The sequence below is a fragment of the Stegodyphus dumicola genome, chromosome 5, assembly GCF_044657685.1.
Source record: "Stegodyphus dumicola isolate Sdum_Otavi_A_Nest chromosome 5, ASM4465768v1".
In the NCBI taxonomy this organism is placed as follows: domain Eukaryota; kingdom Metazoa; phylum Arthropoda; class Arachnida; order Araneae; family Eresidae; genus Stegodyphus; species Stegodyphus dumicola.
In genome coordinates, this window is record NC_140772.1 from 57,061,088 (window position 1) to 57,205,266 (window position 144,179).

Below are 144,179 nucleotides of genomic sequence, written 5' to 3' on the forward strand. Positions count from 1 at the left end.
CTCATATCACACGGCGGTTTGTTTCGGAAGAACAACTGTTTCGGACAAAACTAAGGCAATAATATTTCGTAAAGGAAGCATGAAATACTATCCTCCACCCCTGTAATATTTGACGAAGAAATAGACTGGATTAATGAAACCAAATATCTTGGAGTCACCTTTGACCAAAAACTTACCTTCAGAACCCTCTTCTGGTCCGTAGTACAAAAATTTTAAATCACCACAGCTACTATGCGACCTCATCTTGGTAGAAAAAGCAACTTATTTACTACAAACAAATTAATTCTATATCGCTCCATTCTTCGCCCAGCCCTCCTTTATGCAGCACCGATCTGGGGACATGGAGCTAAAATAAATATTAAACAATTACAAATTCTACAAAATAAAATTCTACGAGAAATTATCAGTGCTCCTTGGTATATTCCAAACATCTATATTCACAGAGACCTTCGAATCAAACTTATTCAAGAGTATATTAAACGATTAGCGGTCAACTTCTTTTATTCAGTACAAACCCACAGTAATAGCCTTATTAGCACTCTCAGACACTCCCGCATCCCAGAGAAAAACATCGGTACCCATGTGACATTCTACCGACTCTGCAGTTTACCACCCGCGGATACATCTTATAACGACACTGTACTTGCCACCACCGGAGACGCCGCTGGAGTGCGGAGCTGGAGGCATTGTCTAAACATAGCTCCGGAATTTTTAAATAAGTGTTTCAGTAAATGTTTTCAAGTCTCTAAAAAAGTTTAATGCACCTTTCCTATGCAATGTCTCATTCATCAAATTGAAAAACGAAAGTTCGCTTCTTCGAATCTTCAAACATCTAGTTCGCTGTTTACTATCTACACGAGAAATCCAAAAGAAACCCTGACACGGAATATTCAGATAAGTAACATTCTGTTTTCTGTACAATATCTTATTCTCTATCACTAAAGTGCCATTAAATTTCTTTATTTATTATTTTCATAAGATTCTAACATTATACAATAGTTAGTAATAGTAGCAAGTCATTTGGTTCTTTTCTTCGTAACTATTCCATAGAGACGCCACCTTCCTTATCAGTAGTCCGTTCTTATCAGCAATTCACACCCTTCGGAGGCCCCCCTCTTCGTGCTTTAGGAATTTCTTGAGAGGGAAAAAATGGGGATCTATTGACCATCGATGACTATAGATTGTGATTTTTGTAACTAAGATCCCCGATTTTTTTTTTCAGGCATCAAACTTAGAATTATGAGCAAATATAAATACAGTGTGACGGAATTTGTTAAACTTGTACTATAATAAATTACAACGGTTAAATTAATAAATTAATTTTATATTTAACTAATATTTAAGAAAAATAAACTGTATAATTTATTTTTGCTGATATGCTCTCACACTGTGTATGGATTTATGATTTTGTCATTTACCGTTTTTCTGAAATATACATGAATTTTTTGGGAACGGTAATAGTTAATGTTACTTTAGTTAAAATATTATGTACATCTCTGTGATGATATATGTCTTTTCTAGTTAGGTCTCAAGATAAGGGCATATACATTACCATGTCGCAATTCATTCATTTATTTATTTTTTAACTTAGCTAAAGTTTGCTTCTTAAAGACACTAATTTTTGCAAATGAACTCCTTTTAACTACACTCATGGACACAATCGTATTTTTAGGATATTTTCTACTTCTTTTCCTTTTCTTTCTATAGGCCCTTTTCCCCCCCACTCTATTATTTTTTGGGCCATTTATTTTAAATTTTATTTTGTCCCATCTTTTCTTTCTTGCCTTTTGTAAGTATGTTTCGAAGTCCATTAAACAGAAAGTGGAATTGCTACAAAAAACGGATAAAGGCATATCCTTTGATTCTCTAATCATTCCGAAATATGTTTATCAATTTCACGCTGCTCTGCGGGGAGAGGGGACTATGCGGCACGCAATGAACTGGAAGTTGATCTGTCAGCACTATCCTTATCTTCAGGGCAGATGTTTTTATTTTATTTGGCTTATAATTCCTTACTAAATGTAGTATTTCATCTCGATGTACTCAGTCTTTGATATGATTTAAATCAAGTTCCTCGTCATTATAATTCGCTACCGATAGTGAAGAAAGTGACACGGAGGTTATTGAAAACGAAAAAAATTCGATTGACAAATTAGTCGGCATTCTCGACTCAGCAATTATAGGACTTGAACAGCGGAACTTTGTAACTAAACAAGAAATTATGTTGTTTAATAGAATTAAAGAGAAAGTATTATCACATGAAACGAAGCAAATTAAACAACTTATATTGAAAGAAATGTTTAATAAAGTAAACAAATAAATATTAAGTTTTTTCTTTTTGTAAATTTTGATACCCTTTAGATAAAAATTGTTCTTTATTTCATATTTTTAATTTATAATTTCTGCATGCCATCTTATCAGATTTAAACTGATGATCTATATAATCCGGAATCGCCGAAGTCCCGATTAACGACTTTTGACTGTATAGCCCATGCCACAAACATTACGATGTGATCGATACGTCATGTGAACATTACGATCTGATACATCATCGACATTGAAATAGCAATTTATATATTGAATGAAACTGAAAAAAAAAGTGTTGTTTTTTGAAAACTTCAAAAATCTGAATAATTTTCAGAACATATTCTTAAGACAAATTAAGAATATACCGTTTCTTAGAAGTTTTTTTTTTATAATTATATGCCATATACTTTATGTACAGATCAAGCATGGCCAAACTGAAACTCAGAATTCATAATTTACTCACGTAATAAGCAACTCATGTTGTTTTGCTTTTGAAACAGAATTTGTGTGTCTTTTTAATATTTACTAATTTAATTTTTTGAAATCACATTGTGTATATAATAATTTCAAACTATGCCTTATTTGCTAATCTCTGATAAGTAAAACAAAAGTGAAACAATGCCATATCTGTAACAATCATGTTGATATTACTCTTGACATGTGTAGTGGTCATCAGCGTTGCAGAAAATATAAATGTTTTTTATCCTAGTAGCACCTGCATTCATAATGTACCTCAAATTGTACTGAATGCCCTATAAATATCTGTACTGTGATTTGCATTAGGAAATACAAAACATATCTAATGATCCAAATTTCCAACGACTTAGTGTTTATGAGATGCAGTAGTGAGGTTTGATCCCTATATCGATCCTGAAGTGGGCTGAAAGCCCACACAATAGCAAAAAACTAACTATACTTTTCTATAACTTTAACAGTTTGACAGCTTACAGTCTCATTCCCCCATTTTTTTCCATGCTTTTTACCATTACCATGAGGAGATTGTATAGATTAAGAGTCAAGTAAAAATCCATAATTCTGTATTTTCAAATTACTGCTTTATTTTTACATTACTGTAAACAGCAGTACGTGGCTTCTTTTATTTTCAGTTTACTGCTATTAAAATCTGTTTTTAATTATAACCGAAAAAGAAAAATTGAAAATCTGAAGAAAAAGCTTTATTTATTAGCTATAAAAAGTAAAGTATAGAAAAGATTACAATTCGTACATCCAAAGGAATATGCTTCCTCAGATACTGAGCAAAAGCAGTAACAGTTATTTTGGTACTGTTCCTATTATCAAGGGACTGGATTCAGAAATGTATGTGCTTATATGTGTATTTGTATGCTCACATATATTTTTACTTATGCATACAATGAACACAAACATTTCTGAACTCGATACCAATAACAGAACAGTACCGCTATTTCTTTTTTTATTGAAAAGCTTTGCTAATTTTGAAACATGAAAAACACCTAATTGTGTTTCTTGAATATTTCTGAATTGTAACATGCAGTTCTTACTGACATGATGTCTGATGACTTTGAAACAGAATTAGCTAATACAGGAATATAACTGCCTATGCAAATATTCTTAAATCTTTGTGAAACTTGTCCAGTCTTTATGAACCAACATGTGCAAAAGATCATTAAATACCAACAGGTGGTTTCTGGGGTTGGTTGCATGACATGATTTTTACTGTTTTCGACTTTTCTTAATTTTTAGTACCTACTCAACATTTTATGAACTTATAAGTTCTGTGCAATAAAATATTTGTGAATTTATTTTTCTTTTTAGTCAAACTAAAGTTGTAACCTGGAAAATGATAATAGAGTGCACATGTTTTGAGAACATAAATGTTACAGTAGCATGACTAATCTAAGAATACAAAGGAAGTACAGTACTTTATGGCCTTTCCTTTCACAAAAATACTTCCTATGTACACATTTTCGATGAATATTTATGATGATAATGTTTTTGAATGAAGATTAAAAGGATATTACTTTGATTCATCAATTATAAAAGTATCTGAAAGGCATGGCCTTAATTATAATAAATACTATAACATAGATATATTAAACATAATAAAACAACCTATTCTGCCCCATGCAACTCTTTTGCCATTGCTAGAAAATTCTTCCCTCCCTCTCCAACTCTTGAAAAATGCATATACATTTATTTAGATTCAGACTATGTTTTAACTTGTTTTACAACAAAAGTGTAGAAAATGTTGATAAGTGCCCAAACTTGGAACAAAAGTAGATTTTGATATTCATGAACTAAAACTAAATACTTAACATATAAATAAAAGGCTGACCATGTTCTTCGTCCTGAAGCCCCCTTGGTTGAAAATTCCTGTTGTAGAAGATACATCAAGATAGGAGAGGAAAGAAAATTTTAAAAAAAGTAACATATTTTTCAAATCAAGTTGAATGCTTACCTCACAAATGCATTCAAGAGATGGCTGCTATGAAATATATACCTGGCTAAAGGGTTTTTTCTAAGGATTATTAATATGTATGTATGTACTTTTTTCACCACTGGGAAGTGAATGTTTTATCAAGTGAAGTATATTTTGAAAAATATATTAGCTCATGGAGATCAATTTCATAAAATATTTAGAAAGTTTCAATTAGGCATTAACAGTTGTTACCTGTTATATACAGTGATGAAATTATATTACTGAATATTCAGTAATGATTATTAACTTGTTTAATTATGAGTACACATTCAGTGTGACACCATAAATACTGGATCAAAGTATCACTAATAACAATCATGGTAATAAGTAAATTTTAACTCCTCTTGAAATCAATAATCTATATTTGTAACATGTAATACATTGTAGCATTTAATGGTGTTAAAATTAACCAGCTCTATTTTCTAAGTATAATGATGTTGGTACCCTTATTGGAGGCCGTCTGATGTTTTAAATGTGGCAGATGTCACTAATGCATGTTAATGATAATATTCATGTAAATAATGTACAGTACATTTGCATATAAAGTATTTTGTGAAATAGCCTTATATTATTTAACAATTTTAATTTGTTGTTATTTAAAGAAAAAAATATGTCACCTTTTTGAATGTTTTATTTTTATGGTTTCAGTTTATTATCTACTGTATTAAATATAAACTTACACATTTTTTTTTTTTTTTTTTTTTTTTTTAAATCTGAAAGAAACAGAAAATGTTAAGTACTTTAAAATACATACTGAATTTGTGCTAAACTTTTATCAAGTTACAGATATGTAACATTTTAATGCAATTAAATTGTTTATCAATTCAACAATGAAGTCTATGAATAAAATATAAAATTAAAAAACTTTTTTTTTTTCAACTGTGAAAGAAATAATTTTGTGTAATGAATCTTCCTTTGGTATTTATATATTAAAACCATCTTAAAAATTAATTTTGAATTGTTTAAGAAATCATGTTATTTTGCTTTTCATAATTTATTATATAAAAGTTTAAATGCATAAGATGGAAGTTCTTTTTATATTTTATATCTCTATAATTAAATAGTCATCAATTAAAATTTAAAAAAATGCTAAAATAAGTAGAATATTTTAACAAAAATGGTCAGTTGAAAAAGGGACATTGATATAGTTTTGATTAGTCTTTATTAAAAAATATCACTGCCCTGCAAGAGTATGAGATAAAAATACAAATTTTGACATTTCATACCTACTTCTTGTAGTTTTTCTAAGGCTCATATCACATGGCGTTTGTTTCACACGAACAATTGTTTCGGACAATTTTTCTGCCTGGTTTACTACTGAAAGAAAGACGTGCGACTTTTTCCTTCCTTTCCAAAAAAATGCAAGTTGTTCGTTTTCAACTAATCAGCTATCAGCTTGTTTATACTGGGAAACCAGTTTCCCCTATGCGAACCCCAAAGTGATCTATGGTCATTGGCTGTGGTGACAAAGCAGAAAAATTGTTCCCAACAGATGTTCTCCCGAAACAAACCGCCGTGTGTCAGCAGCCTAAGTCACCCACCAGCGACTAAGAGAATTAGAAAGCCGAATATTGTTAGTTTGACTCGTGTTCAAATCCCAATGAGCAGGCTGACTGCATGAGTGTTTGGAGGGCTTTCCATATGAAACATAAATACAAACCAGTTTCCTCTAGAAAGTCCTCCACGAAGATATATGTGTCCTTGAGCAGATATTCTCATGTGTTTTGCTTTAATAAACAACAGATGTTCTCCCGAAACAAACCGCCGTGTGTCAGCAGCCTAAGTCACCCACCAGCGACCAAGAGAATTAGAAAGCTGAATATTGTTAGTTTGACTCGTGTTCAAATCCCAATGAGCAGGCTGACTGCATGAGTGTTTGGAGGGCTTTCCATATGAAACATAAATACAAACCAGTTTCCTCTAGAAAGTCCTCCACGAAGATATATGTGTCCTTGAGCAGATATTCTCATGTGTTTTGCTTTAATAAATTAATCTGACCTAACCCTGATTATCAGTATACCCCTATAGAGACCAAAATCTCAAGCATACCTGAATTCTGTAGATGTTCGTGTCTTCCATACTAAACAAACATCCACCAGTGGCAAAATCCCTAAATATAGATGCTTCAATTCCTTGTAAATGGGCTGGCTGCATAAGAGTTTTTGTGGTTTTGGACATGTTCAATGTAATACAAGCCAGCTTACCTTAAGAAAGTCTCCACAAAAGTACCTCCCCCATTCTGCAGATAACTCTCATGTGCTGTGCAATATAAATAATCTAACCTAATTTAGTAAAAAAAATATCTATTAACAACAGTTTTGCCATATAACTGTGGCTCAAGTCTATGGTATTAATAAGGAATTATCACCTACTTTTTTTTTTAGAATTAAAACTATTCTGCCTCTTTTACCTATTGACTGTATGTGTGTGTGTGAATCATGCCTTCAGACATAACATGAACATTTTGATTTTGTATCCTATCACATGCAGAACAACAAAGTTCTTTAATATTATCAAAATACGTTGAAAATCTTGTGTCATTACCAAACTAAATTTAGTGACAGTTTTCACACAAATTGAAAAATTTTTGTTATTACCAGGTAGAATCTTTACATTGTCACTTATGAAATGTGGTGTTATGTAGTTTACTGCCATATGAATTTTCTTTCCAGAATTTTGTGTAATCTTTGCTTTATTTTCTCATATAACAGCATTAGTGCTATGTATTAAACAATTTTTATTGCATGCATATTGAAATCTTGTTTTCATGTTTGAAGTCATACACACTGGAAAGGAATGGAACATAGGGAACACACCGAGATGGCATAAAATCCATAAATGTAATTAACATTTATGGATTAACAACTGTATCTGTTTTATATACAGCCTACCATGGAATCTGGTGGGTAAGACTGCTGAACATTGATAATTAGACAAACTCCAAATTATGGTGAACAAATTCGCTCTGTGGATGCTTGTGTGGTTTTCCCTATATATAACATGAACAGAGGCAGTTCTTCATAGAAAGTTATCTATGAAGGTATCTTTTTTCCTTCACAGTCCAGCAGGTAAGACAGCTGAGCACTGATAGTTCAGTTCAAGTTCAATTCCCAGGGAACAGATTGGCTGCATGCACGTTTTCATTGATTCTTCCTTGCATAACATGAGTACAAGACAGTTTCCTTCAGAAAGCCCTCCTTAACAGCATTATTCCATCAAGGAATATACACTAGCATACTTTTCCATAACTTAATAAATCCAAATCTCTTTAGGCATCTCGACCAGCAATGGGGCGGAAGAATGAATCGTAGTCCAAACAGTCCACGATCTTGCCGTGGTCGAATTCCAACGCATACTACTAAGAGTTTCTTCTTTTTATAGGGGGCATAATATAATCTTAATCTGAGCACCTAACGCTTAAATACGATTTCTGAATGAAAAACCCGTTGTTCAATTTTCCCTCCCATTTATATGCAATGCAGATGGTATTACTCATACATCCTTTGCGCGCATGCGCTGGAATGCTAACTGTTCTTATATCCAGGATGCAGTACTTGGGGTTCATGAAAATTTGACATTTATTGCATATCACCTTCATGATGTTGCAATTTGAATAGGCAGTAGCGTAATGTTATCAGCTGACAAATAAGTACTTTTGCAAATAAATTGAAATCTATCGTACGTACATACAGGTATACATACAGTCTATAACACAGAAATCGACTCATTGAGAAGTTATCCAAATAGGTAGAAATTGCGTATGCCTATACCTTACGACAAAATATGGAAATGATTAACATTTAATGTTGAATGATTGACAAGCTATGGAGCTCCAGCGGAGCATCCAGATGAAATGGATAGCTGTGTCAACACCTCTACACTCTACTGCTCTGCCAACTAATCTATGGACGGATGGTACATAAAACTGAAGATATTCCACTGATAATGTATAATTTTCATGCGAGTATGGGTCCGTCGATCTAGGGGGACTGTACCAACGTCTCGTAGACAGGTTCGTCAAAAGTATGAGCAGATGTCATTATTTAAAAATAAAGGCATGAGGGTGGCCGCAGGATAGCTAGATATTTGGATCTGACAGATGCGACCATTCTATGATGTTGACAGGAATGGGTGAACCGTGGTTGTAGAGAGCATCAAGAATGTAACGGTCGAGCAAAAGCGACAGCAGAACGCAAGGACAAAATGATTGTCCGAATACGCTTACAACCTCAGCCTCTGATGCTTTAATCCGATGTGCAGCCGGAACATCAGTGCAATGACTAGTGATAATGAGACTCTGGGACCCGGGGCTGAAGTCCCAGAAGGCATTGCGCCGGCTACCCATCGTCATTGCACACTGTTAAGCATGTTTGCAGCGGTGCCGGAGGTATTCGACCTGGGATCTAACAGACTGGAATAAAATTGCTTTCAGCGATGAGTCCTGCTTCGAAGTGAGGTCCGACGACTAGCGAAGACATGCCTGGAGACGTTCAGAACAGCAATGCATACTCATCTGGACACTGTCAACGAGACAACCAGGAGCTATGGTATGGGGTGCCATTTCATTTGACAGCTGACCTCGTTTGGTGTGGCACCCTTATAGCACGGCAGCACTTCCATGAGATTCTAGCCTTTCCTTTCACGGATCTCTGGGCTTACATTTCAGCAGGGTAATGCTCGGATGCACACGGCATGCCTTTCTACTAATCGCTTTCCTGCATCTCTAACACTTCCCTGGCCGGTGCGATTGCCTGACCTCTCCCCAACTGAGACGTTTGGGCTCTGAGGAGACACGTCCGACCCTCCTTGGATGGCGCCGATCTAACTTGCCGGTTTGAAAGTATATGCCAACGAATCTTCCAGGAGGACATCCGCCAATTCTATGAGTCAATGCCTAACCGGATTAGAGCTAAAGGTGGGCCATTGCATTATTTATTTTGCTTTTGTAGCTGTATTTCATAAATAAAAAATTAAATTCCTATCATACTAGTTTCGTTTTCAATCCATCTACAGATTTTCGTCTCATTCAGATAACTCCTTTTTGGTATGTCATTTTATATGTTACAGAAATTGTAGGTTAAATTAATTGAATATAGCGATGCTTACAAGGGGTATCTGCTTAAGAGGAACGATGCTTTCATGGAGGACTTATTAAGATAAACTGGCTCATATTTACGTTACGCATGGAGGAACTACGAAAAACAATAATGGCCTTTATTTGTGTGTCTTTCTAATAAAATCTTACATAGACTGCTATATATCTTATAGCTAGAATAGAGCATTTTCACAGGCTGATTTCATAAATTTTATCAAAATAATGTTAGAATTATGTTTAATGAATTGGTTTTTCCTACATTAAATAATTCCTTCACTACCTAAATTTTTAAATTTCCTCTTATTATTCATTAAATACAGGGACACAAGTGCAATTTCTCCCATATTACGACAGATCTTTTTTTCAGTGTCCTTCAGCTGTTTATGGAAAATACTTTAGCTATATAAATTCTATCTTCTTTTTGTAATAAAGATTATTTACAATATTTTCCTTATTTGTTATAACACTTCAGTTTTGCATTGATAGGACAATCAAATTAACCTCTTTTGTAGTTCTTGATGGAGATGCCTATAAATCTGAAAGTAAGGCATTAAGTTGTTTTAAATTTTACATACTGTGCATGTAAGTAATTTTAGAAAAAGTTATATATTTTCATCTTTAAATCTATGGAATATTTAAGGATGCTTTCAGTTGAACTGCTGCCATGGTTTTGGTGCTAAGAAGCATCTTGTTCTAGGCAGACAGCACTTGAAATGCATATGCTTATAATTAATAAAACATTAAACCACATGGTCAAAATTCAATGTAAAACTTCCCATCCTTTTGTAGTATGTTTTTGAATACTGACATGTAAAATTGAAAGCATTGTAAACTTTCTTCTTCTTGTTGCTTTATTTATACAAGATAATCTATACTGTAAAATGGTTCTATCTATAACACATTTTATTTTAGAATTTCATTCCCTTCTCTATATAACATTGTAATTTACTACTCTTGATATTCTGAATAACTATTTACAAGAAATTACTCTTGGTATTATAAAAAATTCTAAAACTATTAATCTCAATGTTTTCGAAAGAGATAGTTTTTTCCCCTCCTTGAATTTTGCATTTACGGTAAAAGAATTTTAAATGAGAGTTTAATGCAAGACATACAAAAGTGTCATCAATTATGATAAAGCAGAATTTATTTTATTCAGTGTAAATGACAGCACATGTCTTATAACTCACAGGTAACCAGTGGCTGAGTGGTAAAAAATCATTGAATACGGGCAGTTCCTATTCGGTTTCAGAAGAATTGGGTTGGCTGCATGGATATTTTCATGGTTTTCCCTACCTGTACCATGTATATGAGCTAGTTTCCCTGAGAAAGTCCTCCACGAAGGCATCCTCCCCTTAGAAAGAGAACACTAGTTTGCTTTGCAATAATCAACTAAACCAATTATAACTCACAGTTCAAAATACCTCTAATATATTAAAAATATACCAAGTTAATGAAATGAATTTAGTTACATAATGTGAATGCACCTAATTTCTTATTAACAGTTTCAGGTATATACATACCTTAAAATTTATGATATACTGAGATTTATAATAGCCTGATATATCTCAATAATTACTTTTGTAAAAAATTAAGTAAATTTAATTAATAAACTGATCACTAAAATTTTGAAATTCTGTAATAATTAAGTAAGCAATAAATGAAGGTCCCATTTTGGCAAACATGCTCTGAAATGAAAATATATTTGAATGCATAAGATTGTGTATGCAAAATAAAGTTCAAATCATTAGCCAATGGCCTTGTATTTATCTTTTTCTATCATCTGCTCTAGGAAACATTTGCTTCAGCAGAATTCAAATGCCTATATGCCAGAAAGAATATGACATTCACGCCTTCTCTGAGATTTGATACATGAAACTGAACTAGGTTGAGGTGACAAATTCTGTTTGACTATTAGGATTACCTGGGTTTCTTGTAGAAGGCTGACTGCTATCTTGGGTTGCTAAATTACAATGGGGTTTAGATGAATCAAGATGACAACCTTTTTTTACTAGTTACATATTTAGTAGCATTTTTTGGAAGTTTTCTTCTGGCAATTTTAGAAAACCTTTAGGAATACCTACAGATTTTCTTCATTACTACCAAAAAAAGTATCTGGTTTCCTTTTAAGATGCAAGATTTCATTACCTTGTGTACTTAATTTATCTATTGTCAGAAAGTGTAGCCTGCTATAGAAATAAAAACCCATTCCTTTTATTGCATAACACTAAGAGTTCTCCCCCCTTTTTTTTGTTAAATATTTTTGGCAGTTTTCAAAGGTGAATTTATGCAAAGATCAATCTATGGAGTAGATTTGTCGAGCCATACATAGTATCCCTTGGTTAATGATTCCATACTCTGATCCAATTCTTGTACTACCACTTTGATAATTTCAATATCTATATAATTCAGAAGTATTCTTCAGTAAATGAAGTATCCATCTTGTTATGAAGTATTCATGCACAGGCTCATTCCAATCAATATTTCCAAATGGAACAACATCATTCGCTGGCCTTCTAAGGCTGAAACCTAAATGTATGATATACAAGGTATGTCTTATGAATGTGCACAATTATGATTTTTATGAAGGGTACACTTTTAAACTGAATACTTTGCATAATAAGCATTAAGCAAGTTTTTAATTACACAAGTATTATTGGGGGCACATGTATGAATACAAGTCCTTTGCAAAATGGCACCACAATAGTCTCAATATCACAACTTATAAACAGAAAATAAGTCCATAACTGTTTCAAAGAAAAATGTAAAAATAGAATGCAAAAATTTATTCCATCATAACAACAAAAATGTGCCCACCAGTGCTTGAGCAGTAAAGTTGCTCAAAGCTGGTAGTTTGATCTGACTGCAATTCTAGGTAAACAGATTGGCTGCATGTGTAATGAGGATATGAGCGAGTGTCTTTAGAAAGTCCTCTATGAAAGCATGCTTCTGCTTATGCAAATAGCTCTCACATACTTTGCCATAAACAAATCATGTAGACCAAGCCAAATCAAATTACAATAAAAATGAAAATCACAATAAAATAAGTCAAACTATTACTAAATAAGTAAATTAAAAAGTATGTAATTTGCGTTTAGCTGTAATTCTGTAAAATGTCCTATGCATTATATGTTTTTTCCAAGAAGGGGGGCAATTAGCTAATCTAGAATCAATATTATTGTTAAACATATTAGTTGAATAACTGTATTGCTCTTACATGAGTAACAGATTTTACACGTTTCATTATTTACATGCCTTACAGATTTTCTATGCTTCATTATTTACATAGCTTACAGGTGTTAAATGCCTCATTTTGTTTTTATTTGGTAAAAAGGGGGGATAATAAATTTCACTGCAAAACATTTTGATAGGTAGTTATGCATATGACTTATGATATGAACTCCATATTCAACTATCATATAAATACTATTCCTAATATATATAAAATTTAATTTTTATTTGCCTCTATAGTCAACTCTATAATATAGCATGGCTTAAGTAATAATTTTCGCAATACAATGTATTGTGGAATGTGAAACATGAATACAGAAACATATTAAGTGCAAACAACATAGATAATAAAATGCCATTTTAATCATAGATATTTACAAGAAATAATGCTTGATATTTATCAGAATTGTTCAGAGGAACTGTTACTAACTGCAATACATGCATCACAATGACAAAGAAGTGATTGGCATATACTCTGAAAGCTATTCAGCAAGTCTCTGCTGCAGTGATGCTAATTGGCTGACAAGGTCTGCAGTAGAATAGATCCACTGTCATTGTAATGCATGAAGTTTGCATTATCTATTTGTACAATTCATTTATAATAATTCTAAAAAATCTTGCTGTAATCATAAACAATTACCAAGGACTTCAGTTTATTTAATTAAATTAAATAAATCATGAAGGAAATGCTGCAAAATTTTCACCATCACATTCTGTAAGTTGGAGATGATTTATATTTATGACAATTAAAATCAAAAATGAAACAAACTATTTTTAGTTTATTCTTATAGCATTTAAATCCACTTTTATTAACTGCATACAGCATTATTTTATGACATCAAGAAATATTAATTTATTGAGACTTCTCAGTTCATAATGCATTTTATACATATATATAAAATACTAAATTTAAACAAATTACATTTAAATTTAACAAACACATATAAAAGTAAAAAAAAAAGCAAATTTAAATCCAAAATTAAAAAAGCAAATTTAAAGCAAAAAAATGTGTAAACGCATATAAAAGATTTAATTCTCGATAAAAACTTATAAAAGATTTAATTCTAATCTACAATATCATTTAAATTCAGAAGCATAAGCAAATCAAGTGCAAAACCAATCCATGAAAATAAATTCACTAATTTAGCAAATTAAAATTAATCCAAACAATTTTTTTTTTAAAATGCATAAGTGAATGACTATTGAGCAGGCAGGAGACAGACTTATCAAGGGGAAGTTGCCTCCATACCTAACTATCCAATCATTCAATTCGTGTTTTGTCATTCATGCAGGCAAGGGTAAAAGTCAAAACCAAAAGTAAAAAGTGAAGAATGTCCAAAAAGAAATACCAATAAAGTGGTACCCTTAGAAATTAGCATTTAAGAATTAAAATTTTAAAAGGAAAACGCTAATGAAGTTTTTTGAGAAACAAGCAAGTAAAGTCAAGTATTAAATTAAACTTTAAAAAAAAAAAAAAAATTTTATAAAAAAATCTAGAAAGTAATGTATTTTAGAAACCCTTGTCTACAGAAACCTCCCCGACACGAATATGCATATCAATAAAAAGAAACTAAAAAAGAACTAGACATAATCCATATAAACATAAAGAACTAATTCAAATTTTTAAGAAACAAATATATACATAAAAATAAAATTTCATATCTAGAAAATACTTAAATACTACATAAAAAATTTAAAAAAAAATATTCAAAGCAAAAAAATAGTAAGTTTTAATTCTAACTTACCTACTAAATGAGCGTTGGGGTCTGCAAAAGTGTTTTAAAAGAGAAGTAAGTGTGTTCTTCAAAATAATTATATAGATGGCACTTATGTAGGTAAAGTTGAATGCCAAGCTGCTATCTTTGTTATAGTATAAATTTTCTGCAAACATTAATATTAAAATATATAAATCTAGAAAAAATTAAATTAAAAATCCTAAAGGTATGTAATTCAAGTTTTGATTTCAACGATAAATTATTTAGGAAGTTAAGCCAATCAAGAGAGGTAAGTTTGCTTGAAGTAAAATAGAGTAAAGCGGTATTGTGAATTAATAAATGTAAACTGTTTGTAATGTGAAATGTGTGTTCTGTTGAAAAATTGTGTAAATATTGCAAGGCAAATAATTAAAGTAATTAAGTAAAAATGAAATGTATTAAAATTTAAGTTTTAAAGCAAAATTTAAAATGTCAAAAATTTCCCAAAATTTTGTGAGACAAAGTCCTTAAAAAACCTCTAAAAAATTTTTCAGTAATTTCCCAAAAGTTCCTTAAAGAAGTTAAATTTAAAGAAAGAAAAAATTGAAAGTTTAATGAACTAGATTTTAACTGGTACAGTCAAAAGTCGTTAATTCGGACACCCATAATCCGGACCTTAAAGCTAAAAACTTTCTGCGCATGCTCCGCATTGACACATGCGCATAGGTGTTTACGCGTGCACGTAAGAGCTTTACGCGCATATGCATGTGCGCAAGTGCAGAATACGTTTTTGCGTACGCGTTTAATGTATAACGGACGGTGCAAGCTAAAATTATATAATTATCTATTTCAGTTAATGTTGATGATTGCATTGTTCCTTAATCTTCGAATTGGATGTGGCTTATTATTTTTTTGCAGACTGTGAGAGCAATTTTATAAAAGTAAACTTGAACTTTCGATTATGTCAATTTCCGATTATGGAGCTCCCAAAGGATCTACAAAACGAAAGTATGTCTCGATGTCCGTCAAACAAAAAGTGGAATTGCTGCAAAAAATTAAAGACATGAAGAAGGTGACAGAGAGGTTAGTGAAAACGAAAAAATTTCGATTGACAAGTTAGTCGGTATTCTCGGCACAGCAATTACGGGACTTGTAACTGAACAAGAAATCATGTCTGTTTATAGAATTAAAGAGAAAGTATTATCACATAAAACGAAACAACTTACATTGAAAGAAATGTTTAATAAAGTAAACAAATAAATATTAAGCTTCTTTTTTTGTAAATTTTGATACCCTTTAGATTATAATTGTTCTTTATTTCATAAATTACGGTTTCATATTTTGAATTTTAGAATTTGTGCATGCCATCTTACAAGATTTAAACTGATGATCTATAATCCGGAAAAATCGATAATCCGGAATCACCGAAGTCCCAACGAGTCCGGATTAACGACTTTTGACTGTATATCAAAACTTAACTAAATACTGGCTAAAGTATGGAAAATTAGAAGAAGATTAAAATCTTCACTCAATTCGGGCTATAATTGTGACTTTTGAAAAGAGTTGGCCCTTTATTAGTAAAAGGAAAGAATCCAGTATTGATTAAATATACATATTTACAAATTTATTTACAATAAAAATTAACAAATAATTTCTTTACTCTTCTTTATCCTTCATTAGCCTCCAGCTAAGGTTTAAGGTAATGTTATCATATCAAAAAGAGCCAAAAAATTATTAAGTAAAGTTAATGCCTGCGTTTTTAATATATAAATTAATAAATTTTGGTGGTACTTGGTTATCAACTTGAACATTAATTAGCTTTATTATTTTATCCTTTAAATCGTCTATTTCAGTACATATATTTTTTATTCTGATTATTTGACTATGAAACGTGTTTTCTATTACTTTTCTAGAGATATTAGAGTTCCAATTAATTAGTTTAATAGTATGAAAATAGAAATTCCTTCTTTTATCATATAATTTAATTTTACTGTGTTTAATAATTTGCAGGTCTAGGTATTCAATAGTATCTTGATTCATATTCATCTTATTAAGTGTTAAACTATTTGGGTAAATTTTGAATTGCTCAAAAGTAGAATTATTATTGAAAGTTATAATATCATCTATGTATAAACAAATAGCTTTAATTCATTTTTATTTAAACTTAGTTGGAATTTATATTCAAAAGTAAAAAGAAATAGGTTACAAATTTGTGTAGAACTGTTTGCTCCCATAGGAATTCCTCTAACTTGCTGAAAGATCTTATTATTGAATTTAATGCAGTTATTAAATAATGCACATTTCAGATAATTATTCCATCTTTCAATACTAAGGATGTCAAGTATGTCAGGAAAAAGTTGTGGGAGTTGCATTAAACTACTAAAAATTTCTTCTAATGGTAGAGAATTATAAAGGTTTTCAAAATCATAGCAGTTAATGTTCTTGATTGTTAAACTTTTAAAACTGCTGAGAACTGGAGCATTATTATAAATAATCCAACTATAATTGTTAAAGATGAGGAAATGTTTAATGCAAATTACTCTTTCCATTACATAATGCATGTAACTAAATATGTGTAACTAAATATATAAATACTACAAAATATGTATTCTTCTAGCAGGTTTAATGAAATTTTTATATTTATACTGCAGGTAAAAAATGAAATACAATACCATTGCATTTTGTCGAATTTTGAATGCTACAACAATCAAGACTGGAGAGCATTACCATGTCTAACAGCACACAAATTTATGGCATACATATTTCTAAAAAGTTATTATTATTTCTAATTCGTACAATAAATACTAAAAATATTAAATGTGCTATAAACTAAATATCAGACTGAGGTTACAAATATCCCAGAACAAATATACTGCAAATATGTTTAGTCTGAGAACTTAGGTCTGTTTAAGCCAGATATTTCTAGCAACTGTGAAGTAAAACTGCCACTCTATAGGCAAATTTAAAGTTTCTCCGGATTCAGATTACTGTACATAACTATGAATATGATATGAAAGCACACATTGACTTATTTTATTGCACTACGATATGAAAGCACACATTGCAAGAAAGTACAAGTACAAGAGTATGAAAGTACAAGTACAAAGTACAAGAAAATGTGATTAATCTTTGGATTATGATAACTTGGCAATTTTTGGCGACCAACCCTGCTACAGCAACCTGCTAGTTTGTTTTTGGACACCATTTTGTTTTCATGAAGAAAAGGCATCTTTTTTTTTTTTTTTTTAATCAAATTTTTTTCGAACAATCTGCTAGCCGAATTACGCTTATGCTAGAACTTTTATGGAACAAAAGTGCTTAATCATGACTAAGATTAGGTGCGAAATTGGGAGAAAGTGCAGAATCGACCACTGCTTGCCACGTTTTTAAGAATTGCACATACACGGTATCATCCATGTACAGGTCGACCTATTTTCACTCAAAATAACATTCCAGAATTGCAGAAAAATGGCACTGCGCACACTCTGGACTTTATCCAGGTACATTGCTAAAGTCCTAGCTAGTAACCTTTATCGCCTTACCAAAATGTCGCCAAACTACCTGATACCATATTCAAAAGATTAGCCGAAAATGTTTATAGATTACTTGCAATCAATTTACATAAAATAAATACTAAAAAGCTATAAGAATAAACCATGTTTGAACATCGATGAGTACAGGGGAGCATAACAAAGCAAATGAAAACAGAAAATAAAGCATTAAATAAATGAAAACAGAAAATGCATTAAATAAATATTTACAGGTGCAAGACACTTATTCATATATACAAGGTAATCAAAAAGTCAGTATAAATTTGAAAACTTAATAAATCACGGAATAATGTAGATAGAGAGGTAAAAATTGACACACATACTTAGAATGACATAGGGTTTTATTAGAAAAGCAATAATTAGCATAACAAATTAAGATAAAGCAAAGATGATGTTCTTTACAGGAAATGCTCAATATGTTCACCATCATTCCTCAACAATAGCTGTAGTCGAGGAATAATGTTGTGAACAGCACTGTAAAGCATGTCCGGAGTTATGGTGAGGCATTGGCGTCGGATGTTGTCTTTCAGCATCCCTAGAGATGTCGGTTGATCACGATACACTTGCGACTTCAGGTAACCCAAAAGCCAATAATCGCACGGACTGAGGTCTGGGGACCTAGGAGGCCAAGCATGATGAAAGTGTCTGCTGAGCACACGATCATCACCAAACGACGCGCGCAAGAGATCTTTCACGCGTCTAGCAATATGGGGTGGAGCGCCATCCTACATAAAAATCGTACGTTCCAGCAGGTGTTTATCAGCCGGGCTGGGGACGATGCGATTCTGTAACATATCGGTACATATCTGTACCTCTCACCTGTCACGGTAGCAGTTACAAAACCAGAATCGCGCATTTCCTCGAAGAAAAAAGGGCCCGATAACAGTATTTTTTTTGGTTCTAATAAAACCCCATGTCATTCTAAGTATGTGTGTCAATTTTTACTTCTTTATCTACATTATTCCGTGATTTATTAAGTTTTCAAATTTATACCGACTTTCTGATCACCCGGTATATTATCAATATTTTATATTTTATTCAATTATGTGCTATTTTTAATTTAATACTCTTTGCTTGATAAGCAAGCAGCAAACATAATATTTTCCGAATACGTATTCCGATCTGCTGCTATGGATAATCCCTTAGCAGTGAAAAAGTATCACGCTGTCCTCCTAGAAGAAGTATGTCATCGGATGACAACCATAACGTGGTCTACCAAAATAAGCTGTTTCTCACCGTTTTGGCGTTAAGGCCGTTTTCCAAACCTTATCCAGCTGTTTATTAAAAAAATAGCATTACAGTCAAAAGTCTTTAATCCGGACTCGTCGCAATTCCGGTTTATAGATCATTAGTTTAAATCTCGTAAGATGGCATGCAGAAATTATAAAATTAAAAATATGAAATCATAATTTATGAAATAAAGAGCAATTATGATCTAAAGGTTATCAAAATTTACAAAAAAAAAAAAAAAAAAAAAAAAAAAAACTGCTAATCTTGGAATATGGTAACAGGTAGTTTGGCAATATTTTGGTAAGGCGATAAAGGTTACTAGCTAGGACTTTAGCAGTATACATGGACAAAGTCAAGAGTGTGTGAAATGCCATTTTTGTGCAATTCTGGCATGTTTTTTTAAGTGAAAATAGGTCGACGTGTACATGGATACTGTGTATGTGCAATTCTTAAAAATGTGGCAAGCAGTGGGCGATTCTGCACTTTCTCACGATTTCGCACCTAATCTTCGTCATGATTAAGCACTTTTGTTCCATAAAAGTTCTAGCATAAGCGTAATTCGGCTAGCAGATTGTTCGAAAAAAAATTTGATTTAAAAAAAAAAAAGAAAAACTTTACTTCGTGAAAACAAAAACTAGCAGGTTGCTGTAGCAGGGTAGGTCGCCAAAAAATCGCCATGTTACCATAATCCAAAGATTAACCAAAAAAGCCTTATATTTATTTGTTTACTTTATTAAACATTTCCTTCAACGCGCGCATGCGTAAAGCACACATTATGCAAAGTCGAAATTAGAAAATTGGAACCAGAAAACTATTTGATGTGCATTCGTGATATTTATAATGACGAGGAATTTGATTTAAATCATATCAAAGACGGAGTACATCGAGATGAAATACTACATTTAGTAAGGAATTATAAGCCGAATAAAATAAAAACACCTGCCCTGAAGATAAGGATAGTGCTGACAGATCAACTTCCAGTTCATTGCCCGGGTGCATTGTCCCCTCTCCCGGCAGAGCAGCGTGAAATTGATAAACATATTTCGGAATGATTAGAGAATCAAAGGATATGCCTTTATCCATCTTTTGCAGCAATTCCACTTTTTGTTTGATGGACAATGAAACATGCTTTCACTTTGTACATCCTTTGGTAGCTCCAGAATCGAAAGTTCAAGCTTACTTTTATAAAATTGCTCTAAGAGTCTGCAAAAAATAGTAAGTCGGATCCATTTAGAAGATTAAGGAACAACGCAATCCGCAACATTAACTGAAATAGATAAGTAGATAATTTTATCTTAGCTTATACCATCTGCTATACATTAAACACGCATGCGTAAACGTATTATGCACATGCGTTAACGCATGCGTAAAATGTTTGTAGTTTTGAGGTCCGGATTAAAGACTTTTGACTGTATTAGTTATTTCAGTATATTTCTACTACAAGTAGGTGCGGAAGAGACGAGCTGTTTGATGACTGAAATGAAATTAAATCCATGGTGGTTTTTATAGAATATTTATGAAATTAAAATTATGGCTAATCTTTAGAATATGGTAACAGGTAGTTTGGCAACATTTTGGTAAGGCGATAAAGGTTACTAGTTAGGACTTTAGCAATAATCTGAGAAGTACACAGTTCTAATCACAGATTATTTTGTCTCAGAGAAATGAGAGATCATGAGACATGTCGTGTGACATTTTCTGGAAAATTCTGATCGTGATTTTAGCTAATATTCACTTAGAAACAATTTCGCTGTTAAAGTGCATAATCACCCACTTATTTGTTTGGCGCTTTTTACAAGAGTAAGAAGAATTGGATTTTTGTCAATTTTCTTTGACTTTTTAAGTAAAAATAGGTCGATGCGTACATAGATAAAATCAAGAGTGTGCGCAATGCCATTTTTGTGAAATTCTGGGATGTTTTTCTAAGTGAAACTAGGTGGACGTGTACATGGATGCCGTGTATATGCAATTCTTAAAAACGCGGGAAGCAGTTTGCGATTCTGCACTTTCTCCCAATTTCGCACCTAATCTTCGTCATGATTAAGTATTTTTGTTCCATAAAAGTTCTAGTATAAGAGTAATTCGGCTAGCAGATTGTTGGAAAAAACGTTGGTTGATCTTTACATTATGGTAACTTGGCGTTTTTTTGGCGACCAACTCTCCTACAACAACCCTCTATTTTTTTTTCCCGCCGCCATTTAGTCTTCACGAAGTAAAGACATGTTTCTTTTCTTTTTATCTACTGAACACTTCTTTCAACAATCTACTAGCCGAATTACACTTATCCTAGAAATTTTATCTAACAAAACTGCTTAATCATGACAAATATTCACTGCAAAATTGGGAAATAGTGCACAATACCATACTCCTTACGCGTTTTTCAAAATAACACATACACATAAACCACGTACACGCCGACTTATTCTTACTTAAAAAAACATCCCAGAATTGCACAAAAATGGCATTGCGCACTATATCCATGTACACTGCTTTTTTCTCATAAATTAGAAAAATTTCACGAAAATACATGACAATTTTCTCAATCTTTAAACCCGGTAAAAAGAACATATGTGAAACTACCTGATCGCGAAAAAGTATTTACCCTTTCCAAATATGAACATTTCCACATATAAAATAAATAAAATATCCAAAAACGTTTACCTCTAAATCATCTATTACATTATACACATCACTAACTAATTCATACTGCAACCATTACAAATACTTAGTGTCAGATATTTAAATTATTTCCATGCACGTTTACTTCAACTAAAATGTATACCAAATTCCTACAAACATAAAATTCACAAAATAACTATCATTTAATTAAAATATAATTAAATTCAAAAACACTACTTAAAATATAAATGAGCACATACATTAAATTAATACATACATAAATACCCATCTCGAATTCACTTTAGTTACGGCCATGGGATCCAAAAATTCACGAACACTGTTTCACACAACACAGAATAAAGCCAAATACAAAATTTCCAGATTTTTCCCCGATTTCCCCCCTTTTCCGATTAAGGAACCGTAATTTGTCCATTAATATCACATGACATACCCCATGATCTCTCATTTCCCTCACACAAAATAATGCGTAATCGGAACTGAGTACTGCTCAGATTATTACCAAAGTCCCAGGTATTTTTATCGCCTCTAAAATGTCGCCAAACTACCAGTTACCATATTGTAAAGATCAACCAAAATGTTGAGTAAAAAAAAAAAGGAACATGCCTTTACTTTGTGAAAACAAAATGGCGTCCAAAACAAAACTAGCAGGTTGCTGTAGCAGAAATGGTTGCCAAATTTTCGCCAAAACATCGCCAAGTTACCATAATGTAAAGATTCACCAAAATTCTTACGCTACTCTATTTTAATGTATAATTTTTCTACGCAACAAACATTTAGCCAAATTTCAAAATTAATCTAAGTTTAGATTTTTTCATAATTTTAGCTTCTACATAATTCCAAATATAATTTAAGTACAACTGTAAAATGAGAAAAAGGTGGTTTAATGTGCCCAGGCATCACAATTCATGATTTCTCTACAAGCATCCTATCACAAAGTAAATTACAACCGATTGCTGACAATTATATTGCAGCAATCTGATGTTACTTCTGAATATATAATATTAAAGATGTGTGATGGATGATAACAGGTTCCAAGTTCTCTCCAAATCAAATAATGCCTACTATCACTTTGGAGGCTAAACCTGAACTCTGTAAAGAAAACAGCCATTTATTGATGAGCTGTCCAGTGGACATGTTGATATGCCCACCTCAAACATTCCATTCTATGTGACGAGAGTGACATGCAAATGGCTGGTTGCCTTGCATACAGACCTTCCTTGTGAAGCCTTCTGCACACAGCTGAAGTTGACACCAACTTTCCAATGGTTGCAGCAAGGGTGGATCTGAGTTGAGATTATATTCCTTCGTGTGCATAAAAACAAATATCAGTCATCAGCAGTTGCAGCTGTTGGCCATTCCTCCTGGATGCCAAATCTATGGTTAGAAATTGTTTCCAAAGTCTATGAACCACAGAACTCGCATTTAGCCATCTGGCCACTTCTGTCTGACTTTGTCCTACCTCTAGTCTCCCAGTAGCTCTCCATCACAGTTCTTCGGACAAATGATGCCTAGAGGTCATTGTTACAAATTATCTGTTCCAAATTTCTTATCTCAATATTACAACAAAATTTGAGGGCTTGCTCTGAAACATGCAATTTTTTCTTCTAACATATGATGCTTTTCGATTGCAGGCCACTGATTTGCATACTGCAGTTTTACTCAGCAATTCTTATTTGAAAACATAGTCATATTTTATACAGATTAGCTAATTTTTGAATGAGTTTTCACTATTTCTGCATTTTTCCCTTAATATTTGGAAACTAGTTAGCAATTTTTAATGCCAAACAAATTATTGCCAATACCATATAATAAACTGATGGATTTTCTAATTTTTAAGTATCATGTCTACAACAGCTTTAATTATGTAAAAGTTCATACTATGAACAATTTCAATACATTTCCAGATGAATTCCAAATAAATTTTTTCAATGTTTTTAAAATGAAAAAAGACAATTCTCTGAATTAATATTACTAATTCAGAGCAGGCCTCTAGTGTAAAATTGGGTGCCCCTTCGATTAGCAACAATTTTTTTTTTTTTTAAAATTTTGGCAATGAAACCTCACTTCTGTTTACCATGACAGTTTTAAATTTGTTTTAGCTTCCTGAATTTAAATGAAAATAGATTGATATGTACCTAGACAAATTTAAGGCAGTGCGCAATGCCTAGTTTGTGCAATTCTAGGATGTTTTTTTAAGTGAAAACAGATCAATGTGTACATGGACACAGAGTTTGTGCAATTCTTTGACTTCTTATTTTGGTTTTGTGTATGGGCCATCTTGATATTGTGCCTTCCAAGTGCCGATCTTGGCATCAAAAAAGAATCGCTAAGAAACAAGGGGCACCCAATTGTAAACTTCTACCCAGAGCAGTTAAACCTGAAAACTATTAAATTACTTTAATAGATTATATATAAATCATTATATTATATATAATATTTAAATGTTAAACATATACCATTTAGCAAAGGTAATATCATAAATTAAGCAGAGTTTTCTTCTGCTGTGCTATTACCATATATTAATTTATCATTAGTGCCTTTACACAACTTTACGTTAGATAACAAAATATAAACAAGAATCAGTGTAATATTTAAAAATTTGCAGGATTAGTTTCGAAGATCTAAATATAATGTTATTTAGTTTCCTTCTTCACCTGCGGAAGTGCAAATTTTAAATCAAATAATAGATACTTGTCACACACACAGGCAAAAACAAAACAAAAAAACAACTTCAAGGTGCTGGATTTCAGAACCCATGAACAGACTGGTTAAATCTATTTAAAAAGTTTTCATATTCATTACAAAGTTAACTGTATAAAATAACTTCTATAGGCTCAGACATAACATCAAACCATTTAAAAAATAGCTAAATCTTCAATTAAAGTTAGCTTGCCTGGTACGAATTATTTTGAGGTTGATTTCAAACTGAATGTTTTAGTCATTGCCGCTTTTAGTTAAAATTATTACACCATGCTGCTCCTTAACTTAAATTGGTACAATCTTTTTTAAAGATGTAACGCAAATGAGAATATAATACACAAATATTTACTACAGATAATATAAAATTCTAGTCAGAACACTAGAATTTAGGTGAATATTTGTAAAAAACTTCGAAATATATGTTATTTTTCAAGAATACTCAGTTAATTCTAAATTTAATATTCCAATTTGCAAGCATGCTTAATTTGTTAAAATGTTTGGCTTAATCCTAGTATCCGGTGCATACGGGATTTGGCTTCTTTTGGCGACTTTATGATGAGCAGTAAAAACGAAACATATACGATGAGTAGTAAACGTGTCATTCAAAGAATATATATAGTTATACATAGTATATAGTATGTATGTAGTGATAATATATAGTGTATAGTATATACATAGACGTTCTTTGGGTCATTTTTGGCGTTAGCGATAATTTTCAAAATCCCGCCAAGGCTGCACCGTATACTAGGATTTTACCAAATGTTTATGTCATATTTTAAATTTATCATAAGCCAGACCGTCAAAAGAGATTATTTATTAAGATATACAAACAAAAATACAAGCTTCAACAAAATGGTAGACTTTTCCAAAAACGAAACGGCATTAAAAATTTTTAGTTTCGAAACATTTCGAATGGCAACATTTTAATTCGACAATATTATATAATAAGTCCAAAATTAAAAGTCTTTTTTCAAAATCGCAAATAAGAGATGATTACCAATAATAATGCTTAACAGTCACTAACGACGACGTGAGAATGAAGATCTGCCTCCACGTCTTGCCGGAGGCCGGTTAGTTTGCCGAGCCAGAAGAGATACAGTATCTTTCGCCTCATCTGGTAAATTAATGTAGCGTATTCTGGAACCTTTAACATAGACATTGATCATATCGACGGTCTTTCCAGAACACATAATTACGGTCACATTTGAGAGGCTGAGGTTCATATTGTCCTCAGCCTCCAATAATGTACCAACTAACATTTCGTTGTTGTTAGTTGACACATTTATTTTCTTACCATGGAATTTTTGCAAAAGCAAAACAGGGACTCCTTGAGTTTGACGAGCCATTCTTACACATGAATGAAATCTTTCACCTAACAACGAACTTACCCAAGGAAGTATTTTACTGATTTTGGAATTTACCGGTAGTTCCTTACCAGCAGATATAGCTGCCAAAAAACGTGCTACAAACATTCATGTTCTTTTGAGTTGCGGGGGCATTTAATGTTCATACGCACGGCAGACATTTAATTTTGTTATTTATTTTTTTAAACTTGAGTTTTCTTAAAAATTAATATAGGATTAAAGTACTTAAAAAAATAAAATTCGTCAGTTTTAAGGGAGAAAAAGTGTAACCTTAAAAAATAAGTTTGAGAGAGGAAGGAAAATTACTGTTGAAGATTATTACTATGGTTATTGTCGTGTATTTTAAGCGGGATTTTAATTTACTTTTATTGCATTTTATTAGGCGACTGACATGTAACAGTTGGTACGTACATTTTTACACGTACTTTATCTGTACGTATAGCTTAAGTAATGAAATCTGTGGAATTTAATTGTATTTAAAGTTGTTATTCTTGATTTGAAATGGATTCCTGTAATGAAGATTATAGAAATGTGGAAGAAATGTCAGTATACTTCTCGAAAAAGTTGTCTGTTATAAATGAATGTTTAAAACTGAGATTTATGGATGAGGATTCTGCTAAATCAGTTGGTCCGTTGCTGTTAACCCTTGCGGAATTAAAAACTGTAATTAATGATATAATTCAGGAAATAAAAGAAGGAAAAGAGAAATTATATGAAATGAAGGTAAGTAGTTTCAGTATGTGTTTTTATTTTTCCATTTGTTTGAACTTTTTTTGATAAATTCTGATGTATTTTGATAAGTTCTTAGCCACAGAAACACGAAAGGAGTTAAAACGGATAAAATTAATATTTTTATTTCAAACTATGTGTGGAAGAAAAATGTGGCTCATTTCGGATACCCGGCTCTTGGCTGAATTTGGCGAGTTTTTGGCCGCCATCTTGGATTTCAGAAATGCGCCAAAAAGCGCATTTCGAAATCCAAGATGGCGGCCAAATATTGTTTTCCCTATCCGAGGGAAGTGGACAGGGAAAACAATTCTGAACTGCCAAAAGGAAAAATTGAACTTACTCTTGTTCGTGTTGACGTGATGACGCCTGACATTCCCTATTTCTTCAATGTTGTACAACATAGTTAATGTTATATTACTAAGCATGATATGATAACTTACTAATTGTAATTCAGTCTAAAGTAATAGAATAAGAAATTTTAATTAACGTGTACTTTAACGAGTGAAATGTTTTGCATGAAACGCTATAGGGCGAAGAAGTACTTACGCTCAAACTGTAAACAATCGATTTAAAAGAAAGCTTCCAACCTAAAAATTTGACTTGCATATAATTTCGGCATTATATTATTTGGCATTTAAATTAATAATGAATTTATATTTAAATTAATTATGTTATGCAGGTAAGTGTATGATAGTTAAACGTGATATATATGGATGAGAAATGAAAAATTAGAACATTTATTAAGGTATTTGTAATATATGGTAAGTTCTTTTTAAGAAACTTATTTTTCAGTATATAGCACTCATTTTTTTTTATTAATTAATCAATTTGAACATATATTTTCTATTTTTCCCTGTGTTAGAATTTCAACTTTTTTTTAATTAATCAATTTAAACATACATTTCTTAACTTATTTTTCAATATGCAAGAATTTCAACTCTTTTAATTAATCAATTTAAACATATATTTCTTAACTTTTGTTTCAATATGTAAGAATTTCACCTTTTTTAATTAATAAATTTAAACAAATATTTCTTAACTTATGTTTCAATATGCTAGAATTTCATATTTTTTAATTTATCAATGTAAACATATATTGCAAAATGAAGGTACTTACCCCTAGATGACATTGCTTGTACAATCTTTGTCTTCTTAAATTATGTTATTTATATTTATATAAAAATTTCACTTTTTCACAAGAAAATTTTTATCCAGGTTCTCACAGTTTCACCTTTTCACAAGAATATTTTTATCCAGGTTCTCACAGTTTCATCTTTTCACAAGAAAATTTTTATCTAGTTTCTCACAGTTTTGCAAGAAAATATGTATCCAGGTTCTCACAGTCAACAAGTTCACAAGAAACTGTGTATATGATAACCAGGGCTAGAAAGGGGGCATATGTCCGTGGGCACATCATCCAAGGGAAGCCAAAATGATGTTACGAATTTTTAGAGTTGAATGTTTTCCATTTTTGGCCAGTAGTCGGGAGGGGCACAAAATCTTCAGTTTTCCCTGGGCGCTGAAAACAGTAACTATGACTCTGCAGATAACTTATAAAATTTCATTTTTTCACAAGAAAAACTGTTATAGATTCCTTCCTTGTTAAAATCCAATACTTCGTTTCACTGAACTCCACTCTTATAGATCGAGGCCTGTTCATCAGATCTGAAAAAGAACAATTTTTACAAGCATTTTGCATTTTGAAATTAGAAATGATTCCATTTCCACATCACCTTAAGACTTACACGTACTTAAAAAAAGAAAAATCTTTTCTTCTGCTTTTTGACTATTCATTTTAATTGAAGCATTACCAAATTTTGTAAATTAGTTTTTATAATTATATTTAAATCAATTATTTATAAAAAATATTTATGCGGGTATTATCATATAATTTCATTTAAAAAATAGGCACTATTTTCACATTACATGACGTTACATGCAGGTTAAAGTGATTTTTAATTAAATCTAAATTTGATAAAAAAAATAGAAACAGTAAGAAATGTGATTAATGATATTAGTGAAACAAAATAGTTACAAATAATCCCAATTTTTAAGCTAGTACGTGTAAGACTAGGAGGTAGGAATCCTGATGCGTTTTTTTTTACGAGGTTTCGCCAGGAGCCATAATCCTCTAATTTTAATGTGTACACATATATTTTATATTACTTACCATTCAGCACCACATTTTGCAGTTTTCAGCAGTATTACTTGGCAGTTCACTATTTGGAGTTTTTTGTAGAGAAAATATCCATGTTATATATGCAGAATACAAGATAAATAAACAAGATTTTAAATTTCATGATCGTCGAGATTTCCTGTGGTGGCAGCAGTTGCTCAGTTCCTTCGCTTTCAGGTGTGGCCCGCATCAGTCGTTTCAACTCGGATGTGTTTCTTGAAAGAAAAACCTGGCTATACCCCCAGGTACTGGGTTTGTCATCCGAGTTGATTTCTCCATCTGCTTCTTCCCTCGTCTAAGTGGCAGCAAAATGTTATTTTTGAAGTCCCTAAACAAAATATCCATATTATGCATATTCAAAATACAAGATAAGTAAACAAGATTTTAAATTTCATGATCGTCGAGATTTCCTGCGGTGGCAGCAGTTGCTCAGTTCCTTCGCTTTCAGGTGTGGCCCGCATCAGTCGTTTCAACTCGGATGTGTTTCTTGAAAGAAAAACCTGGCTATACCCCCAGGTACTGGGTTTGTCATCAGAGTTGATTTCTCCATCTGCTTCTTCCCTCGTCTAAGTGGCAGCAAAATGTTATTTTTGAAGTCCCTAAACAAAATATCCATATTATGCATATTCATAATACAAGATAACTAAACAAGGTTACGATAATGAAAACATAAGTTAGCGTATATATAAACACTTTTATTAAATGTTTTAATATTTTTTCTAAAAGTGTTCTTTCTGTTGTTTAGTTTTAATCTTTTGTTAACTACATACTCTTTTTAACTAGAAAATAATAATTGAACAAACTACAAAAATACACAATTACCACAAAAGGGTGGCAAGTTTAAGAAGTTAATAATGTAAGATTGAATCCTTATATTTAAAATAATAAATAAACGGTAAAATTAAAATACTAAACGTAGTATGAAAATACATAATTAAAATAAACAGGCTGGAAACATTAAAAGTAATGAATTCACCTGTATATTTTCTGACTGAAGATTCATTTCTTTCCATGATTCATTTCTCATTTCTGCAATATTCTTTACCTGAAAGGGGTGATAAATTATCCTTAACAATAAAATGTTTTCTGGTAAGAAGTAGGCTGGAAACCTTTAAATTAATCAACTCACCTCTATGTTTGTCAATTTATCTGTCAAAATTAGTTTTCTTCTTTCTTTTATTTATTTTTTTGGATTACCTAATTTGCAATAAAGTTTTTTTTACTGAAAAATAAGTAGGTAAACTTATACTAATAATAACTAAATAAATTTTACAGTTGCTTTTACTGAAGGAGTAGTATTAAAATAAAGTGAAGCACTAATTTGAAACATAAGCTGTGAATGGTTAAAATTTTGTCTTACCTCTGTCATAGTATTTCATGACATTTTGGATCTGCAGCTGTGAAAGAAAGTTTATTTTAATGAAGGAATAACAAAATATATAAAGAATAGCTCTCACGTCAAAATAAAAGTTGAGAATAACTGAAATACACATTTACCTCTTTCTGTAAAAGATATGCTACATTTTCGCAACATTTCCATCCTTTTGTTTTCTGGGCTGTGTTTTTTGGTTGAATTCTAAAAGGAAATAAAAAATAACAATTTCATGTAGTGAAAAACAAAAAGGTATTAAATCAAAATTTGTGGACCATCTGAACATTTACACAAATTATAGTAAACAATTTACTTGTATGCTTTTCTTATCATTTATTCCAGTTTTAAAACTTGGTCTGTGTTCCCTTACTCTGAAAAATAAGCACATAGATTATAATGGTATGTAATTTAATATTTAAATGCAATTTTTGTATGTATATATATGTAAATAAATAAATTATGTCAAAAATAAAGTTATATTTGTTGCTTTTACCCCATTTATCATCATCTTCCTGAATGAATGGTATATCATCATCTTGTCGGGCTGATTTCTTTGGAGGCATCAGGTCCTCAATTCCTTCGCTTTCTGATGTTGGTTCGTCCAACATTTTAAGTTCAAGGCCGACTTTTCCATGGCCTGGATACACAGCTTTAATGTCCTGTAGAAACTGAGCAAGTCTTTCTCCATCATAAGTAAAGGGCTTCAAGCGGAACCGCCTGTAATAATGTACAGCCATGTACTGCGTGCAAATATCATCTGTTCTCTTGCTCTTTATAGACCTCTTAAAAAGTTTGTTTTCACCCTCAAGATCATTTATAGTGTTCTGTTTATCATCGGGATCTACGAATACGCCTGTAAATAAAGGATTAATGAATGTTAAGGATGGAAAAAAAAATGTCACTCATTAAAAAAAAAGACACATATTTACCTTTCTTGTGATTGGTAGTTTTATGTGTTGCTGCCGGAAATAAATTTTCTATCCTTTTATATTGTGGAGCAGAGTCAGTGTATATGAAGGTGGTTTCTGGGTGAACATGACGTTTAATGTAAGGCCACAAATGCCTTTTGCTTTTTCCTTTAACCTTGAAAAATAATCCTTCTTTGTCTTCTCGACAGTAGATGCCTAAAACTACGATGGTCATATTTTTGGTTACCCTGCAGCGGTTGTACTTGCGGCGGGTCAAAAATGTTTCATCAATTAATATAGATTTTCCTTTACCACCTAACATTCTGCTATGATGAGAGGCAAAAATTTCACATACCTCACGACAATATGATAAAAAGTCAACAATAGTCTCATTTGCAATTACTGGTAATTTTTGCTTTTTCCTCCATAGCTTTAGCTGCTGATTTATGTAACTGAAACTGTGATCTAGAACAAAGTACACAGTTATGACTAAAGCTTCCCTTATTGGGATTTTTGTACCCTCAAAAAATGTATTTTCAATGGGGTTAATCATGCCAGAGCAGTTGTTGCGATTTCTCAGGCTGCAGACCCAACGCCATCCGAGCTTTGATTCCTTTCTCTTGTTGCTTCTCATCGGTGCCTGGCACTTAAGGCAAGGTGGTGCCTCATCCTCTCTGGGAAGAAGTCCAGCATCGGTGGCAAACTCGAGTGCAGCTGCCTCTGTATTAATTAAATGCATGTCAGTAATTAAACAGAAATATTTCAGTTTTTCATGCAAAGAAGCCATATTCAAAAAAGTCAGTACAGTGACAGAAATAGTTTAATGAAATTTATTGTTAGAAATTTCAGAAACTTGGTAATTATGCAAAAGTCAAAACTATCAGAAATAAAAAAGTTTAATAAAGATGAAAAGTAATTATAAATTTAATTAAACAATATTAGTTCATTATAGGAAGATAGAGAAGTGAAAAGTTCAAACTAGAAAGTACTGTTACAAAAAAAAAAAAAAAAAGAAAATAAAAATAATAGTAATGATATGTATCTATGAAAACAAAGTATTAAAACAAATTTTAAGTGAAAAATAATATTAAAAAATGTAATGGATGAAAATAGATTAAAAGTAAACTTAGCTTTGGCAAAGTCCAAACCACGTTTTCACGTAAGTACCGAGGTACTGATTTTTTTCAGTACCTGACAGACAGACAGACAGCTGCACGGGCTTAACCGCGGCAAAATATGATCGCGAAAAATCTTCTTTTTTAAATTTATTTAAAATATTTTCGAAAAAAAAATATTTTACTTTACAAATAAATGTTTTTCGGTACATATGTTTTTTTAAAACATTTTTAAACAGAGATGCAGAAGAATAATAGGTATTGTTATTTTTGTGTGCAGATATGCGTGCGTGATGAACTAAAAAATGATTTTGAAGGTTTCGTGGCATATTTATCCTCTCAAAAATATGCAACTTGCTCAACTTTTCGATTTTATTAAATTAAATAAGGCCTATCGTTTTTTTTTTTTTTTTTTTTTTTTTTTTTTTTTTTTTTAAGCACTGACAATGAAAGCTGTTATGTTCTACTTTTGCGTTTTTATCCCAAAGCGCGTTAGCCCAGAAGGGCTATTAATTTCGTTTTCGCATTTTGCGTTGAACTATTTCTACCGAATATTATCGCTGTGTGTTATATTTAAAGATATTTAATAATAAAGAATCAGCATAAATATACGTATGTTTAACGTACATAACATTTATGCAGATACTGTGATAAAACAACGGTACCTACAGCTATGAAATTTTGAATATGTACGTCACCACCCGAATATGGGCATCTGAAAGCTCAAATTTGTAATTTGTTTTATTAACTATTTAACATTTTGTAAAGCATTTATGTGTTTTTGATTAAGAAACTCGACGATTTCTAAGCGAGCAATGGCAACACTGTTCGGCGCAAGACTGTCTATCGGAAATTCTAAAGATATGCTCTTCTTTTAAATGTTTTGTCATATTGCTGCTTAAAAGAGAAGACAGTTCGGATGTACAAAATTTAAAGACCGCATGTCTGTTGATTTTGAAAATTCATTTCCATTGAATTTAACAATTGTTTTCAGTTGGCGAGAGGTATACATCTCTGTTGTACACTATTATTGGTAACCTTTAATTGTTGGTTATTTGTTACATTTTTTTGTCTTTCATATTGCCCTGGCTGCATTGGAAATTTCGTGGTTTTCCTCGTGTGTATACGAGCCAGTACAATTACACTAATGAATCATATCACTTAAATAATGTGAATAATTATAGAATTATTATATAAGTGTAGAATAATTGGGTTGGTTGTTATGTTCACGAGTTGTGTGTAAATGCGTGGCTTTGTGTGATTATGTAATTAATTAATGAAGATTTCAGCAGCGGCCTGGCGGTAAAGTGTGTGAGCACTGGTAGTTCTGTCCGAAGTTCGAATCCCGCTAATGCGCCGGTTGCTTGTTATGTTCACGAGTTGTGTGTAAATGCGTGGTTTTGTGTGATTATGTAATTAATTAATGAAGATTTCAGCAGCGGCCTGGCGGTAAAGTGTGTGAGCACTGGTAGTTCTGTCCGAAGTTCGAATCCCGCTAATGCGCCGGTTGCTTGTTATGTTCACGAGTTGTGTGTAAATGCGTGGCTTTGTGTGATTATGTAATTAATTAATGAAGATTTCAGCAGCGGCCTGGCGGTAAAGTGTGTGAGCACTGGTAGTTCTGTCCGAAGTTCGAATCCCGCTAATGCGCCGGTTGCTTGTTATGTTCACGAGTTGTGTGTAAATGCGTGGCTTTGTGTGATTATGTAATTAATTAATGAAGATTTCAGCAGCGGCCTGGCGGTAAAGTGTGTGAGCACTGGTAGTTCTGTCCGAAGTTCGAATCCCGCTAATGCGCTGGTTGCTTGTTATGTTCAGGAGTTGTGTGTAAATGCGTGGCTTTGTGTGATTATGTCATTAATTAATGAAGGGTTCAGCAGCGGCCTGGCAGTAAAGTATGTAAGCACTGGTAGTTCATCTCATTACACATATACTAGCTACGCATATATACATTATAGACAGTGGTGTAACTAGAATTCTTGGTCCCGTATGCAAAATAATTTCCTGGGTCCCTAAACCAATAAATTTAATGTGCTTAAAAATAAAAATTAAACTAAAGAAAAAAACGTGAAAAGTAAAAAAAAAAAAAATCAAGGATTCCTGGAGCCAATGTTTTCATGATTTTTATCACATCTGGATTAATTGTTAAAAAATAAAAGCACGTTCTCAGGGAACCATTTGAAAGTTATGTAATATGAAGAAAGAATAAAAAGGAAAATATTTCCCCTTTGCTAACTGGTGAAATGCAAATTTGCTTTAGTCTGGGTATTTGACGTCAGATGATTTTAATTCTGTAATTTAAGACTTTTTGTGTGCGTGCGTGTGAGTGATAGATAATTGATATTGACAGACAAGATAATTGATAAACGTACAGAAAAAATATTACATCAATAGATAGTACTCTGTGATTTTACTTAACTTACGAACATAATTTATGCAATAATATACAAGTACATTTGTTAAATATAAAACATATTTATCATAAACTTCATAAAGAAAACTATTTGAATATACAATTTTAGTAGAAAATATGTAATATTTTTGCTGTCCTTTTAAAAATCCTTTTGGTACACTAAACTACTTGAATACATCATTTTTATAAAAAAACATTAATGCTAAAGATTTTTCCTGTTTCTTTTTAATTTCCCCTCAGCCCGTACTGCTGTTCTTCTCTAATTCCCCCCCCTCGATAAGTGTAATTATAACACTGGTGACCGAAATTCATCATAAAGACAAAAATCTTTTTTATTAAAATTTGCGTCTCCTAACCTTCATTTCCGCAAAATTATTTATCAATACCTGGACGTCCATTTTCACAGCCAAGTCAACTTCAACGCTCAATAGTGATAGGTTTAACAACCGATCTTGTATCATAGTGTTTCTTAAATATGTTTTTATTATTGAAAATGACCTCTCGCTCGTGGCTTTGGTTACAGATAATGAATGATAAATACAATATAAGTTAATTGCACTCCCGATTAACTGCTTGTCATGTCATAGTATTTTACCATTGCTAATTTAGCTAAATCCTTAACGGATTTCAAATTTTGGATATCTGTTCTGAAAGTATTTATAAATAATAAAAGTTGTACTTCCAGTACATTAGCAAAGTCTTCTTTATATTTTTTTCTGTATTTTTGAAACATTATTAATAATTTCCGTATTTGTTAACAATGACAAATATTCGTGATTTTCCGCATGTGTAACGTTTATGAAGTATGTTGTGGATGCATATGTGAATAAAGCGGGCGCAGCCCGCTTAGACCGCTGAACACTGGTAATTCGGTCCAACGTTCAAATCCCGGCTAACGGGCTGGCTGAATGCGTGTTTTCTTGATTTTCCGCATGTGTATGATGTTTGCAGTATCTTCTGGATGCATACGTGAATAAAGCGGGTGCAGCTCGCGCAAAACCGTTTAACGCTGGTAGTTCGGTCCAACTTTCGAATCCCGGAAAACAGGCTGGGTCCATGGGTGTTTGGGTGATTTTACGTATGTGTACCGTGTATGCAGTATCTTCTGGATGCATAGGTGAATAAAGCGGATGAATCCCGCGAAAAACCGTTGAACGCTGGTTATTCGGTCCAACTTACGAATACCGGCTAGCGGGTTGGCTGCATGGGTGTTTTCGTGATTTTACGCATGTGTATTGTGTGCGGAGTATCTTCTGGATGAATGCGTGAATAAAGCAGGCGTAACCCGGTCAAAACCGTTAAACGCTGGTAGTTCGGTCCAACTTTTGAATCCCGGCCAACAGGCTGACTCTATATGTGTTTCAGTGATTTTCCACATGTGTATTGGGAATGCAGTATCTTCTGGATGCACAAGTGAATAAAGCGGGCGCAGACCGCGCAAATCCGCTGAACACAGGTAGTTCGGTCCAAAGTTCGAATCCCGGCGAGCGGGCTGCCTGCTTAGGTGTTTTCGTGATTTTACGCATGTGTGACGTGTATGCAGTATCTTCTGGATGCGTACGGGAATAAAGCAGGGGGAACCCGCGCAAAACCGCTGAACCCTGGTAGTTCGGTCCAACTATGGCATAACGGTGATATTTAACATAGGAACTCTTATACACGTCAACAATTAAAAGCGGGCTTCAGCCCGCTAGTTATTAATAATTTCCGTATTTGTTAACAATGACAAATACGGAAATTTAAGTTCCAAAAATGAAAACATCATTGCGATTTTTGTTATTCCAGTCATTCTGTATTTTAACTGAGTATTTAAAATGTCGAGAGCAGCATAAAAAACTGTTACTTTAAAAGACATTTCGGAATTTTCAAGGCCTGTTATCCTCACATAACTCATCAATGTTTTCTTGTTTTTATTTTCTTCTATTTTTCAAATTTAGTTTCTATGTCCCATTTATTTTATATACAAAAATTTGTATATAAAATTTGTATATAAATTTGTATATTTGTATTTTTGTGAATATACAAGAATTGTATATTCAAAACTCTGCTTCTTTCATAATGTCTTCAAACTTCTTTCTCATATCTTGCATATTAATAGAAACGCTTTTTACATGTTGGTGAGCTCCATTCAAGTCGATTGATTTTCGATTGTCGAGTCGATTGATTGATTGATAGATCCTGCAGATACAGCGCAGGACGTGTTTAAAAAATTTTGTTTTTAATTTTTGGCATTTTGCCAGAAATGTTTAATAATTTGTAGTTAAGCTCATCGACACAACGCATATTTCAAGATGAGAACTCACACTCTGTCACATGGATTTTAAAAGTAGTACACATAAATACTTGTTTTATACTTCCCTAAACAAGTATAACGTTTAGTTAAAATAAAGTTGTATGAAACAAGTTTTGCGTATTTTGCAGAGAAATGCGCAAAACTTCATTTAATGAAAATAGGTTTGTGGTGGATCAAAAAGCAAAAATCAATTAGGTTATGCGGATATATTTTAGGAGCATTAATATTTATGATTATTGTTATCTGCTTTATTTGCATCTTGAAAAACTATTAATGTCTCGGAAATTAATGACCTCAGATTTCCAGTTTTTACGCTGCTTATAAATTAAGCAGTATCAATTTTTTTTATCTATCTATCATTAATTTATTAAAGACAAAAATATAAAAAAATAAATATAATGTATGGGAACATATATTAACGGAAGCTATTTATGTCTTAGAAAAGTTATGCAGTGGTTCTGAAATGAAAGATAGTAATGTACAAAGGGATTATATGAGTGAAAATCGCTTCATTTATTATTAAAACGTATTAAATAAATTTTTTAATTTGCGAAAATTATTGAAATATTGTAATAACGGGGGAGAATTCTTTTCTGAAATATTCCATTCGTTTGTGTGGTGAAAATAGCAATGTAATTCGCGTTCTTTCAAATGTTGAAATGCAACTTAAAACTATTAGGTCCAACACTGCCATTGATATGCTTAATATTTTCAGTAATTAATTTATCGAAATTTACGAAGTAGTATATACTTTTAGTTGTGTGATACCATTTTTATTATCATTATTATATTATTATTGACGGTTTCACGTACTGTATTGACGGTGCTGTAGAAAGTAAATTAAAAGCAAAAGTAAAGTAAATTGTAAAATTTAATTTCAAATAACAATTAGAAAGGCGTTCTTGCCCTCCCGCTTATTAGTGTAAATAACAGAGAAAAAATCTATCTGCCTTTAACTTTGCCATTTGGTAATGTCAATCGTACTTCTAAATCCAAACTTTTTCTGTCCCTAACCATGCCTCTTCGTGCGACTGCACAGGTTGCAAGTACTGTCGTTTATTACATTGTGAGAACTATACATTTAAACCTGCAATTTCTTCCTTATTTAATGATAGTAAGAGATTCAAGATATGAAAAAAATTAAACGCTACGGAATGACTTGCAAAGTTCATTCCAAATTAAGTATCAGAATCCTGCCTAGTTACTTCTCGGATTTATAATTTTCGAGTTGTGATTGCAAAAAGAGGAACATTTCCTTAAAGGGTGGGTCGCCTTTTTATTTGCGTACGCTCCGATCAAGTAGGAGACACCGAATTTACATACATTAATTTATTATTTACATTAATAATTTATCATTTATTTAATTATCCGTTTTAATTCTAAAAATAAAAATGAAAAGCAAAAGGGAATTAAAATTTTTTTTATTGAAACTCCAATTACGAACAATATATGTAAAAAATGAAAAGCAAAAGGGAAAAACATAAAAATAATAATTAATCTTCTTATTATATTTAATTATCCGTATATATGTAAGAAATGAAAAGCAAAAGGGAAAAAAACATATAAAAATAATAATTAATTACATTATTATTTATTTATAATTATCGGTTTTAATTCCCATTTAACATTATTATTTATTTATAATTATCGGTTTTAATTCGCATTTACCATTATTATTTATTTATAATTATCGGTTTTAATTCGCATTTACCATTATTATTTATTTATAATTATCGGTTTTAATTTGCATTTAACACTATTATTTATTTACCTACGCTCCGATCAAGTAGGAGACAAACTTCTCAACTTCTAACCACGCAGCAGAAGCGAAGAAAAATGGTCACGTGACCTTCAATATGAGCACACAGAAGTTTTCCCTAAATCCCTCCCGATACTCCGGATTCTACAGTAACCTAAACATCAGCAGAAAGTTGTCGGGGTGGGTAGCCGGGTTTGGCGGAAATCGCCACCACCGGCCGCCGTAGCGAGGTCGCCAAGAGCCGGTTATCCGAAAACTGCCAAAAATGTTATAATGATTATAGTAATAGATATAATAATAATAATAGTAATAGATATCATAGTAATAGATATAACGTTATAATAATAGCAGTAATAGATATAACGTTATAATAATGATAGTAATAGATATAACGTTATAATAATAATAGTAATAGATATCATAGTAATAGATAATAACGTTATAATAATAGTAATAGTACTAGTAGTAGATTGTAAATAGTAAAAATTTTGATTTCAGAAAAGTAAATCTCCTATATATTTACATGTTCATAAGAAACATTTCACTACTTTTGAATACTAAAATTTACAAAACTTCAATCACAGCATCAGCCTTGAACAGAGCTCCATTTGACAACCAAATAAGAATCGTAATGGAATCAAGCAAACCCATTCAGCTCTTTGACTCAATGGTTGTGTGCATTATGTGCTTATTGTGTGTCCTTGTTCTCTAAGAACTAAGTAATATACTTGCTTTATTGAGCATACAGAGACATTTGAGAACATAAAAGAAAATGAAAGAAGAATAACATAAAGGTTTCTTTGCTGTCCTTCCATCAAAGGAATGCGGATTCAAAACATGGATGAATTTAAGAGTTAGTAATTTTTCATTAAAAATTTAAGAAAATTCTAATAAAAAAATATGAAAAATGCAAAAAAGTTTAAGTCAGAGATGCCCCAAAAGTTCATTATATCCAATTTTGATACATTTCAGGTTTGCTGCAGACATAACATTAAGTTTATGAGAAACTGTGTGAGAATAAGTTTTTTCATTATATGCTTCGGTTTGTTATAAATATAATTTGCTATAATGAGGTTTGACCGTATATGTTAAACTGTTTTTCTCCTTATAGTTTACTAATTATTACTCTGGCTCCATGAACAGGCAACTTTTCACTCTGTCTTAATTTTCTATTGAAGTAATAGCAAACACAGAAGAAGGTTTAAAATAAATATTTTTATTAGTTCTTCAGCCTACCATTTTACATAGTCTGCAACAGAAATTCTGATTTCTGTGTAATAATAGAAAAGTATGTGCTATTTGCAAGATCACCAGAAAGAAAGAAAATTAATTATTTAAAATATGGGTACTTTCCTGTTTTTACGGCCACCATTTTTTAAATGCTGCCAAAATTTAACGATAAATCATCAGTAACAGTCTTAATGTAAAACACTTAATTTTGGCAGAATAAAGCACATGTGCTGTTTGCTTAGACACAGAGAGTAAACTTTTGATGGGTCCCCAATGACGCTTAGTCATCAACCACTTAACTGATGAGTTACTTAGCCAACATGAACATTTAGCCAATGAGGTCAGTTAAGCCAACAGTACTTTTATCTGACATGGACACTTAGACGACAGGCACATTTAGCTGATATGACTACAACAGCCAACAGGGGTATTTCTCTGACAGTACACTAATCTAGTGGGACATTTAGTCGACAAGATGTTTACGCTAATCTTTGTAATATGGTAACAGATAGTTTGGCGACATTTTGGTAAGGCGATAAATGTTACTAGCTAAGACTTTAGCAGTGTACATGGATAAAGTCAAGAATGTGCACAATGCCATTTTTGTGCAATTCTGGGATGTTTTTTTAAATGAAAATAGGTCGACGTGTACATGGATACCGTGTATGTGCAGTTCTTAAAAACATGGCAAGCAGTGGGTGATTCTGCACTTTCTCCCAATTTCGCACCTAATCTTCGTCATGATTAAGCACTTTTGTTCCACAAAAGTTTTAGCATAAGCGTAATTCGGCTAGCAGATTGTTGGAGAAAAATGTTGAGCGATTTAAAAAAAAATAAAAAAAGAGCCTTTACTTCGTGAAAACAAAATGGCGTCAAAAAAAAAAAAAAAAAAAAAAAAAAACCTAGCAGGTTACTGTAGTAGGGTTGGTTGCCAAATTTTCACCAAAAAATTGCCGTTACCATACTTAATACAAGATTAACGATGTTTAACTGACATGGGCATTTAGCTGGTGAGGCATTTAGCCATCAGAATTTTTAGCTGACAATGCATATATGTAGGGAAAAAATATAATAATTTTGTTCAACAAAATTTGTTCATATTTATCTGAAGAAAGACAGATTTCAGGAGTATACAAAGAGGATGTACTGCAGATACAGGTCCCACTTCGTCAGGAGCTAAGAAATCTGCAACTCTGGAACCCACTGCTTTCCAATCTTGCAGATTTCTTTGCTTCTGATGAAGAGGAACCTGTACTTGTTTGTCCTTGAAATCGACTGAAATTTTGTACATAAATCTATGCCAAACTCAAGGTTGTTGTGTTACAAGTTTTATGAATTTAAATCGGTTTTGAGTTCTTTTAAAAGGTTATCATTGCACAGCACACAGTACTTCTGGAAATTACCAATTTTTCATATTTCAGTGATAAAAACTATGAATAAGGTGTGCGGACACCACTGACTTGCATTATTAAAAGTTTTATTTATTTTTTTCCGATCTATTTCAAATGATGGGTAGAGTAGACTTTAAGGTACCCTTGTATTATGGCAAAGATGTTGTTTGATTTATCGCCAAGTTGTTGTTTCATTTATGGTAGCCTGAGTAGTTGAATGTTATGGAAACCGTATTGTGACGTAATCGGGTACGTGATTCTGGGAAATTTTGAATCATGGGATGTTTTGTAAGCATTTTTGTGATGTGTGTTGGTTTGATTCTTTAGACGATAGAATGGCCTAATGCAGTAAGATTAATTTGAAGTTTCTCTGCGATTTGGAGCGAAAGGAGAAAAGAGCTTTAATTGACTGGTGTGTAAATTAAGGTTTACTTACCAGTCAATTAAAGTAAATTAGTAATTCAAGTCAAAAATTCAAGTAATTTAAAGTAAATTATTATTAAGTCAATTAAGTAAATTATTAATAATATTAAGTAAATTAATAATATAAGTAAATTATTAAGAATATTAATATATTAAGTGTCCTGTATGTAGGAAGGATATGCATCTAGTCGAACATAAAAACCGTTTAGATGGATTTGAATGGGTTTGTAGGAAGGAAGGTTCAGATGGTCACTATGTGAAGCGTTCGATCAGAAAGAGTACCTGGTTTGAAAAAAGTCATTGGAGTAGGATTGATATTTTGATTTTTACGTGGCTCTGGGTGTACAAAGCAAACTCGAAAATCATGGTAGGTGAATATTTGCTTTTGGTAGTGCTTAAATGTATAACATGATTTTCCTTTTTTATGTTATTTTATTGTTTGGTTTAAAATGTATTTTATTGAGATTATGTATTTTTTGTTTGCCTATATTGTAGAATTTGGTGCTTCTTTGACTTTTTAAGTGAAAATATATCGATGTGTACATGGACAAAGTAAAGGGAGTGCACAATGCAAGTTTGTGCAATTCTGTAATTTTTTTTTTATGTAAAAATAGGTCGACGTGTACATGGATAAAGTTAAAAGAGTGCTCAATGCCATTTTTGTGCAATTCGAGGGATTTTTTTAAGTGAAAATAGATCGACGTGTACATGGATAAAGTCAAAGGAGTGCGCAATGCCATTTTTGTGCAATTCGAGAAATTTTTTTTAAGTGAAAATAAGTCAATGTGTACATGATACCGAGGTTGTGCAATTGTTTGTCTTGTTATTTTGGCTTTGTGTAGCGGCGATTCTTGGCGCAAAAATTGCCGCTTCGCAAGCCAAAATAACGAGTCAAAGAATTGCACAAAATTGGTATCCATGTACCGCCCAAAATCGCCAAGTTTCGCTAAAGGGTACCCTAAAGTATACTTTTACCCAAATGATATTAATGGGAATGAAAGGATTACCAGTATTCATGTATATTAAATTTTATGTATTAGAAAAATGCTGACAAAAATTTTGATTCTGATAGCTATTTGAAATAAATGAAGTAGCTAATCAATTAAGAACTCGGCTAATCTTTGGAATATGGTAACAGGTAGTTCGGCGACATTTTGGAGGCGATAAAGGTTACTACCTAGGACTTTGGGAATAATGTGAGAAGTACTCAGTTCCGATTACGCATTATTTTGTGTGAGGGAAATGAGAGATCCTGAGATATGTCATGTGACATTAATGGACGAATCACTGTTCTTTAATCGGAAAAGGGGGTAAATTTGTAAAAATATTGGCTAATCTTTGGAATATGGTAACAGATAGTTTGGCGACATTTTGGAGGCGATAAAGGTTACTACCTAGGACTTTGGTAATAATGTGAGAAGCACTCAGTTCCGATTACGCATTATTTTGTGTGAGGGAAATGAGAGATCATGAGATATGTCATGTGACATTAATGGACGAATTACAGTTCTTTAATCGGAAAAGGGGGTATATTTGGAAAAATTATTTTGTATTAAGCTTCATTGTGTGTTGTGTGAAATAGTGTTGATTAATTTTCGGATTGCATGGCGCTATGTAAAGTGAATTCTAAATTTTTAATACATAATAATTAATAATAAGTTGACTACTGAATTTCGGATTTAGAAATTAGCAGTAGTACTGCAGCCGATTGGAACTCTTTTTGTAGGGAAGTGTGCGTGCCATGTAATGAAGATTCTGAAGAAGATTAGGTAAGTTAGTATTTTTAATCATTTGAGAATATTATTTTTATGCATTGTTCTAAATGTAAGGAGTAAATAAATTAAAATGGTATTATTGGAAAATCGTTATTAGCAATGATTTAGTTTAAAGTAATTAGGATTGTAATTTAATTTTTATTAATTTAATGTATGTGCTTATTTATATTTTAAGTAGTGTTTTTTAATTTAATTATATTTTAATTTAATGATCGTGATTTTGTGAGTTATATGTTTGTAGTATTTTGGAATATGCTTGAGTAGTATACGTTGAGTATTTTCATGCATTTTCGTGAAATTTTTCTAATTTATGACAAAAAAGCAGTGTACATGGATATAGTAAAGAGTGTGCGCAATGCAATTTTTGTGCAATTCTGGGATGTTTTTTTAAGTAAAAATAAGTTGACGTGTACATGTTTTAGTGATATTTTAATTAAATGATAGTTATTTTGTGAATTTTATGTTTGTAGGAATTTGGTATACGTTTCAGTTGAAGTAAACGTGTATGGAAATAATTTAAATATTTGAGACTAAGTATTTGTAACTATTTTTAATGTTTGCGTATAAATTCCTTGGTGACGTTTATAATATAATAGATAATTTAGAGGTAAAAGCTTTTGGATATTTTATTTATTTTATACGTGGAAATGTTCATCCTTGAAAAGGGTATATACTTTTTCGCGATCAGGTAATTTCATATATGTGCTTTTTACCGAGTTTAAAGATTAAGAAAATTTTCCTGCATTTTTGTGCAAATTTTTGTAATTTATGAGAAAATAGCAGTGTAGATGGATAAAGTTAAGAGTGTGTGCAATGTCATTTTTGTGCAATTCTGGGATGTTTTTTTAAGTAAAAATAAGTCGATGTGTAAATGGTTTATGTGTTATTCTGAAAAATGTGCAAGGAGTTTGCGATTGTGCACTTTTTCCCAATTTTGCAGTTAATATTTGTCATGATTAAGCAGTTTTGTTACATAAAATTTCTAGCATAAGTGTAATTCGGCTAGTAGATTGTTGGAAAAAGTGTTGAGTAAATAAAAAGAAAAGAAGGTTGATCTTTACAATATGGTAACTGGTAGTTTGGCGACATTTTGGAGGCGATAAAGGTTACTACCTGGGACTTTGGTAATAATGTGAGCAGTACTCAGTTCCGATTACGCATTATTTTGTGTGGGGGAAATGAGAGATCATGGGATATGTCATGTGATATTAATGGACGAATTATGGTTCTTTAATCGGAAAAGGGGGGAATTTGGACAAGTATCTGTGGATGTATATTATTTTGTATTAAGCTTCATTGTGTGTTGTGTGAAGTAGGGTTGAATAATTTTGGGATTGTATGGCGCTGTCTAAAGTGAATTGTAGATGTGATAAAGAGAATTTTTTTTATCAAATTCTATCAAATTCGGAAAAAAAATCGTTCAGTAATTTTATTGAATCCATAATAAAAGTGTATCCACCATGTAAGGAAGATTCGGAAGAAGATTAGGTTAGTTAGACTTTGTTAAGAATGTGAGTAGTATTCAGTTCTGATTACGCATTATTTTGTGTGAGGGAAATGAGAGATCATGTGATATTAATGGATGAATTATTGTTCTTTAATCGGGAAAACATCTGGCAATTTTGTATTTGGCTTTATTCTGTGTGGTGTGAAATAGTGTTTGTGAATTTTTGGATCTCATGGCCGTAACTAAAGTGAATTCGAAATGGGTATTTAGTGGTATTGAAAAGGATAGTAATAAATGTTTTTTAAGGTTGTGCGAGAGAGAAATAAAGATATTTTATTATGTTATTTATTTTACCTGGTATCTTGCTTTGAAAGATAAGAATGATTTTAAAGATTCTGAAATAGAAGGAAGAAAAGTGTATCCGCCACGTAATCAAGATTCTGAAGAAGATTAGGTAATTAAGACACAATAACACGCTGAATAAATACTAATTCAGAAGTCAAACAACAAAAATCAGCGTTAATTTACAAAATTTTCACAGTTATAACGTTAAAAAAAGAGTGAAATTGCATCTAAAATTAAGTAGTGTAATAAATAAACAGCATGTGCGGGAACGTTTGTGAAATATAACATATAAGTTAAAAATCAGGGTATGCTGAAATTTGTGAAAGGTATGAAAAAAATAGTATGTGGAAATTAAATAGAATTTTACAAATTAGAAACGTTAAGTATTAAAAAAATATGACAGTAAATGAATATGTTATTATGAACAGATAAAGAAAGAAGAAATAAGTTAAAGTTTCATGGAAAACTAGAAATGATAAAAGTATCAGAATAAAATTGAGTAATAAAAACAAATTATTTTGTAGTTTCATTTTCACGACATGATGAATTATCATTAAAGGAAAGTCTTTTTTATATTTGTGTCTTTTACATTGTTTTCAGAGTTGCGTATTGAATAATTTAACACCAGACTTAGAAATATATTTCTAAAACATATAATTCACTTTTTCGTCAAGAGAGGGCAGCATCGCCATTTCATTAAAATTAAGATGCAGAAAATATTTCCCGTTGCCAATTTAAAAAAAAAAAAAAACTAACTTTAAATGAAAAGCAGGAGGTCTACAACTCAACCAGCAATCTAAAAACAATTCAACTCATTTCGTGACCACGCCTCCTAGTGTGATGACATTGCTTTTGGCCCCGCCCTCTGTATGACATCATTGACCACGCCCACACCTCACACCCTGTGCAGGTGAACCCCCATTTTTATACTACTAATCCAAAACTAAAAAATGGAAAAGATCATACATTTTTTACAATTTTTTTAAAGAAAAATTGAGTTAATTGACAACATTTTAGATTTTCAGCCGAAACACGCCATGCTTTTTTTTTTTTTTTTTTTTTTTTTTTTTTTTGGTACTATTATAACTTTGAGAATTCATTAATAAATACCTTGCAGTTTTGGAAATAAAAGCAGTTTTGTATTAAGCGCAGGCCTGTTCCAAGAATGTCCAGTAAACATACAAAATGAAAAAATAAACTTAAAAAATAAACTGTGAAAATTTTGTAAATTAACGCTGATTTTTGTTGTTTGACTTCTGAATTAAGATTAGGTAAGTTAGTATTTTTAATTATTTGAGGATATTATTTTTATGCATTGTTGTAAATGTAAGGTGGAAAGGAATTTGGTATTATTGGGAAAATTGTTATTAGCAATGATTTAGTTTAAAGTAATTAGGATTGTAAGGTAATTTTTATTAATTTAATGTATGTGCTTATTTATATTTTAAGTAGTGTTTTTGAATTTAATTATATTTTAATGAAATGATAGTTATTTTGTGAATTTTATGTTTGTAGGAATTTGGTATACGTTTAAGTTGAAATAAACGTGCATGGAAATAATTTAAATATTTGATATTAAGTATTTGTAATGCTTGAGGTATGAATTTGTTGGTGACGTGTATAATGTAATAGATGATTTAGAGGTAAAAGTTTTTGGATATTCTATTTATTTTATATGTGGAAATGTTGATATTTGTAAAGGGTAAATACTTTTTCGCGATCATGTAATTTCATATATGTTCTTTTTACCAGGTTTAAAGATTGAGAAAATTGTCATGTATTTTCGTGAAATTTTTGTAATTTATGAGAAAAAAGCAGTGTACATGGATATAGTGAAGAGTGTGCGCAATGCCATTTTTGTGCAATTCTGGGATGTTTTTTTAAGTAAAAATAAGTCGACGTGTACATGGTTTAGTGATATTTTAATGAAATGATAGTTATTTTGTGAATTTTATGCTTGTAGGAATTTGGTATACGTTTAAGTTGAAATAAACGTGCATGGAAATAATTTAAATATTTGATACTAAGTATTTGGAATGCTTGCGGTATGAATTCGTTGGTGACGTGTGTAATGTAATAGATGATTTAAGAGGTAAAAGTTTTTGGATATTTTATTTATTTTATATGTGGAAATGTTCATATTTGTAAAGGGTAAATACTTTTTCGCGATCAGGTAATTTCACATATGTTCTTTTTACCGGATTTAAAGATTCACAAAATTTTCATGTATTTTCGTGAAATTTTTCTAATTTATGACAAAAAAGCAGTGTACGTGGATATAGTGAAGAGTGTGCGCAATGCCATTTTTGTGCAATTCTGGGATGTTTTTTTAAGTAAGAATAAGTCGGCGTGTACGTGGTTTATGTGTATGTGTTATTTTGAAAAACGCGTAAGGAGTATGGTATTGTGCACTATTTCCCAATTTTGCAGTGAATATTTGTCATGATTAAGCAGTTTTGTTAGATAAAATTTCTAGGATAAGTGTAATTCGGCTAGTAGATTGTTGAAAGAAGTGTTCAGTAGATAAAAAGAAAAGAAACATGTCTTTACTTCGTGAAGACAAAATGGCGGCGGGGGAAAAAAAATAGAGGGTTGCTGTAGGAGAGTTGGTCGCCAAATTTTCGCCAAAAAATCGCCAAGTTACCATAATGTAAAGATCAACCGAAAAGAAATATGTCTTTAGTTCGTGAAGACAAAATGGCGGCGAAAAAAAAAGTAGAGGGTTGCTGTAGCAGAGCTGGTCGCCAAATTTTTGCTAAAAAGTCGCCAAGTTACCATAATCCAAAGATCAACCAAAATATCTGCTGTACTTTATAGAATTAGTTTCATTCTATGTTCTGTTAAACAGTGTTGTTTAATATTTGGATCCCATGGTCCTGTATAAAGTAAATCCGAAATTTTTATTGCGTTTATGTGTAATTGAAAAGAATTGCTTAATTGTGGATAAGTATGAATGTCCAACGTGGGAATGAAATGAGATTGTGTGAACGTAAGGATATTACAGATAAGTTTGAATGGCGGTGCAAGAAATCTGGTGAAAATGGACATTTTGTGATCCGCCATGCACTCAAGATTCTGTAGAAGATTAGGTAAGTTAGTATTTTTAATTATTTGAGGATATTATTTTTATGCATTGTTCTAAATGTAAGGAGTAAATAAATTAATATGGTATTATTGGAAATTTGTTATTAGCAATGATTTAGTTTAAAGTAATTAGGATTGTAAGGTAATTTTTATTAATTTAATGTATGTGCTTATTTATATTTTAAGTAGTGTTTTTTAATTTAATTATATTTTAATTTAATGATCGTGATTTTGAGAGTTATATGTTTGTAGTATTTTGGAATACGTTTGAGTAGAAGTAAATGTGCATGGAAAGAATTTAAGTATTTAACACTAAGTATTTGGAACCATTTTTAATGTCTGCGTTATAAATTGGCAGGTGAGGTTTGTAATAGATAATTTAGAGGGAAAAGTTTTTGGATATTTTATTTATTTTATAAGTGCAAATGTTCATCCTTGGAAAGGGTATATACTTTTTCGTGATCAGGTAATTTCATATATATGTCCTTTTTACCGAATTTAAAGATTCACAAAATTTTCATGCATTTTCGTGAAATTTTTCTAATTTATGAGAAAAAAGCAGTGTACATGGATATAGTAAAGAGTGTGCGCAATGCCATTTTTGTGCAATTCTGGGATATTTTTTTTAAGTAAAAATAAGTCGACGTGTACATGGTTTAATTATTATATTTTAATTAAATGATAGTTATATTGTGAATTATATGTTTGTAGCAATTTGGTATACGTTTCAGTTGAAGTAAACGTGCATGGAAATAATTTTAATATTTGACACTAAGTATTTGCAACCATTTTTAATGTTTGCGTTATAAATTCGTTAGTGATGTTTGTAATAGATAATTTAGAGGGAAAAGTTTTTGGATAGTTTATTTATTTTATACATGGAAATGTTCATCCTTGGAAAGGGTATATACTTTTTTGAGATCAGGTAAATTCATATATGTGCTTTTTACCGAGTTTAAAGATTCACAAAATTTTCCTGCTTTTTCGTGCAACTTTTTCTAATTTATGAGGAAAAAGCAGTGTACATGGATATAGTGAAGAGTCTGCGCAATGCCATTTTTGTGCAATTCTGGGATTTTTTTTAAGTAAAAATAAGTCGATGTGTTACATGGTTACTGTGTATGTGCGATTTTGAAAAACGTGGCAAGGAGTTTGCGATTCTGCACTTTTTCCCAATTTTGCAGTTAATATTTGTCATGATTAAGCAGTTTCGTTCCATAAAATTTCTAGCATAAGTGTAATTCGGCTAGCAGATTGTTGGAAAAAGTGTTCAGTAAATAAAAAGAAAAGAAACATGTCTTTACTTCGTGGAGACAAAATGGCGGCGAAAAAAAAATAGAGGGTTGCTGTAGCAGAGTTGGTCACCAAATTTTCGCCAAGAAATCGCCAAGTTACCTTAATCCAGATTAACCAAGAACTCTTTTAAACCAGATATTTTCAATAAACTTTTCATAAATAAACCCATAATGATATCTTAATTACAAGGCTTGATAATAAGCTATTTTAAAATTTTACTGTAGTTTTCTTTATTTTCTGTCATATCTTTTGTGTTTTTCAGGGCCTGCTAAAACGAGTGCAAAACTTAAATAAAAGACTGTATCATATGAATGAACATTTTCCTGTTGTTTTGCAAAATAAAAATATTCAAAGGTGAGTTTTATTTTATTGTGCTTAAAAAATTAAATTACAATTAATTTTGTGATAACATTTAATATTTTTAAGTGTATTGATAATCTGAAAGCTAGAAATGAATAATTATCTTTAGACAGCCGTATTGCACAGCTGTCTTCATATGTTTTACTTCTCTTAAGAGGAATGAATACTTGCCAAATGTAAGATTTGATTACAGAACTTTCAGTTCATTTCTAGTTGCAGAAAAGAAAGAAAAAAAAAAAGGGGAGGGGGAGGATTCAATGCATTTTGTTCTTTTCTCCCTTTCCTTTTTTTTTTTTTTTTAAATTTTTTTTTATATATAATTCGTTTTGCATATTATTTTTGCTGCCAGGAGTTGCCAGTGTGGTTTGGCTTTTTTCCTGTTGATAACTATCTTCAGTCTGCTAATCAGTTTTTTTTATTAGTTAGGACCATATTGTTCCCTCAAGAAAGGGATGTTCTCTACAAAGAAAGATTATATTTAAATAGTCACTTAAATTAAAATGTGACTTGAAGCTAAAATGGCTATGCATCTTTGGCTTATACTGGTAACAGAAAGGTGTCTAAGTAGAAATGTAGCTTTATTGGATCATGTTTCATAACATATGATTCATTTACTTATAGACTTAATATCTATTGAGTTTTATGAACCGTTTGCTTGCTTTCTACACATTTGGTTTTTCATGATGTGATCGCTGTAAAACATGTAATATTTTTGTATGTCTTTATTTTATTGTTTGCTATGTGGTCTAGCAGAATAGTAATGCCACACCAACTTCTTGCATCAGTTTCATGCATATCCATTAAGTAGTTTTTGTTTTATTCTGTGTTTTGCGTTTGTTGCTTATTTTTTGAGCAGAAATGTTATTCACTGCTTGCTATTCTGTAAAAACTGGTCCCAAATTTTAAACTTTTTTTTTTAAATACAAGAGAAAGTTATAGCAATAATATATAATTTATATCCTCATTCATAAAAATGAGATGGTTAAGCAAGAATCAATCTGTGTTACATCAGATGAAAGCATAGATGTTATGAATGTGTTGTTGGCAACAATTTTATGGCCAAGGGGATAATATGCAAGTACTATTTTTTTACATCTACATCTCTGAAATTGCAGCTAACTTCTAATTATGTAATGTAATTGCTTTAAAATCAGAATATTCGCAGTGGTAACCTCCTGTTTGAAACTATAGCTGTTCATTTCACTATTAAAGGTTACATATTTCAAACCCACAAAAATTACAATCTCTCCTTTTAATACCTTAAATTTTTCTCATAGGGGAATATCAGAACCTAATTTTCTTTCAGTAGCAGAGAAAGGAATAGTTGAAGAAATGAAAGTTTTACATGTCTGCCATGCAGAATGAATAAAGTAAGATGAGATGGTGAATTTATTGATGCAAAGCACATAATCCTGATTTTCAACACTTAAGATATGTCAAAATTTATCAAAGGTGGTTATTTGCATTGCCTGATTATACTATATCTGCCAAATCTAATGCTATGTTTTCAGTGCCACAGATTTGGCATTCAAAAACATGCTGTGGCAACCTCATATGCACAAAGTGACCATGAGAGTGATAACTGTAATAATACATTTCTCTGCATAAACTGCTAAGATGATCATCTAGCATATTGAAGATCATCTGCAAAAAGCAAGGCAAAAAAGAAATCCAGCTTGCCAGAGTAATTGGAAATATGCCATATTATCTGATTAAATAATTATGTATGTCTTCTCATTATTTGTTAGAGACTGCACTACACAGCTGACCCTTTTGGTGCCTTGCTTGTTTGGCAGGAGACATGGGCTCAGCAAAGTTCGAGGGTTGCGAAGCCAACAGTACACTAAATAATTTTTAGTATACTGTTGCTATTGTATTTTTTGTAATTTTTAGATTTGAAACTATTTCCTACACACACCACAAGGGCTTTGAATTTGGAGTTAGACTGATTCCCATATATGCCACCTGCCGGATGGAGCTTTTGACACTGTCTTCTGCGTGGACCTCTGAATTAATGAGATTTTAAGCCTTACTCCTCTCCCACAAGCTACAAGAACCTCAGGTTCATGTATTTTATATTTCCAGAGCCTAGACTGTCAAAGTACAGATCTCAGCCATGACAGTAAAAGAACCCCAGGGGGATATACCATATGCGGATATATCGTATGCAGAAGTTAAGAGAATAGTGAATAATATTCAGCTACATTCAAATAAATCTTACTGCTGTAAAATCAATCTGCATACAAACAATTGTTAATGCATGTCATAAAGAAACCACAGAAATATCATCTTAAAATTGTACTTCATTTGAAGAATTTAAAAAGAGAAAGAAATAATAGTTCGGTAGAAAACTATTTAAACTGAAAGTAAAAGTATTTTTAAATTTGGAAAAATTATGAAGCAAATTAAGTGTTCCAAATCGAGAAGTATCAGTTGAAACTCTTCGGTGCATGTTATCTGATGAACTGGCTTCTGAATATAGGAAAGTTGAAGAAGATTTGAAACTACCCCTAAATCTCCTTTGCTCAACTAAGCAGCAGAATAGATGACATAAGCATTTATGATAGTTATCCTAATATTGTGGAACTGCTACAGTTTTAGCTAAGGTCTCGATAATATCAAGAACCTGATAGATATCCACCATCATGCTTGCTTTGCTGTGCAAGAATCTTAAAACCTGATTGAAAAATTAAGCTTCAGAGATATTTATTGATGAAAAATGTTGGCAAGAATAACAGTATAGTGCTAGTAGTGGTGTAGGTCTACTAACCGCTCACAAATATCCTTCGAATGCATTACAGCTGACAACCTGCCTCCAAGCTCTTCACCATTTGTTTGTTGTATTTGCTGCCAAATGAAAGAATTAATCAGAACTACTCTTACTCCATGGTGCCATATTACTATCTAAATTTTTTGTCTACATTTCGAACTTTAAGCCTAAAATGTCTCCAAAAACGCGGTTTTCGCACATGCAAAAACCACGTTTTGAACACACAATTTAAGTTAAAAATCCAAAACAAAAGCAAAAAATTTAGATAGCAAAAACGTAAAGTTTCTAACTATTTGACTATTTGACAAGAATCCATGTATACAGCAATATATTTTAACTTAAAAATAAACCTACAAATTGCACAATTTAGGCATCGAAAGAATCTACGAACTACGCACACCTTGCTTTAATAAATTAACAATAAATTTCAAAGAATACCATGTACACAGTGTTCTGTTTCAACTTTAAAAAACATCTACAAATTGCACAATGTAGACAGCGAAAGAATCTACGAACTGCACACACCTCGCTTTAATAAATTAACATAACAACAATAAATTTCAAAGAATACCATGTACACAACATTCTGTTTCAACTTAAAAAAATCTACCAATTGTGCAATCTAGGCACTACACACTAATCAACAAAATAAACTAAAATAACTAAAAGAAAATTTTGAACAATTAAAAAAAAACAACAATAATGACAGAAATTCATACTAAAAAAACATTGAACATAACATTCTACAAAATAAGAACAAGAATAAAATAAAATGCACTTACCATGAATGAATGCTTTTTTGAACAGTAGAAATACCAATTTCATGCCGCCACGTAATCACTATTGTATTTATATGACAGCCAGACACACTATCCAGAAAATTCATACTATGGTTCACAAATAAATGTTCAAAACCTTCTTTTCCTAAATCCTTGTAAGATTTCCAGCCATCCGAAAAAATAGTTGTACAAGGCCTCGATCCACTCTTTAATACACTGCATCAGCATTTCCTTACTTCTAACATGCACAGTCACTAAAAGTAATCATCAAGACCCTCTTGTAACCACGTCTCTCATTGCAACATACGCCATTTCAAAACACGCACAACACGAACCAATGAGTAATTAAACCAATCCACCAAAGTACCCAACGTCAAAAGGGTTGCCATACAACATGCAATCGTGCCAGAAACCAGCACAGAACACATATCTCCACATTTGGTGATCTTAGGGCGCTTATAAGAGTAGAGCCATTCAATCAAAATGACTTAAAACATCTTGTTAATTAATTTATTAATCAACCTTACATGCTTCTTGGTGATTTTAATTGGGATAATCCTCTGTGGGGCAGCAGAAAAACAAACTTATGTAAACACTTTTTGAAGATGATTGTCTAATTCTATTAAATCATGGTGATAGTACCTATTTTTGGCAGAGCCTAAGAACATTCCATCGATCTGGCCATTTGCTCTCCATTGCTCCTACAGCTACGTACCTTTTGCATGAGGACAGACTGCATATGAGCTATCACTTTCCACTCATCATTTCTGTTCCAGGAGACTGTGTATCAGTTTCCAGACTCTGAGACTATTTTGAAATGGAACACACTGATCGATCTATCTCTTTGCTGCCTATGTCTTATTGACACAAGATGCACCGAGCAACAAATCGACTAATGAAGCAGTTACATGTATCACAAACACTATAATCCAGGCAAGAGAATGTACAATTTCAAAGTCATCTAACAAGTTACCAAATTATGCAAAGCCATGAATGTAAGGAAACTCACTCGCAGCAGAGAACAGTGAGTATCTTTTGATGTTGTTCTTTTATGACCAATTTCTTGGCCTTCAAAAAGGCAAAAGCAGACACATGGAGAGTGCTCCGATGTAGCCAGAAGAATTCATGGGTACCTTATATTTCTAAAATGACATTTTCTATAGCAAGCCAATAGGCATGGGGCAGAGTCAGGAAAGCAAAAGGGATCTATAATGATTACCTGCTTTCTTCTCTAAAAGATGATAGCAGAATAATTAGCAGTGTAAGAGATATTGCTTGCAGTGTAAGAGCATTGAGCACTAGCAGTGTAAGAGCATAAGACCATTGAGAGGCTTTAGCTGCTGCATCCGGTACCAGAAGCGACTGCCCAAACATTCATTTCCTGTAAATCTTCGAAACACCTGGGTCTTGATGGCATTAATTTTCTGATGATTAATCATTTGCCAGTACATCCTCAATGGTGCTTCTCACTCTTTGTAACTGGGTATGGTAGGAGCATGTTATCCCAATGACCTGGAGAAAAAGTTTTTTTATCCCTAATTAAAGAACAGTAAGGACTCAAAGAATCCCCAAAACTATTACCTATTCATACTGACCAGATGCCTTTGCAGAGTTCTGGGAAAGCTGGTTAACTGCCACCTAACCTGTAAAAAATGGTCTTCTTTTTCTCTATCAGAGATGCTTATCAGTTATTGATATCTTCTTGATTTTAGAGATAGCTATTCAGAATGCCTTTGTGAAAAGAAACTATATATCTTTCATCTTTTTTGATATGAAAAATTGGAGCTGTGTCATACTTTGAGACTTATATTGTAGCCACCTGCATGGTTGGTAGACTGGTAGTCTACCAGTTTTTATACAGAACTTTTTAAAGGACAGAACATGCAAAGTAAAGTTAGGTTCTGTGATGTCTGATAATTTCATTTAAGAAGCAGGTGTGCCTCAAAGATGTGGGCTGAATGTTATGCTTCTTAGCCACAAAATTAATTGTATTTTAAAAGGACTACTCTCAACAATAAATAGAGCTTTATTTTTATGATCTTCAGATGAGCTGCCAAGATGCTGATATGCATTACATAGAAAGATGATTGCAAATCACATTGAACAGGATTATTAACTGGTCAAATGAGGAAGGATTTAAGTTTTTTAACCAGAAAACCATATGTGTCTACTTTTTTTGCAAAAAAAATTTACTTGTATTATTACATCATTTACACTGCTAAAAAAAAGAGACAGTTCTATATCTCCCATTCTACTACGCCGATTCACGAAATTCAAATTTTTAGACTTTTATTTTAATTGTTAGTGTTGCATTGTCTCTTCAGAAAATTCTTTTAAAATTTTCTATTTATTCATTCGAACTGAGCATTTTAAATATATTTATTAATATAAATTTTCCAGATTTTGATTTTATTTATTTGAATTGCGTTTCTTTCGGAAGAATACTTTGTAACCCAGACTACAATGCATTTGAAAACTGCATATATTAAAAAAGAAAATAAAGTAAAGCACACTTAACATGCCTTTCAATGTTCCATTCAGAAAAGATATATAAATAAGAGAGAAGTATAACCGACATTTTAACTTAGGATGACTTGCAATGATACACTGCTTTAAACAGTTTATCACTGTGCCCATTGCTTTACACGATTTTATCATCCTACGTTTGGTTTCTTAAAATGTTATTCATATTTTAGCCAAATATTTTATTTTTGAAATCGCAAGAATCAAATATCATAAGATTAAAAAAGTTTTAAATTAAAAAAAATACAAATACTAAATTTTATGCAAAATTTATTTTTTCTTTTTTCTTCAGGCATTCTGCAAGTATATTAAAAGCATTCCACTTTTTGAAACATCTTGGTATTTCTAACAATCATTTTAAATAAAGTTATCGCCTTCCATTTCATAAAGGCCCACAAACGGCTGAACAGTAAAATCGCTGAACACTGGTAGTTCACTCCAGGGTTCGAATCCCGGTAAACGCCCGTTCGCAGGATTCAAACCTCGAACTGAACTACCAGTGTTCAGCGACTTTACCACTCGGCTGCTTTTTCATCAGGAGGGAAAAAAAAAAATGTCTTTAGGTTCATTCCACACACATCACTAGATAAACTACTGAATCTTCGAATAATTCGACTGAGAAATAATTCAACATTCTCCGTTTATGATACGATATGATGTTCTATAACTTAATTTAAATTTATACAACCATATAGTCTAAAACCAGTCACTCTTCACTTTAATCTGCAATGATATCATTTTTGTCTTATCTGTTAACACAAGCTCAATTGATGGTATTTGCTGGTGTGCATGTCCAAGTGTTTTCTCTTTGAACACCTAAATTCTTTGAAGTATCCTGAAAGTATATTCAAAAGCTTCCAACTTTTTGAAACATCTTGGTATGTCTGACAGCTAAATTTCCCTGCAAATTTTTGCTTACTTTTCCCCCTAATTTTCTTCTTTCCTTCTACAGTTATTTTCAGTGCTCACACATGAAAATTAAGATTTTTTGATGGCTAGACTCATAAATTTTGCATTCTTGTCAATTTTTTTTAAATATAAATTACGTGAATTGTGTTTCAGCTGATGACAGCTTTTCATTTTCTAGTCATTTTAACTATAAATAAAGTTTAAAGCGAAGGATATTTTCATTAAAAGATTTTTTTGCTAAATGACAAAGAAATAAAACGGTCCAGCAGTGTTTATTCTGTACCACCGAGTGACCCGATTCTTATATCAGCTGAAACAATTTAAATCATATTAAAAATCATGTTTTTTTATACAATCTATAACGCGAGAAAAAAATTTGCTTCTTCAAACATTCTTTCTAAGAGAATTAATATAAAAATTATATATATTTTTAAAGCTGGGACTTGAACCAAACTGTCAAACTTTTAAAGTTTAATTTACATGGTGGTTATAATTAAAGTTTCACTTTGAAATGATCATAAAAGGAAAACTACCGGACCAAATGTTTTCACACTTGGGAATCGTGTAAAGGAGGTTATGGAAATTTTTTTTTAGTTCAAAAACTCACCACCAGGGCAAAATGATCTGTTTTTGACATGCCTCTAAAAGTAGATGCGATACTCGTTTTGTCTCTTCAATGTCAAAAAACTTTCCTTTGAGAGGCAACTTTAGTTTTTGGGAAAGAAAAAAAATCACAAGAAGACAAATTTGAAGAACATGTGAGTACACATACTTATTTTTGGAACACAAGCGGTTTTCTGATTGGTATTGAATAATGAAAAGATGCATTGTTATGCAATGCAAAAAATTTGGAATACGTTTTCTGACTGAATAACGTAATATTAAAAGTCATCTGCTTAATTCACAGCCATTTACAAGTCAACTACTCGGGCAATTGCAGAATTGTTTTGATCCTGAGCTTGTAAGACAAATCTAATATCACTGGATTTAAACACTTCTTTAATCTTCTGAGAACATTCCTTCTTTAGCTTATATTACAAGAATATTAAGTGAATACAATTATTGCAAATGAAATTGAATATTCATTTGCACTATGGCTTGGTAGTTTACTAACGAGTTAACAAAACTTAAATTCTGCTTTTTGTGTCTAAGAATACAATATTTTAAATATTTACAAATAAAATATTTAATTGGAGCCTCACCAGTTGCCTAGCATTTGAAGATTGTTAAATACTAATTGTTTGTTGCAAAGTCTAACCCAGGCTGCATGGTTGGTTTTCGTAGTTTTTTTAGGTTCTCTTTACAAAGGTTCTCAATGAAAGCATCTTAACCAAATAGCTACCATGTTCTTTCTATGTTCAAATAACCAACTAACCTAGTTTAAGCGCGATTTCCAAGTAAAGTTATTAGCAAAACCCGAATACTCATTAAAAATCATATAGCTTGCCAGTCGGGAGTGACATGAAAGATACGGCGCCTATAATTGAATTGCTGTTACGGTACGCTGTTTCTAAACTTAGATGGTCATTCCTTAATTAAATATAATTGGTTTGTAACTTCTATTAGAGTTGACGGTAAGAATTGAAGTGCAAATAAATAATATCGTGTGCAATCTTGATTAATATAAAATTAGAAATATTTGCATTGAGACAGAAAGTTTTTTGAAATATTTGCAATTACTTTATAAAAAGGATTTATTAATAATTGTAATAATTACTTATCATATTACTGATGATTAGAATTCAATTCTTGACAATTACATTCTAAATTAGAATTTTAAGGGTATAATGAAAATACGCTACGCATAAAAATACATTTTAGGATAAAAAATGAGTTGATTTTTTATGTTTAAAAACTTCTTAAATTCATTTACTAAACATCGTACCCTCATTGTTAATTGAATTCAGAATTTAGGTGTCGTTTATATAATTATTCTTACTTGTCCACAGAACCTGCTAACTTATCCAGCCATTAAGTAGCTGCAGATCATTTCTACATAACCATTAAACTTTCATTAATTCGGTTTCTAGAGGGTTGTATGTTATATCATAATTTGACTTTTATAAAAATGATTATTCTAAATCTTATGTTTCTATAAAAATATACTGTGCTTTAAAAATATGGATGATAGTATCAGCCATTCTTTCAGCCACTTCATAAGCAACAGCTTGTTTAGAAATAAATTATGCAGTTAATGTCATAAAATATTTTCAAAAAATTCAAATGAACATCAAACATAAGTTCTCAGTTTTGGACAATTCGATTTAAATGAAGTTAAAGTAAAGTAGCAGACAATAAAATGCCGAAAATAAAAATTTACTCATACAAATATTTTTTTAAAAAAAGGAGAAAGAGAGAAATTAAAAAAAATATTTAAAAATTTGAATAATATCATCTATAATTAAAAAAATAGCTTTTCATATAGTATTAATAAATATTTATTACACGTCATTGAGGGAAAAAATTTCATATAATTAATTCTCCATAAAATTTTATTTGAAATTTAAGGTTAAAAATAGCTGTGGCAATTCTGTAACGAAAGTCCATAAACCACATTTGGCATTATTATCGCTCAAAAAAAAAAAAAAAAAAAAAAAAAAAAAAAATGCTAAATTTCAAAACGCGAAAATATGTAAATTCGTTTATATCTTAGAAAATTTTGAAGAAAAAAGTCTAATTTTTTGCAGGTATGCTTAGAAATACACTTACTTTAAGATGATGGTCAAAATTTTATAGGTTATAATTCAAAATTTTTTCAAAAAATTTATGAAAATTATTTAAAAATATAAATTTAAAAAATAAAACACAAAAAATAGGTAAATTTTATTTGGAATGAACCTAAATTTCAAAATGTGAAAGGAAAAATAAAAAAAATTTAGTTTTTTCAGGAAAAGTCCGATTTTGTGTCAAAATACCTATGTTAGAATAATGCTATATATAAATCTAATATATATCCTAAGTCACGCTTTCGAGACATGAAAAATGCAGTTTGAATTTTGTCAACCGGCCCAGTAGAACGGGAGATATAGCACTGTCCCATTTTTTTTTTTCTTTTTAGCAGTGTACATTATCATCAAATAGTGTGATTTAGTATCATGATATCATGACAGACTCATAATATAGCCTAGGTTTTATGTAAACTCAATTAATTCTCGATAAGCGGAGCCTACATTTCATGGAATAGTATACAGTTTCTAAGTTACAGGATCCTGGCATCAAGAAAGGCACTCTGTGTGACTTGAAAACGAATAAACAGTGGTGATGCAATGTAAAAAATTTTGATAAGTGATTTAAGTTTTTATATGCTATATCTATAATTTGTATCTGTTTATTTAACACGTTGAGCGCAGCGCGAATTTGCTGTCCTTTCCGTTCAGCCTGCCGCGAGCTAAGCCATATTTTTGTTTAGAATGTTTCAATACATTTCATTAAAACTAAATTTGATCACATTTCATTGAGACTATATTTATTTTTTAACTTTAATACTGTCAGTCCTGAGGACCGACGCCAGCCAAACGAAAATTCCAGTGCAGGTCACCAGGGACCGACGCTGGCCACATGGAAAGTTCCCAGGGACCGGCGCCGCGCTCAACGTGTTAAAGAATGATCTGTTTCATTAAACGTCTTCTAGAAGGACATGTAAGTTTGGCTTTCATGTTCTCGCCAACTTTCTCCAACTTAGACTGGATATCTCTTCCACTCATTTGGCTTTTCTATCAAGAATTCCAATTTTTATATGCTCAACTATTCAGAATTTTAGCATATCTGGAATTCGACAATCTTAAAGCTTTCTGGATAGTCGAGCTTTTAATGTATTATGATTGTGTTTTGTGCTTATATTAAAGAAAAACTGGAAAGGAGTCAGTGCAAGAAAAAAAGTTTGAAATCCCTGATTTAGATCTTAAGACCTGATGGTACTATATTTGATGCTGTTGGATTCTTGCCCATATTGGTATAAGGGGCACTAAGCTAGCAGACATTGCTGCCAAATCTGTTGATGCAGTCTATGTAGCTAACATCTCTTATACAGGTATCATAAAATATGTGAAGCAGCAAATTTTCCAAAATGGCAGCAGCACTGGAATTTACAGATATATAATAAGCTACTGTGTGTGAAGCTTTATGTCAAGTATTAGGTCATGAGCAGGAATTGAAAAGAAAAGATTGATACACTTATGGATTAGTCACTCTCAAATTACATATCAACATCAGCTAAAAGGTGAGAGTGTCCCATTCTGTACACACCGTAATTCTCGTTAGCTGTGATTCACATTTTGACTTCCAAATTTTATATTTCTTAGATTTAAACATTTTGGCTCTTTCAATCTCCATTAATTGGACTCTATTTTAATCTGCTCTACTTTCTGAAAGACGAAGGACTTTACTATTAACTGTTAAACATAAAATATTACAGTTATATATTTTTAGTTCATGTAATGTTTTTAATATTGTTGAGTAATGCGCTTTTAACATTGCTGAAGTTTTAAATGAGAAAAAATTGTTATTTAATGCTATGTAGCATACATTACTGCATTGTATGAGTTTCCTATATGTATTTTTTTTTAGTCTTAATTGTAGTTTTTAGGCAATTTCAATTCCAATTTTTTTTTCATTGCCCTGGCATATGTAGCTTTTAATGCTTTATCGACTCTTACTGTGCTTAGAACATTATGACCATTCTGCCTGCTGGTTATGTGTCATAAAACTTAGAATCATATAGATGTATCTGCTTCAGAAACCTAGCCTATAATGTATGTGAAATATAAATAACTCATTCTAAAGTAAATAGAAACATGGCATCTTAGAAAATAGGGCACAAATTAAATGGACTGATATGATCTTTTGTGATGCTATTAATATTTATGTTTTATAGATAGAGAGTCAATTAGACATCATGTCTCCAGTTAAGAGTTAGTATAAATTAGTTGCTAATATTCATGTTTTATTAATACAATATAAAGTCCAAAATCGTAGGGATTTCAGCAGTTCTAGATTTTGGAAATTTCAGTATTTAAAGTGGACATGGCAAAATTGGGGCTTCACGTATTATTTAGATGAGATATAAAAATGCTAACTCTTCTTCAACCACTCAAAGGCTGGAAGTGTGATCCTGGCCAACATCAGTAAAATGCCAATCAGTCAATGGCTATGATAACAGCAGGTGTTTGAAAGTGACATGCAGGAATCTCAGTTAGTAGAGAGTAAGATCACATTTACAGCACCTGTTTATTTTTGTTGTGAATTGTATTCCCTATTCCTAGATTTTGTAATGGGAAGGATTTTTTTTTTTCCTTTTTATCTTTATTTCTTTTTCTTTTTTTTCTTTTTTCTTTTTTTTTTTTTTTGTGATCTGGTGTTTTGCAAGTCTTATTGGACATCCAGATTGTACTGCATATATCTGAAGTTCAGTAAGTATATAATTTGATTGTGATATAATTCTGTTATTATACTTAATAGAGTAAAACTGATATCTATTTTGAGACCAGTACCATGATCATATCAAACAATATGTGTAACATTTAAGACATAAATTTGCATAGTGACAAGTGTAATTCTTTCCTAAAGCAATATATGCATGTTAGACAGCTTCTTAGTAAGTTAAGTGTTTTTTAAAATTTAATTTTAAAATATAAATAAAGCTAGCAAAATTTCAGCAATAAGTACTTTATTTAAAATTTTAAAAAATTGAATTTAATAATGAATACATAAAAGGGTGAGTTAATAATCTTAATTTAAAAAATTTACTGTTCATGTGTAAGGAAGAAGTTTCTGTGTATTCCTCTCTTTGCTAAAAGATAATTTTTATGTGATTCTGATTGATTTTAAAACTGATAACGTTTGACCTCAGTGTAAAAGAGCTTTTGAATAAGAGTTAATTTTTAGTGATTAAATATACCAGCTGACTGAATGTTTAGTTGCGGCTAAGTATTTATGTATCTTTTTGGTCTAATCTGCAAGTATTGTTGAACATTTTAAATCTCGGTTTCATACATTTATATTGTACTCATAAGTTGATAATTTCATTCTATTCTTGTTCCGAAAGATTATTTGCATTTTCTTCCTGCATAGTTTGGCCATCTAGAGTTTGTTGATTATTATAACTGACACTATAGTCTTAAAGTAGGCACTTTAGGTTTTTACAATCCTTCCTTAGCTAGGATCATGTTTGTCATCGCCATGCAGCCTGCAATTTCTTTGCCTCTTTTGAGACTGTAACTCAAGTGGCCCTTCATTCATCGGCTTCTTGATGAAGCAAAACATGCTAAATGGAAATGAAGTAGAAAAAACTTCATTTCCAGAACATTGTTTACAGCTGTCATTTCGTAGCACAAACACAACCAGTTTTGTCTAGTGCCTGTTTTTTTTTTTTTTTTTGAAGGGCCCAGTCAAAGCATCCGTGTTGGAGGGGGGAAACACTAAAGACTTTCAGAGTTTATATTACACCCAAAGTGGGTTTTTTTTCATTTAATTACACATAAACATTTTGAGAGCCGCTTTGGACTAAAAATATTTAAAAACAACATATCTTTAGAATTTCTGATAGACAGTCTCATGCTCCAAAGATAAAAATGTTTTTTTTTCCGTACAGTATTACCTTTGCTCACTTTAAGATCATTGAGTATTTTTAATAAAAGATTCGTTAAAGTTTTACAAAATATGAAATAGATAATAAAAGAAATTTGATATTCAAAAGTCAGGCTTCGAGGTGCCCATATTCGGGTGAAGGACTATGTTTTTCAAAATTTGATGGTTCTAGGTACCATTGTTTTTTCACAGTGTGAGAAACGTATATGCATTTATGCAGATTCTTCATTATTTAATTTCTTCAATCTTTTACATGCCAATGTTTCTTTTTCGAAACATTATGTTTAATATTTTTAAAAAATAAACTATCTATTTGTCGGTTTGAAAAAAATTACCATTTATTATAGAAAGTATGGATTGATTTTTTGACATAAAATTTATTTTTTGAATATGAATATTTCAGCATAGAAAAGGTTTTAAAAATATGCTTTTTTTACAGTATTTAAGAAAAATTCTATAAAATTTCTAAAACTTCAAATCTTACCAAACCTTTCTCCATCGTACTTGCAAAGGACAACTTTAATGAGTTAATAAAAGAAATTCAAATAATAACCAAAAATATTTCCTCAAGACTGCACAAAATTGCAATGTTCCAAAAAAGAAACATTGCATGTAAAGATATACAAAATCAATGATATCACATGTATATTTTTGTTTATTAGATTTTAAATACGTTTAGTGCTTGTACGTCGTAAACATGTCCTTTAGAGGCATTAATGATGTGTCATTCATTTCTGTAGAAAGGAGGGGGCAGAGGACTAGAAGAGGATATGACCTCTGTCACCAAGGGGGTGGTAATTGGTTTTAGTTGTATTTCCCTGTTTTGAACTTCCACATCTGCTTGTTTCTTTTGTTAGAAATGTGCTTCGCAAGAATTTGTTTATATTAGGTCTTTCAAAAAGTTCAAGAAATGAAAATTCGTTGCTTAGATCAAAAGTTGTCTCTGAAGTATTATCTTTTATTCACAATCCAGAGAAACACAAAGTATTTTTCGATAACTTTTTTCATCGCACAGTCTGCTGACAGATTTGTCTAGCAAATGCTTTAAGGAAATTGGTACAGCACAAGCAAAAGATATGCTAACAGCAGAATAGTAAAAGAGATGTTGAAATTTCAACATGGAGAATTTGATTACCGATGCGATGGAGAAGTTTACATGTTCTGTTGTAACTATTGCATCAAATTTTATCATTTCCAAGCTAATAGGAAAAGCAGAAAGATGTGTCCGATCTTAACCTTTAACTGCTGTGAGCGGTCTGAGAGACTGCTGAGGATTTTCTGACTTTTTTTTCCACCCCTAAAAACGGTGAATGGTCTCTGTCCTTCTTCCTACCTTCCCAAACTCGTTTCACAAGGTCACATATCCAGTTTTACATGTCTAGCTTTATTATGGTTTCAGTTACCACGTTTTTTTACTTTTTAAGCAGTCTGGGAGACCGCTCACATCAAATACGTACCAGTTTTAGTGCACGATAGACGTTATTTATTGGATGTTTGTTTTTCGTAAAAGTGGTAAATATGGCTTCATATTTTGCAAGAAAACGTCCCGTATATCTCACTCAGAAAGGAATTGAATATCTTGCCAACAATATTTTTTATGTAGAATACTCTGATTCTGAAGAATCGCATAGTATTCACAGCGAAAGCAAAAGTGAATCTGAGCTTTCTGTAGATGAATATCATAATTTTTCTAATGACTGTGAACAAAATGATAATTTTTATGGAAAAAAAGCACTTCAAATGGTGCAAAAAAGAATTAAATCGGGCAGTATGAACACCAAAGTATAACACCACAATTCAGTTCTTTGGTCTGAAACATCCTGCAAAAATAGGCTCTACAGCAGAGCCCAAAGATACTCGGAATTTATGTTCATACATATTGTTCTAGTCATATTTTGATGCTACAAAACTGGAAAAAAAAAAGAAAAAAAAATGCTTTTATTACCTAATCAACTTATTAAATCGCATCTGAAAGCTGGGATAACTTCAACTTTTTTGCCAAGGGAACTTAAGGTAACAATTAAAAGAATCCTTTGAAATTAAAATAATGGATTTATCAAATCAAGAAGAAAAATTAGAAAAAAGAAAAAACACATAGTCTGTGCCCACCTTGTAAGAAGAGAAAAACAGCATACAAATGTTTGAAATGCAAAGAACCAGTGTGTCTTCAGTGATCTCAAGCGTTTTGATTGTGTATCATCTTATCATTCATCCTTGTAGACAAAGACATACTAATCTACTATTTATTAATAATTAAATTCAATTGTTGTAGAATTATGGTTTAATTGATAGTAATACTTAATGAAGTCACATATTTTCATGCATGACTAAAAAAACTTTGTTCTTTAAAATCTTCCTTAAAACGAAGTAAATAGTCATTTTTATATAAATTTAACTGCGTAAAATTAAATGATGTATGATTAAAATATATTGATTTAAATGAATTAAAATTCCATAAATATGCATAAAGTATCTATAACATTCCTTAAAAAGGCATAAAAGTATGTATTTTTACGCGTTTCTTTAAAGCGGTCTGTGAGACTGCTTACAGTAATTATGCTGAAAAAATTGTCACAGCAGTTAAAGGTTAAAAAAGAAAGTTGATGTTCTTCAGCCTTACATTATAAAATTATATAATGAAGAAATGGGTGGAGTAGACCCATTGGACCGACATCGACCAAAATTTCACAGCAAAAAATGGTACTGGAATTTATTTGTCAACACACTGAATATAATTGTGGCTGCTGTAGGTGGATCTTACACACTGATTTATGCAAAAACTCCACATTAGAAATGACTCGTGAATTTCAGAAGAGAAATTACTTTAAACTTGCTTCGAGCGAAACCTAAAATTCACATTATACCTGGACTGCCTGCCCATCAATTGACGTCTGGAAGAAAATCAGATGCACATTATATAGTTACATCATCACAAAGGCGTTATGTAGTTAGCCAAAAAACACTATAAACATGTATTTTGAATGCAAAATAATGCTCCATGTACACTGCTTCCCTCAATATCATGGATAGTGAGAAACTGCTAAAAAGGATAACAAAAAATTAGTGTTTTAGAATGTTTTATATATTTTGTGCTATTGGTTGAAATACCATGTGCTTTCTAAAGGATAAAATATATTATTTTTTGTTAGTAAGGTATTTTACATTTTTAAAATTGCATTTATTCATATTATGTAATTGTTAGTCATGCTTGTGTAAGTGTAAATTTGTTTTTATTGTTTCTTTATACTTTTTGCATTGCATTTCTTAAAATATAGTATTCTAATTAAAAATTATGTAAATTTTTTAATGAGTATTATTTAAAATTTATTAAATTTCACATCAAATTGTTCAGTAAACCATTATTACAGCATAAAATTTTAAGATATTCATCATACAAAACTTTGTTTTCATGAAACGGGGGGGGGGAAAGAAAAGCCAATGTTCCAAAAAAGAACATCCAGGAAATCGCAGAGATTTTTTATGACAATTTTTTTGTTTTATAGTCTTTATGGGTATATTCTAATGTGATTTTGATGAATTAGTTGTGACTTTTATTTCTGGATCATAATGTGGCATGTAAAAGGTTAAATATAATACAGGGTGGTAATATTTGGCAGCAACAATTTGAAAAGTTATTCAACGCTTTTAGTGATTCAATGTAAAATGCTGTTTTGAGACCATTAGCCCTTCTGGGCGAAAATGTTTCCTTGTTAAAAAAGGTCTGCAGATTTCTTTGCATAGTAATATGTAATGTTATAAGTGGTCCATTGTACATAAACAAGTATGTGCTTATATGCTGAATAACTGCAAGTTGGGGTGTGACATTGAGAATGGTATTTTCATTTTCAGTATTCAAACATGTAAAGAATTATTTTAGAAACTTTTTTAGCATTACTGTACATCGAACAGAACGTTTGGAAAATATCAATTATGAGGAAACAATCGACAATTTTGCAGAACTGAAAATGGGGGAAAAAAGGATTTTTTAATTAATTTTACACTTTTTGAAATTCATTTTTGATATTTAACAAAATAAAGTTCACTTTTTAATTTATGAGGTATTATCAAACAGTTCTAATTCTATCATTATATTGATACATAATCAAATGCATGTTTATAATCAGATTTTGCACTATTTTAAAAAAACATGCCCACATGCCCATATTCGTAGGAGGATTACGTCATTCAAAATTCGATGGCTCTATTTACCGTTGTTTTGTCACAATGCGAGAAATATATATAAAAAATAATGCAGATTTTTCGTTATTTAATTTCTTAAAATATAATGGTTTGGTGGCATTTGGTGGCAACAGCTTGAAAAGTGATTCACCATTTATAGTGACGCAAAATCGCAAAACGAAAACAATAGTCCTTCAGGGCTAACCATACTAATATGCCTATGCGTATGATATATACTTATGTAAATGAGGGTATGCGAGCATATACTTGAAAATCACAGATTTAAATTGAAATATTATGTTAATTAATATTTTTTTTTTTGCATTCGGCATAAAAGTTTTATTAAAAAATACGAAAGTGACGAAACGGCTCCAATTACTGGATATTTTTTGGAAAGAGATTAATTCCCCTTATAAAATCAAAACTTTCTGTGAGGGGGATCAGTAGAAATAACTCTTATATATTTGCTTTCTGTATTTCTTTTATTATAAATATTTGCAAATCCAAAATGTGGCAAGAAAGCAAAATGTATTAAATTCCAGTTTTACAGCATTTACTAAGATTTAACTTGTAAAAAATCTCTCATTAAATTAGCATTTACTCTTTGTTTCTTAGGAGATAATTAAAATGAATATTAATTAAAATATAGATACATATGTAGCCTTTTGTTAACTTCTTTCTTATTAGATTATTATACTAATTCCCATACTGATAAAAATCAGGTCATACCTTCGGTCAATTGAATATCACTGAATGGCATATCAGTGAAGTCGATATACCCTGGTGGTTCTCGAAGATTCTATTCTCTGTTTCAGCTAAATAAAGCTTCTGTTATTTCCTTCACGTACACACACACAAGGAATATATGGCCCCGTTTCACGCACAAAGTCCTTAACAAAGGCCCATCAGCGGCCGAGCGATAAAAGCCGCTGAACACTGGTAGTTTATTCTGGGATTCGATCTTGGCGAAAGGGCTCTTTGCATAGACGTTTTCGAGGTTTTCCTCATATGTAACGTGCATACCAGCCAGTTCCCTTTAAAACGTCTTCCATGAAGCGTCCCTCCCTTTCGGTGTAGTGCCTAATATTTTACTGAAAGACTGAATGAATTTTTGGCATGAGCTTTTTTTTAATTAAAAATGAAATTGTCATCACTATGGTAAATAACGAGAAATGCTATTTTAATAATGTTTGTAATTTCAGTATTCCTCACTTTCTTGTGCATAATGAAAATACGAACTAAATTTCTGCAGAAGTGACCTGCATAACAACATCAATATTTTAGCAAGATTATTTTCTGTTTATAACACTTCCAGTCTTTATTTGCATGTATCAATAAAAGTGGGAATATTTGGATTACGACCAAGGCACAAAGGGCTATCTGCCCAAGGGAGAAGGAGTTTCATGGAAGAATTTTTAAGGGAAATTGGTTGGTAATGATGACACATATTCATATATACTCTTAACTTGGCAACATATTCATATATACTCTTACTTGGCAACATATTTACACGGTTTGGCTTAATTTTGAGGGAGTTATCGCTATTTTTGTGATTTTTCCTTAATTTATGATAACCAGTGTATTTCCATGTTTCAAAATCATTTGTATAATTGAGGAGCTTCAATCAGACTTGATTTGCAAAATGATGTATTTTAAAAATGCTGTTTAAAGAAAGTGATTTAACTCAATTTTATAAATATCTTTTGGAAGATAAAAAAGTGCTCAAATTTTAATCATATGAATGGGGATGGGAGTTACTTATAAGTGTGAAAAGACATTTTTGAAAATGAAGTAAGTAAAATTGCAATTCAGATCATTATTAACAGATGACTATTTGCAAAAACTTGAATGGTAAGAATTACTAATTTCAACTACAGTATGATGAAATATTATCTTAAAAACGAGTAGATTCTTTGCATTAGAAATTTTAGTGTATTTAATAATCATGCTTTTAGTATATAAATGGAAATCTTTTACTCATTTTTTATAAGTGTTAGTAAAATGTTTATAAATATTATGTAAAAGTATTACTTCATAATAAAAAAAATTAAAAAAACATTTTTTTTTTTGCTTCATGAGAAAATTACCCATTCATAGCTTCATGTTTTTGCTATTTCGCCTTCAGAGCCTAAAATTTTTACGATCTGGCTCTTTCTAAAATAAAGTTTGCCAAACCCTAATCTGAACAATCAAGCATAATTCAAGTATCAAGTTTCAAACTTTCATCTTAGTCAGAGCAGATAACAAATCTTAATTATTATTATTTAGGCAAGCATGCTAAGAAATTGTAGATATAGTTAATTGGATGCATCTTATATTAAGCTCAATTGTTGCAGGTGATGGCAGACACAATCACCAATCATCACATTCTAACAGAAAAGAGAATTAAGCATTGATTATATCCATCATCATCCACCAATAACTTTTCTTGAATAACTGAACCATCTTCATTGTTATCATTTTAGAACTTTCACGTGGGTTCACTTCCAATTTTAGAAGTGTCTAAAAAATAACTGCATGGGTTATTCCTATTTATTTAGATTGTGCATTCATCACATCATTCTTGTTTTTAGTTTTATTTCAGGTTCTTTAGTGTGATATATAAGGCATTTTTCTAAAGCTTGGGAACATTAATTTTTTTTCCATCTGTAAACTAATTAGTGGTAAATATTTCTTAATTGTATACCATTTCGGATTATGAAAATTTTTATAATAGACATTTACTTTCGTAAAACGGTTGTAACCTCTCATCATTATTCATGCAACTAATATATGCATTAGTTTAAGAATAAAAATGAGCATTATTGCCACTGCATATTAAGGTACATGATTCACTCACATTTAACTTAAAATTGTTTGAATCATTGTAAGCAAATAATTTTAATTCTAGTTAATTTTGTTCTTTGAGCCTTCTTTTCTACAATTTCTTTCTGAGTCTCTCTCTCTAAAAAAAAAAGGTTTCTTCCTCCCCTCTAGGTAAAGTGAAAGTTTCTTACTGTTCGTTAGGTAAAATGCAAGTTACTATTTACTTCATTTTCATTAATGCAATGAAATTTAATAAAGCTGTGGACTATACTATGCATTTCATCAGAATAATTAAATGTTGAATTATGTACACATATAAAATAATGAAACCGATCCATATATAAAAGCGTTTAATTGCCTAAAGCTGGATTTTTGAAACACAGGCATTTAACACTATTATTAAAATTCCCCCCTGATAACATGCTGTAATTTTTTTTTCTAATTTACATTGTGGTTTCTAAATTAATATTTTTATTTACTTTATAGGTCAAGATTGCTTTATATTACGATAATTGTAGTCTGATTTGAAATAATTTTCAAGTAAAAATTTCCGTTTTGGGAGATATTTCTTGCAAATAATATATTCATGTATTCTTGTATTTTGTGCATTTTTTATTTTTGCAATTTTTTATGACATTAAATCCTTATCCATGGTAATTATTTATAATGCAATCCATCAACAGTGATATGATAACAAATAAGAGTAATATTTTTTATGAACAGGTCAGTTTTGTGTATTCTCATCTTCAGGTTGCTATACAGTACAAAGTCTGAGATTCGGACATCCAATATCAAGATTGATCTAAAATCCGAACCTCAAAGCCACAAACTTTTTTTTTTTTTTTTTTGTATGCTTTACCCATGCACATTTGATTTTTCCTCCTATAATAAAAATGTGGAGAGTCCCAATTCTTAATTTCATTTCGGCACGAAATAAAATACCTTGCTATTGAAGAAGCAATCATTTAAGCATAAATTTAGGAGAACAATAATTTGGCTCCGTAGCTGTGCATTTGCTTGACATACATCTCAAACCAAAACATTCTACATAGGAACATCATTGATTATATACCTACTAATATTTTATATCCCTGACGCTGACCTAGTGAATCATTATTTATTATATTTTGCTTTCATCACTGCATGTTTTTCAATACATGATAACTTGAGTAATGACTCATGCAATGATGTCTAAACTCTTTTTATATATATTAGTAATTGAATAACAAGATTATGGCAACCTTTTATGCTGACATTACGCTTGGTGATGTTTACAATTAAATGCGCAAAGAAATGTTGATGGCGAAAAATTCAACAAAAATTTCTTTTCATAAGCTAAAAATAGATTTTGTTAATGAAACTCAGAGACCAAAAGATTACATTTAGTGCTATTTGAATTAAGAATAACTGATATGTTATTCACATAAACCAAGGATGAACAAACTATGGCCTGCTGGCCCCTGGATAGAATTTTAATTTGCCGGTCTGATGCAAATTAAAAGAAATATATATTATATATCTATCTTCTTTTCTACATTGTTTAAATATTATGTTTTTTTTTTTTTTTTTTTTTCCAAAGGACTGATTATCTTTTTACTTTCTCTATTTTTGTTCTACAAAACATAAATTGACGGAAATAGCAAGCACAGACAGCTTTCTATCGGTAAAGTGTTAATAGCGGAAGTTCTTTGTTAGTTATAGCTGTAGATTGGCACCAACAAGCGTTATCTTTTTCTCATGGAGCAGACATATAGGAATCCAATTATAAGTGAATTAGACCTCTTAGAAAAACTTAATTTAATTATCTTAACTGGAAACTTAATCTGTTTGCTGGGCAGCTAGCTAGTCTCATTTCTTGAGGATAATTCAATACCTAGCCAATAATGTATAGTGAACACAAGTAAGCTAGGCTAAAATAATACTTTACTGATTCTAAAGAATTTCACTTAATATAGCAGATTGCACTGTTTCTTAATCTTCTAATTTAATCCAGCTTATTATTTGCAGACTGTTATTAGAGCAATTTTATAAAAATTAAGCTTGAACTTTCGATTATGTCGAAAAGAGATTCCAATTCTGGAGCTGCCAAAGCATCTACATCGATGTCCATTAAACAAAAAGTGGAATTGCTGCAAAAAATGAATAAAGGCATATCCGTCTCAAAATTATGCGAGGAGTATGGCATTGTAAAATCAACTGTATATGACATAAGAAAAAGGAACATTTTGAATTTATTTGTGGATTCCATCACTTGCTTACTTGCAATGAATAACAGAAAAAGTGTTCGTTATGCTAAAAGTGACGATCCTGACAAAGAGATGATTGAATGGGTCAGACAGCGTCGCAGCGAGGGTGTGCCATTGACGGGTCCAATGCTAATGGCTCAAGCCAAAATATTTCATGAAGGAATGAACCTAAACACTGAGTGCACATATTTAACAGGTTGGTTAACCAAATTTAAAAATAGCCATGGTATAAGACAATTAAAAATTTCAGGGGAAAAAGCTTCATCTTATTCTGAAGCTGCTGAACAATTTTCAGATGAGTTCAATGAATTCAGATGAAAAAGCTTCAGCTGATACTGAAGCTGCTGAACAATTTGCAGATGAATTCGTTGAACTCATCGCTAGTTAACAATTATCTCCAGAACAAATTTACAACGCTAATGAAACTGGTCTTTTCTAGCAATAGTACCGCAGAATACCTTGGCAACCTTTACAGAAAAGGCTCCAACTGGTTCAAAGATTCCAAAGCGAGATCAACAATTTTAGCGTGCACAAATGCTGCAGGAATGCACAAGTGCAAACTTTTCGTAATCGGGAATCATGCATGACCTCGAGCATTTAAAATAGTAATGATTTTCTGTGTTATATATCATGCAAATAAAAGAACATGGATGACAGAAGCATTAATGAATGATTGGTTTGAAAATCATTTTATACCTGAGGCTCGATAACATATGAATTCAGTTGGTTTACTTGATGATGCAAAAATTGTCCTGATTGTAGACAACTGTTCGGATCATACTTCACTTAGTTTTAGTGAAAGATAATGTATCCGTATTATTCTTTCCTCCATATTGTACATACATCATTCAGCCTATGGATATCGGAATAGTGGTCGGGCTGAAATGCAAATATAAAGTAGTATTTGTAAAATCCATGTTAAATTTCTTGAACAGTGCCAAGTAAAGAAAACATGTCTTGCAAGACTATTCAAGAATTTTTGAAATATTTTAGCATAAAATCTGCTGTGTGGAGCATCGCAAGATTGTGGGAGGATGTGTCTCCAGATACTTAAAGAAATGCTTGGAATAATTTATGACCAGCTACCGTATTTCATGGTGAGGATGATGAAGATGATAGTCGCAAATTTGAAGGTTTCGGATATTGCAAACCAAAAGCAAAGTATTCCAATTAATGGATTTTGTAAACAAATGTGGAGTAGCGGTAATAAATGAAGATGATATAACAGAGTTTTTCATTGTGATGACTATGCCCCAATCATCAATCAATTAACTGATGGTGAAATCTGTAGTATGGTTCTAGATCATGAAAATACTGCTATCGAAAGTGAAGAAAGTGACAGAAAGGTTATTGAAAATGAAAAAATTTTGATTGCAAGTCAGTCAGAGTTCTGGACATAGCAATTACAGGACTTGAACAATGGAACTTTGTAACTGAACAGGAAATTATGTCTGTTTATAGAATTAAAGAGAAAGTATTAGGCAAAACAAAACAACTTATGTTGAAAGAAATGTTTAATAAAGTAAAATAAATATTAAACTTTTTTTTGTAAAATTTTCGATCATAAATGCTCTTTATTTCATAAATCTCAATTTCATATTTTTAATTGTATAATTTCTGCATGCCATCTTACTAGATTTAAATTGATGATCTAGTATCTGGAAAAATACCAAATCCAAAATTGCAGAAGTCCCGATGAGTCTGGATCTTGGACTTTGTATTGTATTCAGTTTCTAATGAGCAATTTGTAACATATTTGTTCATTTTATAACTATTTTTAATTAAAAAATTATAACACAGCTTTTCTTTTTAAGGAGTGGTTATTTGCAAGATGATGTGGGCCAAGTACAATTCAAGTCACTACTTTTGTATGGTTATATTTGTATAATTATGAGTAAAAATACTTTTTAATATCTGTTTGATTCTAAAATATAAACATATTATATATTAGTTTATTGAATCATACAATATGTATTTGTTGACAATTTTTCTACAGGGAAACTCAAAATTCCATAAAGAGTGTTGTGCCTACTGTAGAGAAGAAAAGTAAGATTCCTACAAGGATGCAATATTTGACTCTAAAAGAATTTGAATCAGTTCCAAAGTATGTATTTAGTGTTTACATGTTAATTTTATTAAAAAAACTGTCATTTTATAAATTTTTAATAGTTACAATGTATAAATCAAAATTATAATGTAAATTGGCAATAGTCCCCCTTTGTTCTAAAAGTAGTAATAACTATTTCTGGACTGCACCATTTCCAGATCAATTCATATCAAATGACTTGCATAATATTAATGACGTAGCTAATTCAGAATTTAACCGAAAATGAAGCTGCCATATTGGATAACTACACACTTTGCTTTCACCTCTGTTCTAAGGTGCATTGCTGTTATTTCCCTGTTGCAACAATATCAGAAATGTAAATGATTCTTGAATAGGCACTTTTAGAGTGTAAAGCGAATTGTGGCTGCAAATGTCAATTAAAATAAAAGATGAATATTTTAATCTGCCTTGGTTGCCAAGATTGCTGTTCATTACAGATTCAATATTCTGTATTCTATACTATCCATATAATGCTACATCTACTATTGCTATCTATGTTACATTTAAGTCTATTGTTTCATCACAATGTCTGCCTTATTACAATGAATGAAATGCCATATTTCACCATCTACATCAACTGTTTCAACAACATCATTTATTAAGTCTAAGACTGCTTCGTTACATACATACTTACACACACAAATATATATACAGTCAAAAGTCACTAATTCGGACACCCATAATCCGGATCTCAAAGCTACAGACTTTCTGCGCATGCGTCGCGTTGACCTTTACGGCTGCGAATATGCATGTGCACATGTGCGTTTAATGTATAACGGACGATATAAGCTAAGCTAAAATTATCTAATTCAGTTAATGTTGCAGATTGCATTGTTCCTTAATCTTCGAATTGGATCCGGCTTATTATTTTTTGCAAACTGTTAGAGCAATTTTATAAAAGTAAGCTTGAACTTTCGATTATGTCAAATAGAATTTCCGATATATAATTACTAATATATAAAGGATCTACAAAGCGAAAGTATGTTTCGAAGTCCATTAAACAAGAAGTGGAATTGCTGCAAAAAATGGATAAAGGCATATTCTTTGTTTCTCTAACCATTCCGAAATCTGTTTATCAAATTCACGCTGCTCTGCGGCGGGGTGGGGGTGGGGGAATGCTGCAGCACGCAATGAATTGGAAGTTCATCTGTCAGAACTATCCTTATCTTCAGGGCAGATGTTTTATTTTATTTGGCTTATAATTCCTTACTAAATGTAGTATTTCATCTTGATGTACTCCGTCTTTGATATGATTTAAATCAAATTCCTCTTCATTATAATTCGCTTCTGATAGTGAAGAAAGTGCCACAGAGGTTATTGAAAACGAAAAAATTTCGATTGACAAATTAGTCGGTATTCTCGACACAGCAATTATAGGACTTAAACAGCGGAACTTTGTAACTGAACAAGAAATTATGTCTGTTTATAGAATTAAAGAGAAAGTATTATCACATAAAACGAAGCAACTTATCATAATTGTTCTTTATTTCATAAATTACCATTTCATATTTTTAATTTTATAATTTCTGCATGCCATCTTACCAGATTTAAACTGATGATCTATAATCCAGAAAAATCGATAATCCGGAATCGCCGAAGTCTCGACGAGTCCGAATTAACGACTTTTGACTGTATATGTAAGATATAAAATATCTATCTTTCAAATAATAAATTAATAATAACTTTTTAACTTCCGTTTTCATCCTAAAAATAACAAAGCAATAATCTTTATAAGTAACTGCCAGTGCAGCCCTTAACCACTGATGATATAAATCGGTCAGTTTTAAGTAGATTTGCTCAACAGATGGAAATGTTTGTATTAGAGAAAGCTTTGGGGTCTTTTAGTTTTCTGCAAAATAAGAAAGTTAGAAATGTAACAATAACAGTTAAAAAAAAAAAAAAAAAAAAAAAACTTTTAATTTTACTATTATACATATTATGATGTTAAATTTTGAAAATTTTGAAAATAGTTGTGATTATTCAAAATACGTAATGTATGTGCAAAATTTTTACAACTGTGATATTGTATGTAAAGCTCTGCAAAGGCTTCCCTGAAAAAAATCTAATAATGTGAACTCTAAAATATCATCAAAGTTTATATTTTGCAATTATGTAAATAATTATTTTGTTCAAAATTTCAAGATTTGTATTTTAAAAATTATTTCTCTTCATTTACTAATGCTGAAGAAATAAATAAGCCTAAACAGATTGTAACATCTTTGAACATTTTTAATAAGAGAGATTAACTTAAGTATTGCTTCGTACAGCAGAGAAAAAGGAAGAAGTAAGAATAGTATATATATACATAACAAACAGTTACATCATCACCGCGCGGATAAATGCCAACGGCGCATGCAGCAGGAGAAGCGCTCTTGAGCTAAACGTCGTATTATAATTTATGATACAACAATGCCCCTTTCAGTGTTTGGCGGCTGAAAAAAAAAATGTAAACATTAATCATTTACAGTTATTCCAATTAATTTACATCACTTAGAATGTTTCGAAGCAGATTAAAATGTTTTTGTCAGTACATCTGCAGGCATTTTCTCTGTTGGCATGTATTTAACATCTATTTCATTTCTTTCATAAATTTCACGTATGAAATGATGTCTAATATCTATGTGTTTAGTGCCTTAGTGGTAAACAGAGTTTTTCACAAGCTTCTGTGCACCTTGATTTATCACAATATATAATGGTTGAATAATCATCATTAAAATTTAATTCTTTAAGAAAACGACGTAAATAAACTGCTTCTTTGACACTTTCTGAAAGACTGATGTACTCTGCTTCAGTACTTGATAATGCAACACTTTGTTGCTTTCGTGATTCCCATGTTATTGGATTTCCAGCAAGTTTGAATAGGTAACCTGTATATGATTTTCTCAGATGCATCAGATGCCCAGTTGGCGTCGGTATATCCAATAAGTGCTTTTCCTGTCTTTCGAAATTTTAAACAATAATATTTGTTCCTTATCAAAGAATGCGCTTTGCAGCCAACCAGTGCAATTTTCCAGGATTGTTATTAAATTGGCTCAGGTGACTGACGGTGTATGTAATATCCGGTCTAATAAACACAGAAAGATACATAAGTGAAGCAATTAGATGGTGATAAGGTACATTGTCCGTTTCTTCCTTTTTAGTTTCACAAGGACACATTTCTTTACTTAATTTTAGACTAAAATCTAAAGGAGTTAGTTGCTACTGGATTTAATATGCAAGATGCAAAACTACTTGTTTTGCATCTTGCATGTTAAACTTTCGTAGAATGTTATCAACATATTTCTGCTGAGATAAACTAATAGAATTATTATTTGCATCTTGATTAAATTCTATTCCAAGACAATAATGAAGTTTGCCTAAATCATTAACATGAAATTCTTTAGAAAGATAATCTTTAAGTTCAGCATATAAATCACAGCTATTTGTTGTTATTATTAAGTCATCCACATATAAAATTAGAACCAACTCACCTTAAGATGTTTTCATCCTGTATATACACTTATCTGATTGTAATGGTTGTAATCCAAAGTTTTTCAGTTTTTTGTCTTAATTTTTTATACCACTGTCGTCCACTTTGTTTCAAACCATAAAGAGACTTTTGCAAAGCATAAACATAATCAGGATTATTTTGGTCTTCAAAACTTTTAGCTTGTTCCATAAAAATTTCTTCTTTTAAATCTCTGTTAACATAAGCCATAACAAAATCTAGTTGATATAAAATAAGGTCTTGTTCAGCACTGTATGCAATCACAGTTCTTATTGAGCTTGCTCTGGCTATTGGAGCAAAGGTCTCATTGAAATCAATTCCAGGTTCCTGTGCAAATCCTCTAGCAACCACTCGAGCTTTTCTCTTTTGAACTGTTCCATCTGCATTATATTTCATTCTAAGAACCCAGCGACATCCTATTACCTTTTTGTTCTGTGGTCACTTTTTTTCCCATGCACCATTTTTAACAAGTGCTTCATACTCACTTTGCATAGCCTTATGCTATTCTTCAGCATTACTTCCATTTAATGCTTCTTCTAATGTCGGATTTGTATCTTTTTCAGCAATTTGTGCTTCTTCCCTTTTTATATTTATGTTGCGGTACTCCTTTTTTGGTCTTCCTAGCTTCCCAGTCTTGATTTTCTTTGGTTGACCTGGCCCCCTTTTAATCTGCATTTCAGGTATTGCTTCAGAATCAGAATCTACCTTATCAGATGATGCAGCAGATGCTTCTGCCATATTTGAGGGGCCTTTTGTTATTTCATCAGCCAATATTTGCTTTACATTCAAAGGTTCTTCCTTATTTTTATCAGGAATATTTTCGAGAAATAAAACTTCTAAATATTTATCATGATTAGTACAGTTTTCAAATTCATCAATGAATCTAACATCTCAGCTTATTATGATTTTTCTGGAATTTTTATTCGACAGCTTGTATGTTTTCGATCCATTTGAGTATCCAACAATGATATGTTTTCTTGATCGAGGATCAAATTTCCCTTTAAACCTTTTATTAAGTACGAAACATTTCTGTCTGAATACTTTGAAGTGAGATACGGTTGGCTTGATGCCAAAAAATAACTCATATGGTGTTTTGTTTATTCCCAGGCTTCGATTCATTAATATAAACAGCACACTTCAAGGCTTCAGCCCAAAAGGATTGGAGAAGATTACTTTCTAGTAACAAACATCTGGCCATTTCAGTTAAAGTGCAATTCATGCATTTAGCTATTGAATTCTGTTGCAGAGTCATAGGAGCAGAGAATTCTCGTTTAATTCCACATTCTTGAATATATTTGTTAAATTCTTCTCCGCGATATTTGAGACCGTTATCAGTTCGAAGATTTTTATTTTCTTTTCTAGATGATTTTCAACCGCAACTTTATATTTAATGAATGCATTTTTCACTTCGTCTTTAGTTTAAAAAAAACTGACTTCTACATAATGCGATCTGTTTTCTATGAAGGTAATAAAATAACATGAACCAGTATGGGATGGGGCTCTCATAGGTCCGCACAAATCTGAGTGAATCAAGTTCAGTAATTCATCACTTTGAAATTTTGATTCTTTTTGAAAAGGTTGCACAGTTTGTTTACCTTGGATACAGACTTTGCAGTCTTTTAGAGATTCAGTGTTATTAAAATTTAAATTTCTAACCATGTTATCAGACTTAAGTTTTTCGAAATCAAACTCATTTATATGACCTAGTTTAAGACGCCACTTTACAAAATCATTTACCTGTGCTATTGTAGCTGTTTCAGTGCTTGGATATATATAATAAAGATCATCATGACGAATAGCCTGCACTAGTGTAGATCCATTTGGCTCTATTATTTTAGCATGTCATTCTGTAAAAATCACTAAACGATTATTTGTGGTAGCTTTAGATGTTGACAGCAAACTACACTTTAATTCCAGAACACATACACAGTTCTGAGAGTAAGTTTAATTGTCTTATTTCCGCTAGGTACTGTTATAAGGACAGTTCCAATTCCTGTAATTTTTGCTGTTTTTGTCAACTGCTAGCTTTATGGTTGAATTCATTCAAGGGTGAAATTCTGAAAATAACCTTCTGTCATTGCACATGTGAGATGTACAGCCACTATCTAAGCACCATGGGGAGGTCTTCTGATAAGCATTGTTTATTGCTAAACTTATCTGCTATTCATAATTAGAAGCTATCATAGAACCTTGATTTCCCTTAATTGATTGCACATATTTTCTGTCAGCTATTTTCTTCCTGCAATCAGATGCCTTGTGCCAAATTTTTGAACAGTAATTACACTTAAAGTTTCAATAATTTTTTTCAGCAGGAAAATTTTTGTTTGAATTTACCTTCCATTTTTCTTTTTTCTTTCTTTCTTTCTTTTTTTTTTTTTTGTCTGTTCTTGATTTCTTTTTTCTTTTTTTAGTATAGTATGCATTCTGTGAATCTTGAGACGTTTTCCCTTTTCTTGCTTCCCATTCTTCTAGCATTTTGATTTCAAAGATTCAGGACTAGGTAAATGATCTCTTGATTCGATGGCACATCTAAAATTTTCAAGTTTTCTTGAATACTATAGAGCAGAAGAATCGATAATAAATCATCAGCTATGGCAAATTCCATTTGTTTAAGCTTATGAACTATATTGAAGAAATTGTTCAGATGTTCAGACATCATTTCGTTTTCCGCCATTTTTCTAAACAAAAGCTGTTTTAACAAGGTAGCCTTGTTCGCAGGTCCTTTAGATTCATATACGGATTTGAGTTTATTCCACACAATGCTTTAAATGACCCAAATCACTAGGATTAATAGCAAGAATTATATCTGCATGAGCATTTTGATCAGCGTGGAGCCATTTCTTTCTGTCTTCGGTTCCTTCAGCAGGTTTTAGCTCTTTACCGGTTACATAATCCCAATGGTTGTTTCTAATCAATACAGCTTTTATTTGTAATTTCCATCTGTCAAAATTATCTTTTTTGAGCTCTTCTATAGTAGTCAAATGCGACATAATATAATACAGTCTCTCACAGCCCAAAACAAGATTGAGCGATATAAAAATAGGCTTAACTGAACGCTGACCAGTTCTTACCATTGATTAAGATTAACAGTTCTTGCACCGGATTAGCCTTAAAAGTTCAAGGCTCGAAATTAATGTTACCATTACCAATAATATGACATATACTATATATAATAATAAATTGGTAATGGTGAGAGGTCAGAACTGTAAAGATATAACTGTCAGTTAGGTTTACATTTTTGTGTACTGGTGCAAAATAAAGTTTTTATGATAATTTTTATGTGTATATTATATTTCCTTGCATATTTCCTCCCCTTTTCATTAATTTTATTGTCTAAAAATCGAGAGTGGAAGATTTTATGAGTAATTTAACTTCAAAAGGACATGGTTATGTAATGAACAAAACAAATGAAAAGGAGCTGTGTATAAACTACCGTTAACTATCACAATATTATTTCTTTATAAGAAACTTGCATTCTAATAAGAATACATAATAATATTAACATTACAATGTATAATAAAGTTAAGGTATCTTGATTTCTACTTCCTTGTAACTGGAATCTGAGCTATTATTGTTGTCTCTCTTATTCCTTAGGCCTCAGAATCCATAAATAATTAGAGAAGGTGAATGAGCAGTTGACTTAACAAATCGTAGATCATGTGAGCGTGTCTTTGTTTTGCTATGATTAGTCAATTCTTGTATTAGACTGGCATTAAGTTCAAAAGTTGCAATGGAAAGGTTTGGCATGAAATTCAGATGTAGTTTAGTAGAAGTAGTATTTATCTTTGTTAGTAAGATAAAAACAATCACTATGTGAATAAATCCATTTTAATCCTTTGGCTATTGCAAGATTAAGCAATACTTTCTTCCCAAATATGTACAATATCTGTCAGTTGCAAGCCTGTAATGCAAGCTTATTCGTTTATGCCCATTGCAGTGTGTAACTGGAATGCGAGCTGAGCTTATTCATGTTAATCAGAGGGTTAAAATTTAGGAAACTCATTCTATGAATGCACTGAGGAAGGTTAAAATTATGCGAATATGTTAAAAATTTTCAGAACCTGTAAGTAAAACGCTAGGGGGGAAATATATGAGGAAACATGGTATTTATTATATAAAGTGTTTATTTATTACATTAGTTAAAGTAGAACCAAAACCTATGTAAATAAATAAATATATATATACACACACATGTATTACTGTTTAATCACTTAAAAGCTGGAAGGTTGAAACTGCATCACCAAAGATTTGGTAATAGAACATATAGGAGTCTTTGTGTGGAGTGTGGAGGATTTTTTACTGAAGGTCCTTGATAATGAAGGAATAATAATAATAATAATAATAATAATAATAAAAGATGCTAAAAGCTGTCTGTTTGCCTTAATTTATCATTTGTGTCATTTGGAAGGTTTGATATACAACATGATGATTGTTCCATTTTTCTCCTAGCATACAATTTTTGATTGATGATCAAAACATTCTGTAAAACTGCATTAATATTGTTTTGTAATTTAAATCATATGTTTCCTTAGTCATTGCATAAAACAAAAGTTGAAAGATACTTTTGCTGTCTGGCCCATGCCATAAAAATGAAAATTCTGTACAGAAATATCTGTAGACTTTGATAATTGAAAAAGTAAAAACAGATCTTTTGTAAAATTTATGTAGTTTTAAGTAAACTTTTGAAAAAATGAGTATACCTATATTTTTGTGTATTTTAAAAACACGATTTTCAGACACATTTTCTGAACTGTTCTAAATGTGTGAAATTATTTAAAATTATTTTTAATTAAAAAAATGAATTTTTGTAAATTTTAATAATTTTTAGATACATGAAAGGAAGAATTCGATATGACCAAATAAACAAGTTTGTAGATGCCTTTAATGATACCATCACTGCAAAATACAAGCTCCTTTCTCTGCCTCGCAAAGAATTAAAGCAAGCTCAGTATAAAATGTGCCAGGCTTTGAAACAACAAGAAAATGATGAAACTAAAGGTAAGTTATGAATTTGATTTATGACGACTAGTGTAACTTCCTGACTATTATATGCAGTATTTTATTTAAATATGCACTTATTAGGTTCATTAAAATTTCTTATTCATAAAATCATGTAAAAACAATTTAGTCATTTTAAAAATGTATATACAGACAGGGTTGTCATGGGGCCTGAAAATCTGGGAAAAGTTGCAGAGTTCTAAAATTGACCAAAAAAGTCAGGGAAAAGTCAGAAAATTTAAATATTGCAGTCAAAATCTGGAAACTGGAAATTTCATAGGGCAATCCCCCTAAAATAGTGATTTTCAGGACAGTATTGAAAGCTATCACTTTCTTGGCAAATTGTGTATCTTGTGAGCGTCATTCAGGCAGCTAGTATAGAGCCAGTTTTTGCAGCACCAATCAAATTGTCTTTCAGAAAGGCAAAGCAAGTTCCCAGCATTTTTGGTATCCAGTAACCTTCAGAATCCAGAAATTCATAGAAAGTAGATAGACAATATAAGCTATATGTAATTGGCAAATTTTTGTTTTTTCAAATGGTATCATAATTAATTAACTCTCAGCACAGCCAACACGCACTATGTACATAGACTGGGATTTTCTTAAAACACACCTGAAAAACCTGTAAAAGTCTGGATTTCATTCTCCTGTTTGAGTGGCAACTGTAACAGGGTAAGTTAAACTAAATGGTAGATTTCAAAGCTTTACTGTGCAAAATGTAGTTAATGTATTTATTTTAAAGATACACACTGTAAAAGGTTAGTTACACATAAGTTATGAACAGCAATTTGCAATTTTATATTTCACCAATACATGGTGCTTTAAGTCATATAAAGTCACATAAGTCACTGTAAACATCTGGAAAAATGAGTTTATATGAAGACAAAGAAGGAAGATGCTGCATTCAGTTACACCTTTGTAATATGGCAATGCAGCAGCAGAAATTGTTCTCTGTGCTTGAGTTATCATGTGAGTAAGTTTATTATCACTACTGAGCTCTAATTTCACATGAAATATAGATAGACAGTGCCGGATAAGGTGATTTATTGTTGGTATTCACCATTTCAAGAGAGAGGCAGCATTTTCAAAGAAAACTCAGTGGGTCATTCTTCAGTGGAAAAAGACTTATTAGAAGACCATATATGAGAAGGCCTCAAAAATCTACAAATTGAGCTGAATGAGAACTGAGTGTACTGCAGAAAACTGTGTGAAGAGTTCTTAGGAATCATTTGAACCATATTGTTTGCAGCTGGTGCAACAACTGAAACGAGAAGACCTGACATGTCGATTATTTTTCTTGATGGAGGATGATGTATTTTCTGAAAGGTTAGTGTTCAGTGATGAATCAATATTTCACATTTCCAAATTATTGAATAAGCATTAACACAAGTATTTGGGATTCTGAACATCCACACTCAACAGTGCAATATGAACATGATTCCTTGAAGGTCAATGTGTTTTGTGCATTATCCCATAAAAAGATCTATGGACTCTTCTTTTTTGCTGAAACCACTGTGATAGGAATTTTATATCTCAATATGCTGCATGGCTTTTGTCACTATTACAAGATGGCCTGCCTAGCTTTATTTTGCAACTGGATGGCGCATCAATACATTTTCTAACTGAAGTGCGGAACTACCTCAGTAATATGCTACCACAAAGATAGATTGTTCTTATATGTGCCCTAAACAAAGCACTGTTACCTTGCCATCAGATTTCCCAGATCTCACCCCATGTAATTTTTTTAGAGGGTTCATAAAGGATCACATGTATGTGCCTCCAAGTTCAATGTCTAATGAATGATTTGAAAGTTCATATCAGTACTTCTGTCGCATGCTACACAAGGTTTGGCAAGAATTGCATTACAGACTTGATGTATGCTGTGTAACAAAAGAAGCGTATATTGAAAATTTTTGTGAACTGCATTCAAAACTTGATTATAATACCATCTATTAATAAATACATTAATTACTTTCTTCTGTCAAGTCATTTTCTTCTGTCTAACTTTCGCTGTCAATTTCAGTTTCTGCAGCTCTTTTAACATTTTCTGTAATATCGTAGTCAGTGTTTTCACTTGTTGTCTCAATATTATCATCAATTGCAGTGTATTCTAAAAGTAAATCTTCGTAATTTTCTTCACTGAATGTCTGAAATATTAGAAATAGTTTGCAACCACATATTGTAAAGCAATTTCAAACTTTGTTTTGGGAGGCTATTTCCCATACATTGACTAAAATACGCACAGTTTCTAGTAAAGGTATTAATTTAGTTATCTCCTTCAAAATGCTTACATTTTCATGAGATTCAATTTTATTCATCTTTTTTGAACAACATCTTTTCTGTAATTGCATTTGAAAGCTTTTATAATACCTTTAGTCTAATGTTTGAATGATGGAAGTCATATTTACAGGAAGAAACACTAATTTAATATTTTTGAGAACAGTATAAGAGGGGTGTGCAGCACAAGTTATCTAACAGTTAAGCTATTTTTTTCATTTTTCAGTTCTCTGCCCCATTTCAAAAGGAAATCAGTAAAAATACTGCTTGCCTTCCATGAGTTCCTGTTATTTTGCAGTTATAAATCTTGACTCCTTTTAAACTCTTTTCAATAACCACTGGTGTCTTTAAAAATGTTGCATCCATATTGCACATTAATAACAGTAACTCATTCTTTTAATTTCTTTAACCAGCTGCTCTTTCACATTTAAACATTAATGTGTACACTGGTAATTCTCTGTACCAGTTTAATCTGTGTTATAAATTTTGTATGGCTTGCATTCTTTTAGAAGCCCTGGCAAAATGTCTTTTATCCATTTCTCAGCCGAATGATGATCTGCTCCTTGCTTCTCACCATGTAGTTGCTGATAAACAATGTTATTTCTCTCATTCTATCTTGTGAGCCATCCATCAGTTGGCGCAAAATTTTCTCCTAGCATTTTAGTGAATTCAACAGCTTTTTGTGGTCGAAAGAGTTCTAGAAACTGGAACATTTTAAAGTTTTATAGCTTGAAACCATTCTTGAACAGCGGTTTCAAAGTCTCTCAATTTTCCACCCATTTTATGCTTCCTTGAGACATTTTTATTTTTTACTAGTTCTTTGGCAATTTTTGTGTTTAAGTAAATTGCACAATGCTGTTTGGGAAATCCCCATTGTAAAAGCAGCTTTTCTTTGGCTGTATTTACCAAATGTATCGCAATCTTTCAGCAATTTTTCCTTTTCTTTCAGGCTTATAAATTCTTTGAGGGATATTTGATATGTTACAAGTCATCCCCAACAGCATGGCACGTCGCTGCAACATTGCAAACATGTCGCATTGTGACGACTTCAATGTCGCCGTAATGTTGTAGGAATGGCTTAATGTCCCCTTTTTGCGATGTCACATTGCAACGTTGATGTGAGGTCAGATTGGGACTTTGATGTGAAGTCACATTGTGACATTACTGTGAAGTCACGCTGTGACTTTGTTGTGAAGTTACACTGTAATATTGTTGTGAAGTTACACTGTATTGTTGTGAAGTCACACTGCAACATTCATGTAACAACTCATTTCGACTTAAAGCCATAGAGTGACATGAATGCAACGTAATAAAGTGCCATGAATATAATGTCACTAAAGATGTAAATTGATGTCATGCAACACTGAATTACTTTCTAAATAATTAGAGTGATGAACTCCTATTTTAGAGAACAGGTAACTACAACAATGTTTTAATGATCTAGTAAGGTATTATACTTTTCAAGGTATTAAAATACATCCATAATATTCGAAATTTTTAAATAATTGAAAATATCCAATATAATCATTTGAAATTTCCTCATCTTACTGAAGTTGTATCTCACCTTGTTAAGGTTATATAACTGTAATCCATTTATGTTTATCATATATCTATATAAACTTTTTTTTAACAGTTTGGCTTTTAATACTGTTTCCTGTTCTCCATTTCTTTTTTTCCTTAATTGCTTTCCTTCCAGAAAAAAAGCTAAATTATTTTGATAACTGGATGAAAGAAAAACCGTTTTAGTACTATATTTTATTGGACATTTACCTATTTTATTATCTTGTTATATAACGAAATGTTTTGTTTTAAATTAAAAGCTTTTATAAATCAACACAATCATAGACTCCAAATTAGTTAATTACAATCTTCATTTCCAAATTAGCCATTTGTTGCTTAATCTATAATACTGAACAAATAGTTATAGGTACAAAAGTCAGTAGCTGGGAAACGTGGTTATGGAAACTAAATTACAGGAAATAAATATTTATACTGAGTTATATTAGTTATACAAAACAGGCATTTTTTTTCACCATTATTACTCCATCGACAAATTACAATTTTAGAAGATTTTTAAGCTATAAATTTAAAATAACTGTCTTTCACTACACAGCTTCAGTATATTTAAAAATAATTGTATTATGGTAAAAATATCGTATAATTTGTTTCATTTGATGATTAATGTTAATTATTTGTTTTAAACATTTCCTAAGCGCATTTTTCTGTTCTCTTAACAAATAGAGTATTATGCAAAAGCATAACAAATTCACATGAATTAATTATTCCAGTTCATAAAACAGTTATTTTTACCAAAGCTGACTTACGGAAAATCTGTATTACTCACTTCTGAGAATATACACTATAACTATGACCTTCACAGCGATGCTTAAATACTATTCGTAGCTCATACGGTAAACTGAATGAAACTCGGCTGTTTATGCGTTAAAATACACAAGCTCCTTTATTTAATCAACATATATGGGGAGTAAACATTTATTGTATACTGACTTGAATGATAGCAGTAATAATTAATATATAATAATTGAAAATAAATTTAAAAATTGTTATTAAGAATGAAATGATTATTGACGAGAAAAATACCAGAGATGCATGAACTTTATAGAAGCGCACGAGAAAAATCAATGAAAATTTTTTGCTATCCAGAAATTTCTACAAACAGATAATGAAATCAGGGCATTTGGAATTATTTTAATATGATTTTTAGAGCCAAGATGAGGATTCGGAAAATATGTTTTGATGTAAATATGAAGTAATATGAGATATGGGCATTCTTGCTATCCTTCTCCTTTAATATAAACACGATTCAGTTTTTTATTTAATTTAAATAATATGAAGATATCATGTTTTACAATGCATACTTTCATACATATATATTAAGAAAAAAGTTATTAAGTTAATCGAAATGAAACTTTACAACACGGAGCCATACCCATTTTGGGTGAATCAGGCATTTGAAAATAATGGGGCACATATACTGTATGTATAAGAATTTGGAATTTAATAAAAATGCTTAGGAGAGAAGCAGTTATGAGATTAGTTTCAGATATTAAAATTTGATGATAAGGCCCTGATGCTTTACTTTCTTTAAAGTACTTCATTTTTCTTTAAACTGGACTTTCTTTAAAGTCGTAGCTCATACGTAGTCGTAGCTTTAAAGATTTCAAACTCTTAAAATGTCAAAAAGGCATCAATACATATTTTAACAATGATATAGTTTTTTCATTAGACGGGAATTAAAGAAACAGTTTCCTTAGTATACTTTTAACAGAAGAGAAATAGATTATTTGATTTCTTTAATATAACAAAATGAAAACACAATGTGAAATTAAATATGAAAACATGTTTATGCCTTTTTTTATGCCATTTAAGAAACTACGCAATTAAAACTGAATTTCAGTTATGTACTTAAGTTCAAATTGAAATTAGCTGTATTTATGAAAATAAAAGAAATTCCACTACTTAATTTTGTAGGAATAACTTTACAACTTTTGTTAAAATTAAAAAACAACGAAAAATAAAACTTCTCCTCTTACATTAAAAGAAATACAGTCAAAAGTCGTTAATTCGGACATACGTAATCCAGAATGATCTATAATTCGGACCTCAAAGCTTCAAACTTTCTGCGCATGTGTCGCATTGACGCATGCGCGTAAGACCTATACAGCTGCGAATATGCTTGTGCGTGTGCGCAAAATACGTTTACGAATGCGTGTTTAATGTATAACAGACAATATAAGCTAAGCTAAAATTATCTAATTATCTATTTCAGTTAATGCTGCAGATTGCGTTGTTCCTTAATCTTTGAATTGGATCCGTCTTATTATTTTTTGCAGACTGTTAGAGCAATTTTATAAAAGTAAGCTTGAACTTTCGATTATGTCAAATAGAATTTCTGATATATATTTATTAATATGTAAAGGATCTACAAAGCGAAAGTATGTTTCGAAGTTCATTAAACAAAAAATGGAATTGCTACAAAAAATGGATAAAGGCATATCCTTTGTTTATCTAAACTTTAACGTTTGCTTATCTAAACTTTGTTTATCTTTAACGCTGCGGCGCGCACAATGAATTGGAAGTTGATTTCTCAGCACTAACCTTATCTTCAGGGCAGATGTTTTTATTTTATTTGGCTTATAATTCCTTGCTAAATGTAGTATTTCATCTCGATGTACTCCGTCTTTGATATGATTTAAATCAAATTCCTTGTCATTATAATTCGCTTCCGATAGCGAAGAAATTGACAGAGGTTATTGAAAACGAAAAAATTTCTATTGACAAATTAGTCGGTAGACACAGCAATCATAGGACTTGAACAGCGGAACTTTGTAACTGAACAAGAAATTATGTCTGTTTATAGAATTAAAGAGAATGTATTATCACATAAAAAACAAAGCAACTTAAACAACTTACATTGAGAGAAATGTTTAATAAAGTAAACAAATAAATATTAAGCTTTTTTTTTTTTTTTTTTTTTTTTTGTAAATTTTGATACCCTTTAGATCATAATTGTTCTTTATTTCATAAATTACGGTTTTATATTTTTAATTTTATGATTTCTGCATGCCATCTCACCAGATTTAAACTGATGATCTATAATCCGGAAAAATCGATAATCCAGAATCGGCGAAGTCCCGACGAGTCCGGATTAACGACTTTTGACTGTATTTGTTTGACCCACAGTATAATGCAGCACAATTATATGGAGTTTTCAGAATCTTCGATTGACTCTCCAGGAATTGCCTTTCTGTTATGAAATTTCCAAACAAATTTATTTGCTTATTTAAATGTGAAGTCTGTCCCAATAAAAATAATTCCATGAAGTTATATTTTACCTTAAAACAATTTTTCTTGTCTATTTGGCAAAGACTTTAATTCATCAGTGTTTTATAATATGCGAATTTCCAAGTTATCACAATGAAATTTTAAAATTCCTTTGTGAAAGATTCCTTTCTTAATTTTTCTAAGCTTTTCAAATATGATTGCAGAAATTAGTATCTTTTCAATGTCTATTTCTGCAAATGATACATTAAAGCAAAACTAAATGTGATAAGTTTAGATAATTAAATTTGATGTAATTAGAGGGTTAAATGCAAAGTTTATAATAACAAAATAAAATATCTTGTTTGCAGAAGTGAAATATATTAATGTAAAATAAAATTATTATTTTGAATAAAGTTTATCGGTGAAGCTTAAATATACATTTCGATTTATAGTAATTTTCATTACATTTATAAAATTGTCTGCAATAGGTTAAATATTCTTAAAATACAATTTGAAATTCGATTTCTTTATAACATGAAGTAACTTTTACTTTTAGAGACAAATTACTATTAATTTATAATCTTTTGTCACAAGTAAAGTTTTAACTTTCTTCATATATGTTTATATGTTTTGCCGTATTCAAATAATTTGACCTAAACTAGGAAATATTTTTCTGTGACTAAATCTCTTAATAAGGAAATTAAGTTACTTTAACAACACAAATATATTGTACGTAAAAGTGTGACATAATTTGTGAAAAGAAAAGATCTGAAGTAATAAATTTTAAAACTAATCTCAGAAATTTACATATAGGAAACACACAAAAGTTCAGTGTTTTAAATACACCATTTGTAAACTTATAATAATTAAAAAATCGTGTTCTATATAACTAAAAATGTGGTTATGGAAGTATTGCATCATTTATAATGTGGCACTAAGTACCACGCATGGAAGTAAGTAATTATTTTGCGAATAATTTCGAAAAATAGCTGAACACGATGAAAGTACTGCAGTAAAATGTATAAAATTAATTCTTTTTTCACTTATCTTTTAACATTAAAAACAAAAAAGGGAATTATATCTACCAAATAAATCTGACTCCCTAAATTAAAATTTCTAAGCAGTGAGACAAAAATAAGATGACTTTTGATAATGGCCCTTATTTCCACACTCTCTGTAATAAAAATAAAAGTTAATCTACTGCCAATATTTCTTTTTGTTCATAGCATTTAAATTATGCTTTTATTATTACATATTAATTATTACTGATATCATTCACATCAATGTACAATAAACTGTGCTTACCTGAAAATGTAGCACAGACGATGTGTTCGGTGAACAGAACTAAAAAAATGGTCGCGAAAATCCTTAAGACAAACAAATGCCATGCAGACGACAAACTTTTTCGTCAGTCTCTAGACACACTAGATACAGTAGAATGTGAATTCATTCACCACAGAATATAGTTCAATAATTTCGAAGTACCACATCAATAAAAACATGCTAAAAACTGTTAATATTTTTAATAAAAATTAAATAACTAAAATTGCAAGCTATTAGCATAAAAGAATCATTTATTTAGAAAGGTTTACTAAACACATAGCAATGAATCGGGGTGAGGGAGGTCAGCACGCAAGAATACTTCCCAGTAAAGAAGAATTACGCGAGCAAGGTCAAGAAAGGTCAGGGTGGGGAAGACTGTGAATTTCTTATTGTCACATTAAACATACGCGACATGTATGTGACATCCTTACGACATTCACATCCACATCACAATGCGACATTTCTGCGATGTTGTACCGTGCTCACAATTGTAATGTGAAGAAAATGCAACATTAAGAGGTCATTACAACATCATAGTAACTAAGTGTGCTGTATGGGATGTGCACAAAAAATAAAAAAAAAATTTCTTCTAGTGATTTGTTCAAATACAAAATTCTCATTTCTTGCTAGCCGGAAGATTGCACCTTTATTTGTCAAATTGACCTGCCACTTCATGATTATTATAGGCATAATCAATGCTTTCTTTTCTTTTTTCTTCAGCCTATCCCGAGGAATACTCATTCATTTATAATCCTCTGGCTTTTAAATGTACCGGAAAAATGCCTAATAGGAACATTATTAAAAATGGAACAGAATTTTACTCCGCAGAGCAACTTTATAAAAAAAATGTGAAAGCTTTTAGATTTCACATTACTCCCAAAGCGGCGTTTTTTTAAAAACATTTTATGTGTTACCTTTATTTGTTAAATATCATGTTCTTCGCACTTAAACCATAAAATTCAATTCAACAGCAATATCGCAAAATAATTTTAAAATGAGTGTATCTTTAGAATTTCCGATAAAGAGTCACACACTGGAGATAAAAATGCTTTTTTTTTTTTCCTCCCGTACAGTGTTGCCATTGCTCACTTTGAAATCGTTGAGTTTGTTAATAAAAAATTCATTAAAGTGTAACAAAATCTAAATTTGATATTAAAACAAATTACAAATTCTATATTCTGGTCTAGACGTATGTTTTTCAAAATTTGATGGCTCTAGGTACCGTTGTTTTATCACGATGCAAGAAACATACATACATTTATGCTAGTTCTTCATTATTTAATTTCTTTAAATATAACACAGGGCTCTAATATTTGGTGGCAACAGTTTGAAAAGTGAACGGACACTTCTAGAGAAACAACGCAAAATGCCGAAAGAAATTAATAGCCGTTCTGGGCTAATGCCCTTTAGGCTAAAAAAAACAAACAAAAAATCAGAAATTTCAATAAAAATGTATTACATATAAAAAATTACAATGAAATAAACAATAACCTTAATACAAATATTAATTATCCTAATACATAAATTAACCATCTTCTCATTGCCTTCTCTCAACAAACGTCCAGTATTCATGAGAAACATTAAATTTAGAAACTGCACAGAATTATTGCCCTCATTTTTCTGAGTGGCAACAATGCTGATATCAGCAACAATGGCAACAGTGATATATCAGCAACAATAACTTTGTACCATTGTTGTTGATATAAAGAGAGAGAGTTATTGATTTGATGCAATTATCAAAACACATAAAATTTAAAAAAATCTCGTCTAGATGCACCTATGTACCAAATTTCATAACCCTGGGTTTATTAGCTTATGCCCAGCACAAACAAAAGACACAGACAGACTTTTCCTTTTATGTATATAGACTTCATAACTGTATGAACTAGAAACAGATTATTCCACAAGCAGATCTGCCACAAACAGATTATTCCAGATCTGAATAATTAGACGTTTCCCAGTTTGAGTTTTATAAGCAGTGGGGAGTAGTTTAATAAATAGCAGTTTTTCTATTCGTATATATTTGTTTTGGTTCCTAGAAATTTGAAAGCAATAAACAGATGTGTTTATCAGTCAGTGAGTTTAATAATCGGTAAGTACTGTACTATGTATATGCCGATTATTTATGCAGTATTATTTTATAAATGAAAAATCAGCAGTATTTAATCAGATTATAAAGCTATAAAATGTGTTATAAAAGAATATAAAAACAAAAAAGTATTATAAAAGAATATGAAAACAAACTGAAATAATGTTTTTCAAATTTAAAAAGAAAAGAAAACTCTTGTGACAGCTGATATAGAAGTGCTTGCATTGCAGATGAATAATTTTGAGGAGAAATGCTGTTTGTTCTCTTGCAACTTCTACCCCTCTCGATGTTAAAAGTTGAGGGTAGTTGGGGTCATTTAAATTTTCAATGTAAGTAATGTATGTTGACATCAATGTAAGTGGCGTCGCACAAAGAAGACTAGAATAAATTGTATTCTTACATATTTTTGTCATTATAGATGGCTTTCTAGTTAGAAATAATAGAATGAATAATGGCAGCTATTTATCCATTCCAACATTTCTAGTGCCTTGACGACCCTCATTTAAATGAGGTAAGCATTTAAATAAGGTTCTGTTGTAAATTTTTTAAAAACAAAGTTAAAAGCTTTGGGGCAAGTCTCTTTGTTGTAAACTTCTTAATATCTGAAGTTGGTGGTTCAATTGGCATAGTATTTTTTCCACAATTCCAAAGTAACTCTAACTGAGTCATCATTAGTAAGCTCGTCATTGGGAGTTAAACTTGATAACATCAACATTATTTCCCTTCCACCTTTCATTGCTTTGTCAGTTGTACATGCATCTACATCAATCCTTGTCTGCTCTTCCTTTAAATGATTTTGCACCTTAGCAGAATTTCTTCCACAAAGCATTCACTGTTGTCCGTTTAACTTTGTCACAATGTGCCAACTCAATGTTTTTGAAAGAATCAAGCATATTATAATTCTTCCAAAAATTATATACAGCAGAGGTCTCATACTAGTGGCTCCTAAATGGCCCATAAACATATTTTCCATAAATTAATTACAATTATTATCACAATATTATGAAAAAAATTCCGATGAATTTCAGTCCAAGTTTACATTATTTTCATTACTATTAAAAATGAATGCGAGTGATGTTCCAGAAAATCTACAAATGGAGCTAATTAATTTACACCGTGATGTAAGTCTTATTTCAAGATTTTAAGATACAGATTTGATAGGCTTTTTTCATACTTGTCACAAGATAAATACTCTCAGCTACAATTCTCTGCAATAAGAATAATCATTATGTTTGAGGACTCATTTAAATGTAAATGAGTCCTCAAACATAATGATTATTCTTATGTTCTTTTATAAATGTAAATATTTTTTCCTGCAGTTGAAAATTAATAAGTAAAGAAAAAGAACCAGGCTGAACAATGAGCATTTGTAATCTTTACATATAATAAAAGAAAGAGTCTGTCTGTGTGTGTGTGTGTCTTTCGTTCTCGCTGAGCGTAAACTAATAGACCCACGGCTACGAAATTTGGTACATAGGTGCATCTAGACAAAAGCCAGTGCACCTCAAAGCGATTTTTTCCAAATCTGAATTAGAATTTTTTTATTTTATATTTTGTGACGAAATTGTGTCATTTTGAGACGTAATGGGCTATAGGAAAGCGAAATTTTATTCTACACACTCCATTTTCACATCGTCATGAAACGTAGGCGCTTAGCTATTTTACGAACTTAAAATAAATTGCGTGTTTCAATAAATCGATTAAATACGAATTTATTTAACAAAGGGAGCTTAACACCTTTTCAACGGGATATTTTCTAAAAAAGTTGATTTTTAAAAATGTACAGCTTATTTTTCTTTGATTTTTGGACACGTTAAACTTTCATTTTTACGACTGCTTCTACAAAAACAATTTTGGAAAAATGATAACATTTTGTATTTTTAAAAATTTTTTTTAATGAAGCTTCCGAGTACATTTCTCACATCTCAAATCTTTAAAAATGTGATTTTTGGCAACAATTTTCCTGTCTTATTGTTGTTGATAGATTTTTGATGAAATTGCATCATTTTGAATAGTTTCATTCTTTTAGAAATATGGGTTTGGCAACAATTTTTCATCGTATTTCTTATGTCACTATTTTTAAGAGATTGGCATATTTCATTGTCATTTTTATATATAGTATATAATCATTTTTTTTTTTGATAAAGTTGTTCTGCAGAGTAAAATTTGGTGCGGAATTTTACATTTTTTGAGTTGCTTTCATGTTATTTTTTGCTTATTTCACTGTTTGTAAGATATTGAAAAGTTCTGCATGATTTTTTTTTTTTTAACGGAAAGTTGGTTCATTTTTTTATTAGGATAATTAATATTTGTATTAAGGGATATAGCTTATTTCATTGTAATTTTTTTCTCTTGAAAATATAAGATAAAATATTATTAATTATACTTTGCTTTTCAGAATTTTTTGTCTTTTGTATTCTTTTTTGATATTTATTGCTCATTTCACTGTTTTTAAGATATTGAAATGTTTTGTGTGATATTTTTAGGAAACGAAGTTTTTAATCTCCTTTATATCATTTGAGTTCTTAAGATTTTGTAAAGGGAAGTTGGTTAATTTATTTATTAGGATAATTAATATTTGTATAAGGGATATTGCTTATTTCATAGTAAATTTGTTATACGTAATAATTTTTTTTTAATGAAGTTGTTCTGCAGAGTAAAATTCTACACAAGCCAGACGAAAGTTTGTGATAAAAATATTTTGTAGTAATTTTTCTCCTAGATTATAAACGTAATCAAAATTTAAATGCCATGAGATGATGTTGCTGAAAGCTGTAGTTAGAAATAAAAAAAATATATATATATATATATAATTATTTATGTACGAATTATGTGTGCTGTCTTTATATGTACATTCTTTTGCAAAAAAATAGAAGCACCAAGACGGACTTTTGCAATCGTGATGAAATTTGGTATGCAAACACAACTTGATCAACATGCAAATGATCAAAGTTTCAGGGCAAATGAACAGGAATAGCAATCATAGGAAGTAAGAGTATCAACCGCATGGAGACAGTCCAGAGATATGTGAGTGGTATGTGGCCTGGTATTATCTTGTTGGAAAATGGCCCCAGGATTGTGTGCCATGAATGGTAATGCAACCGGCCGCAGGATGGTATCAACATATCGTTGAGCTATTAAAGATGTATGGAGGATGACTAAAGATGGCCTGCTGTAATAAGAAATAGTGCCCCACACCATCACACCAGGGGTTATGGCTGTATGCCTTTGTAAAACAAAGTCTGATTGGGACTGCTGGCCCCATCCTCTCCAGACACAAACACGGTGGTCATCTGCTTCAAGAGTGGAGCGGGATTCCTCGCTGCATACAATACGATGCCAGTCTCATGGGAGCCATGATGATCGGCTGAGACACCTCTCCAGATGACTCCGCCGATGTGGGGTCAAAGGCAAACATCTTAAAGACCTCTGTGAGACAAGCATCTAGACCCCAAACCTCACTTTTGCTCATAACTGGTTTTTTCCTTCCTTGGGATATGAAGAAGGGAAAGAGGATTTTGAGTATAGGGAATTTTAGTCCATGGCGCTGTTTATATCGCATTCTGTACTGTGTACTGTGAATATCTATTCAGAAAATACTACCGTGTCTTCTGAAATAATAAAATGGCTCTTTACAGGAACAAGTAATTTCGCATCGGAAAATCAGCCGATACCTTTGGAAACAACTGAAAGATCTTTTTCAGGGCCAAATATTCCAGACACGGAAAATAAACTGTTGACTCTTGTATGAATTGCACAAAAAGACACGCTACATTTTTTATCTGAAAAAGACATGCAGCAAAAATTGCATGATTTAAAGCACAGGAAAAAATGCGAATTTAAAAGTTCTAGTAGTATGCGTTGCCAAATACATTTTGCGGATATAATGGATTGCCTGTTTTGGCAATATAGTACAGTGTCTGGTAAATTCTTTTTATGTTTGGGTAGATAATCAGACATTTCTTAGTACCAATAAGTAAAACTTTCGTAAAAACACTCCAGATGACTCTGCTGATGTTGTGGGGGTTCAAAGGCAAATGTCTTAAAGACATCTGTGAGCTTGTCTGAGGTGGCGTTAGCGCCTCAGACAAGTGCCGTGAGATGGTAGATGATACCACGGAAGGTAGAGACGTGGCTGTAGTGCGTTGCTTAGTCGACAATAATATCGTTGGGGACGTTCGAGCCTGGCAAACAATCACTCTATCTTGCCTCGCATTTGTTATCCTTGGCCTTCCAGAGCCTTCATTTCGTCAGGAATTTCTTTGTATCAACCATTGCTGCCAACATCTTTGCACAGCAGTGTCTATACACTGCAGGTGGTAGTCCATTGCTCGATATGATCACCCAGCTTCACGCAACCCTACAATGTGACCACGTTTGAAATTGTTGTCTGTAAGGTCTTTGATATTGTCGTAATGGCTTCTTTAGTTGCTTCTTTATGGAATTACAATGGCAGGGGGAAAAAATTCTGCCTCTGTTACTGGTTTTATATTTTGTGAATTGTGCACTAGAATCACACGCTATGACCTTTCACCAATCGAGCATGTCTGGGATATCGTAGGCCAGCAGATTCGGGAGCACAAAATATCGCAGATCTAGAGCGACAACTGATGAATGCCTGGCAGAATGTGTCGCAGGATGATATTAGGAACCTTTATCCCTCCTTGCCTCGACGAATTCAAGCATGCATTGCCACCAGGGGTTGTTCGACCAACTACTAATTTGAACAATTAGTAGTTGAGAGCTTAGTTAGCAATCAATGGGTTATTGTGAGCTGTGAACAGGTACTATGACCTTGATTTTTTAATAATTTTATTATCTGTGTATGAGCTAGACATATATTCAATTTCATCAAAAGCAACTACTTCCTTCATGTTGCTTCAAAAAAAATTTTTTTTTTTTTTTTTTGGGGGGGGGGGCAAAAGAGTGTATATAAGAAACATTTAAAAAAGGAAGGTCATAGGTTGTCATTTATTCTCAAATTTTGTTAAAAAGTTTTTGTAATTTTTTTATTTTTAGCTTAAAGTAAGTTACTTAAGGGTTAATTCAAGACATTACAATTATTTTAAATAAATGACAGTGTGAAAATTTAATATTTAGCTCCCAATGTATTTGAATGATAAAATGTAAACTAGAAAAATTTCTTGTGATTCCATTCTTTGGATTTTAGATTGAAAATTAAGAGATATTGAAATTTTTTCCTTGAATTAAAATTCTCACCTCTCAGCTGTTTTTAGATTGTGTCTTCAGTTTGCATGCATTTTCAGTTTGAGACCATTGGTGCACTCAGCACTATCACTGGTTTTGATTGCTTAGGAAAATGTATGCCCCTGCACCCATGACTTTCATCATTTGTAGATTTAATGTTTCTTGAATCATTTATTTGATCCATCCAGCAATAGCTTTAACCCTTTGCGGCGCACTATACGTTAACGTCGGAATTTTAACAAAAAAAGTTGTATGCAGTCTATTTAGTCCTAAAGGAGTATATAGATAAAATTTTATAAAAATTGCACTTACCGTTTTAATTCTGTGGGTGTTCCATGACGTGGAACACTGCACCGCCAGAGCTTTTAAAAGTGCGACTAAGCGAGCGTTGCAGTGAAGCACGAAAATGAGTAGAAGCGTTTGTATAAGAATGAAAAAACTCTGTATTATGGCTGTATACGTGGTTTCCTGGATATACACAATATTCTTGAATATATACGGATAAATGAAATAAATATCTATATACACAAGTCCTATATACAAAAATATTTACAAATTTTTGGAAAGAGTTAGACCTCTCCTTGCCATTTATGGAAAATTAATAATAAAAAAATTAACTACGATTAATATTAACAATAAAGAAAAATAAGCCTATAATATATACATACATGAAAAATATCTACACAATTATTGAATATAAACGGGAATGAGACTAAAATACGACAGCAAAAAATTCGCGCAGGTCTAAGTAAAGATGAGTCAAGCTACTAATAAAATTCCCGCCTAAAAACTACTCCCAAAAAATTCAAGATGCCAATATTAGGGCTTTCATTACACAAAACACACCTCACCCCTCAATACTGCTTTGTTTGAATTCATCCCCCCGAAAACAACGGAAACAGAAAACGTGAACAACAGATGTTCTCTCCTAAGCTCCGATGTTCTGATTCGTAACAGCATGAGATCGCTAAAGGCGCAATGTTCCCGCTAATGGAACACCCGGTTTTACTCAATGATTCTGCGCATGGTTTTTGTATGAAAGATTAAAAAAATATAGAACAAATAATTTGCAGTACAGCCAGCAAAATTATGCTTAGTTTTTTTTCCAAATAAAAATTTTTATATCATTAAAAAAATAGAGAAAATTACTTGAAAAAAAGTGGATTTTAATAACACATAATAAATGAAAATTCTGTATCTCCTTGTGATATGCTGCAATTAAAAAGAAAAGTTCAAAGTATATTATGAAGGCATTTTTATCTATTTACGGTTGAATTTAAAGGTTTCAGAAGCGATTCAATTTGGGTGTTCCATGTAGTGGAACACTGAGCCGCAAAGGGTTAAATACACTCTCTGCATTCAAGATTCTGGCTTTCTCTTATAAATGCCTAGCCTTCACTTGAGTAATAAAATTTCATCAGAGTTCACTTTTGTCAGACCCTATTTCCAGTGAGAACCTAATTTCTCCACCTCTAAAATCAAGCCTGTAATGATAGTGATCTTCAATGTTTTTACACTATGAATGATTCAACAAAATGAACTTTATTCTTTACTATCATATTTACTGTAAAAACAAGTTGATATAATTTTCCTGTCTTTGTACACTGCTCAAAAAAAAAAAAAAAAAAATGGGACAGTGCTATATCTCCCGTTCTACTGGGGCGATTGACAAAATTCAAACTACATTTTTCATGTCTCGAAAGCACGACTTAGGATATATATTAGATTTATATATAGTACTATTCTAACATAGGTATTTTGACACAAAATCGGACTTTTTCTGAAATAACATACCAATTTTTTTACATATTTCGATTCTACGACTCAAATTATGCCAGAATACCAAGTTTTGTAAAAATCGTACGAATAGTTTTTAAAATATTAGCTCTCAAAATTTTAGCTCCTCAATGTTAATTGAATTTGGCAAATATTTATTAATATCTCTTTTTTTATTAAACTTTTTTGATTTTTTCTCTTACATTTCGAAATTTTGGTTCATTCCAAATAAAATTTACCCATTTTTTGCGTTTTATTTTTTAAATTTTTATTTTTAAATAATTTCTATAGATTTTACGAAAAAAATTTTGAATTATAACCTATAAAATTTTTATCATCATCTTAAAGTAGGTGTATTTTTAAGCATATCTGCAAAAAATTAGACTTTTTTACTCAAAATTTTCTAAGATATACACGAATTTACATAATTTCGCGTTTTGAAATTTGGCACCTTTTTTTTGAGCGATAATAACGCCAAATGTGGTCTATGGATTTTTGTTACACTGAATTGCCACAGCTATTTTTAAGTAAAATTTTACGGAGAATTAATTATATGACATTTTTTCCCTCAATGATGCGTAATAAATATTTATTAATACTATACGAAAGGCTATTTTTTTAAATTATAGATGATATTATTCAAATTTTTAACTATTTTTTTTTTTTTTTTTTAATTTCTCTCGTATCTTTTCTTTTTTTAAAAAATTTAAGAGTAAGTTTTTGTAAGAGTAAATTTTTACCTTTGGCGTTTTATCGTCTGCTACTTTACTTCGTTTAAATCGAATTGTCTAAAACTGAGAATTTTCGTTTGATATTTATTTGAATTTTATGACATTAACTGCATAATTTATTTCTAAAGAAACTATTGCTTTTCAAGTGGCTGAAAGGGCGGCTGATACTATTATCCATATTTTTAAAGCACAATATATTTTTATAGAAACATAATATTTAGAATAATCATTTTTTATAAAAATCAAATTATGATATAAACATACAACCCTCTAGAGACTGAATTAATGGAAGTTCAGTGGTTATGTAGAAATGATCTGCAGCTACTTAATGGCTGGATAAGTCAGCAGATTCTGTGGACAAGTAAGAATAATTATATAAACGACACCAACATTCTGGATTCAATAAACAACGAGGATAAGATGTTTACTAAATGAATTTAACAAGTTTTAAAACATAAAAAATCAACTCATTTTTTTCCTAAAATGTATTTTTGTGCGTAGCGTATTTTCATTATATCCTTAAAATTCTAATTTAGAATGTAATTGTCAAGAACTGAATCCTAATCATCAGTAATATAATAAGTAATTATTACTGTTATTAATAAATCCTTCTTATAAAGTAATTGCAAATGTTTCAAAAAACTTTCTGTCTGAATGCAAACATTTTTCTATGCAGATATATTTAATTTTATATTAATCAAGATTGCACACCATATTACTTATTTCCACTTCAATTCTTACCGTCAGTTCTAGTAGAATTTACAAATCAATTATATTTAATTAAGGATTGAATTGGATTATTTAATTATGGCAAAGCACACGAGGGCTATCTGTCTAAGGGGAGGGATGCCTTCGTGGACTTTCTAAGGGAAACTGGCTCGTATACACGTTACACATGGGAAAAACCACGAAACCGCCCATGCGGCCAGCCCGTTCGCGAGATTCGAAACTCGAACCGAACTACCAGTGTTCAGCGTCTTTACCGCTCGGCTGTTGGTGGGCTATTTAATTAAGGAATGACCATCTAAGTTAAGGAACAGCGTACCGTAACAACATTTCAATTATTGGTTCCGTATCTTTCATGTTACTCCCGATTGGCTAGCTACATGATTTTTAATGAGTATTCGGATTTTACTAGTAACTTCACTTGGAAATCACGCTTAAACTAGGTTAGTTGGTTATTTGAACATAGAAAGAACATGGGAGCTATTTGATTAAGATGCTTTCATAGAGAATCTTTGTAAAGAGAACCTAAAAAACTACGAAAACCAACCATGCAGCCTGGGTTAGACTGAGCAGCAAACAATTAGTATTTAACAATCTTTTCTTTTTCAAATGCTAGGCAACTGATGAGGCTCCAATTAAATCTCCAATTTAATATTTTATTTGTAAATATTTAAAATATTGTTGTATTCTTTGACACAAAAAGCAGAATTTAAGTTTTGTTAACTCGTTAGTAAACTACCAAGCCGTAGTGCAAATGAATATTCAATTTCTTTGGCAATGATTGTATTCACTTAATATTCTTGGAATATGAGCTAAAGAAGGAACGTTCTCGGAAGATTAAAGAAGTGTTTAAATCCAGTGATATTAGGTTTGTCTTACAAACTCAGGATCAAAACGATTCTGCAATTGCCCGAGTAGTTGACTTGTAAATGGATGTGAATTAAGCAGATGACTTTTAATCTTACGTTATTCAGCCAGAAAACGTATTCCAAATGTTTTGTATTGCATGACAATGCATCTTTTCATTATTCAATAACCAGTCGGAGAACCGCTTGTGTTCCGAAAATAAGTATGTATATTCAATCGTCCTGCACGTTCTTCAAATTTGTCTTCTTGTGATTTTTTTTTCTTTCTCAAAAACTAAAGTTGCCTCTCAAAGGAAAGTTTTTTGACATTGAAGAGACAAAATTAATATGAAATCTACTTTTAGAGGCATGTGAAAAACAGATCTCTAGAAACCTTCTCTTCCATTACATGTTGTGCAGTCAGACAAAAAGTTACATCAGCGTAAATTCTATAATCTATTTTTATTACACTCTGATTACTTTATTAACATACAGTGAATATATACTAAATCTTTAACTTTAGCTTAAGTAATTCGGAATTTTTGACAGAATTGTTGTCGGAACTAGGACTTAGAAGATAAGTCAAATTAAATATTTCGATAACCCAGTAAATTCAAGTTCGAAATTTCAATATTTTATTTTCGGAGGCAGGGGAAATGTTTTCAGTTTTGGTCCATTATACTAAGTATATTTGCTTCGATTTTTTATTTTTCCATAAAAGCGAAAATTTTACGCACGGTATACATATAACGCATAGCTTCAAATTAAAATTTAATAATATACAGAGTGGTTATAATTAAAGTTCCACATTGAAACGGTCATAAAAGGAAAACTACTGGATCAAATGTTATCAAACTTGGAAATTGTGTAAAGGAGGTCATGGGAATTTATTTTCCGCGAAGAAAAGGAAGTTCAAAACCTCACCACCAGGGGGGGAAATGGCGCTGTATGAAATATTGTTAAACGAAATATGGGTCGGAATCTAACTTAACCTTTTGTTAAACGGGTTTAATATGTTGTATACCCTTAAGAAACTTTGAAGTAGGCAAATTATTATTTAAAGAAGTTAAATTCGATAAATGTCGAGTGCGCCATCCCTGTAAGTGAGAATTTCGTCCGTGAAAACCACGAATTAGCGATTAGAAAATGTGAGATCGCAAATCACTCTCACAAGTGCGTAAAATCTGGAAATCGTTTTCTTACAGATCGCTAATTTGTAATTTTTTAAGCCTGAATTCGGCACTGAAACATGAAGATACTGATTCAAAACGCTTTTAATCGATTTGGGCCAAAGAAATCTCTCATGTTATCTATCTAGTTGCATTCGATTGCATAACAGTCATTTCACACCGTTTACTGTTGAATGACAGCTAGTTTTATAGCTGAACCATTTTTTTCTGAAGAGCAGTCGACAGCTGGACCACTGCGATTGCAGCTCACTTAGAGCTAATATTAAAATGTTTCGTGACACATGAACTGCAGTAACATGGAATTTTAGATACTACAATTTTTATGCAGGGCTGGGCACCACCTCAAGAGTGTCGCATAGTTACTTAGGCAACATTTCACGAATGAACGTCTTATAGGCCAACACTTCCCCTCTTCCCACCAGACCTCAACCTCTGTGACTTTTGTCTATGAGGTTATCTCAAAAGCACTGTTTATGGTGATAATCTAAACAATTTGGCTGAAATGAAAAATGTGATACACTGATAACATTTCTCCTGATATGCTATGTGTAACGTGTATACGAGCCAGTTTCCCTTAAAAAGTCCTCCACGAAGGCATCCCTCCCTTAAGGCAGATAGCCCTCGAGTGCTTTGCCGTAATCTAATAAACCAAACCAAAACCAAACCTGATATGCTAAGAGCTGCTGTTGAGAATGCAGTAACATGATTTAACTTGCTTTCGGAAAATGCTGGACGCTACATAGAACATGCTTTGTAACACGTTTCGGAAAATATTAAACACATTTTAAACAGATGTTTTTGTGTCTTATTTCATTTAACAATATTGTATACAGCGCCATTTTTCTCCTGATGGTAAGTTTTTGAACTTTTTTTTTCCGCCGAAAATAAATTCTCATAACCTCCTTTACACGATTCCCAAGTTTGATAACATTTGGTTCGGTAGTTTTCCTTTTATGACCATTTCAAAGTGGAACTTTAATAATAACCACCATGTAAAATAAGCTTTAAAAGTCTGACAGTTTGGTTCAAGTCCCAACTTTAAAAAATATATATATAAATATAAATTTTTATATTAATTCTCTTAGAAAGTATGTTTTAAGAAGCTAATTTTTTTCTCACGTTATAGATTGTATAAAAAAACATGATCTTTAATATGATTTAGATTGTTTCAGCCGATATAAGAATCGAGTTACTCTGTGGTACAGAATAAACCCTGCTGGAGTGTTTTATTTCTTTGTCATTTAGCAAAAATCTTTTAATTAAAATATTTATCCTTTGGACTTCGCTTTAAACTTTATTTATAGCTAAAATGACTAGAAAATGAAAAGCTGTCTTTAGCTGAAACGCAATTCATATAATTGATATTTTAAAAAATTTACAAGAATGCAAAATGTATGGAAGTCTAGCAGTCGAAAAATCCTAATTTTCTTGTGTGAGCACTGAAAATAACTGTAGAAGGAAAGAAGAAAATTAGGGAGAAAAGTAAGCAAAAATTTGCAGGGAAATTTGGCTGTCAGACGTACCAAGATGTTCAAAAAGTTGGACGCTTTCGAATATACTTTCAGGATACTTCAAAGAATGTAGGTGTTCAAAGAGAAAACACTTGGATGAGTACACCAGCAAATACCATCAATTGAGCTTGTGTTAACAGAAAAGACAAAACGATATCATGCAGATTAAAGTGAAGAGCGACTGGTTTTAAACTATATGGTTGTGTAAATTACGTTATAGAACATCATATCGTATCATAAATGGTGAATCCCATGATTTCCTCAGTCGAATTATTTGAAGATTCAGGAGTTTATCCAGTGATGTATGTGGATGTCACTTAAAGATGTTTTTTTCCCTTCCTGATGAAACAGCGGCCGAGCGGTAAAGTCGCTGAACACTGGTAGTTCGGTCCGAGGTTCGAATCCCGCGAACGGGCTGGCTGCATGGACGTTTTCGTGGTTTTCCCCATGTGTAACGTGTATGCGAGCCAGTTTCCCTTAGAAAGTCCTCCAGGAAGGCATCCCTTACCTTAGGCAGATAGCCGTAGTGTGCTTTGTCATAATAAAATAAACCAAAACCTTTTGATGAAACCAGTCTTTCCTTTCATCTCATAGCTTCAAAATGTTTAGCCTCTAAAGACTGATAAAGGCTCTGACGAAATACTTCGTGAAGAACTTTCTAAGGGAAACCAGCTGTCATACGCGGTACACATGAGAAAATCCACGGAAAAAGCCCATGCAACCAGCCCGTTTACCGGGGTTCGAACCCCGGAGTGAACTACCAGTGTTCAGCAACTTTACCGCTCGGCCGTTTGTGGGCCTTTATGAAATGGAAGGCGATAACTTTATTTAAAATGATTGTCAGAAATACCAAAATGTTTCGAAAAGTTGTATACTTTTCAATATACTTTCAGAATGCTTAAAGAAACAGAGAAGAAAAATAAATTTTTTCGTAAAATTTAGTATTCGTATTTTTTTTTTAATTTAAAACTTTTCTATGTTATGATATTTGATTCTTGCGATTTCAAAAATAAAATATTTGACTAAAATATGAATAACATTTTAAGAAACCAAATGTAGGATAAAATTGTGTAAAGCAATGGGCACAATGATAAAACTGTTTAAAGCAGTGTATGCAAGTCATCCTAAGTTAAAATATCGGTTATACATCTCTCTTATTTATATATATTTTTTCTGAACGGAACATTGAAAGGCGTGTAAAACTGTGCTTTACTGTATTTTCTCTTTTAATATAGTATGCAGTTTTCAAACGCATCGTAGTCTGGGTTACAAAGTATTCTTCCGAAAAAAACGCAGTTCAAATAAATAAAATCAAATTCTGGAAAATTGATATTAATAAATATATTTAAAATGCTCAGTTCGAAGGAATAAATAGAAAATTTTAAAACAATTATCTGAAGAGACAATGCAACAAAACAATTAAAATAAAAGTATAAAAATTTAAAAATGACCTAAAATAATAGCTATGACGAAAAATATATATAAAGAAAACTATTTGAAAAAAAAATAAACGCTGCACCTTTATTTACGCAGTTCGAATAGGTAAATAGAAATTTTTAAAACAGTTATTCGGGGGGGGGGGAGGAAAAAAAAAAAAGCATGCAACTTAAACAATTAAAATGAAATTCGAAAAAGAAAAAATTACTTAAAATAATAAGTTATAATTAAAAATATAATATAAAGAATATTATTTGGAAAAAAGGAACGATGGTGACTTTTTTTCCTAAGTAAACTAGGTTGCCATATATTAAGAAGTTCGCCAAGTGAAGTATTCTTGGCGCAAACTGACAAAAAAGTGCCAACATAAATTTTCCATAAAACATAAATGTGAATTTCTCCGTAAATTTCGCTCCAAATTTTACAAAATTTCATATTTAGGCGTAATTTGAGTCGTAGAATCGAAATATGTAAAAAAATTGGTATGTTATTTCAGAAAAAGTCCGATTTTGTGTCAAAATACCTATGTTAGAATAGTGCTATATATAAATCTAATATATATCCTAAACCGCGCTTTCGAGACATGAAGAACGCAATTTGAATTTTGTCAATCGGCCCAGTAGATCGGGAGATATAGGACTGTCCCATTTTTTTTTTTTTGAGCAGTGTACATATGAATTATTTTTAACTTTCTTCTGAAAATAATTACAGACTGTTGTTACTTATTGCCAGCATATTCATTTTGCATTTAGAATTCATTTTAAAGTACTATAAACCAAAAGCAACTAAACTAACTGCATGAATATAGTTTGGATACCAAAAAATACAAGTTGGGAAAAAAAAAGAATTATTTAGTGTCCTTATTTCTAACTTGCAGGTTTCAGGTTCAAAGGCTTTTGTGTAATTATGAATTTATGTAAGTCAGAATTGCTGTGAATATGAAAAGAAAGAAGTGAACTTTCTAATAAAATTATTCATTTACTTATTTTTTATATTAAGAAATACATTATTTAGGCAAAATAGGTTAAAGAAAAAGTACAAAATTCTTGAACAGGGTTCGTAGCGGCCCTTATAAGTGCTTATAAGTCCTTGTATTTAAAAATAAAATATAAAGGCCCTTATAGGTGCTTACTTTTTCTTTAAAGTCCTTATTTTTTTTTTTTTTTTTTAATGAACGCGCTATTTTTCCCCGTACCAAAGCTGAAACTAAATAAATAACTTTTCTTCCTAATATGGAATATCAGATGGTGAGTCATACTCCCGGAAATAGCTGTTCCCCCTTTCTCTGCATTAACATAACCTTTGGTGTGCACAAAGAGTACAGACAGGTGCCCGTCATTCTATTGGTCAAAGAATTGCGAAAGCAGTAGAAAATTCCGCTACATTTGGCATTCTTTTCCTCCCAAATACTACACACGTTTGAATTTCTATCAAGATCTTAAAAATTTGCATTCTCGTTCTGCTTGGTCAGTTCATACTCGTGTTTATTATGATCGTTATGCTTATATTATGAGCATATGTATGAATGTTTATAATAACATAGTTGCAGTAACTCCTGAAGTATAGTAAACTTCCAAAAATGGTTGTGTTTTAACACAGATTACCTTTCTAAGGAATAATATTCGGAATGGCTTAAATAAAGGGAAAGTAATCGAATAGTCAAAATAATTTCATTTTTTTGGCCAATATATTATACAGTACGAAGGTTGGGAGGTCTCCCCTTTCTCCGCAAAATCTTGAATATTGAAACTGTTACAGTTCACTGCAAAACAAGCAACGGACTTTTTTTTTTTTTTGGTTACTTTCCAATCTGGATTGAATAGGACTAAAAGTTCTGCAGTCTACCAACCCAAGTGAAGAATGATTCTATTCCGGAAATTTAATGCCGTCTGTTGAAAATTAGAATGAAAAACACCCCAGTTATTTAGTTCTTTATTCTCCCAATACCGGCAGTTGTTGATTCCAATTGCGTAATATCATGTAGTGAAGAATTACGGCGCACATATTGCACAATAACGTTTGCGATATTTTGCAGAGATAATGCATTTTGATGTTCAGTCCGAGATTTGTTTATGAACACTTACTTACTAACTGAAAGCGTTTTACTGTGCTTGCTAAGCAGAATATTTTTTAGTTCCGTTGGTTTATTTTTATATGATGCACATATTGAAATGTCAAAAGCATTTATTAGCGGAAAAATCTAAACAGAGGCTACAGTCTACCCCCCCTCCGCTCCTTCAAGTTACGCTCGACTGTCGGAATATTCGCCAATTCCAAGTATGCGGGTTAGTTAAGCTTTTACTGTTAAAGATGGCTGCATGAAGCACTCTTTTTTACTTAAATTACTTTGCTTGCAATTTCTGTTAAGAAAAAACTGATATACAATGAAAATTTAGAAAATATTCAGAATTTAGATTTAAATTATTTAAATATCAATATGAGTGGAAAAATAAATTGTATTTATTATTAGGTTCCAAACGAATACAATAAATATGCCTTATTATTATTTATTTTCTCTATTTTGAACTGAAATTTCATCATTAAATCTTGTACTATAGTTTAGTTCTTCATAGTTTTTTGTTTTCTGTCATTGTAAACTAGTTTTGTAAATTGAACTATTATTTAAAATTAAAAAAAAAAAAAAAAAAAAGTAATTTTCAATGGTTGAGGTAATGCTTATTCTCTCTTAATAAGTACTTTATTTCTGATATTTTAAATTACAATTCTAATTTTTAAGGTTATGCAGTTGTGTATGATGTAATTAGACAGGTGCTTATTTTTTTTCTTAAAATGTGCTTGAAAAGTGCTTATAGGTGCTTATTTTTTTAACTAAAATGTGGCTATGAACCCTGTTGAAAATGTTAACCCATTAACCACCAAAACTACAAGGAATGACTTTCTTCTTATACAAATAATAAAAAGTATTAAATTAAGTATTTATAACATAAATTTACATTGAAAATTAAAAAAAAAAAAAGTGCTCTTACATGGGAAAAAATGAGGTTGCGTTCTTGTAACGCCAGCAAAGTAAGAATGTGGATGTTTAGTGAGTATGATTGTACTCGTGCGAAGTTTTCTTTGAAGCTAAAAGATCATACAGTGAAGCACTGTATTTTCTTTTAGTTGTGTAACATTTTATAAATCTACAAATAACTTTAAATTTAAATATTTTAAAATTTACATTGTATTTCTTTTACAAATACATATTATTTTCATTTGAAAGATTTAAACATGAAAAGCTTTGCCACAATCATGATGTAAATCTACATTACATATTTTGAATCTATAAACAGTCTAGCTATGGCATTCTTTACAAAGAAGTCTTGTGTTATTCTTGGACTTTATGATAAAATGTCATATATTTCCATGCAGTGGCTTTTGAATGCTGAATTTATTAGGTCTCCCTGTTGCTGATCTATTTCTACACTCTCAATAGAAGTTTGCAAAAAGAATAATGCAATCTTGTGTCTGAAATCTAAAAGAATTTTTTAAAAAAATTTTCAGTAGTAGGAAGTTGTGATATTTTCCACGTATTTGTAAAGGATACATCAATGTAATTAACAAATAGTGGGAACTATGATTTTTTTGCCATGAACTCTTATTCTGTTATTGGCTACTAAATTGTCGCATAAATCGACTCCTCCCATTTTTGGCATTGTATTGTTCAATAAGACGAGGCTGAAATGCAAAATCCTTTTTCCTTTATGTTCCTGAGTAACGGGCTGAATTTTTTTCAGTGTTAAACCATTCCATCGAACAAAAATTATTTTGTTTTCCTCTTTATAATGAAAATCATAATAACCTTTCTTTCTTACAGACAGATTTCGCCATTTCTATGGCGGTTGAATTTGTATGCTATATTTGTATGCGGTTTTCTTGAATTGTTCCTGTAGAACTAAAACCTTTATTTTTTAGATGACAGAGAAGACGAAATCATAACTGAGGTTCCTTTTTTTATCTATTTCAAGTTTTCAGTTTTCTGACACTTTTTCATATGACTATCACTGTTTTTAGAAGGCTGAAGCTTACTTCTTACGGGAACTTCCAACATTCCCAGTAGTATTCATTTAGTAAAATATCATTATCATTATGCAAAACATTAGCATTCCCTTTCTTTTTCATCACTAGCTTCTGCAATTTCTGGTGAAACAACATCATCTGTTTCTTCATCAAAAAGTCTTTAAAAGGCTTCTAATGTAAAGTACCCTGTTCTAAGCATTTTTAAAGCTTTGAATGAATATCAATCAGAGCATCTAAAGATCTGAAACAATAGGGTAATACTCTTTTCTGCTGAGGCTGTACCAGCGCAACACCTATTTTCCCATCTATCTCCACATGAATACAAACAGCTGATTGATAAAATATTCTGATAAGTGGTGACCTTGCCTAAAAATAGATCACCCATAAAGACTGCGATTCTTTCGTTAAATTTTTTCAGCAGAAATATCTTGTCGAAAATTTTGATTCACTATGAAGCTAATTATTATAAACAAAATTATAGTTGATGACATATATTTTTTTTACAGAAATAATCTTCATAATATTATTTACACAAAATCATTTGCTAGTGTAAAATATCTTTGGTAGTTATATTTTGATACACATTTATTTTGACTTTTATTTTTCAAAATAAAATACAGTAGCAATATATAAACTTTTTTTTATATGACATAGAAAAATGTTTTTCGTAAATAAATTTAAGTATTTTTTCACTGAAATAACAGGCAAGATTTCTTCAGCTAAATCTATATTATATCATTCATAAATTCTAACAACTTGCATGCATCTAAGTTACATATACTAATTTGAACTGGATATATTATTTTATTTCATCTTATTAATAAAATTATTTCATTTCCAGGTTTTTCTTTTTGTACAGATGAAGATCTTAAAATATATGGAAACGTAAAAATAGATAAAATGACAAGTAGTATGTTAATAGTTTTACGTCATTGCTCCAAAATCAAACTAATTCGAGGACCTGGATCTATTGTGAGATATGCAATTTTAGTATGAAAATTGCATTTTGCATTGAACAACTATTTTATACCTGGCGTAAATAACTGAGGAAAACATTTGACAAAGTTAATCTCTTAAAATTAATTTATCTCAGTTTTCATGACCCGTGAAGCATACATGCCTAATAACAATTCACATGCATTTTTCTCTTATTTCTAGTTAATACTATTTGTAACTTTAGTTAATAAAGTAAAATAATTCTCTATTTAGAGGACATCACATTTCACAGATTCTTTAGAAAAAGTCAATTGAAATATCTGTAAATTCTAGAATGAGTTAGATGGTAAGCAGTCAGTTACCTAAAAAAAAGAACGCCTTCGTGGAAAGTCACATAGCCATGTTACAATAAGAAAAACTGAAAATCTCAGGTAGCCTTTGTGTGAACCACTGAGTACCAAACTTGGGAAAACTGCCATTTTTTGAAGTTTTATCCCTTCAATCACTGACAGGCTCAGAAACTGTAATGCTCAGGATATGGGATGCATATTTTACATAGATAATAAATTTTAAAATTATATCACATTTGTTGTTGGTCCACCCTTGAGGGACAATCGAGTTAAATTTTAAAAAGTTGAGCATTAAGCAAATTATTGAATTAAATGAGCAGATTCTAAGTTTATTGAACAAGTATGAATGGTTTTTAGAATCAGAATGTTTCTAAAATTTTTTTTGAAAAGGGAAATGAAATGCATTTATTTTAATGATGTGTTCTTATGAAATACGAAATCAGCTAAAGTGGAAGTAGTGCATAATTGCAATTACAAAGTACTTACAAATGTAAGTAATTGAATTACAATGTAATTACAAATAGAAATTTAAGCTATCTTTTATTGATTGAACACAGTTGGTGATTCATTGTAGTTATTTTATAATTAAAATTATAATTAATATTGCTATAATTGCAGTTATAGCGTATTGACATTTAGAACTAAAATATAAATTTTTGATTAGCACTCACGAAGTAGTTACGACTTTTTTAAATACTGACAGGGTTCAAATTCCGGTGAACAATCTAGATGCTTGGATATCCTCATGGTTTTCCTTCCCATAAATACAAATGAGTTTCCCTTAGAAAGTCCTCCATGGAGACATCCTTATTCTTATATTCTTTGCCATGCCCAATTAAATAAACGATCAAGAAATATACACATATTTATTTTTATCAGAAATACTTCCCGCACAAGAAGCTGGCTTGCAGCAAAGCTTGCTTTAACTGTTACAGATATGTTCTGTATTTAATAAACAATTCATAATTAATACAATTACTAGAAGTAAGTTCGCACATTATTTAAGCAGGATAGTCTTGGGGAAATAATGCAATTTTTCTGCTGGCAACTGCCATTTTCAGAGACTTCTTAATAATATGCTTGTTTATTTTTACCTAGGCTACAGAAAATAGTTTGAGCAGGTACTTGTAGTAAAATGTGTTTTAACTATTCATTGAAAATATTGCTTATATTTAATAAAGGCCAATTCCATAGTTAATATCTATCATAAGTTGGATTAAACTCGCTGATAATGCATAATGGTCTCAGAAAATAATCCCATTTTTCTGCCAGCTTTAGATACTTCTTTTTAATAATATGTTTATTTCTCTCTGAGGCTATGGAAAGTAATTTGAGCAGGTACATCCACTTGTAAAGAAAGATTTTTTTTAACTATTTTATGAAAATACAGATTACATTTTAAAAAAGCTTGTTTCAAACTTGTATCATTACTGGATTTCATTGAATAATTATGCAGGAGTATAAGGCACCAAAAGGCAATTTGTTTTTCATTTAATATCCACCAGCAGCTGAACTGCAAGATTGCTAACACTGCTAATTATAGTTTAAATTTCAGTGAACAGATTGGCTAGATAGGATTTTCTATAGTTTTACCCACTGTAATGTGAATATCAGCCAGTTTTCCTTAGAAAGTTCTTCACACAAATATCTCTTTCCTTAGACAGATAGCCTTTATATGCTTTACGACAGTGGTACTCAACCTTTTTTGGTGCTGAGGCACACAACATAGTTTCAGAAAGCAAAGCAGGTGCCACATAACATTTCCATCCCAGGTGATATTCAGGCCATTCCTTGGCGATATTGTTAGATTACTAGTTAATGCTAGCCTGTAAGAAAAAAATAACATGCCCTCGTAAAGAAGATCGAAAAAATATATCAAGATAGAAACAAAATATGCATTTCATGCAGAAAGTTTTTATTATTTACATATAGTAGTGTCTCTTCTGTTTATGGTGTTGCACTTAATATGATTTTTGACACCGAATTTCGTCCACCAACAAATGTACGTTAGATGCATATGCTGAGGTTCCCGCATGCAAGCAATTTTGTCAAGATGCGAATCAATGAGTCTGCTCTGGTTCTTCGACTTGATATTGCAGAGGTAGGTACACCCAAAACAAGATTTGATTTTATATGCAACACTTCTTAACAATGGAAACCTGTTCTTTTCCACAAGTCTACATCTGTGGCATGTGCTTGCAGGATAATATCATTCTTCAGTTCGACTATTTTCAGCTCAAGGTTTTCCCACTTCTGCAGCAATATTTTTTGTAATTGCTGTTGCGGTTTCAGTTGCTTTGTGATGAATGGTGAATTGGTTGACAAAAAAGCTCACCACTGGCTCCAGGCAACTGAAATCTTGAAATTGCTTTTCAAATTGGTCCAGAAGTGTCTTGAGATGGTTGGAAAATTGCAAGAACCCAAAATTCTTGCCATTCGCCATTTTTTTTTTTTTTTTTAATGTTTGGAAAATGAACCAGGAATATTGATCTCATTTGAAATATCCATAATGTCACTTTGGCTTTAAAAGCTTTCCATAGTTTGAGCCTTGTCTTTACCCTGAAGATCTGGAATTTAAAATGTTGAGTTTCTCAGTGATATTGGCGAGAAAAGCAAGATCAAGTAGCCGCGAAGAGTCACGTAGTTTTTCAATGTGTTTACTGAATTTATCAGGGTTAGATTGCATGAACTCTTTTATCGGTTCGATTAGAGATAAAAACTTTGACAGAACTTTACCTCTGCTGAGCCATCGGGACTTCTGCTTGCAAGATGAGGTCAACTGTTTTATCTTCAGAGTCTTCCAGCAGTGCTTTGTAAAAGACGGTGGTGCAAATGACCGCACGAATAGAACTGATCATCGACAAGACAACATTCATCACATGTTAAAATGGAAGTATCTTTGTGCACAATCCTTCTTGATGAATGATGCAGTGATAAGACATGAAGTTTGGAAAACACTCGTCTTTCTTGCACAAAGTGACAAAGCCGTTGGTTCTTCCTGTCATGGCAGTTGCTTTGTCTATAATAATTACCAATAGGTTTTTAAGCGGCAAACCAATTTCTGCTGCAAACATCTTAAAAACATTGTAAATGTCCTCTCCTCGCGTTCTCAATGGCAGAATTTTTAATAATTCTTCTTTAACAGAAAAGTCATTAAATACCATTCTTATCATAACAGCTAACCACGACGTATCGGAAATATCCGTGGACTCATTAAATTGGAGAGAAAAACCATCCACATGTTGAGATTGCATGCCATCAGGAATTGCTTCTACTCTCCTTAAAACAGTGCTTTCTGATAATTGAAGGTCTTGAATCACACTCATGATTTCACACTTGTTAGAGAATCTATCAGAGGCTTTTGACACCTGCAAGAAATGCTTCTTTTAGCAACTTACCATCTTGAAATGGTTTTTCTCTTCTTTGCCAGTAAGGGAGCAATTTTAAATGAAGCTGTTGCTGCATTTTTGGACTTTGAAACTGGTCTAACAAATACTGATTGCTGCACTGAAAGCTTCAGTTTCAGCTCACATACTTTCTTCTTCCTAATTTCCGAAAGTTCCGTGCTATTTAGTTCGTTGCAAATGTTCCATGATTCGTCTGAAAGTGACATTTCACATTAGGTTTCTTGACGAATGCTACAGAAGCATCATATAGCAAACACACACACTTCCCTTTCACATCAACAAAGCAATACATTTCTTCCCAGCTTGAATTGTAATTGTGTATCTTCTACCTTTTGGTGGGCCCACTCATAGTGCTGCAGTGGTGGTGGTGGTGGGGGAAAACAAGCATCGCTAAGCCCCAATGCAGAATGAGGATGCTGAACAAGACTGGGCGTACCACTAACAGAGCTCAAAGAAGACTGGTGAAGAACATGGGTGAAAAGTTGCCCTTTGTGACGAGTCTGGATTAAAGACTTTTGACTGTATCTACTGTGGAAAAGATTCATATGGAGAAGGGCTGTCTGAAGATGGAAAACTAAGAAACCGACATAGGCAGTTCTTCGCCTCGTGGAACCAATCGAAAAAACTAATAGAAACATTACAGAGGACAATTGGTTTTCATCCATTGAACTTGTAAAAATCTTGAAAGAAAAAGGACTTGCATTTGTGGGAACTCTGAAAAGAGATAGAAAGGAAATCCCTAAGGAATTTCAAGCCAATAAGTCAGGAAAAATGGGTAGTTCTCTGTATGGTTTTACGAAAAACATGATGCTTATTTCATATGTCCCAAAAGAAAGAAAAGCTGCTATTTTAATATCATCGATGCACCATTCTTGTGAAAATGATGCATCTTCAGGGAAACCTGAAATCATAGCTATGTGTGGTGTGGATGAATTTGACAAGAAATGTTCAATCTATTCAACTGCTCATCAAACCCGACATTGGCCTATGGCAATACTCTTCAGAATCTTGTATATCTGTACAATAAATGCATTCATATTATTTCAATCTTAACCAGTACCTCCGAAAATGAAACGAAAAGATTTCATGATTTCATTAGCAAATCAGTTGGTGCAGTCTCATGTAAAACGGAGGATAACCTCATCATTTTTAGCTAAAGAACTCAAACTTACAATAAGAAGAGTTTTCGGAATAAATGATGATGAAGGAAACATTGCAATCGAATATGATAAAGTAGATAAAAGAAGGACGTGCCGAGCAAAAAAAAAAAAAAAAAAAAACAGCTTACAAATGTATAGCATACAAAGAACCAGTGTGTCTACAATGCAGTAGAAAAGTATGTATAAAATGCAGCTCGAATCATAATTTTTAAAATAAAAATTAATTTTCTGTATTCTTATTAAAGCATTCTTATCGCAAATTTTAATGTAAACTAAAAAAGTTTAATTTTAAAATTCCCCTCTTCCATTAAGGTACATAAGCAAAGAAAATTAAATGAAGGAATTATTATGCATAGTATATGTTTTATTTTAATGAACTAATTTAGGTATAAAAATTGCTTTATATCTTCATAAAAAAGTTAAATATATGAAATAACATAACATTGATTCAAATAAGAAAAATAAAACATTATCTTATTTTATTTTTAGCAGAAGCGGTCTGAGTGACCGCTCACAGTACTTATGCGACAATTTAGGTCACAGCAGTTAAAGGTTAATATTATTGCATCATACAGTTGAGTTAAAATTTTACTCTGACCTGCAGTTCCCTCCACTTTTGTCAGCCCTTTGTGGTGTGGAGAGCCTTGTAATATCGTGCCCCCAATCTTAAAACTTTATCATCCTATTAACACGTGCTCGTACGTCAATACAAAAATATAATACGGAAATTACTCCTTTCAGTGAAATTTTTTTGATCTTCTCAGTAGCTGCATTCAAGGTCATGCATGTGTCATTGACAGGCATTTCCGGAATTTATCTTTTCCTTTTTTTTTTTTCAAAAAATGGGTAGCCAGGCCTCCCAGGTGTATAGTCATTTTAACTCTTTCACATTGAAGTTGCCCCAAATGCCCGAGCACTCAGACGTCGGCAGGTCGCCCGAACGTCTAAATAATTTCTTACCCTATCACGTTACTGCATTGCTCATTGCTTTTAGAAGTTGTTAAATGACATGTCAATCATTCTTTTAAAGTGACTAAAAGTAATTCTATTATTTTAATGGACCTTATTTTTCTTTTGTTTACTGTCAATGTTTAGCTATTAATGCCCGAAGTTGCAATCCCGTCCCAAGTGGGAACTTCACATAAGGTGAAAGCGTCCAAAAAAGAAGCTGCTTTACTTAAGCAGGTCATTTTTAGCGCTGTAGTATTCATTTTGTCATGGGGGAAGGGAAAGCATTCCACGAGGAATTCATATACATGGGTGTTTTTGATGTTTGAGGAAAAGAAATTTGGTACCGTCTGGATGTGAAAGAGATTAAACTAGACAGAGGCGATAAGAAGGATCAAGTTAAGACACGCTATTACCCTCGATGTTTCCGAAGCCCAAGACAAGGCCAGCCAGGTTTCTGACCCCTTCCTCGTTGAACCCCTTCTATGTGCAAACCCAAAAAAGACTGTTGCAGAAAAAAAAAAAAAATTTACCGAAGCTCGGCGAGCACTATGCAGGGTTGCCTGATCATACAGGTGGAACCACTTGTAAATAATGTTTCCTTATTTATTGAAAATATGTATTGTATTTAATAATAAACTAATTTGCAACCAATACCATTACTGAAAGTTTTAGCAATGAAGCAGATGAGTCGTGTTTATACCAAGTAGGGATGAAAAATAAAATTCAAATGAGAAGACTAAATGAAATTTTCATGATTTATTTCCTGTGTAATAATATTTTTAAAAAAAGAGGGAAGAAGAGCAGATCCCTATACAATATATAGCTGTTTGCTTTAATCAAATAATTCAAATCCACATATCTATTGATGAACATCATAAATATTGGTTAACAAAACTATGTGTATTTAATTTTACTTGAAACAGCCAAAATTTATTTCCTGTAAATACATTCCACTTTATTTTTTTAATATATTTACTGAAAATATGTGTAGTATAACAAAGGACTAGTTGTTGTGAGTACATTGCAACTGTAATTGAAAAAGTAATTACATAGTCTAATTACAAAGACATTTTGCCCAACTCTTCATGAAAGAGACTAAAGAAACATCCTTAACCTTTCCTGCATCTCCAGTTCCTAAATAATACATTAATACTTCCTAAAAAGTAATCTGCTTTTTGTCACATCCCTCGGAATTCAGCTTCACTTTTCAATTGGGAAATTCTATTGAATAAAAAACAAGATACATAATTCATATTCAAATACAGAGATTTTGTCTAGCATTTATTGTTAAAATATGTGCTAACCATGTGAACTTAATATTTTAGGTTGGTTAACTGAGTAAGGCAAAATGCAGACAAAGGTAATTTGTTTCAGAGAAAGGAGGCTTGCATTTATGATTTTATGAGAAACTCACATTTACATTGCACATGAGGAAAAAATCACAAAAATGCTCATAAATCAATTCATTTATTATGATTCAAACCCAAATCAGTAGTCAGCTATCTTACAGACTTAAACATTAGTGAGCCTGCAGTGTTTTAGGAAAGCAACGAAATGAGTGTATTTATTATTAAGAGAACCTGTGGTGGGACTTCACTAATTTAATATTTATGATGCTGATAAAATTAGGTTTTTGTATTCTTTTCTGAAATATTCTGACTCGCAAACATAAAACTAGCATTATAGGCTTCAAACTATACAAGAAGTGAACATCACATTTATTTTATATAAATTCTACGATAGTTGGCATGGTTTTAAAAAGGTTTTGTCTTTTTTAATCAGTGTAAAAAAAAAAGTCTCGCTTATATCTGATATTTCATGATCTTGTTCAAGAGGTGCTTATTAGAATGATCTGCTAAAAATACCTTCAGAAATAAAGAAGGGCTTTGTGAGCTGACAAGAGATCTGCTCTTTGGAATCATAATGCTAACAAACTGATTAAAAATAGCTTTTCCTGCCTTCTAATGCAACTTTGTACGTTTATTTTGTGTACAATGTAATTCTTGCATTTAAGTAGTTTATACATTAAGTAGTGCATTTAAGTAATTTCATTAGGCTTATATTAGTAATTCTGTTAGACAATAGAAGATAGAGGAGGCATATAAATAATATTTTGCTGTAAGGTATGTAAAAAAGAAACATCTCTACTTGGTTATAATAATGGTGCAAATGGTTTATATAAATTAACAACTGAATATATCAGTTAAATATTTTATAAATTTTAAAGATATAATTTATATTTTTATATTAGGTAATTATAGTTATATGGTTTAAAATGTCTAATTTTAGAAGATATGTGGAACAAAATGTGCGAGATCAGCTCCAAAATGATTAACATGACTCAGATTATTAAATGTTTTTCAAGTTAGAGGTTCATGTTTTTCAAGTTCATAAATGAGGTGCAGTGGCACCACAGGTCCGGAGTTGGATTCCCAGGCTGGGCAAGGTCGACTCAGCCTTTCATCCCTTGGGTCAATAAAATGTATTCTAAGTTCGCTTGGGGACTAAACACTGGGGGGTCCTGCAACAAGCTGACCACTTGTTCAGGGCATATACTTACGCACCCCAGGGTTCATGGTCAAGAAAGCAGATTTCGGGCACTGCAGGCCTTGGTCCATTAGGGGTGTTTACACCACTGAGTTTAGTTTAGATTTCAGAATTTTTTTTTTGTGAGAAGTGATGAAAGCAAGAAATAGTTGGCTTTTCTTTTTACACTATCATGCAAGATAATAAATGAATGGTATGGCATCATAAATTACATCAAATAATTTTCAAATCCTAATGTATATCTTTCAGAGAATTTCTGCATATACGTAAAAAGCAATGAAAAAACATGGTTATCTTGAACTCACATCGAGCTATACTTATTTTATTTGAATCCTCCCTTGGCAAAGAACTGGATCCGAGTTTCCAGTTTCTGAAAAATAAATTTAATATCTCGCAGTGTAGGATTTATGTATAAGCTACACAAGCTATAGATTATCCCCCCCCAAAACCCTCTAGGTATTCAAAATCATATTTGACACTGACATATAATATCTGAACTTATAAAGGGCCCCATCATGTCTAAAGTACTTATAAGGACCATCAATGAAAAAATTTAAGGATCTATCAAGAAAAATAGGAACTGAATAAAAAAAGCAATCATCTACATCCGAACTTCACTTTTGTAATCTGTAAGAATAAAATAAATATGTGAATAGGATATATTATTACTGAACATAATCCAATATTTATTTGACTTAATTATAAAACAAATTCAAGAATAAAATTAACTCCATAAATTTTTTCAAGTAATTAACATTAAATTACAATCGAAACATTTATAATAATCCCATATATTTTAAAGAAGTTTAGTGTTTAGTAACTTTTTTATTTAAATTTCATGTGCTCAGTCTAGAGGTATTTTATGTCAAATGGCATAAGTTAAATTGCGAAAGAAATTGGCATGTCTCATAACAAAAGTTTGGTTGTTGCAACCGCAGCTAACAGCTGAATGCCTGTTGTTGGTATGATTGGTAAGTGCTGAAAGTCAGCTGCACTTTCTCTGACACAGTTAGTGTTGTAGTTCCATGCAGATTTGCTGAAGTTGTAACCTAGTTAATATACAATATATAATATAAAGTTCCAATAAGCCACTGAAGCACCATAGATGTTAGGTTGCATTATATTAAATTTCATTAGCTGTAAGGAATAAAGTCATATTAATTTTTACATTATAATGTATCTTGCATTGACAATAAGGATTAAGGAAAGGATATAATTCATTTTAACATGTAGAGATAATGGGTGAGCAGTTAATTACAAATAATTAAACTACATAGTTAGGTATCTTTAGGCATAATAATAGACTTGCATGTTTTCAATTACAATTTTTTAAATTTCTAAAATCTATCCATTAAAAAAGCACTCCAAATATTGTACGGATTCTAAAATAGTATTAGTGTAATTATGCATTAAAAGCTACACTACATTTGTTTTGCAGCAACAAAAACACAATATTTATGTGTCTTTTCAGTTTGAAAATTTATTTATTCAGATATTTAGCTAATTTACATCACTATCCTCCTCTTTAGCATTTTTCTGGGTTTATTTATTTCAACAAACAAATCAATGTTTCAACTAGTCTCTGCTCCATCTCCCTAATATGTTAATGTTCTAACAATGTACCTTTGAAGAATAATTTTCTCTCTTTATAAAATCAGTTTCTTTTTCAATGAATTTCCTCTTCATTTTAGAATTTTCAGATTTAATTAAAGATTTCTGTTATTAAGAACTGCTTTGTACATATAATGTATAGAAGAAACTGCTAATTTCATTTCTTTAAAAATATAAGTACCCAGAATAAATACAGTACAAAGTCTCTAATCTGGATGTCCATTATCCAAACCTCAAAGCCACAAACTTACGCATGCGCGTAAAGCCAGTAAAACGTTTACCCATGCGAGCTTCCGATAGTGAAGAAAGTAACAGAGAACGTTATTGAAAACAAAAGTTTCGATTGACAAGTTAGTCGGTATTCTCGACACAGCAATTACAGGACTTCAACAGTGGAACTTTGTAACTGAACAAGAAATTATGTCTGTTTATAGAATTAAAGAGAAAGTATTAGCACAAAAAACGAAGCAACTTAAACAACTTACGTTGATAGAAATGTTTACTAAAGTAAACAAATAAATATTAAGCTTTTTTTTTTTTTTTTTTTTTTAAATTTTCATACCCTTTAGATCATAATTGTTCTTTATTTCATAAATTATGGTTTCATATTTTCAATTGTATTATTTCTGCATGTCATCTTGCCAGATTTAAATTGATCTATAATCCAGAATCGCCGAAGTCCAGACGAGTCCGGATTACGGACTTTGTACTGTATCAAATGATACAAGGTCAAGACCGGCACCAGAGCCAGTGTGGCAGAATTTTGTAAAGCATAAAAGAACAAAATTTAGGGCATGCATTGAGGTACATATGGTGCATTGTGACATATATGATAAATCTTTTAATAAATTAGTGGTTTTTAATTTCTTTGCTTCAGTCCTTGTGTTTGATGGAAAGATAAACATGTTCGAAAGGAGAAATTCAAATAACTTTGTTTTCACTGTTCTTAAAAAATTCTCCAAAACATAAGAAATTCATCACGAATTTCCTAAAACACATCCATTACGCGTTAATACCATGAAGACACTTTTCATTTCATCACATTGTTTTGGAAATCATAAGTCTATAAATCTTACCTTTAGGCTTTCTTGGGAGGGGAGGGGGGAAACCAGAAAAGAAGCGTAAAATGTATTTTGAAGACAAAACTGACAAACATTTAAATATTCTGAAACAATTACATTGCATCTTGCATTAATGCAGTTTTTAGTTAGTTTCTTCTTTTCGCATGTAAGAGAATGGTGCTTTTTCATTTGTGGGAAGATAAATTTTTCATCCCCCCTTTAAGAAGTCTAAATGAAAGCAATACAGTCAAAAGTCGTTAATTTGTACACCCATAATCCGAACCTCAAAGCTACAAACTTTCTGCACATGCACGTAAGACCTTACCGCTGCGAATTTGCGTGTGCGCAAAATACGTTTACGAATGCGCGTTTAATGTATAATGGACGGGTTAAGCTAAGCTAAAATTATCTAATTATCTATTTCAGGTAATGTTGCAGATTGCGTTCTTCGAATTGGATCCGGATTATTATTTTTTGCAGACTGTTAGAGCAACTTTATAGAAGTAAGCCTGAACTTTCGATTATGTCAAATAGAATTTCCGATATATATTTACTAATAAGTAAAGGATATACAAAGCGAAAGTATCTTTCGGAGTCCATTAAACAAAAAGTGGAATTGCTGCAGAAAATGGATAAAGGCATATCCTTTGTTTATCTAAACTTTGTTTATCTTTAATGCCGTGGCGGCGTGCAATGAATTGGAAGTTGATCTGTCAGCACTATCCTTATCTTAAGGGCAGATGTTTTTATTTTATGTGGCTTATAATTGCTTACTCAATGTAGTATTTCATCTCGATGTACTCCGTCTTTGATATGATTTAAATCAAATGCCTCGTCATTATAATTCGCTTCCGATAGCGAAGAAAGTAACAAAGGTTATTGAAAACGAAAAAATTTCGATTGACAAATTAGCCAGTATTCTCGACACAGCAATTATAGGACTTGAACAGCGGAACTTTGTAACTAAACAAGAAATTATGTCTGTTTATAGACTTAAAGAGAAAGTATTATCACATAAAACGAAGCAACTTAAACAACTTACATTGAAAGAAATGTTAATAAAGTAAACAAATAAATATTAAGCTTTTTTTTTTTTTTTTTTTTTTTTTTTGTAAATTTTGATACCCTTTAGATTATAATTGTTCTTTATTTCATAAATTACGGTTTCATATTTTTAATTTTATAATTTCTGCATGCCATCTTATCGGATTTAAACTGATGATCTATAATCCGGAATCGCCGAAGTCCCGACGAGTCCGGATTAACGACTTTTGATTGCATTTAGCTGAAGCTGACTATACAGCTTTATTACAAGATCTGAATAACAGCGATGCCAGTGGCTTTAGCAGTAAACAAAATTATAGAATGGGAGGAAGTATTGAGAACACAAACTGCACACCTCTGTACAACAAAAATATGCGAAGACTGGATATTAGAGATGCAGTCACTACTCATTATCCATCTCGTAGAGAATCTTTCAAAAGTTAAAAGTAATTAAATAAATTAGATAGGATCATGTCAAGAAGAGAATGTGAATTTTGGACATTAGCTAGACCAATGCAATTTTGCCTTTCAGAAAGGCCTAACAGGAAGTAGAAAATGAGAAGATAAATTGTTTGCTCTCAAACTATGCAAATGAAACAAGATTTGGGAAGCACACAGAAAACCAATTTTTAAATTTCATAGTAAATTTATATATGTATGCGTGGATGTGGCAGTGTAGGTTTTTTGCTTTATATTAAATATTTTAACTGTAGTTTAATAAATGCTGAAAATTTGTTTTAAAATTATTCTTTTATTGTTCATATATATATGATTACAGCTACAAAAGTTATGTTTTAATTTTGTAATTCACCAAGCATAGCATAAAGGTAAATGCATTTTCTGTAATACTTGAAAAAAATTGAGTTGATTGGAATAAAAATGTAATTTTGCTAAATTTTTGGGCAAATTTATTCTCAATGAGCGAGCACCCACCATGTTGTGGAGACATCATGGAAACAGCGCTTCATCTCATAGCAACAGGGTACAAGATTGTGGTGCTGTACGGAGAGGATTAAGGACCAAAAGTGATTTCCAAAAACCTAATTTGTTCTTTATTCATGACTTGTAATATCAATATTTTAATTCTTTACAGTAATAAATGTTATCATGTATTCTTACTTAATTCTACAACCTTTTATGAGTAGCTAGTAAAATTTTGTAGCATTCCACATATTAGCTGTACTTGCATGAATCAAAACTGAAGTATTTTGTATTCCATATAATTTTGGGCACAGTTTTCTTTTACAATACAAGTTCTAAATATATATGCTTCATTTATTTTGTTGATTAATTATGGCAAATAGAGATTGTACCTAAGTGGAAAGCTGCCTTCATAGGATTTTCTATGGGAAAACTTGTTTTACTTCCAGAGCAAATAAAGAAAATCACAAACTCCATCAACATATTTTTTATGCCATTTCTTCATCAATTTGTAATTCAACACTGGAACAGTGTAATCAATCTGAGAATTTTTTTTTTCCCTTGATGTCCATCAATGAACAGCTTAGCTTTCTTCAACTGACTCATTTGATGGTTAATCACCCAAAGAATTAGGATAAGCATAAAGTACACTAAACTACACAGACACTACATATATTTACTTTCCATCACATATATCTTAAAAAGAGATGCAATTTTAAAGCAGCAAACAAAGTCTAGAATTTAGGTAAAATTTTAATATAGAATTTAGTTAAAATCTAGAATATCACTAAGCCACTAACACAGAAATATCTAAATGTGGTATATCAATTTCTATCTGGTTGTAATGAAAGTTTTCCACCAGAAAATGTTCTTAATAAAGTTTAAAAAAAAAAAAAAAAACATGAAAGTACCTTTAGCTGTTCTTACTTTTTCTTTTTAACCTTTTATAAAGTACCTTTAGCGTGAGTAGTAACCACTACCCAAACCTATGATTTTCTTCCAACGTTTTGGTAGTTTTTCAAAACCTTCGACCCAGAAACTTGGTGTCAGAGAATCCAAAAACAAATCAACCTCATTTCGGACGCCCTGTGCAGAATGGAACATAGCACCAGCAAGTGTAAGAAAAGCTAGAAGTCTGAAGAAGTGATGTTGGGGATATATAGTTGATGTGGCAAAAGATTCCATTCGAGTCTGTGCAGAGTCCAGCTGGTGAATGCAAGCGCATAAGGTCAAGCATTATCTTAATGGAACATTAGCTTTTCGCGCCAGAAATCAGTTTGACGTTTCTCCTTGATAGCAGCATGAACACCTCACTGTACACTTTACTGTCGAGGTTTTTTTTTTACCTTTTCCCAGATACTCTTTATGGATAATACCACTGCAATCCCACCATATATAAAGAATGATCTTTTTGCTAGTCAAATTGCGATTTGTGACGCTGCCAACGGGTGCAGACCAACTCTTATTTCGACCTGTGCTGTTGAAATACTTTCACTTTTTATCACAAGTGACGATCTGGTCCAGAATTTTGCCCTTTGATATTCGAGCAGATTAGTGCTGGCCCGAACATGCGTGTTTTTAATCTGCTTGAGTCAACTCATGCAATACTCGGCGGATGAACTTCTACATCAAGTTTATACGAAGCACAACGGGACTAATGAACATAGCACTAATGTCTAACTCCTTAGCAAGCTCTCGAGTGGTTGCATACTAATCTTCTTCGACAGTAGTCCTTGTTTTTGAACCTTTTGTTATACGATACAACATACGATACAAACGATGTTATATGTTAACAAACGATGTTATATGTTATACGATACAAACCTTCAGTGTTATACGATACAACATTAGTACCTAAAGCTATACACATAATTTGGTGACATTTTGCAACAGAACTGGAATTAAATGGTTCTAATACGGTAGCATGATAGTTCCATTTCAGACACCTCGTACTCAAGGATATTTTTTCACAAATTTTACAACATAGTGTCATTAGAGGGAAAGCAATTCTTTCCCTCTAATGCCAAAAAGTGTTTGACAAAATATGATGAAACACGCAGTGTAAACTGTTTGCGCATACAATATTTGCGATGGTGGGAAACTTTCATTAAAACCTGATAAACAACATTTCTGGCCAAGAAATGCATGGGAAGAATACATATCACTTTAGATTTTTTTTAGTATTTCAAGATTAGGTTTATCCCTTCTTTCTTGCCAACTGCTGAATAGAGTATAATCAATCTGGGAAAAAAAATTTTTTTAGGAAATTTCTAATACTAAGAAACGACATTAATCTGTTTTATCTTCAGAGTCTTCCAGCAGTGCTTTGTAAAAGACGGTGGTGCAAATGACCGCACGAATAGAACTGATCATCGACAAGACAACATTCATCACATGTTAAAATGGAAGTATCTTTGTGCACAATCCTTCTTGATGAATGATGCAGTGATAAGACATGAAGTTTGGAAAACACTCGTCTTTCTTGCACAAAGTGACAAAGCCGTTGGTTCTTCCTGTCATGGCAGTTGCTTTGTCTATAATAATTACCAATAGGTTTTTAAGCGGCAAACCAATTTCTGCTGCAAACATCTTAAAAACATTGTAAATGTTCTCTCCTCGCGTTCTCAATGGCAGAATTTTTAATAATTCTTCTTTAACAGAAAAGTCATTAAATACCATTCTTATCATAACAGCTAACCACGACGTATCGGAAATATCCGTGGACTCATTAAATTGGAGAGAAAAACCATCCACATGTTGAGATTGCATGCCATCAGGAATTGCTTCTACTCTCCTTAAAACAGTGCTTTCTGATAATTGAAGGTCTTGAATCACACTCATGATTTCACACTTGTTAGAGAATCTATCAGAGGCTTTTGACACCTGCAAGAAATGCTTCTTTTAGCAACTTACCATCTTGAAATGGTTTTTCTCTTCTTTGCCAGTAAGGGAGCAATTTTAAATGAAGCTGTTGCTGCATTTTTGGACTTTGAAACTGGTCTAACAAATACTGATTGCTGCACTGAAAGCTTCAGTTTCAGCTCACATACTTTCTTCTTCCTAATTTCCGAAAGTTCCGTGCTATTTAGTTCGTTGCAAATGTTCCATGATTCGTCTGAAAGTGACATTTCACATTAGGTTTCTTGACGAATGCTACAGAAGCATCATATAGCAAACACACACACTTCCCTTTCACATCAACAAAGCAATACATTTCTTCCCAGCTTGAATTGTAATTGTGTATCTTCTACCTTTTGGTGGGCCCACTCATAGTGCTGCAGTGGTGGTGGTGGTGGGGGAAAACAAGCATCGCTAAGCCCCAATGCAGAATGAGGATGCTGAACAAGACTGGGCGTACCACTAACAGAGCTCAAAGAAGACTGGTGAAGAACATGGGTGAAAAGTTGCCCTTTGTGACGAGTCTGGATTAAAGACTTTTGACTGTATCTACTGTGGAAAAGATTCATATGGAGAAGGGCTGTCTGAAGATGGAAAACTAAGAAACCGACATAGGCAGTTCTTCGCCTCGTGGAACCAATCGAAAAAACTAATAGAAACATTACAGAGGACAATTGGTTTTCATCCATTGAACTTGTAAAAATCTTGAAAGAAAAAGGACTTGCATTTGTGGGAACTCTGAAAAGAGATAGAAAGGAAATCCCTAAGGAATTTCAAGCCAATAAGTCAGGAAAAATGGGTAGTTCTCTGTATGGTTTTACGAAAAACATGATGCTTATTTCATATGTCCCAAAAGAAAGAAAAGCTGCTATTTTAATATCATCGATGCACCATTCTTGTGAAAATGATGCATCTTCAGGGAAACCTGAAATCATAGCTATGTGTGGTGTGGATGAATTTGACAAGAAATGTTCAATCTATTCAACTGCTCATCAAACCCGACATTGGCCTATGGCAATACTCTTCAGAATCTTGTATATCTGTACAATAAATGCATTCATATTATTTCAATCTTAACCAGTACCTCCGAAAATGAAACGAAAAGATTTCATGATTTCATTAGCAAATCAGTTGGTGCAGTCTCATGTAAAACGGAGGATAACCTCATCATTTTTAGCTAAAGAACTCAAACTTACAATAAGAAGAGTTTTCGGAATAAATGATGATGAAGGAAACATTGCAATCGAATATGATAAAGTAGATAAAAGAAGGACGTGCCGAGCAAAAAAAAAAAAAAAAAAAAACAGCTTACAAATGTATAGCATACAAAGAACCAGTGTGTCTACAATGCAGTAGAAAAGTATGTATAAAATGCAGCTCGAATCATAATTTTTAAAATAAAAATTAATTTTCTGTATTCTTATTAAAGCATTCTTATCGCAAATTTTAATGTAAACTAAAAAAGTTTAATTTTAAAATTCCCCTCTTCCATTAAGGTACATAAGCAAAGAAAATTAAATGAAGGAATTATTATGCATAGTATATGTTTTATTTTAATGAACTAATTTAGGTATAAAAATTGCTTTATATCTTCATAAAAAAGTTAAATATATGAAATAACATAACATTGATTCAAATAAGAAAAATAAAACATTATCTTATTTTATTTTTAGCAGAAGCGGTCTGAGAGACCGCTCACAGTACTTATGCGACAATTTAGGTCACAGCAGTTAAAGGTTAATATTATTGCATCATACAGTTGAGTTAAAATTTTACTCTGACCTGCAGTTCCCTCCACTTTTGTCAGCCCTTTGTGGTGTGGAGAGCCTTGTAATATCGTGCCCCCAATCTTAAAACTTTATCATCCTATTAACACGTGCTCGTACGTCAATACAAAAATATAATACGGAAATTACTCCTTTCAGTGAAATTTTTTTGATCTTCTCAGTAGCTGCATTCAAGGTCATGCATGTGTCATTGACAGGCATTTCCGGAATTTATCTTTTCCTTTTTTTTTTCAAAAAATGGGTAGCCAGGCCTCCCAGGTGTATAGTCATTTTAACTCTTTCACATTGAAGTTGCCCCAAATGCCCGAGCACTCAGACGTCGGCAGGTCGCCCGAACGCCTAAATAATTTCTTACCCTATCACGTTACTGCATTGCTCATTGCTTTTAGAAGTTGTTAAATGACATGTCAATCATTCTTTTAAAGTGACTAAAAGTAATTCTATTATTTTAATGGACCTTATTTTTCTTTTGTTTACTGTCAATGTTTAGCTATTAATGCCCGAAGTTGCAATCCCGTCCCAAGTGGGAACTTCACATAAGGTGAAAGCGTCCAAAAAAGAAGCTGCTTTACTTAAGCAGGTCATTTTTAGCGCTGTAGTATTCATTTTGTCATGGGGGAAGGGAAAGCATTCCACGAGGAATTCATATACATGGGTGTTTTTGATGTTTGAGGAAAAGAAATTTGGTACCGTCTGGATGTGAAAGAGATTAAACTAGACAGAGGCGATAAGAAGGATCAAGTTAAGACACGCTATTACCCTCGATGTTTCCGAAGCCCAAGACAAGGCCAGCCAGGTTTCTGACCCCATCCTCGTTGAACCCCTTCTATGTGCAAACCCAAAAAAGACTGTTGCAGAAAAAAAAAAAAAATTTACCGAAGCTCGGCGAGCACTATGCAGGGTTGCCTGATCATACAGGTGGAACCACTTGTAAATAATGTTTCCTTATTTATTGAAAATATGTATTGTATTTAATAATAAACTAATTTGCAACCAATACCATTACTGAAAGTTTTAGCAATGAAGCAGATGAGTCGTGTTTATACCAAGTAGGGATGAAAAATAAAATTCAAATGAGAAGACTAAATGAAATTTTCATGATTTATTTCCTGTGTAATAATATTTTTAAAAAAAGAGGGAAGAAGAGCAGATCCCTATACAATATATAGCTGTTTGCTTTAATCAAATAATTCAAATCCACATATCTATTGATGAACATCATAAATATTGGTTAACAAAACTATGTGTATTTAATTTTACTTGAAACAGCCAAAATTTATTTCCTGTAAATACATTCCACTTTATTTTTTTAATATATTTACTGAAAATATGTGTAGTATAACAAAGGACTAGTTGTTGTGAGTACATTGCAACTGTAATTGAAAAAGTAATTACATAATCTAATTACAAAGACATTTTGCCCAACTCTTCATGAAAGAGACTAAAGAAACATCCTTAACCTTTCCTGCATCTCCAGTTCCTAAATAATACATTAATACTTCCTAAAAAGTAATCTGCTTTTTGTCACATCCCTCGGAATTCAGCTTCACTTTTCAATTGGGAAATTCTATTGAATAAAAAACAAGATACATAATTCATATTCAAATACAGAGATTTTGTCTAGCATTTATTGTTAAAATATGTGCTAACCATGTGAACTTAATATTTTAGGTTGGTTAACTGAGTAAGGCAAAATGCAGACAAAGGTAATTTGTTTCAGAGAAAGGAGGCTTGCATTTATGATTTTATGAGAAACTCACATTTACATTGCACATGAGGAAAAAATCACAAAAATGCTCATAAATCAATTCATTTATTATGATTCAAACCCAAATCAATAGTCAGCTATCTTACAGACTTAAGCATTAGTGAGCCTGCAGTGTTTTAGGAAAGCAACGAAATGAGTGTATTTATTATTAAGAGAACCTGTGGTGGGACTTCACTAATTTAATATTTATGATGCTGATAAAATTAGGTTTTTGTATTCTTTTCTGAAATATTCTGACTCGCAAACATAAAACTAGCATTATAGGCTTCAAACTATACAAGAAGTGAACATCACATTTATTTTATATAAATTCTACGATAGTTGGCATGGTTTTAAAAAGGTTTTGTCTTTTTTAATCAGTGTAAAAAAAAAAAGTCTCGCTTATATCTGATATTTCATGATCTTGTTCAAGAGGTGCTTATTAGAATGATCTGCTAAAAATACCTTCAGAAATAAAGAAGGGCTTTGTGAGCTGACAAGAGATCTGCTCTTTGGAATCATAATGCTAACAAACTGATTAAAAATAGCTTTTCCTGCCTTCTAATGCAACTTTGTACGTTTATTTTGTGTACAATGTAATTCTTGCATTTAAGTAGTTTATACATTAAGTAGTGCATTTAAGTAATTTCATTAGGCTTATATTAGTAATTCTGTTAGACAATAGAAGATAGAGGAGGCATATAAATAATATTTTGCTGTAAGGTATGTAAAAAAGAAACATCTCTACTTGGTTATAATAATGGTGCAAATGGTTTATATAAATTAACAACTGAATATATCAGTTAAATATTTTATAAATTTTAAAGATATAATTTATATTTTTATATTAGGTAATTATAGTTATATGGTTTAAAATGTCTAATTTTAGAAGATATGTGGAACAAAATGTGCGAGATCAGCTCCAAAATGATTAACATGACTCAGATTATTAAATGTTTTTCAAGTTAGAGGTTCATGTTTTTCAAGTTCATAAATGAGGTGCAGTGGCACCACAGGTCCGGAGTTGGATTCCCAGGCTGGGCAAGGTCGACTCAGCCTTTCATCCCTTGGGTCAATAAAATGTATTCTAAGTTCGCTTGGGGACTAAACACTGGGGGGTCCTGCAACAAGCTGACCACTTGTTCAGGGCATATACTTACGCACCCCAGGGTTCATGGTCAAGAAAGCAGATTTCGGGCACTGCAGGCCTTGGTCCATTAGGGGTGTTTACACCACTGAGTTTAGTTTAGATTTCAGAATTTTTTTTTGTGAGAAGTGATGAAAGCAAGAAATAGTTGGCTTTTCTTTTTACACTATCCTGCAAGATAATAAATGAATGGTATGGCATCATAAATTACATCAAATAATTTTCAAATCCTAATGTATATCTTTCAGAGAATTTCTGCATATACGTAAAAAGCAATGAAAAAACATGGTTATCTTGAACTCACATCGAGCTATACTTATTTTATTTGAATCCTCCCTTGGCAAAGAACTGGATCCGAGTTTCCAGTTTCTGAAAAATAAATTTAATATCTCGCAGTGTAGGATTTATGTATAAGCTACACAAGCTATAGATTATCCCCCCCAAAACCCTCTAGGTATTCAAAATCATATTTGACACTGACATATAATATCTGAACTTATAAAGGGCCCCATCATGTCTAAAGTACTTATAAGGACCATCAATGAAAAAATTTAAGGATCTATCAAGAAAAATAGGAACTGAATAAAAAAAGCAATCATCTACATCCGAACTTCACTTTTGTAATCTGTAAGAATAAAATAAATATGTGAATAGGATATATTATTACTGAACATAATCCAATATTTATTTGACTTAATTATAAAACAAATTCAAGAATAAAATTAACTCCATAAATTTTTTCAAGTAATTAACATTAAATTACAATCGAAACATTTATAATAATCCCATATATTTTAAAGAAGTTTAGTGTTTAGTAACTTTTTTATTTAAATTTCATGTGCTCAGTCTAGAGGTATTTTATGTCAAATGGCATAAGTTAAATTGCGAAAGAAATTGGCATGTCTCATAACAAAAGTTTGGTTGTTGCAACCGCAGCTAACAGCTGAATGCCTGTTGTTGGTATGATTGGTAAGTGCTGAAAGTCAGCTGCACTTTCTCTGACACAGTTAGTGTTGTAGTTCCATGCAGATTTGCTGAAGTTGTAACCTAGTTAATATACAATATATAATATAAAGTTCCAATAAGCCACTGAAGCACCATAGATGTTAGGTTGCATTATATTAAATTTCATTAGCTGTAAGGAATAAAGTCATATTAATTTTTACATTATAATGTATCTTGCATTGACAATAAGGATTAAGGAAAGGATATAATTCATTTTAACATGTAGAGATAATGGGTGAGCAGTTAATTACAAATAATTAAACTACATAGTTAGGTATCTTTAGGCATAATAATAGACTTGCATGTTTTCAATTACAATTTTTTAAATTTCTAAAATCTATCCATTAAAAAAGCACTCCAAATATTGTACGGATTCTAAAATAGTATTAGTGTAATTATGCATTAAAAGCTACACTACATTTGTTTTGCAGCAACAAAAACACAATATTTATGTGTCTTTTCAGTTTGAAAATTTATTTATTCAGATATTTAGCTAATTTACATCACTATCCTCCTCTTTAGCATTTTTCTGGGTTTATTTATTTCAACAAACAAATCAATGTTTCAACTAGTCTCTGCTCCATCTCCCTAATATGTTAATGTTCTAACAATGTACCTTTGAAGAATAATTTTCTCTCTTTATAAAATTAGTTTCTTTTTCAATGAATTTCCTCTTCATTTTAGAATTTTCAGATTTAATTAAAGATTTCTGTTATTAAGAACTGCTTTGTACATATAATGTATAGAAGAAACTGCTAATTTCATTTCTTTAAAAATATAAGTACCCAGAATAAATACAGTACAAAGTCTCTAATCTGGATGTCCATTATCCAAACCTCAAAGCCACAAACTTACGCATGCGCGTAAAGCCAGTAAAACGTTTACCCATGCGAGCTTCCGATAGTGAAGAAAGTAACAGAGAACGTTATTGAAAACAAAAGTTTCGATTGACAAGTTAGTCGGTATTCTCGACACAGCAATTACAGGACTTCAACAGTGGAACTTTGTAACTGAACAAGAAATTATGTCTGTTTATAGAATTAAAGAGAAAGTATTAGCACAAAAAACGAAGCAACTTAAACAACTTACGTTGATAGAAATGTTTACTAAAGTAAACAAATAAATATTAAGCTTTTTTTTTTTTTTTTTAAATTTTCATACCCTTTAGATCATAATTGTTCTTTATTTCATAAATTATGGTTTCATATTTTCAATTGTATTATTTCTGCATGTCATCTTGCCAGATTTAAATTGATCTATAATCCAGAATCGCCGAAGTCCAGACGAGTCCGGATTACGGACTTTGTACTGTATCAAATGATACAAGGTCAAGACCGGCACCAAAGCCAGTGTGGCAGAATTTTGTAAAGCATAAAAGAACAAAATTTAGGGCATGCATTGAGGTACATATGGTGCATTGTGACATATATGATAAATCTTTTAATAAATTAGTGGTTTTTAATTTCTTTGCTTCAGTCCTTGTGTTTGATGGAAAGATAAACATGTTCGAAAGGAGAAATTCAAATAACTTTGTTTTCACTGTTCTTAAAAAATTCTCCAAAACATAAGAAATTCATCACGAATTTCCTAAAACACATCCATTACGCGTTAATACCATGAAGACACTTTTCATTTCATCACATTGTTTTGGAAATCATAAGTCTATAAATCTTACCTTTAGGCTTTCTTGGGAGGGGAGGGGGGAAACCAGAAAAGAAGCGTAAAATGTATTTTGAAGACAAAACTGACAAACATTTAAATATTCTGAAACAATTACATTGCATCTTGCATTAATGCAGTTTTTAGTTAGTTTCTTCTTTTCGCATGTAAGAGAATGGTGCTTTTTCATTTGTGGGAAGATAAATTTTTCATCCCCCCTTTAAGAAGTCTAAATGAAAGCAATACAGTCAAAAGTCGTTAATTTGTACACCCATAATCCGAACCTCAAAGCTACAAACTTTCTGCACATGCACGTAAGACCTTTACCGCTGCGAATTTGCGTGTGCGCAAAATACGTTTACGAATGCGCGTTTAATGTATAATGGACGGGTTAAGCTAAGCTAAAATTATCTAATTATCTATTTCAGGTAATGTTGCAGATTGCGTTCTTCGAATTGGATCCGGATTATTATTTTTTGCAGACTGTTAGAGCAACTTTATAGAAGTAAGCCTGAACTTTCGATTATGTCAAATAGAATTTCCGATATATATTTACTAATAAGTAAAGGATATACAAAGCGAAAGTATCTTTCGGAGTCCATTAAACAAAAAGTGGAATTGCTGCAGAAAATGGATAAAGGCATATCCTTTGTTTATCTAAACTTTGTTTATCTTTAATGCCGTGGCGGCGTGCAATGAATTGGAAGTTGATCTGTCAGCACTATCCTTATCTTAAGGGCAGATGTTTTTATTTTATGTGGCTTATAATTGCTTACTCAATGTAGTATTTCATCTCGATGTACTCCGTCTTTGATATGATTTAAATCAAATGCCTCGTCATTATAATTCGCTTCCGATAGCGAAGAAAGTAACAAAGGTTATTGAAAACGAAAAAATTTCGATTGACAAATTAGCCAGTATTCTCGACACAGCAATTATAGGACTTGAACAGCGGAACTTTGTAACTAAACAAGAAATTATGTCTGTTTATAGATTTAAAGAGAAAGTATTATCACATAAAACGAAGCAACTTAAACAACTTACATTGAAAGAAATGTTAATAAAGTAAACAAATAAATATTAAGCTTTTTTTTTTTTTTTTTTTGATACCCTTTAGATTATAATTGTTCTTTATTTCATAAATTACGGTTTCATATTTTTAATTTTATAATTTCTGCATGCCATCTTATCGGATTTAAACTGATGATCTATAATCCGGAATCGCCGAAGTCCCGACGAGTCCGGATTAACGACTTTTGATTGCATTTAGCTGAAGCTGACTATACAGCTTTATTACAAGATCTGAATAACAGCGATGCCAGTGGCTTTAGCAGTAAACAAAATTATAGAATGGGAGGAAGTATTGAGAACACAAACTGCACACCTCTGTACAACAAAAATATGCGAAGACTGGATATTAGAGATGCAGTCACTACTCATTATCCATCTCGTAGAGAATCTTTCAAAAGTTAAAAGTAATTAAATAAATTAGATAGGATCATGTCAAGAAGAGAATGTGAATTTTGGACATTAGCTAGACCAATGCAATTTTGCCTTTCAGAAAGGCCTAACAGGAAGTAGAAAATGAGAAGATAAATTGTTTGCTCTCAAACTATGCAAATGAAACAAGATTTGGGAAGCACACAGAAAACCAATTTTTAAATTTCATAGTAAATGTATATATGTATGCGTGGATGTGGCAGTGTAGGTTTTTTGCTTTATATTAAATATTTTAACTGTAGTTTAATAAATGCTGAAAATTTGTTTTAAAATTATTCTTTTATTGTTCATATATATATGATTACAGCTACAAAAGTTATGTTTTAATTTTGTAATTCACCAAGCATAGCATAAAGGTAAATGCATTTTCTGTAATACTTGAAAAAAATTGAGTTGATTGGAATAAAAATGTAATTTTGCTAAATTTTTGGGCAAATTTATTCTCAATGAGCGAGCACCCACCATGTTGTGGAGACATCATGGAAACAGCGCTTCATCTCATAGCAACAGGGTACAAGATTGTGGTGCTGTACGGAGAGGATTAAGGACCAAAAGTGATTTCCAAAAACCTAATTTGTTCTTTATTCATGACTTGTAATATCAATATTTTAATTCTTTACAGTAATAAATGTTATCATGTATTCTTACTTAATTCTACAACCTTTTATGAGTAGCTAGTAAAATTTTGTAGCATTCCACATATTAGCTGTACTTGCATGAATCAAAACTGAAGTATTTTCTATTCCATATAATTTTGGGCACAGTTTTCTTTTACAATACAAGTTCTAAATATATATGCTTCATTTATTTTGTTGATTAATTATGGCAAATAGAGATTGTACCTAAGTGGAAAGCTGCCTTCATAGGATTTTCTATGGGAAAACTTGTTTTACTTCCAGAGCAAATAAAGAAAATCACAAACTCCATCAACATATTTTTTATGCCATTTCTTCATCAATTTGTAATTCAACACTGGAACAGTGTAATCAATCTGAGAATTTTTTTTTTCCCTTGATGTCCATCAATGAACAGCTTAGCTTTCTTCAACTGACTCATTTGATGGTTAATCACCCAAAGAATTAGGATAAGCATAAAGTACACTAAACTACACAGACACTACATATATTTACTTTCCATCACATATATCTTAAAAAGAGATGCAATTTTAAAGCAGCAAACAAAGTCTAGAATTTAGGTAAAATTTTAATATAGAATTTAGTTAAAATCTAGAATATCACTAAGCCACTAACACAGAAATATCTAAATGTGGTATATCAATTTCTATCTGGTTGTAATGAAAGTTTTCCACCAGAAAATGTTCTTAATAAAGTTTAAAAAAAAAAAAAACATGAAAGTACCTTTAGCTGTTCTTACTTTTTCTTTTTAACCTTTTATAAAGTACCTTTAGCGTGAGTAGTAACCACTACCCAAACCTATGATTTTCTTCCAACGTTTTGGTAGTTTTTCAAAACCTTCGACCCAGAAACTTGGTGTCAGAGAATCCAAAAACAAATCAACCTCATTTCGGACGCCCTGTGCAGAATGGAACATAGCACCAGCAAGTGTAAGAAAAGCTAGAAGTCTGAAGAAGTGATGTTGGGGATATATAGTTGATGTGGCAAAAGATTCCATTCGAGTCTGTGCAGAGTCCAGCTGGTGAATGCAAGCGCATAAGGTCAAGCATTATCTTAATGGAACATTAGCTTTTCGCGCCAGAAATCAGTTTGACGTTTCTCCTTGATAGCAGCATGAACACCTCACTGTACACTTTACTGTCGAGGTTTTTTTTTTACCTTTTCCCAGATACTCTTTATGGATAATACCACTGCAATCCCCACCATATATAAAGAATGATCTTTTTGCTAGTCAAATTGCGATTTGTGACGCTGCCAACGGGTGCAGACCAACTCTTATTTCGACCTGTGCTGTTGAAATACTTTCACTTTTTATCACAAGTGACGATCTGGTCCAGAATTTTGCCCTTTGATATTCGAGCAGATTAGTGCTGGCCCGAACATGCGTGTTTTTAATCTGCTTGAGTCAACTCATGCAATACTCGGCGGATGAACTTCTACATCAAGTTTATACGAAGCACAACGGGACTAATGAACATAGCACTAATGTCTAACTCCTTAGCAAGCTCTCGAGTGGTTGCATACTAATCTTCTTCGACAGTAGTCCTTGTTTTTGAACCTTTTGTTATACGATACAACATACGATACAAACGATGTTATATGTTAACAAACGATGTTATATGTTATACGATACAACATTAGTACCTAAAGCTATACACATAATTTGGTGACATTTTGCAACAGAACTGGAATTAAATGGTTCTAATACGGTAGCATGATAGTTCCATTTCAGACACCTCGTACTCAAGGATATTTTTTCACAAATTTTACAACATAGTGTCATTAGAGGGAAAGCAATTCTTTCCCTCTAATGCCAAAAAGTGTTTGACAAAATATGATGAAACACGCAGTGTAAACTGTTTGCGCATACAATATTTGCGATGGTGGGAAACTTTCATTAAAACCTGATAAACAACATTTCTGGCCAAGAAATGCATGGGAAGAATACATATCACTTTAGATTTTTTTTAGTATTTCAAGATTAGGTTTATCCCTTCTTTCTTGCCAACTGCTGAATAGAGTATAATCAATCTGGGAAAAAAAATTTTTTTAGGAAATTTCTAATACTAAGAAACGACATTAATCTGTTTTATCTTCAGAGTCTTCCAGCAGTGCTTTGTAAAAGACGGTGGTGCAAATGACCGCACGAATAGAACTGATCATCGACAAGACAACATTCATCACATGTTAAAATGGAAGTATCTTTGTGCACAATCCTTCTTGATGAATGATGCAGTGATAAGACATGAAGTTTGGAAAACACTCGTCTTTCTTGCACAAAGTGACAAAGCCGTTGGTTCTTCCTGTCATGGCAGTTGCTTTGTCTATAATAATTACCAATAGGTTTTTAAGCGGAAAACCAATTTCTGCTGCAAACATCTTAAAAACATTGTAAATGTTCTCTCCTCGCGTTCTCAATGGCAGAATTTTTAATAATTCTTCTTTAACGGAAAAGTCATTAAATACCATTCTTATCATAACAGCTAACCACGACGTATCGGAAATATCCGTGGACTCATTAAATTGGAGAGAAAAACCATCCACATGTTGAGATTGCATGCCATCAGGAATTGCTTCTACTCTCCTTAAAACAGTGCTTTCTGATAATTGAAGGTCTTGAATCACACTCATGATTTCACACTTGTTAGAGAATCTATCAGAGGCTTTTGACACCTGCAAGAAATGCTTCTTTTAGCAACTTACCATCTTGAAATGGTTTTTTCTCTTCTTTGCCAGTAAGGGAGCAATTTTAAATGAAGCTGTTGCTGCATTTTTGGACTTTGAAACTGGTCTAACAAATACTGATTGCTGCACTGAAAGCTTCAGTTTCAGCTCACATACTTTCTTCTTCCTAATTTCCGAAAGTTCCGTGCTATTTAGTTCGTTGCAAATGTTCCATGATTCGTCTGAAAGTGACATTTCACATTAGGTTTCTTGACGAATGCTACAGAAGCATCATATAGCAAACACACACACTTCCCTTTCACATCAACAAAGCAATACATTTCTTCCCAGCTTGAATTGTAATTGTGTATCTTCTACCTTTTGGTGGGCCCACTCATAGTGCTGCAGTGGTGGTGGTGGTGGGGGAAAACAAGCATCGCTAAGCCCCAATGCAGAATGAGGATGCTGAACAAGACTGGGCGTACCACTAACAGAGCTCAAAGAAGACTGGTGAAGAACATGGGTGAAAAGTTGCCCTTTGTGACGAGTCTGGATTAAAGACTTTTGACTGTATCTACTGTGGAAAAGATTCATATGGAGAAGGGCTGTCTGAAGATGGAAAACTAAGAAACCGACATAGGCAGTTCTTCGCCTCGTGGAACCAATCGAAAAAACTAATAGAAACATTACAGAGGACAATTGGTTTTCATCCATTGAACTTGTAAAAATCTTGAAAGAAAAAGGACTTGCATTTGTGGGAACTCTGAAAAGAGATAGAAAGGAAATCCCTAAGGAATTTCAAGCCAATAAGTCAGGAAAAATGGGTAGTTCTCTGTATGGTTTTACGAAAAACATGATGCTTATTTCATATGTCCCAAAAGAAAGAAAAGCTGCTATTTTAATATCATCGATGCACCATTCTTGTGAAAATGATGCATCTTCAGGGAAACCTGAAATCATAGCTATGTGTGGTGTGGATGAATTTGACAAGAAATGTTCAATCTATTCAACTGCTCATCAAACCCGACATTGGCCTATGGCAATACTCTTCAGAATCTTGTATATCTGTACAATAAATGCATTCATATTATTTCAATCTTAACCAGTACCTCCGAAAATGAAACGAAAAGATTTCATGATTTCATTAGCAAATCAGTTGGTGCAGTCTCATGTAAAACGGAGGATAACCTCATCATTTTTAGCTAAAGAACTCAAACTTACAATAAGAAGAGTTTTCGGAATAAATGATGATGAAGGAAACATTGCAATCGAATATGATAAAGTAGATAAAAGAAGGACGTGCCGAGCAAAAAAAAAAAAAAAAAAAAAACAGCTTACAAATGTATAGCATACAAAGAACCAGTGTGTCTACAATGCAGTAGAAAAGTATGTATAAAATGCAGCTCGAATCATAATTTTTAAAATAAAAATTAATTTTCTGTATTCTTATTAAAGCATTCTTATCGCAAATTTTAATGTAAACTAAAAAAGTTTAATTTTAAAATTCCCCTCTTCCATTAAGGTACATAAGCAAAGAAAATTAAATGAAGGAATTATTATGCATAGTATATGTTTTATTTTAATGAACTAATTTAGGTATAAAAATTGCTTAATATCTTCATAAAAAAGTTAAATATATGAAATAACATAACATTGATTCAAATAAGAAAAATAAAACATTATCTTATTTTATTTTTAGCAGAAGCGGTCTGAGAGACCGCTCACAGTACTTATGCGACAATTTAGGTCACAGCAGTTAAAGGTTAATATTATTGCATCATACAGTTGAGTTAAAATTTTACTCTGACCTGCAGTTCCCTCCACTTTTGTCAGCCCTTTGTGGTGTGGAGAGCCTTGTAATATCGTGCCCCCAATCTTAAAACTTTATCATCCTATTAACACGTGCTCGTACGTCAATACAAAAATATAATACGGAAATTACTCCTTTCAGTGAAATTTTTTTGATCTTCTCAGTAGCTGCATTCAAGGTCATGCATGTGTCATTGACAGGCATTTCCGGAATTTATCTTTTCCTTTTTTTTTTTCAAAAAATGGGTAGCCAGGCCTCCCAGGTGTATAGTCATTTTAACTCTTTCACATTGAAGTTGCCCCAAATGCCCGAGCACTCAGACGTCGGCAGGTCGCCCGAACGCCTAAATAATTTCTTACCCTATCACGTTACTGCATTGCTCATTGCTTTTAGAAGTTGTTAAATGACATGTCAATCATTCTTTTAAAGTGACTAAAAGTAATTCTATTATTTTAATGGACCTTATTTTTCTTTTGTTTACTGTCAATGTTTAGCTATTAATGCCCGAAGTTGCAATCCCGTCCCAAGTGGGAACTTCACATAAGGTGAAAGCGTCCAAAAAAGAAGCTGCTTTACTTAAGCAGGTCATTTTTAGCGCTGTAGTATTCATTTTGTCATGGGGGAAGGGAAAGCATTCCACGAGGAATTCATATACATGGGTGTTTTTGATGTTTGAGGAAAAGAAATTTGGTACCGTCTGGATGTGAAAGAGATTAAACTAGACAGAGGCGATAAGAAGGATCAAGTTAAGACACGCTATTACCCTCGATGTTTCCGAAGCCCAAGACAAGGCCAGCCAGGTTTCTGACCCCATCCTCGTTGAACCCCTTCTATGTGCAAACCCAAAAAAGACTGTTGCAGAAAAAAAAAAAAATTTACCGAAGCTCGGCGAGCACTATGCAGGGTTGCCTGATCATACAGGTGGAACCACTTGTAAATAATGTTTCCTTATTTATTGAAAATATGTATTGTATTTAATAATAAACTAATTTGCAACCAATACCATTACTGAAAGTTTTAGCAATGAAGCAGATGAGTCGTGTTTATACCAAGTAGGGATGAAAAATAAAATTCAAATGAGAAGACTAAATGAAATTTTCATGATTTATTTCCTGTGTAATAATATTTTTAAAAAAAGAGGGAAGAAGAGCAGATCCCTATACAATATATAGCTGTTTGCTTTAATCAAATAATTCAAATCCACATATCTATTGATGAACATCATAAATATTGGTTAACAAAACTATGTCTATTTAATTTTACTTGAAACAGCCAAAATTTATTTCCTGTAAATACATTCCACTTTATTTTTTTAATATATTTACTGAAAATATGTGTAGTATAACAAAGGACTAGTTGTTGTGAGTACATTGCAACTGTAATTGAAAAAGTAATTACATAATCTAATTACAAAGACATTTTGCCCAACTCTTCATGAAAGAGACTAAAGAAACATCCTTAACCTTTCCTGCATCTCCAGTTCCTAAATAATACATTAATACTTCCTAAAAAGTAATCTGCTTTTTGTCACATCCCTCGGAATTCAGCTTCACTTTTCAATTGGGAAATTCTATTGAATAAAAAACAAGATACATAATTCATATTCAAATACAGAGATTTTGTCTAGCATTTATTGTTAAAATATGT

The 144,179-nt window shown here is 31.7% G+C and overlaps 2 protein-coding genes across 6 annotated transcripts; one reads left to right on the forward strand and one right to left on the reverse strand.

Moving 5' to 3' along the window:
• Positions 1-25,925: 25,925 nt before the first annotated feature.
• Positions 25,926-112,896, forward strand: LOC118192435 (SKA complex subunit 1-like). 4 transcript variants are annotated; one of them, XM_085816672.1, is made up of 7 exons: positions 27,317-27,760; positions 42,251-42,446; positions 50,289-50,380; positions 74,997-75,050; positions 75,179-75,286; positions 83,605-83,774; positions 112,534-112,896. In XM_085816672.1, exons 2-7 carry the CDS (start codon positions 42,258-42,260, stop codon positions 112,686-112,688), a joined length of 768 nt encoding a protein of 255 aa, XP_085672798.1. In that variant the 5' UTR covers positions 27,317-27,760; positions 42,251-42,257; the 3' UTR covers positions 112,689-112,896. The 4 variants fall into 4 exon arrangements, with proteins under 4 accessions (XP_085672799.1, XP_085672797.1, XP_085672801.1 ...); XM_085816671.1 differs by lacking the exons at positions 27,317-27,760; positions 42,251-42,446 and adding an exon at positions 25,937-26,993; XM_085816675.1 differs by lacking the exon at positions 74,997-75,050 and having other exon boundaries at positions 27,315-27,760.
• On the reverse strand, positions 30,673-31,698 carry LOC118197338 (uncharacterized). Of its 2 annotated transcripts, XR_015041130.1 has the most exons (4): positions 31,477-31,698; positions 31,041-31,400; positions 30,861-30,918; positions 30,673-30,751 (listed from the first exon to the last, which is right to left on the reverse strand). XR_015041130.1 is itself a non-coding variant. In XM_085816676.1 (3 exons), the coding sequence occupies exons 1-3, from the start codon at positions 31,688-31,690 to the stop codon at positions 30,914-30,916; spliced, it is 579 nt and encodes a 192-aa protein (XP_085672802.1). In that variant the 5' UTR covers positions 31,691-31,698; the 3' UTR covers positions 30,750-30,913. The 2 variants fall into 2 exon arrangements, 1 of the variants encoding a protein (XP_085672802.1); XM_085816676.1 differs by having other exon boundaries at positions 30,750-30,918.
• Positions 112,897-144,179: the final 31,283 nt, after the last annotated feature.

Bases quoted from the DNA above. Each gene is read 5' to 3' on its own strand.
- LOC118192435 (XM_085816671.1), top strand. From the start codon at position 26,772: ATGGATTCCTGTAATGAAGATTATAGAAATGTGGAAGAAATGTCAGTA. The intron at 50,381-74,996 runs GTGAGTTTTATT...TTTCTTTTTAAG, and splicing joins CAAAATAAAAATATTCAAAG to GAGTGGTTATTTGCAAGATG. The intron at 75,051-75,178 runs GTATGGTTATAT...ATTTTTCTACAG, and splicing joins CAATTCAAGTCACTACTTTT to GGAAACTCAAAATTCCATAA.
- LOC118197338 (XM_085816676.1), bottom strand. From the start codon at position 31,690: ATGACCATCGTAGTTTTAGGCATCTACTGTCGAGAAGACAAAGAAGGA. The intron at 31,401-31,476 runs GTAAATATGTGT...CTTTATTTACAG, and splicing joins AACTACCAATCACAAGAAAG to GCGTATTCGTAGATCCCGAT.